The following is a 141,100-nucleotide window of genomic DNA, read 5'->3' on the forward strand; positions in this document are numbered from 1 at the left end:
ATCCTGTCTTTTAGCTGGCTAAACTCTGTGTGTGTTCCCTCCAGATTTTTACCTTGTTTGGCAGGACCAATCTGAATTCTTTATCCTGTGGCTAGTTCTAGCTGTTAACATGAAAAAGATGTTGCTTCTACAAATTTCTTGCTGACGACTGATTTGTTTCTTTTCTTGTTGTCTGGCTGTGATATAATTTAAAAGCTTATTAAATTTGATACTGCTGTACAGAGTTAATATAATTGTCTCAGTAAAAAACTTGCATAAAATAGTGTACAACATTCTTGTGCTTATTAGAAGATGCACAGAACCCAATTAGGGCTGTTTTATCCTAGCGGCCTTTCTCTGTTATTCTTTCTAAATAGCTTTTGAGTTAGAAGCATATTTTATCAAGTTGTGATCCATTACTTAAATTTCACTGAACTGTTAGGAGAAACACACCTGCAAACCTCTCATTCTCTAAATCTCCCCTGACCCAGTTTGAAGCCATTCCCTCTGGTTCTATCACTAGTTGCAAGAGAGAAGAGGCCGACTCAAGCTCACTACAACCTCCCTTCAGGTAGTTACAGAGAGCAATGAGGTCTCCCCTGAGCCTCCTCTTCTCCAGGCTGAACATTCCCAGCTCCTTCAGCCCCTCCTCATATGGCCTGTGTTCCAGACCCCTCACCAGCTTTGTTGCCCTTCTTTGAACACGTTCCAGGGCCTCAGTGTCTTTCTTTCAGTGAGGGGCCCAGAACTGGACACAGTACTCAAGGTGCGGCCTCACCAGAGCCGAGTACTTGGGGACAATCGCTTCCCTGTTCCTACTGGCACCACTGTTTCTGATACAAACCAGGATGCCATTGGCCTTCTTGGGCCACCCGGGCACACTGCTGGCTCATATTCAGCCGAGCATCAATCATTCCCCCCAGGTCCATTTCCTCTAAGCTGCCTTCCAGCCACTCCACCCCAAGCCTGCAGCTTATTATAATTTCAGGTCAGCTGAGTTGGAATCTATGAAACCAGGGAATGAAATGTATTAAGCCTCAACAAAAAAGTATTTCATATCTTTGTGTCCTGTTGGCTTAACTGATGCACAGTAATTTGTTAAATTGCTATAACTCAGTGTCTGTTTTGCTGACAGACTGGGAACGTAAATAAGATGATGTTTAATTTTACTTGGATTGTTCAGAACTTTTTAAATAGAGATTTGAATCACATGCAGTAAAGCAGGCATGGTGAGGGTGGATTCTGTGTAACTCCTGGGCAGCTAAAACCTATGCTATGAGAATGTGTTCAGGGAGAGAACAATCATTTCTAAGAGCTGAAAATGGTGACTCTGTAGCATTATAGTTTTTATGGATGGATAGTTTTTATATTTTAAAAGTGCATAAAGCTTTATATTTTTCTATGGCTGTAATACAACACTGTTAACATTATTTTTCCAAATTTGCATTTATTTTGACCATTTCATTAGATGCTTAAAGGGAATGGTGATAAAGATGTGTGTGTGTGTGTGTGTGTGTGTGTGTATTTGATGGTTTTTATATGTATACCTGTTGTTTTTTTTTCCATAGAGAATGGTTTTTCTTGCTCTCCCATGAAGTACTGAACCCTATGTACTGCCTATTTGAATATGCTGGCAAGAGCAACTATTGCCTACAGATAAATCCAGCGTCAACAATCAATCCTGACCATCTTTCATATTTCTGTTTCATTGGTCGTTTTATTGCCATGGTAGGTTAGACTTTTAAAGTTTTATTGTTTCTTGTATTTATACAATTATTTCTGAATGGTATTATTTTTACAGTTTTAATTTAAGCAAGTCCACCTGAAACGTTTCCTGAGTGTTATGTTTCTTAAATGCTGCATTTTCCTGGGATGGTGATGGAAATGAATATGAAATTCAAAATAACATTTTAATCTTGTCAATTAGGTGTGTGTTCTTCATGTAAACAATTGTCTTATTGCCTGAATACTGATGCTCTGACAAATGTGACTAATATTTTTGTAAAAAGGTTCCTCAGTTAGACTTGGTGCGTGTCAGTATGTTAATGCGTTAAAAATGTGTTAAAAATGTTTTGCAAGTACATTGTATCCAAATATGTGTTTAAATTGAGGTTCAGAGGTCACATACATGGAAAAGCAGAAGCTTGCTGGGGAGTTTATAGCATCCCGAATCACTGCCATTATGTTTTTCTTAAAGCTATAAGCTAAACAGAGATGTTATATCATTTCTTCTCGTATCACTGAGCCTAGTATCTCTAATGGAGTTTTGCTATAACATATCCTTTCATCTAGAGATAGAGGAAACTGCAGTGCCATTTAGCAGGAAGATGTGGTAAAGCAAATTATGTGCTAGAGTCAAATTCTGTTTATTTTTGTAGCGATTTTTGTTCATATGCATCATATAAATGCTTTTTAATTGAGAAATCTACCTCTTCTATAATGAGAATTTAATTCAAGTATTTAAAGTCATTAAAAGTCAAACTATTCTTTCTTGAAACAGTTTGATATTTTCATTTTAAATTCTCTAAGAAAAAGAGAGACTAGTATAATAGTGCCTAATGTACATAGTTTCAAGTTTTGAATGGCACTAACTGCTCTACTTCCTGGAATACCTTCTAATGGCTTAAAATAGCTCAAGCAATAACCTAAATGTGAATCATTTTAAGGATTCTAGATGGTTGTAATAAGTGCAGTTACAGCTTCTGCTTGTCTCGGAATTCTAGAAGACTTGCTGCTTTCAGACCATAAAAACTTCACTTGACTTTAAGTGTTGAAATAGCCACTGACCTTTTTGACTGCAGTGGAGTTAAATGTAAATATATGTCTTGCATTACTCCGTGTTACTCTCTTACTTGCATTACTCTTAACAAACCAAAATTGTTAAATGGCAGTTGATATCTGCGTGCTACAATTATGATGTTTGCTGTAAGATTACCGTAGCTATTAAACGAGATGATTTAAGACTGTACTTTTACAAAAACAATACAAAACAAACAACAGGAAATCATATGGCTGGATAATGCACTCAGTGTTTATTTTGTCCAGTTCTACCAGTTCACTCTTCCATGAGAATTCTAGACTAGTTTAAAAGCAAACAAACAAAAAAAGGCCTCATGTCTTTATGCATGCTAGGGTAATCCTGAGAGGAGAAATGAGAATGTAGTGCAATCAAATGGAATGTTATCTTTTTCTGGAGAAAATGGGCTGTTACGCTGGTTCTTTTTCTTAATATTTCAGCTTTAAGGAGAGTCAAGCAATAAATGCCTTACTGCAGCCTATTTTTAGAAAGATTTAGAATGTATTTGCAACCCAGAAGGCTGAGTTCCATCAAAAGAGAAGTAGCCAGCAGGGTAAGGGGGGGTGATTGTCCCCCTCTATTCTACTCTCATGAGGCCCCCTCTGGAGTACTGCGTCCAAGCTCCCAACACAGGAAAGATATGGAGCTTTTGCAGAGGGTCCAGAGGAGGGCCACAAAGGTGATCCAGAGGCTGGAGCACCTCTCCTGTGGAGACAGGCTGAAGGAACTGGGCTTGTTCAGCCTGGAAAAGAGAAGGCTGTGAGGAGACCTCATTGCAGCCTTCTAATATTTAAAGGGAGTTTATAAAGATGAGGGAAATGAACTTTTTATGGAGACCTCTGGACAGTGATAGGACAAGGAGAAATGGTTTTAAACTGAAGGAAGAGAGATGTCAGGGGAAGTTTTCTACTGAGATAATGGTGAGGTGCTGGAACAGATTGCCCAGAGAGGTTGTGGAAGCCTCGTCCCTGGAGGTTTTAAACAGGCCAGGGTACATGGGGCCCTGGGCAGTCTGATCTAGTACTTGATCTAGTGGCTGGTAACCATGCCTGTAACAGGAGAGTTGGAACTTCATGATTCTTGGAGTCCCTTCCAACCCAAGCCATTCTGTGATTCTCTGATTCTGATTTTTAAGAGGTATTTCAGTAAAGAATGTATAGTGGATTAGAGTGAGAAAAACTAATAGAATACAGGTACTACTGTGAAAATATCAGCTTTCAGAAGAACTGAGTCTGTATAGAGGTTAATACTGTGTGCATGCAGTGATGTTTGCATAATATTGTGATTCAGTGCTGCTAACTGGGTCACATTGTGTGTGTGTATGTAGTGAGGCATTTTTGTAGTGTGATTTTTGATAGGAAGAGTCTAATTTCTCTTTTTTCCCACAAAGAAGGTGATTCTGAAAGCTCTTTCAGAAACATCAATTGCATTTTTAATTGTTTTTACAAGCTGCAGTAGCATTGTGTAAAGGATGATTTTGCAGGATGTATGCACGTAGTGAAGATGGTCAGTAGTATTCAGGTAGGATCAAAAAACATACTCAAGTAGGATTAAGTAACGCTTGGCATACATACCTATCCACATAATAAGGAGGAAACATAGCAATTTCCTCATAAAATGGCTATATCCTTTTGTGAAATGCTTTTTTTATTGTACACTTGAATAAATTTTGTCAATTAAACTTAGCACTCACTTAATGTAACATTGTTTTTGTTTATTTGTTGAAGTACAAAGCTGCTACTTCTGCTTTTTATCACTTGAAGGAGAAAAGAAAAGAATACAAGTCCAGCAATGCAGTAATTCAGTAAAAGCTGAACAGACTTTCTTTTTCTGTTTCAACAGGCATTGTTTCATGGGAAATTTATTGACACCGGTTTTTCTTTGCCTTTCTACAAACGAATGCTGAGCAAGAAACTTACTATTAAGGATCTAGAATCTATCGATACTGAATTTTACAACTCACTAATTTGGATAAGGTTTGTAGATTTCTTTCTTTTGGAATTTTTATGAATTTCTCTGTTTTAGTATTCATTGTAACCTGTTGTGTTTTTCTTTCTTTTCATTCCTTCAGGGATAATAACATTGAAGAGTGTAACTTGGAAATGTACTTCTGTGTGGATATGGAGCTTTTAGGAAAAGTAACCTCACATGAGCTGAAATCAGGAGGTTCCAATATCTTGGTAACTGAGGAGAACAAAGAAGAGTATATCGGGTAGGAAGGCTTAGATTTCAAAGAAAGTGTTTCATGTTTTGACTGTTGCTTTAATATTTTTGGGCTCAGCATTGTTATTATTGAAATGCTGTCTAAGTTGTTCCATTACAGTGGCTACACTGATGAAAAAGAGCTGGAGATGAGATTTTCTGTTCAGCACTTTTACCTTTTGCAAAAGTAGAATGAATAAATGGATAGGCAGCTTGAATTTATTACTTGTGGCATCTTGGTGGTTTTTCCTCTTTGCTCATTTTCCCTTTCCTCCCATTTCTCCCATGCCACAAAACCTCCTGCCTTCCCTTCCAACCTCCTCCCCCCCCCAAAAAAACCCAAAAAACCAAGACGATGAGGACTTATATCATTACTACTGTTATTATACATGTAATGAGTGAACAGCTGAAATTGAAAATGAGCAAACCTATTTTAATTAATTTCTCATAATGGAAAGAAGTGTATTTGACAGAAGATTTCAAAATTGTCACTGTGGTAACTTCAAATTGAGGATGGTGTATAGCGTGGCACAATGTGGTGTGACTTAAACTGTTTTTTGTCTTTGTTTTGTTGTACTGCTCTTTCCTGCTTCTTCTCTATGACTGTCTTTTGTTTTGATCCTCTTTCTGATCAACTTGAGTGATCTCTGAAGAGCATGTACAGAGATGTTTTTCTGTGATAAAGCATGTGTTCCATGCTGTACATAAAGTTCACACCTTAAATTAGTAGTCTTTAGTTTTGCAGTGAAATAGTTTCTATAGTATCTACCTATATTTACTGTTACTTTCTTATACTCAGAAATGGCTTGACTATTTTAGTTGAAACTTGAAAAAAACATGTTACCTCTTTCTTCTGAATCTTAGCATAAGTCAGATATTCAGAACAGAAAATGACAACTCCTTGCTGAAGCTGGAAGTGTTGGGAACCATAGTTATAGCTATTTATACTGCAGTAGCACTGCTGCTTATATTTTAAAATTAGTAGAAATCGTTCTTTTTGTCCACTGAAATGCTAGAATTATACACTTCAAAGCAAAAGCAAATTTTGCCATAATAAAATCAGTGCTAAAGTACCATCATTATCATGAAATAATTACTGAATTTAGATTGAATGAAAGATTTATAGTAATAAATCTTTTTTGTTGAATGGGAACGTAAATAACATCCTGCTGTTGTTACTGTCGTTTGAACTTGGAGATTTGTGATAGTATCACTATGCTAACTTCTTTGTAGGCTGCAGATTCGTACAGTGTGAGAAAGTAAAATAGGAGGGAATGTTGCCTCACTGGGCCACATACATAATTATGTACGTTTCAACTTCTTTATATTGAGTGCTAATTGATGTTTATTTTTTTTCTTTTTTCCCATCCCAGGCTCATGGCTGAGTGGCGATTTTCTCGGGGAGTTAGAGAACAAACCAAAGCTTTTCTTGATGGTTTTAATGAAGTTGTTCCACTACAGTGGCTACACTACTTTGATGAAAAAGAGCTGGAGGTGAGGTTTTCTGTTCAACATTCTTACCTTTTGCAAAAGTAGAATGAATAAATAGATACGCAGCTTGAATTTATTACTTGTGGCCCCTTACATTTTATACCCTGTGGGACATGGAGAATTCAATAAGACAAGTAAGGGTATATCGCAAGACAGTATCTTTATTGAATCTGGGCTTTGCATTGTCCAGTGGATGTGAATTTTAGATTCTTTCTTCCATTTTGACTGTGTTTTGCAAGCTTCTATGAAAGAATCGGAATATGAGATCACAGATGGATCAATTTGTTTTAGAAAACTTTTCCCTCTAGAGGACAGCCTTTTAACAGGTGGCACTGGAGTTGATTCTGGTGTGTGATTCTGGTGATTGCTTGGTTTGATGTGCATAATCTGTGGTAGATTCTGGGATTATTACACTTCAGGACATAAAGCTGTAGGAACCAACAAGGTTTGATAGTAATTTTGTAGATCCTTAGTGCACAGCCTGAGGGCAAATAACAAGTATCAGTTGCACACACAGCTTTCTTAAAAGTCAGCCTAATCTATGTGTGCTGTTAGGGTTCTGATTTGAAGCAGGAACAAAAGGCTTTGAAGTAGCAGGTTTATTTATTACTGAGAGACTTGCCAAGGCTGCCTGTTTATAATGAGCAGTGTTTTGAAAGTTTTTTTTTTTTTTTTTTTTTTCAGGAGGCTTTGCCTTTAGGATTTTCAGCTTTCATTGCTTCTAATAGTGAATATTTTATGAACTTAAACTTTGCAGTGTGTTTTATCTTGTAGTAGTAGTAGTAGCAATGTAATTGTCATCATCTTGGAATACGAGGCAAGATTTTAATGTGAGAGGTATCATCCTGGTTAACATTGAACTTCCTTTTATGGGAAAGGCTGTATGTTTTATTATTGAGTTAGTAATTGGAAGAAATCTCAGTTTCCAATATGTAAACTTTTAGATCACGTAAAAGCACAAACAATTTTGGAGTTCCGCAGACTTTGGCATAAGATTGAAAAAAATTGCCAGTCCTTTGTTTGGAACAAGAATTGATGTTTTTGTTAACATGTCTCATACAAGATACTAAAGCAACTCTTAATTTCTGTGTGTAGCTGTGTACATTGTCAAGTATCCTTGTCTTTTGTAGGTTATGCTCTGTGGTATGCAAGAAGTAGATTTAGCAGACTGGCAAAGGAACACTGTTTATCGTCATTATACGAGGAATAGCAAGCAGATCATGTGGTTCTGGCAGGTATATTGATCAGTAGAAGTTCCAACTTTGGCATTTTACTCTGTTTTCTAACACAAATGGCATATAAAGGGGAGGGATGCCATCTGAATGAAGGCTCTCACTTATTCCTTTCTTTTTTATTTTCTGAGAAACAAAGGAGTTCTTGAGGGAGCATAGTGTAGGGTGGGAAATAGCAGTGAGATACCTGCATCAAATTTGAATGGCTGAATCACAGATACTTATTTTTATATCACGTCCTTTTAACTGACTGTATTACAGTACAGTTTTTTTGTATTGTTGGCAGTGATCTACCTTCTAAATGTTCATAATGTCGAGTACATCAGAAATGCCACATATTATTTATGATTATCGTCATATTAACTGTGGCAGTCTAGTGCTAACCAATTATAACTCACATTTTAATTGCGTTAGCTAAGAATTATTTTCAGAAAAACAAACGACAAGCAAAACAACAGGCTCTCAGGAGCTATGAATTTCCCAAGAGGAAACTCCCAGCTAAGCATTTCCTGTCTTGTGATAAATCACAATTTTAGATAGGCTTTTGATAAAGTTCCTCTAAAGATGATACAAATCAATTACTTTTAGCTTATCTATGTGTTCAGTGCAATGGAAGATTCCAAGGATACAATTTCTCAGGAAAAAAAAACTGATTAAGCTCATTACTGAAAGATTCATGATCATTGTGTTTTAGTGCTTTAGAAAGAAATAAAAACTCCTCATACTTTGCTGATAGCTGTTGCCAGCTTTCATGTTGTAACAGTCAATAGTGCATATAATGTGAAATCACTGTCTTTTTTCCCCCACCCTCAATTTTACAGAAATGGAGACAGATGAGCTTTTCTCAAAGTTTCTTTTGAAATGGAATTGTGTGTTTTCAACAGTCTTGTAAGTTTTGTTCTCTCCAGCTTTGTCCAAGTTTTTTTACTAAATTTGAATCTCTGTACCTAGTTTGTAAAAGAGACAGACAACGAGGTTCGCATGCGACTTCTGCAGTTTGTCACTGGCACTTGTCGATTGCCTCTGGGTGGATTTGCTGAACTTATGGGTAAGTGAAGAATGACCCAAACTTTCAGACTGTAACTGTTCCATTTGCAAATGAACCAGGCTGCAAGTGGATGCCAGGAACTTCTTGTACATCAGCTTGGTTCTAGCAGGTCTTTTATGTGAGAAATCACATGGAATAACTTTATAAATGACTTGGAAATAAGCTTATTTCTATTAGCAGAGTATTCATATTCATGTAACAGGTAGCACCTGACAATTTTTGAGTGCTTTATCTGGATTGTTTTATGTCCAACAGATGTCCTGTGTGTTACCTCAAAGGAACAGATTACGGTTATTTTAATTTTATTTTCTAGGAAGTAATGGTCCTCAGAAATTCTGCATTGAAAAAGTTGGTAAGGAAACTTGGTTACCAAGAAGTCACACTTGGTAAGTTGTTACTTGTAAACTTTCTGTAAACTTTCGGGGTTTCTCTATTCTGGTCTTTTATCATTTATCAAATCAAAAGAAATGTAATTTGAATCATTTCTGTCTTCAGTTTTGATTGCTCTGACATGCCAGTACAGAGAACTTAATCTTATATTTTGCTACTGCAACCTTGTGACATTAATATTCATTGCACTTTTAAAACTGCTATCAGGAAGATAACTTTGGGAAGACACAGAATGAAACAGAATTGTGGCAGAGGCTTTTTGGAGCCAAGCTTAAGGAAAAGTTAAAACTTATTTCCAGGCACGTGTAGAAAGGATAAGGCTTTGGCCTTTTTGTGCTGCTGCTGGAATTTGGAGATGTATCAAATTAAATTTCTTGGCAAACATTTCCTCTTAGGAGTAAAGGTCTTAAGATCTGTTAAGATCTGTTTCTTAATCTGATGTGATACCAGCCTTTTGTTTCAAAATGCATTGATTTAAAACTTTGTTTTTTCTGTTCATAGAAATGTTAAGGAGGGGAAATAGCATTAACTGATACTTCATTTCTAATTGCTACACTTCTACTATAGAAGTCAAGTAGTGTTCTGTATGGCATTTAGATAAACTTAACAGGTTTTTTTTGTTGCTTTTTTTCCCCATGCTCAGTTTTAATCGTTTGGATTTGCCACCCTACAAAAGCTACGAACAACTGAAAGAGAAGCTGCTCTTTGCCATTGAAGAAACGGAGGGATTTGGTCAAGAGTAGAAGCAGCTTCTAGCCCAGAAGGAGACTTTGCATATTAAAAGGCTCAGCCAACTAAAATTGCACACTTAATTGTATATAAGCTTTTTGTTCTGTACAGTGATCTTTCTGGAACTCTAAAAGTAGAATTGTTCTCCGTTCTTCCACAAAGATATGCAAAACAGTTCAGCCTTTTCTACTTTTATTTATTGCCCTTCCAAAAGACCAGAAAAATCCCTCCTAAATGTTGAAAGCAGACAAGAGTCTTATTTAAAATATATATTAAAAATATAAATATATATACTAATAAGCTCTAGTTTTATAGAGCTTTAAGTGTATGAAAAGTTGCAGCCATTTAAAAGGGCCTGGATTTGCTTTATCTTGGCTTTGTTATTTAGAAAAATGTTTAAACTGCTCTGTGTTCTCTCTTAAGAAACATCTCCAAGTTTGTTTTATTGCATGGCTGTTCTAAAAGGTGTTAAAGGCTTAGGCCAAACGTATCCTAAATATGTAGAAAGATGCTGCTGGTATTTGAGACGACAGAATATGATGTTCTGTCAGTTTAATTTTTTAAAATACATTAATAGCTGATATATCTCTCTTTACTACACTGATGTAGCCAAGGTCATTAATAAAGCCTTTATTACTTGCACAAGAGTAATGTACAATAAGATGAATGTGATTTAATGTTGAAAAGAATTGGTGCCACTGTTCTGACTTGTTGTAGGAGCTGAACAGAATATTTTGATTCATTTGAGCAGCATTGAAATTTGTTTACATATTGCCTTGGGTTATTACCACGAGGATGTTAGGTAATCTTCAAAGAAAAAATAATAATAAAAGAGAAACTATTACACATTTTCTCCTTGGTCTGTTGTCTTACAGGTTTTTTATTTTTTTTCAACCTGTGATGTGTTTTTCACAGCTTCATAGTTATTAATGTGAACTGAGATATAAGGGTAGACGAAAGGTAATGTGAACTTCGCTGCTTTCTATGCTCATGTTCAGTTTCTGTTATTGGATCTAGTAAACCCAAATAAAATTAAATTGACATAAGCTTTGCACAGTTAAAACTATTTTGAAGTAGTAAATACTCATATTTCTCTTAAGTTGCTGTAGAAATTCAGATGTACCTGAATTATGTCCAGAACCTGTCATTCTTTTCTGTAGGCCAAGTTTGTCCTACGTGCATAGTAATCAGTGATTCAAAATTTATTGTTATTATTTTTTTGGTGTTGAGGGCATTTGCTGAACTGAAAAGATGTTTGAAAAAAGTTATGACACCTTATTCATGTGAATTCTGTTAAATGCTACTTTCTAGCAAACTGTGCTTCCTTATAAAATGTTTAAAACTACCATTTGTATTATGCTTTAATATTAACTGTAAATTCCATTACATTTAACTTATACAGAATTTTGTACACACATAACAATGATTTCTTAAAATAAGATTAAAGACATTTCTGTAACATATCATATTGCACTGTTAAAAGTGTACACGCAGAAAAAACAGCTATATCTGTTCTTGTATCTTTCCGATACAGCATCTGAATTCACTGAATTCTGCCAAACCTTTATTTTTCTACAGACTGGATTCTCTGGAGGCTTTGTATTCAAAATGGCACAGTTTACTGTGGAGCTGCTAAGCTGTATGTAGCTTTGATAACAGTGGTACTGCACCTGGCCCAACGAAAGCACTATCTTACATGAACTTTCACTAAGAGTTTCAACAACTAATATTTGAAAGATTTTCATACTACACCACATATCTTCTGCAAAGCCGTTTTCATAAATACATCGTTATCTCGAGTGTAATAGCACCAAAATTATGGCTTACAGGTTAGAAGTGGAGGAAGCTTGAAAGAAGTCAAAAGCAGGGCAACAGAAGTGAACCCTACAGTTCAGAGGACTAAAATGTCATACAGTTGAACCTTATGAATTTGCACTAATGAATGACTTGGTAACCCACTACCAACTGCTGAACTTTGTGAATCTGTGAGTAAGTTGTCAAAACAATAATAATAAAGAAGACAGCACATCACAAGAATGTAGTTTCTTTATTGATCTGCTAACTTTAGCTGTCTCATAACTGCAACCTTTTCCTAGGGGTAAGAGTTAGTGAGCAAGAAAGAAACAGCGACCACTCTGTAGCATTCTCTACATGGACATATGGACATAACTGGCTTCCAAGGACTGACTGCAGGTATGGTTCTTAAGAGGCAAAATCCCCAAACCTAATAATTCATATAATTGTGTGAGTATGAAATTAACCTGGGAGTGCCTGTAATCCTGCACTGCCATTGCTTTCCCACTTGTCTTGCTTTCAGTCAACCTATACTGGGAGGGGAGAGAGGTCCAAAGAGGAGCAAACAGCAAAGGCTTGGGCTCAGACAAGCAAACTGATACAATGCTGAAGGAGCTGCTTTCTAGTTCCTGGGTTGTGTGCCTTTCTACCTGCAGGGAGGTAAATAAGTAGGTTTTTCCTAAGCTCTCAGTGATCTTTACTGAGCAATCTACCATTTTCCTCTTTGTGCACATATTGCTTTCTGCAGCAGAAGCACAGAAGTAAGGTACTGGTGCAGTAAGGCTCACAGAACAGGTTTTACATACAGTATGCTTTTAAGTGTGAAAGAATGCTTATGAAGTTTCACAATACAGCAGAATGCTTTAGGAAAAAAAAAAAATCATAATTATCCTGTGGTTCTGTCTCTCTTCTCCTTAAAAGTTATATTAGTTACTCACAGCTGAAGTGTAAGAAATTGCAGTACCCCCTTCTCCTGTGTATTTATAGGTATAAACACATAAAGCCCTTTATTCTCCTCTAAATTAACAGAGAGACTGATGTAATAAAATAGGTCTTTCAGTAGATAGTTTAATTGAAACAAGAAATAGCAAGTTTAGACTATAATTTTATTAACAACTTCAAGAGAAAAAAAAATGGTATTTAGGTTCCTTTTCCTATGCTGCTTACTCTGAGATACTGAATTCCCAGTATCTTGTTTCTTGTTATATAGAATTAAGCAACTCCAAAGCTTCTTTCTGTACCTGAAATATAAAAATACACTCATAACAAAACAACACTTTGTGGTTACAGACTTTTCTAGCAAAGCTTATTATCATGCAAACACTCCAAAGCTTCACCACAGTTCTTCAGATTTGTTATTTTAAGACTAGTCAGTTACTTTCCCCTAGTTAAAGATGCTTAATGTTTTAAACATGGATGGGAATAGACCTCTTAAACCAGACCTCTCAGTATAATTGACTTATTAAACATATTGTTTAGTTGGGTTGAATGCAGTAGATGAACTCTTGATATGCTACTATTAGCCTAAAAGTACTGAGTTACCCTATTCCTGATGTAACCAACCAACCTAGAGTTTTGAAAACTGCAGACAGCAGCTAAGGGGATATGAAAGACTGTTTGCCAGACTCTGTGCCTGAGGATTCTGAGTAAAAATAGTAAAATTTGATGATCAGTGGTACTAAAGAATAAAAAGCTTCCGGCCCTCAGATAGCAAGCAGTGCAGGCACTGCAAGCCCAATACTGCAGGCAGTAGGAGGTGAAAAAAATTCATAATACCTACTTGGCCCTACCTCTGTCAAACACAGAAACAAGAATTCCAGCTTCTCAGTAGCAGATCAGTTTCCTTCTTAATGGACTACATTCTTTAGGTTCCTATGTTTGTGACACCAATGACAGTTGTGTTTTACACATTTACCAACAGAAGGGAGAGAGTGTCACCTCTGTTTAGCAGCTGTGCAGCATTTCAGAACTAGTTAACTCAGGTGCCTGCCTTAACCTCAGCAACAGCTAAGGATGGGTAGTTGTTCACACCAGAAAACCATTGCTGTTTTTTATTAACAGAATCTCCAACCATTGTATTCAGAGGCTTACAGGACAGGATTTTCTGGTGTCCGGGTGTGCGGCAGAAATATTGGTACTTAGCTAGAAGTTACTCTGAGGTAACTGCACTGTTTCCATGATGTGACAGAGGTTGGTTACCATTTCAGTTCTTAGCTTCCTACCTGTTTGTCTTCTTCTGTGTGTGCAGGATAATCCTTTGCTTTGCTTAACCACAGAAGAGCCATCTTTTTGTTGTTTAACTTCAGGTATGTCTTCCCAAGATAAAGCAAATTTTTACTGTAGAAATTTGGGTCAGCTGTACAGAGACAGGAGAGAAAAGCATTCCACGATAATGAGCAGCATACTATCAAAACCATGATACAGCATCACTCCTCTAATCCTCATTTCAGAAAAAGATTAACATTATTACAATAATAAAGTACACGTAGGTAGGTAAATGCCTTGCTGTAGAAAAAGTGTCGTTTGATAAAGGAGGCAGAGCCTGAGTGCAACTGTGCTGCCTGCTCCCATCCCCTCTTCCAGCTGGGGGACACACTGCAGTATGCACGAACTTCAATAGTAAGCTGTAGCTCTGCCCTTAGCACTATTAAGGTTATATACTCCAATACTTGTTAGGTTTTTTTAGTCATTGACTATTCCTCTGTCCTTAACATTTCAAATTCCAGCGGGCAAAAATCATAGCTGCACAAAATAATATAAAAATATATATGGGCTGCTCCAAAAGTAATGCCTCCTATTTATTTCCACAGAAACAACAACAGGGCACAATAACACTATTTGATAGAGCACTTTCCCAGACACAAAACACTATTTTTCAACACCATTATTTACCATTATTTAAGGCCACAAAGATGATTAGGGGCCTGGAGTTTCTCCCATGTGAGGAAAGACTGAGGGACCCAAGACTGCTCATCCTGGAGAAGACTGAGAGGGGATCTCATCTATGTTTACAAATATCTGAGGTGTGGGAGTCAAATGGATGGGACCAGGCTCTTTTCAGTAGCGCCTGCGATGGGACAAGGGACAACAGGCACAAAATGCAACACAAGAGGTTCCATACAAACATGTGAAACAACTTCTCTACTGTGAGGATGACAGAGCACAGGAACAGGCTGCCCAGAGAGGTTGTGGAGTCTCCTTCTCTGGAGATATTCAGGACCTGTCTGGGCACTCTTCCTGCGTAACCTACTGTAGGGGACCTGCTTTCGCAGGAAGGTTGGACTCCATGATCTCCAGAGGTCCCTTCCAACATCTACAATTCTATGATTAACTGTGCATTTTCTCCAGCAACGAACAAGACTGTGCATGCCATGTTTGTAAAAGTCTGCAACAGCAGAAGCGACCACTGTGCCACTGCAGAAATGCAACCACTGTGCTCACATCCACTGTTTGGTCTCCATAAATGTTCAGCAAGCATCAATGAATGTCAGCGGTGCCATTTTTTCCACATGGAGGCAGTCAGTGACACACTGTTGCATCCTACACACTTCCATGTCAGATACCACTTGGTCAGGCTGCCCCCCTACAGCCATCTGTCACACAGCAACAAAATGAAATGGAACATAGGTGGGAAGGTTCAACCTCTACTGCCATACCACCATCTGCCTTTGACATTGTAGGCCAATGTAATAAAATAGGAGCCACTACATTCAGAGCAGCCCTTCTATTTTTGTACACATATAACATCAAATACAGGTAAACATATGAAGGTGGTTTGGAGGCATGCTTTAAGGTGAAGTCTACCATTCCAGTCCACAGCTGCAGTAGCTGACACACAGGGAAAGACAGATAATAAATTTTTCTTTCAGGATTCACTGACACATCTATACAGAACATTTCCTTCCCTTATCTTTCAGCTTGTCAGTTTTGCTTGGGGCTTCTCTCTTGGGGAAAGAATAGTTACATACTTTCTTTTATGAGCACAGTTTTGCTGCCAGTTGGATAGGTACTCTGATCCCAGTGACAACTGAAATCATATAAAAGTGTTGTCTCTGTCATCCTATTGAGAATACAGGGGATTCTGGAACATTAAGAATGAACAAGAATGGTTGACATAGAAATTCCACTTTTGCTTGCCTCTTTACCCTGCAATAAAACATTCCAGTTGAATGCCTCAGGAAAAAGTATGAAGGACCCCCCAATGCACCCTGGACACCATGCATCCCAAAACCTGCTCAAGTACAAGCAACCCTGGAGCCCAGGTGGGCTTCTGAGAGTCTCCAAGGAAGACACCAGACCCACCAGCTTGTGCCCACACATTGTGCTAGCAGAGCCCAGCCTGGCTCTGTTGCGTCCTCTTGGCACTTCTTCAGGTATTTACAGTAGCGAGACTCACCCTCACCCCCCCCCCCTCCCCCTCCGCCTCCAAGCCTTTCCTTGTGCTCGAGTTCCTACGCCATCTCGGCGGCCCCCTGCTGGACTCTCTCCACTGCGTGGCCGTTTCTGACACTGAGGGGCGCCCAGCACTGCGCACGTTAAGCGCTGACTTAAGAACCACCGCCGTTCCTGGCCCTCGGGCTGACATCGCGCGCAGCCGGCCTCTGCCCGGAACACCGTTCTAGCGGCGGAGGCCGACTGAAAAAAAAAGCCTTCCCTGACCGGGAATCGAACCCGGGCCGCGGCGGTGAGAGCGCCGAATCCTAACCACTAGACCACCAGGGAGCGTGACAAGCGTCCCTGCAGTGACAGTATTGTGCTGCTACAGTTGCACACTCTTAAAGATACAATGTAACTTGCAACAAAAGTGAATATCGTATCTGCAAAAAACGACAAGAATTACCTTCCTCCGCCATGTGGAAGTAACGAAGGGCCTGCAAAAAATAAGGCTGTCTTTAATACCGGGCACACTGAGGTTACAGCAGTCAAACCAAATCATTGCACATGCTCAACACAGGTGAGGAAGAACATCTGTTTGTCCCATCCATCATCTCATTTGCAGGAATTCAGCATGACACTCATTTGGTGTACAGTCAGATTTAACCTCTTCTCAACAGCACTACTTATCCAGCTTTCCCCGCCACTGTCATTCTTGTTTAAGTACAGCACCTTCTACTTGTGCTTAAGAATTCTGATGCTCTATTTCCAGTCTTCAACTTGTCAAGATCATTTTTACTTCTACCTTCCAGTGCATCTACAATCCCTCCAAGCTAGCTGTCAAGTATAAACTTAATAACTGAAACAAGATCTTGTCATTAATATCGACAAACGCTTTGGGAAGAACCAATTCCTGCAAATCATCCAGTATCATCCTACCTGAAGAGAGTAAACCATTATGAAATGTGCACACGTTTTTCAGCTAGCTTTCCATCCCACTCCTCAGAACCTTCACTCCATTCTTATCTCCTTCTGATGCCACCAGCTGGAGAGAAAGTACTGCCACAGACCTTACATTGGCAATGTATCTACAAAGCAGTTTTTGTACTGAACTGTACCAGTCTTACCAGCATGGCTCACCCCACAGAATTTGGGACAAGATTTTATTTCTTCGGTGACTTTAACTGCTGCAGAACTCGAAGTTGGGATTGGCAAAGTTCTACAGAAATCCTGGCTGACACCGTATTCTTCTCAAGGTGATTTTCAGCAAAACTCAAAGGCTTGATATTCCATTACAAAGTTCTCTCTCTTTTTTTTTTTTTTTTTCCTCCAATCAGTTCTTCAATAACTTTCTGTTTTTCAAGCAGTCTTCTGCAATTACTTTCTAGCGACTCCTCACCCCACTCAACTGACAACAACAACAGACTGTGCAGCAGGGATTTTATTGTTCTAACAGAACACAAAGAGTACAGCAGCTACAGGAAGCTTTTCTGTGACCAGTCTAGTTTTCAAGCCGCTACATCTGTGCACACAAATAAGATGCATACTGTGTTAGACACCCCAGAACACAGACCTCTGCACAGTAAGATTCAGGGTGTCTGACAGCAGAAATTTTCACAGCAAAGACCACCAAAAATACTTCAACCTCTCTGAAAAACAGACGTTATGGTACCAGTGAATGAGAAAAACGTATTCATTAGTGGATAATAATAAATCAAGCTGTTGCTTTTTGCATTTAAAATAAAGGGAAGAACTCTAATACTCCTATCAGATAAATCCAAGGTATAACACGATTCTATAATCATCTGCACTAAACTAGCATAGAGCTATCTGCAGATCATCATAGTAAAGAGGTTCCATATAGCTTGCTACTCTCTGCTGCAGAAACCTCACAAAATCATTTTTCACTGTACTATGAGCCATAGTTGAAAAAATTCCAGTCTCACTGGATTTTTAAACATACCTCGCTCTCCTGTTTTGTTCTCACTTTACTAATGATAGCTGCAAACTCACAAGTCCATATTTACTCCATCAGAACAGTTTTGTTTAGAAAATAATTGGCATTGCTTGCTATTCTAAGAACTTCTAAGAGGCCAGTTCTGTCAAGGAAATCAGTAAAAATACATCAACAGCTTTGTGGGGTGAATAATAACACAAAACATTTTCCTACTGTACCTCTTCATACGTGGAAGTCGGAGGTGTTGCAAATAGCATTGCAGCTATCTTTCGTTGATACCATGGCAACTCAGCAAAGGAGTAACACCTGGAGCAGAAGGAAACATTTGTACATAACCTTCACATTACTCCTCTGTTTGGAATCAATGCTCATACATTGGATGTCATAACCAGCTGCTGCCAAGAGCCACAACAACCGCAGTCACAGCACAAGTTCTTACAACTGCCCAAACCAACTCCAAGAGTTTGAAATTGCTGCTAGATGTTTTGGTGCATCTTCTACTGGGAGTTCTGAGTACATGAAGCTGGAGACAGTTATTAGCCACCAGACAGCCTTTCAGCTTGTAGTATTTTAGCAATTAATGCATATTTCATATTGCTCTAAAATATTTGCAATAACGAGCGCAACTCACTCCAACATTGGCTACAAAAGCAGGCCTGCAGCCTGACAGACTGTGATTGATAAGAATGAAAATAATGAGAGGAACCAAACGGCTGTGTTCTAGGCTTGGCCATTCTGCCCTGTTTTCCTACCTACTGATTAACAAAGGTAATCAGTTACTTATTTCAGAAATGATGAAAGAATTAAATATTTAAGTATTCTGTGTACACAGAACATTCCAGATTCCACATTAAACAATGCTACTCTTGTATTAGTCTCACACAGTGATTGTAAGAATATTTATATTATTAGCGTGAAGCAGAGCATGTGGGAGGAGGTGAACAATTAATGAATGCAAATATGGAAGTGCCTGAGGGTCAGGAGAGGGCAGGACACTGAATACACCATCCCAGTTACATTTTGCCAATAGGTGTGCCTTATCAGAAACGTGAATAAGACAGGGTCACTCCAGGATACACTACAGAATATGGCTCAAAAATTGTCTGTTACTGAATTCCAGCTTCAGACGAAGCAGCGCTGGGACTCAGTAATGGATATAGTTAACAATACAATATGTGATTATTTCAGTGCCAAAAGCAATAGCAGACCCCATATTTCTCATCATCTTTTCTACAACATCTTAAGTGCTTTTCCAGAGCAGACCTTCTATCTCAAAACTGACATGGCAAAACTCATTTAGTTGGGAACATACATATCTGCCTAAACACTTGAGCTGCTGCAGTGGTTAGGTCGTGTGAGAATAAATAGTGCTGAAATATGGAAAAACTGAGATCTGTAAACTAACACAAAACTTCAGAGCTGTAGATTAGTTTCCACTGACATCCAACAGCCTAGAAAAGCTACAGAAATAAATTAACAGAATCCATAGCCACCTTTTATTTATGCTACAAATACTTAGGCTGTATTTATTGTTACAGAATCACAGAATGGCCAGGGTTGGAAGGGACCTCAAGGATCATGAATCTCCAACCCCCCTGCCACATGCAGGGCCACCAACCTCCACGTTTAATTCTAAACCAGGCTGCCCAGGGCCCCATCCAACCTGGCCTTGAACACCTCCAAGGACAGGGCATCCACAACCTCTCTGGGCAGCCTGTTCCAGCACCTCACCACTCTTTCTGTAAAGAATTTCCCCCTGATGTCTGACCTAAATCTCCCCTCCCTCAACTTCAAACCATTTCTCCTCGTCCTACACATATCAACCCTTTCAAAGAGTTGATTCCTCTCCTGTTTGTAGGCTCCCTTTAGGTACTGAAAGGCTGCAATGAGGTCACCCTGCAGCCTTCTTTTCTCCAGGCTGAACAAGCCCAGCTCCCTCAGCCTGCCCTTACAGGGGAGATGCTCCAGTCCCCTGACCATCCCAGTGGCCCTCCTCTGGACCCTCTCCAATAGCTCCCTGTCTTTTGTCCATCTATTGGTCTGAGCTTCCTTATAAAACACTTGACAGAGGTCAAAGGTACCACACCTAAATAACCAGAAACACTGTCTGGAGACTCCCACTAAAAAGTTAAAGATGCTGCACTCAACTGAACTGCTTCCACAGAAGTGTGGCCATTAGCAGAGAAAACTGTACTTCTAGACTTTTGCCTGCACTTTGCTGCACTGCAACAGTAACACTTAGCACAAATTTCACTAAGCAGTAAACACAGTTTCAAAGATTTTTGTTAATGCATATGCAGTCCTAAGCTGCATTTACTTAAATGTAACTTTTAAAATACAGTATTTTGAACATATACCATATTTGGTTGCTCTTCCCAAAACAGAGATTGTATTAAGTGTCAGCCATTAGTGAAATTCAATATTGATTCAGCGTTGAATTTTGCCTCCATTCATACTAGTCAGAACAAAATGAGCAGAGCTCACAACCTCTCACGTGCACTGTGGAGATGCACATACATCTGCAAGTAAGTTTCTGATCTTTTAATAGAGTATAACACGGAACTAAAATGAACAATTATTTTTCAACTTTCTGAACTGTGTGAGGGTTAACAGCCAGATGTTTTACAGGCATGACTAAGTCTTCCCATTCAACAGGTTTCCACTGAATTATTCCAGCACTTCTCTTTGCCGTATTCTGGCGTATTTTCTAGCATTTTTCTTTGTCACATGTTAACTTACCAAACGCCCATAAGATGAACTGATGTTGCATCTTTCGGATTCAGTTCAAAGGCTCTCTAGTGCAGGAGGAAAATAAAATTAATTATTTAAAAAAAAGTTTGACACATCTGGCTTAAAATACAACAACAACAAAAACCAGGCTGACTTGTTGCCCTACTATTAATTAAGCCACAATAACCCTTGTGTAGAATTTCAAAGATACCATGTTTGCTCTGTGAATCCACTCATCTCCAAAACCCTTAGACACTGACAGACTTCTGAGCAGTTATGTTTAGCAGGTCAGTCTCACATGAGACTCGACATACTGAGATTGTTGATCTTATTTCTTGTGGAACAAAATTAGTCAGCAGACCTTCATCGTTCTTCATCTTTTCCAGCCGTTCTCTTTCACTGGTACCTAATGCACAGTTACAGTGATGGCCACACAACCTTTTCTCAGTAGCACAGCTAGGATTAATATAGGCCTAAGAGATGTCAGCAGCACTTCAGTTGTCCCAACACTCTCTTCCACAGGGACTTGTTAATGCAGGAGCTAAGTTTATCCCTCATTGATTTGGAACCCTGAACCAGCACAATAACCTTCAAATCAAATTGACACCAGGAGAGTTCACATTTGCATCTTCACCAAAAGATAATTCCTAACTAGCACACAACCCATGAATTAGTCACATCAAGGCAGTCATTTAAATTACCTCAAAGTGCTCCTTGATAATAAAAGCATTTCCAATTTTAACCTTGATTCCTTCATAATCTCCAACATCACTGAGACAAATCGCATACCACTGTAATTCAAAGTACAAAATTAAAATATTTAATAAAGCACGATATCTACTAACATTAAAAACAAACAAACAAAAAAAACAGAAAAACAGGACAGATACCACCACCACCCAGCAAGTATTTGTTATGAACAGTTTTAGCAGTGCCAAGAAACCTGCTAGCCTGAATGGATAATGGAATCAACATCCTCCTCTTATCCAAGATGCTAACACCGTTGATCATACTTTGTTACCTACTTACCTGAGAGAAGCAGCCCAAAATAAAGCCAGACCTGAAGTCTCTCCAACAAAACTCTACAGAACTACTGGTACGCACATACAGCATGCTGGAAGGGTGGTGTGTGAAACATTTTTTAGGCTACGTCAGGGGAGACCAACTGTAAATGGTTTGATCCTGCACACATTGAACCAGCTTTCATTTCCTGTATCCTGTCTGGACTCTAATCTCAGAAACATATAAACAAAACTTAGAAGTGAGAATTATAGCGAGAATCACTCATTTTTTAACTGAAAAGTTCAATTACACACAAGCTTGCTGAAACAGAACGATGACATTACTTGAGGTTTCCACTGGCAGAAATCAAAGAGCAAGATTTCAGTTACGTTATTTTGTTTGGCTTACCTTGTGTGCTGCAGAATTTGCTTCATTCTTTTCTAGTGCCCTTTTTGCATACTCAAGGGAATCATATGCCAGTTGTCTTTTCTCTTCTGCAGAAGTAATGCTGAGCTGAGCTAAATCTCGTGACGCTCGTGCCAGCCGCCATAACAACTCTGCATCCTCACTAGTTATGAACAGAAACATCAACATTTGTAAGTAGTAATGGCAACAAAGCAAGCAAAGGTCTCGAATCAGTCTTTCAATATGTATCTCAAGAGGGTGATACAACAACAGCATTATCATCTGGCATTTGGGCTGCACGGAACTTAAAGGTAACAAACAGCAGATAGAAGCCTAACATTATACGTAGTTATATCCTCAGGCAGTGTAAGTAAGGAGCTTATTCATTCAGACTCAAATCCTAACAGGGGACAAATGAAAACTAAAAGAAGGAGCAGCTGGTCAGCAATGAACATGAAATGAAACAATGACTCCCAAAAGTTTTCAATACCTCAATTCTAGGTACTCTAGTCATTGCAGTTGTGTGTAGACACATTACGACTTTTTCCTAGTATATTTTAAAGCATTTTCTAAGTAACAAAACAAAGAAAAAATCTCCCTGCAAGAATGAAAAACTGTGGCTAACCCTCAGTTTCCACATATGCATTCAGCTAACAATCAGACAGAATCATTAAGGTTGGAAAAGACCTCTACCAACCATCCACCTACCACCAATATTGCCCCTAGCCATGCCCCTAAGTACCACATCCACACAGTTCTTAAACACCTCCTATGGCAGCCCATTTCAAAACCTCACCGCTCTAAGATATTTTCCCTAATAGCCAGACTGAACCTCCCCTAACACAACTTGAACTTCCTCTCATCTTATCACTAAGTCCTTTCTTCATTCACTTTTCTACCAGGATGGAAAAAAATCAAGAATGCTTTCCTACTTAAAAAGAAGTTGAAAGAAGGCTCTCCAGCATACCATAACAAGAATATTAGTTGGACTCTGGTACAGAAAAACACAGTAAAAAAAGAAGTCAAAGTAACATGAAGATATTCAGTGCAGTCAAGTACCTATTTTTATGCTGAACCAGCAACCGATAGAGCTTTTCAGTTTCTCCGCTCCCATACAGGTAGTCTGCTTGCTCTATAACTTCTGCCACTTAAGAACAGATGAAAAACGTGGAAACAGAAGAACAAATTACACGTAATTAGAATATTAAGGCATAAACAAAACATTTTAGAGCAAGACAATTTAACTGAAACACAAAGAACAAGTTATGATTTTTTTAGGCCTCGTACACAACTGCATGGCAGACTCAGATAAGCTGCTTACAGTGAACAACTAGGCGGAGATACAGTGCCAAATATATGGAATTAAGAAATGGCTTTCAGTAACACAGAGAGCTTAGGGTGCTTAATGGATTTAACACTTTATAGCGTTCTTCTTAACACATCAGACAGCAGAAGCAATTTCTTTGTGAAAAAGGCAGGAAAGTTTAAAAAAAAAAAAAAAAAAAAAAAGCATGAAAAATATGACCAGAAAAGCAAATGCAGTAGTGAGTGCTGAAACACCTTCATTAGTAAATGCAGAGTTTAAATCTAATCACTTTAAATGTGTATATATATATATACACACACACACAATTTTATTCTTGGTTTTCATATGGTTCCACAGTCTTGCTAAAGACAACTGCAGGCTGAGTAGGATTCATTCTTTTACTCAGCAAACCAAAACGAAAAGCTGCTCAGAGATCTTCCAGAGGAAATCCTTAAGGATTTTGAAAAAAATCAGAGCTGCCTTTTTAGTGCATCTATTTATGCCCTCAGCATCCACTGTACTTATGACATTTAAATACATTTTTCTACAAAACATTTTAGAACTGGCAACAGAGACATGAGATCACTATTTCCACAACAAGCTGAATATAATAATGGAACCACAGAATCATTTGAGTTGGAAGGGACCATGAAAGGTCATCTAATCCAACTGCCTGCAATGAGTCCAACTTCCCTGCAGCAAAGTGATGCAGTAAGATAAATATGTAAATGAATTAATGTAATAATCTGATATATATATATGTATATAGTACATGAAATAACATTTCATAGACAATACATAATGCAGGATTCTAACATGAGAACAAAGGGAATTAGGAAAGGAAAAAAAACAACACAAATGGAAGCAGGTTGATCATTCTTTTGAAGCATGTAGCCATATAGGAAAAAGAAAAAAAAAACAACCAACAAATTCTATGCTTATTGTTCTGCCAACAGTAAAACATGAAAAAAAAAATGATATTTTCAAGTCCAAAGCTCTGCCTATTTTCTTAGGATATTTAGGTACGCTTATCTCTGGTATTAGTCCTTGGTTTGTGATCAAACATCGAAGTGAAAACATAAGATCAAGTCCTCCTTCAGAAATTTCTCTCGTGTAAGCATTCTGTTTTTTTCAAGTTATGTGCTGAACATGACAGCTGTGATATGGCTGTTGTGTTTTCCAGCAGTGTGGTTTTAATTATGGAATAAATAAATAAATAAATAAATACATAAATAAAAGATTACTAAATGACACAACTCCACTTTCAACTGAAAAAGCTCCTAAAACAGAACTCACTCTAGATGAGAGCGCTCCGGGTAACATTTTAACTCTGCTCTCCCTAAATGTTGACTCCCAACTGTTTTAGTCCACATGGACATTGGACCACGTGCCACAGAGCACATCTTCCTAACTTTGTGGGTTATCTTTGCTTCCTGAGGTGCTCTTGAACACCGTTACCGTAATGACTGAAGGCTGAGAATTCAGACTTTTCAACAAAGTGCTTGCTAGGTGTTTTAGACTTTACCTAAGTCATCAGGCTTTTATTTCTTTGCGTGTCTACCAGGCATTCCCTTTTACTCTTATTTACACAGTATCTCTTCCTTGTTTCTCATAGGAAGAACAACAACGTCTCCCCTCTCAGCAGTGTAGTGCATAACCCACGTGAGAGCACTAACAAAAACCAGAGGCAAACTAACAGCATTGCCTTCCTCGCGCGTTACCTTTGAAGCTGGCATGAACCACAGCAGAGCCGGAGACCAGCCTGAGAGCCTCACAGAACACGAAGGACCCCGTGGCGAGAGTGACCCCCCTCCTAAGGCTTTTTTTAAGCACCTGCCGGGGATCACAAGGCGAACATTAATAAACACCGTAACTCCGAATTAAGTCTTTTCTTTTGCTATGGTTTCAAAGGAGCACGAAGACCCCAACTTCCAGAGACACAACCCTTTGCACCGCCTCCCGCCGCTGCGGAAAGCCCAGCACAGCGGGCCCGCACAGCCGCCGCCGCCGCCCGGTACCTCGCTCCCGCCGAGCCCCCGCCAGCCCCGCGCCGCCTCCCTCAGGAGCGGCCCAAGGAGCGGCACCAGGCGGGCGGGGCGGAGGCGAAGGGGCTGCGCCAGCGCCGCCACGACAGAGGCCATCGCCTGGAGCCGTCCGCCAGGGGAGGAGAAGATGCCAGCGAGCGAGCAGGGCCGGCGCTTAGCGAGAAGTCGCGCATGCTCTCTTCAGTGCCCCAGGGCGAGGCGGCCCCTTTCGGTGCGGGCGTGGCCACAGCTGCCGCGGGGTGAGGGTCCACACAGCGCTACGCCGGCCCCTATCCGGCCCCGCAGGTGAGCGAGGGGCTCTAGTGCAGGGGAGGTGGCGGCGGCGGCTGTTCCGCGGGAGGCCGGATCGGGCGCTGCCCGCGTGGGGCCCGGAGCCTGCCCGTCTTGGGACTCGCTTCGCCTCCGGTCCGGGCGGTGCTTTGCGGCGGGGTAGGGCCGGGGCACCCCGCTCCGTGCAGGCCGGCTGCGATGCGCGCCTTCCTGTTGGGACGCGGCTCAGCGTGAGCTGCAGCGAACGGCAGCCCTGGGCGAGGCTCTGCCCCGCCGCGCCCCGAGCTCCGGGAGCTCCGCGTGAACGAGTCCCGCGGGCCTCTTCTTAAGGCTGCTTTGTCGGCGCCTCCGGGCTTCGGAGAGGAGCTTGGCAACGTTGTCATCTTTCCTTGAACTACGACAAACAAGATCTGTTGCACCTACGGAGCTGCTGTTCTTACAGTGTTGTCTGTTTTTTTTCCTTTTTGCCGTTGCGTGTTACTGGCTAGGATCGCGTTAAAACACGAGAGCTCTCCGCTTCTTCTTTAAGCACGTATTCAAAGTGTGAAAACAGTCCTTCAGCACTGCTCCCTGCATTCGTTTCCTTGGGCATTTCATGGCTCCAGAAGTTCAGGTTAAAGAAATTCCAGCGATGGTACAAGAAGAGTGTGTTTAACACCAGTATTTAGAGTCAAGCTGAGCCCTAGGTGGGGTTTCTTTCCACTTGAGTTTTTAAGTATTAACTTACATTTGTATCGTTATTTTATTTTATACATGCTTATAGATCCACCTGCCTGTATAGCGGGAGAGATGAGATTTGTTTCAGAGAGCAGGCAGAACACTGTGCTAGCGATACTCATTAGAAGCAGAAAAAGTAAGCAAGAAGGATGCGCAGAGAAGCAAGAACCAGACAGAAGTCCTTGTTTTTCTGTTCTGATGTTAGAGAGAACTCAGAGGTTTTTTCCCTCTGTGTGTGTGTGTTATGTGTAACAGAATTAATGCTATAGGGAAGCAAGCCTTTTTAACTATATAGGTGTGATGAGGATCCATTTCTGGGGGGTAGATGTGGGGTAATTTGGCTGATTCTTAAAATCTCATCTCTGCGGGTGGGTCAGCTTAATGTTATTACCTGGGGTGGAGTTTTGTGTCTGTTCTGATTTAGAGTAAGGTAAATGCTGTCATTGCTTTGGTAACCTTTAAGAAATACCTGTTATTTAGTGAAAAATGAAAAGGTAACTTACATTGTCTCCTTCCTCATGAATGCTTTTCATTTTTCAGTGAAAGTCACGATGCCATCCAACATAAATAATACATTGCCAAGTTAGCATCTGTCAGCACTAATTCCTGGTAAACCTAGCAGTGTTACTTCTTGGATCAACTGGACTATGATTATTAACATTAATAACATTAACTTGACACTGTGGTGTGGCTTACTGAAACTCTTACTTAGACAGGAGGTGAAAATATGGTTCCCTTGATTGATGTTGAATGAATCTTGATTGAATTTCTTCATTTGGTGCTTAACATTACTTCCCATGTGGTGCTTCTCCAGTGTTTGGGTGACTTTGCTCAATGATCAAAAGATTTCTGAAGGATTTTTGTTTTGGGTCTGGCTTGCTGTGTCAGAATTTCTGTTAAAGAAATTGTCTTGATGGTTTGGATCAGACTTTCTTCTATGACTGAAGGGTTATTTCCTATAGATCTTCCTTATGTTGCATCTGGATCCTGGTGTGTGTATTGACTCACTATTCTATCCAAGGCACAATTAGAATCATAGAATCATGGGCCTGGGTTGAAAAGGACCACAATGATCATCTAGTTTCAACCCCTGCTATATGCAGGGTCAAACACCAGACCAGGCTGCCCAGAGCCACATCCAGCCTGGCCTTGAATACCTTCAGGGATGGGGCATCCACAACCTCCTTGGGCAACCTGTTCCAGTGTGTCACCACCCTTTGAGCAGGATGAATCAGTTCTCATTGGGTGATAGTGGCAACTCCTGGATTTTCTCACACCCAGGAGAGTTATCAGCAAGCCCACGCAGTAGGTGAGCAGTGCGTGGGCACTCCCCTAATGACTCCAGGGATCGGCCCGTTTGCCCGTGTGCGTGTGTGTGTGTGTGTGTGTTCAGAGCCACTGTGTGCATTGCCTCCCAGGAGCAGTAAATGCTGAGTGCACATAGTTGGTATTAAAGAGAATGGAAGGGCAGCTGACTGGAGAACTGCTGCTTGACTATGGGAGGGTTTGCACAGTGTCCATGTTGTAGTAAAGTATAATTCTCCAGCTAGCAGCTGGAAGCTAGTGTTATTGTTTGTGCTGAGATATCAGACTTCTCCAGCCTATCTCTCTGTATGGTGTTTTTATTGTTTTTTCCTAGAGAACTTTTAGCAGTTACGGAAAGCACAGTTTTGGTGAAAGCCCAGCTCAGAGCTTACAGGTCAGGGATTCCACTTGATTTAAAACACTGTCATCATACTGGGAGAGAAAAGTATTCAGTAAATGGGGCCAAAAAGACAACTACAACTACATAATTGTTCTTAAAATTTTTAAGGACTTGCTGGTTGTTTTTTATTACTTAATTGGACTGTTGTTTTTTGGTTTTGTTTTTTTTTTTTTTTCCCTGTAACAAAGCTGTTGCCTCCTATTAATAATCTTTACAGTGATGTTGTCGTGGACAGGTTACTCATTTTAAGAGGAACTGAAGTTTCTCAAACACATGCATTTGAATCTGTTACGTTGATACACAGGAAGAGCAATTCTTTGGTTTAATTTCCTTTCGTTTAACACTTTAATGCTTCTGAAGCTGTAGCTGTCTGCTGAGAAGCCAACAGACAGACTGCTGAGCTAGGTCACCATAAATCAATTTTTAAGAATTGATGTCTACTAAATGAAATGCAGTCACAACATGCTAGCCTTGAATGTGACTCTGAGAAGGGTTAATCTAAAACATGGGATTGCTGACACTTTGTTTCTACAATAAAGTCAGTTTTGGTGAGATACAAGTTTTTCTTGTAATATTTGTTATCTGAAGTCCATCAGTGGCTCTATACCTAGAAATCGAATAAAGAATGCATAATTTTAGATGCTTGTGTTGAATAAGTTATTATTTTGCATGAAGTATAAAAATATTCTGATCAAATATATGCAAGAAATAGATTTTCCTCTGCTTGATTTTTTTTGTTTAAAACAAAAAAATGTATGTATCTTTTTGAAGTCAGGAGATCGGTGTTTCTTAATTTTCTGCCTTTTGTAAACTAGCTGAACATCTCCCAGATTTCATAAAAAAGCTTTTGGGTGAGGAGGGTGCTGTGAAGTGCCCTTACCAGTAGAAATACACCTGAAGGATGAATGCACATGCAGGATAAAAAGGCTCAAAAGAAAGGTAATTCAAAATGACCATTTATAAGTCATTATGCAAACAGGAGATGCAATAGTTTCTGGTTTTTGCAAAGCATTTTTTTTTTAATAGATTTCTAAATATATTATTTGGAAAAAATAACTTAATGATAGATTTTTATGTATAGGAACTACCTATTAATGGTTGCCTGACTTGTTACACCAGTATGCTGCCAATCTAGTGGATAAATATTTAAACTGCCTGATGAAGCTTGTATAAATAGATGATTCATTACCCATAGAGCAAACAATATCTCACTCATATGCCTCAGATTACTTGAAAAGTAGCTTCTATTTTTTCCTCTGCATAATCTCCAATAAAATGGGCAGTGTGGTTATTATGGTTTTATCAGCACAATCTCGTGTGTTCAATTAAGAACTATGTGGTTCCTTCCTGGATATTAAGTAGTGAACACCAAAAGAAGGAACTTGTGTTTGGGGTTTTGTGTGACTCTTAGAATAGTTACAGGATGACTCAGATTGATGCCTACTGGTTTGATATGCTTCTATCACTCAGCTTTTCACTGCATCAGCTATTGCAACATGGTGTTATCAGCTGTGTTGTGACTGTAACAAGAGAAGAAAAATGGGCAGTTTCTGCGTTTGTCATAGTCTCACTGTCAGCTTCTTTGCAGCAGTTGTGGCATTTTATGGGAATATGTTCTTATTCTGTGTTTTTTACATGTACAACAACGATGAAAGATCACACTGAGTGTCCTTTTGTCTTGTTAAAGTTAGGTATTTCTGCTTATTGGAATTGGGAAGCACCTGCTTTTAGGAACATACCACTGCTCTTTCATGAAAGCAATATTTGGGCAAGTCTGAACTCTCCTCTGGTATTGCAGCGTTGACATGATTGCTGCGGACTGGCAGTTCCTAAGTGCTCTATTAGATGAGTCCAGTAACTACAAGACAAGACTAGTCTATGACTTAGATTTTTGCTTTCATTATGGCAGCTCAGGGAAGAAGACGTGTAATGTATTTAGTTGATCTAATCATGTTCTTGGTTGGCCTATGCCTGTTGTAAGGTCAGGAGTAACATCTCCCTTGTGACATGTGAATTTGCACTGTTGGAGTTCAGAATCTGCATGTTGTAAGCTCTACTGTATTTACTGGTTTGGTCTTCCCTTATCCAGAATGTTCTGGGTTTTATGAGCCTGTGTTGTGGTTTGACCTGGCACATAGCTGAATGCCTTACAATGCCTTTTGCTTGCTCCCCTTTTTCCCAGTGGGATGAGGGAGAAAAGAGTGAAGGGGGGCAGGGGAGAGGTTCAGGAAGTAGAACTCTTAGGTTGAGATAAAATTATTTGCTAGGATCAAAAAGGAAGAGAGAAATAACAGTAATGATAATATATGTATTTATAAAACAAGTGAGGCTCAAAGCAATTGCTCACTACCCTGGCTTAGTTTTCCACGTAATGTGACTCCCATATGGCGTGGCATATCCCTTTGGCCAGATTAGGTCAACTGTCCTGATTCTGTCCTCTCCCAGCTCCCTGTGCCCTTCTCGTTGGCAGGACAGTATGAGAAGCTGAAAACTGAAACATCCTTGGCTCTGTACAGCACTGCTCAGCAACAACTGAAACAATAACTGGTGTGTTATCAACCTTATTTTTTCCAAAAGCCAAAGCATAGCATTCTGAAGGCATTCAAGACCAGGCTGGATGTGGCTCTGGACAGCCTGTTCTAGTCATTGGTGATCCTGCGTATAGCATGGGGGTTGAAACTCAATGATCATTGTGGCCCTTTTCAACCCAGGCTATTCTATTATTCTATGACAGCAGACACTATGAAAAAATGCATCTCTGTCCCAGCTGAAACCAGGACATCTTGTTATGCTTTTGCAGCCCTAAAATCTATTCCAGAAAAAAGGACTATTTCATTTCATCCCTGTCATCTGGCCCCATCCCAGTGTGCTACCAGGCATACCCTATCTGCAAGACAAACAGCCAATAGATCGAGAAAGGCAGAGGTTTGGGTTATATTTGGCCAATGGGGAACATGTTTTCTTTCATAATAACAGCTAATTGAATACATATGCCTCATGTTATGTAACTTATTGTCAGCTCATTCTGCAGGATCCCAAACAGTATTATCTGTCTGTGTGAACTTATTCCAGAATCCCAAATCTGCAAGTAATCCTGTCATGCATCTGGAGTATTTTTGCATCTGGCTTGCCTAATAGACCTTAATGTGCTGTAGAATGGTGTTTCAAGAAGTAAGCTATTAGTGCAGCTGTGCAGGTTCTTATTTCTGCCATCCTGAAGAGACTGCAGATTGCCAGTCTCTGTTCTATCAAGTTTTTAAAGGGAGAGCACTTATCTGACAGAAAGGTCTTCTTGAAGGTTTTGTTGTTTTTTATTTTTTTCTGTATTAAGGGATGCTTTTTGTGTAGTGCCTCTTTTGCTAAATCTATTTTGTTCCCATATTAGATACTTAGTGGAGGAACTCAGTGCTGCGTGGAAGAGGACTGGAACTCACAAAATTTAAGTATTCACTTGAGAATATATTCATGGTGTTGGAACTGGGGCATACGCGCTCAGGCTGAGTAGAAAAAGTTGACCAGATTTTTAGGCTAACTGGGTGCTGTCCTATTATGAGTGATTATGGAAACATTACCCAAGACTTCAGAATTATGTATCAGTCCAAGTTTGAATTCTACTGCACTTCCTGAAAGCTTTTCTACTATCTGTGGCAGCATCATTTGGCATCAGTGTTGGAGCATCATTTTGTCAGCCAACGTGGTTTTCCTGGAGGCAGCCATCAAGGAGTCATGCTCTGCTGTGCACTGGCAAAGCCACTAACTGGTAATGTACTCTGTCTGGCTGCCAGGAAAGCAGTAGGAATGGAAAATAACAGTAGAAAAAGAAGCAGAACACTTTGTAAAGGTATGCTTTCTAAGCCTAGGAAACATAACTTTAGATGCTTATATGCTTGCAATCTAGTGCTTGACTTTTTTCCCCAAGGAAAGTGGCTGGAACTTGATAAAATTTTGGGAGTTAATGGATGGAATTGTGTTTAGGTGTTTGCGAGGTGCAAGACGATTTCTGTAAATCTGATGTTCTTCTTGGAAATAATGTATGCACATGGATGTTTGAGTAGTACCTTTCTTTGTGTTTAGTTTTGTTGTTCAGTGGTTCTTAAAGGGTCTACCTCTAAGGTAGCAAGGTGGGAATGGAGAAGCTGTGTAAGAACTATGTTCTCATGGAATAGAAGAAGCCTCAGGAAAACTCTACATGTGGTTTTTCTTGTTTTCAGTTCATTGTTCCTCTTTTCCACCTTCATTTCCCTTTTTGGCTTTTAAAAAAAGAAGTTTATTTGCATTAGAAGCAATATAAGTGCAGTGAAAGGAAATGTTAAATGCAGTTTCAGGTTCAACTGCACTGTAATGTATATGGTGCAAGTGAACTTGTTAGGGAGAAGCAAATGCTATTCCTTCCTTCTTGTCTCATGCCTTTTGAAAATAAGTTAATGCAGATGAGTGCTGTGCCTGGGCTGTGGTCTTCCCATAAAGACAGAGAACCTGGAGCAGAGGAGGTTTTGGGATTTCCAAGGCAAGTTGCTAGTGGAAAGATGTAGAAGTTTTAGTCAGGTAGACCTCACCTCCCAAGGAAAGGAGATGTTGGAAATAGGCAACTGTATTCCTGAAAAGTAAAATTAAGAGTCTCATAGAAAATATTCTGTTGCTCAGACCCAGTTTGGCATGCAAATGCTTGTTTTCACATCGGTCTTCATCGTTTCTTAATGTTTGTAAATACTTGCTGGTATATTTTTGCAGTTCCTGTAGAAGATAATTGACACTTTGGAGGAAATGTGAGAAAGCTATCAGATTGTCTGTTTTTGTTTGCTTTTTTTTTTTAAATGAATTTCCATGAAGAATTCTTGGCTTTAGTTGGACTTCAAAATTGCTCATCCCTATTATTAAAATTACTGTTGTCATTTAAGATTTACTGAGGCAAAAATCACCTAGTCTTCTTCCCCATGTAACTCTTTTCCCAATCCTGCTGTGCTTTTTTATTCAGCATTTTGTTAAAAAGGTTTGATTAGGGAGTATATAGTATTATTATTTTTCTAATTCATTGTGTTGTTGTTGACATCTACATCCTGAGTTGCTGGCATTGGTGTGGGTTTCATCGGAAGAAATGTGAAGTTTGTGAAGTTTTATTGTCAGCAGTCCAGGCCACTGTGCCTTCTTTGTGATGTTCCCTGTTTTACATTTTGTTCCTCAAGCATTTTGAGACACTTGATCTTGTTTCACATTTGCAGACTTTGAGGTTTTATCCATATGCGGCAAAGCTGAGAATCTGACGGTAATACTTTAATGCTGGTACATCATAAATCTCTGAAATGGCATTTAAAGCCTTGAATCTCACTCCTGACAAGCTAATGATTCTAATAATCAGTCAAATAATTCACTGTGACAATCCCTGTGTTTGCTTTCTAATCCATTTTTAAAATAAGTATATATTGTTGCTTTCTAGCTTAAGAAATGGCAGCACAGTGTGTGACTAAGGTGGAGCTGACTATTGCCTGCACAAATCTTTTGGATAAGGATGTTGGTTCCAAGTCAGACCCGCTGTGTGTTCTTCTCCAGAATACGAGTGGTCAGCAGTGGTATGAGGTACGCTATGATGGTTCTCTTGAATCTGCTAGAAATATGGTCTAGCTTGCTGGACCTCTTAACTGGATGGGAGCATAATGCTAATTGTTGTTTCCAATAAATACATAGACCCGATGAACACTAGCCAAAACATACAGGACTTTTCTGAGTGTTTAAAAGTACTTTTAGAAATAAAGTATTCCCAAACTGTAATCACGTAGTCATTTGACAGTCTGTTATGTTGATCTTTCTGTTCAGGAGAGATGCTCATTACAGGGAGCAAAGGAAAACAGGATTGCAGATAATAAAGCCGTGGATTTTGTGTACTGTGGTTAGTTGCATTTGATAAAAGGTTTGTAGGAAGACATGTCCTTATACTAACAGGAACTTCTGACAACCTTTAATAATGTGTTACACAGGTGTAGTTTGTTCATGAAATTCTGAGCTGAGTGATATCTTTCCAACTGCAGGTTGATCGCACAGAAAGAATTAAGAATTCCTTGAACCCTAAATTTTCGAAGAAATTTCTAATTGATTACTATTTTGAGCTTGTTCAGAAACTTAAATTTGGAGTATATGATATTGATAACAAAACCATTGAACTGGCTGATGATGACTTCCTAGGAGAATTTGAATGTACACTGGGACAAGTAAGTATGCAGATTTCCCTTAAAACTAAGAAAATAAAAGCCAATGCAAATCATTTAGCACTTCTGCCTTAACTTTATCACAAAGTTCACAGGTGTGTGGAGGAACACCAAACTGGTTTCCATATTGTTTTTCAAGTCTCAGTTCAGTTTATACTGGTTTTGGTTTTTTTTTTGTTTTTTTTTTTTTTTTTGCAAAAGCTTTTCATATACTGCCTCAAAATTTGCTTTAAAATGACGACTGTCCAGATTGTTGTTCTGAAAGTAAGTGGATTATCAATAAGCACAAAGTAAGAAGTGCTATTTATTTACTTAGGCTAAAACTCAAATTATTTTTTTTATACATTGAAGTAAAACAATAACAACAACAACGAAACTGGTGTGTAGCAACATATGAGTGTTCACAAAGGCCACATTAATGTTAGTAATTTGCTTTTCACTCAAGACAGGCAATGATTCTGGTTCTACTTTGAACTGTAAGTAGATTTCACTCTCATTTCCTTGCCAGCTTATGCTGTTGGTGCTATTGCACTTGAACAGCTTCGTTATCTTAAAAGATGTTCTTAAAGCATCCTTTGAAGGCATTTCTTCTCAGGAGAGTCTTCTTGGGATTTCCCTCCCTGCCAGCATTGTGAAATTAAGTTCATTAATAATTCATTCTTAAAGAAATGCCTTTAGGACAAATAGATGTGCTTAGAAATGGTTGCTTGGAAAGTGTAAAATAGCCATCTAGAAACACTGTTGAGAGAGCGGTGACATTTGTTTGCACGTTGTATATTGTCTTCATAAATCTGTTTACTGAAGATGTTTGTGAAAAGTGACTCATGGTTGAAAAGTATGCGTGGAAACTCTGAGAACAGTTTGAGAATGGAATGTAAGAAATTGTTATCCAGGTGTGTATCGTGTTACTGCATTGCATTTTATTTCAGTTTCATCAGAAATTCTGTATGTGTTTGGCTGCATTGGTATCTTTGACTTCTAAAGTATACCAAGTATTACCTATTTTACCTGTAGGAAACGACGGGAAATAAATACAATGCCATTGCCTGTCATCTTCACGATAAAGGAAAAGCTCTCAAAATGAAAATACATCACTGTCTTATTTCATTTATTTGGAAATCTAAGTCTAAATCTAAAGCAATTAAACATTGCTTTAACAGTGCTTGATACTCAAATTTTATCTTGGCAGATAGTTTCTAGCAAGACTCTAACGAAACCATTAGTACTTAAAAATGGCAGACCTGCTGGGAAAGGAAGTATTACGGTAAGACGATAACATTCTTCAGCATTTATCCTTAAATATTGTTTTGTTGCATTTATGTAGAGGCTTGAGCACAGTATATCCCATCTACACTGCTATGAATAATGTCATATAGTATTTTTTTTTTCTCTGCAATTATTTCTTTGTCATCCAAAGGGAGAGTTGCTCAGTTTCTGGCTCATTGCACCCATCTGAATAATCACGTTTGGCAGTATCTTCAATGTAGTGTCATTGCTTTAGTGGATCCCAATGTCACACTAAATTGTCACTCCTCCTGCCCCAATTTTTTACTTGTTTCTTTCTGAGCAAGCATGACTTATAAAATGAAATTATCTTAGGAATATTGTGAACGGAATAAGAAAATTATTGTTTCTAGATACAAAATAATTACTTTTTGCTTATCTAGATTACAGCAGAAGAAGTGAAGGATAACAGAGTTGTCTTATTTGAAGTAGAAGCGAGGAAATTGGACAATAAGGTATTTAAGTGATTGCTGTTTTATTGATAAAGCAGTAAAGTCAGAATGTTGTCAAAGGACAAATATTCAGTCTTATTTTTTGCTCAGTTGATGATATCAACTAAGATTTTGCTTACACTGACAGAAATTGAAGGAAGACAGCTTCAGAGCAACTTCACTGCACATGTTCAAATGAATTGTAACACTTCTAAATTTAATGAGTGTGTTGTAGGGATATTTTGTGGACAGCACTCCTCCATTTGAATGGGTGGTGTTACGCTTAATTGTGTAGGTAAGGGAGTTTTGCTAGATCTATTGACTTGAATATTTATATAACTGATTACTAGTTAGTGCTCTAAAAAATATTAGAAAGTTCAATTAGAGTGTATAAATCTGTTAAATGTTTTGGTGCTTGTAAAGTGTTTGTTTGTACAAAATTTTATTGTAATTTCAATAACAGAAAAAGTATTATCAATTGTCATGGCTGATTTTATGATTATTATTTTTTTTTTAATTAGATCAAAGCTTTACTTCCTATGTATCATAATGCTTATTCCTCAAAGTATTCGTTTGCTTGAACTGTTGAGTGTGTAGTATGTAGTCATAACAGAACTTTATCTTAAAGTGAAATTCTGTCTTTCAGAAGAGGAAATGTAACCAAAATGACATTTCTTCATATGAAGTGTTTATTCCCTGAATATTTGCTTTACTTTTTTTTTTTTTTAATCTTAACTGTTTTTTAAGTGGCATTTAATGGTGTTTATGCCACAGGCTGTTCTGGGATAATTATGTATTCTTCAAATACAGGATTTTTTTGGAAAGTCAGATCCTTATCTGGAATTCCACAAGCAGACTGCAGATGGAAACTGGGTGATGGTTCACAGAACAGAGGTAGGATGTTTTTGCTAGCAACTTAGAGTTGAGTTTCTTTGATTTGCAGTGTGTCATACTGACCCAGTAGTTCACATGTGGTCTTGTTAGAAGTCACCTCATCTGTTCCACTGACTTTCTCTTCTACAGGACAGAAAGTTAACCTCACTTTGGCTGTGGTTTATGCCATCTATTTTTTTAAAAACTTTCTGTAATTTAGAAGACAAGTCTGTCTGTATATAGTTCCTTTTCAAAACATTTAAGTGCTACTCTAAATGTAGAATTTGGACATGCAAATGTGCTGTTCTTTCATGTCAGTGTCTCCTAGCTGTACTGGCTTACTAATGAAAGGAATTATACTGAATGCTTGCATAGCAAGGGCATGTCAAGGACAATGTGGAGTTTGGGAAAATGGAAGCAGCAGCAGCCTTCTGGCTGGGAGGGGCAGAGGTTCCACGGCAGTGACTGAGAAGTTCCATGGTAGTAACTCTAATGTAAGCTCAAGCCCTAGTCAAAAGCTAGGTAGTGTGCACATTGATAGGAGTATGACCATATTTGTGTGAGACAGATGTTGAGGTATGAGTCCTTTTGTGTGAGGCTTATAAAACCAGTTTCTCTCACAAGGCCATTCGCCTGCATAAAAGGTATATTTTCCACAAGGATTTCAGTCATGTTTAGTTTAAATAACGAGTCCAGAATTTGCTGTTCCAGTCTGCAATTGATTGGAAGACTATTTCTGTATGTTACAGATCTTGAAAATCTTTTTGTGTTAATTTACGTGTTCATTTATTTGTATTATTTACTATGTTGATTTTCAAAATAAATATCTCTATCTCTAAATATCAGCAAAGCTGGAAATGTAAATATTAAGTATTAATTAAGATATTAAGTATTTGTTGTTTATTATGAGGGTTGTTGTTGTTTGTTTCTTTTTTTATCTGGACAGTTTTTAGTTGACAAATTCTGAAGACCTTCCAGTGGTGTTCCTAAACATCACTTGATTAAATTTAAGCTTGAGAGACCATGTGCAGTAAGGTGTCCTTTTGTCCTCAAGCTCTGTTACTGCTTATATTTCTGTAAGTAGTATTTCGTAATAAACACTGGCTGGAGTGAGAAGTAATCTCCAGAGCACTGCTGTGTTCAGAAATGTAATAATTTTCCACATTTTTCTTGGTATGTTGTGTTTGCGTGCATGTTGCTTGTATAACAAAGGGGGGGAAAATGTTAAAATAATATCCCAATGTCATTATGTATTTAAGTATAAAGAAATGTAAAATTTTGCAGCGTACTTGAGTTGGATAGTAGGTCACAGTGAAGTCTAGAAAATAGAGTTGAAAAGATCCCATCTCTGTTGGGCAATGATACTGCATTTTAAGAATGTTTTATTTATTTATATCCTATACATTAAGATTTTAATTTCAGGAAGTGATTGACAGCAGCATTAGTCAACAGTCTTGGTTGTTGTATGAAGGTATGAGCAATTGAGGGTGACTACTTTTCACTCTTAAGAACTTTTTTTTCTGCCAGGTTATTAAAAACAACTTGAATCCTGTTTGGAGGCCCTTTAAAATCTCTCTCAATTCTCTGTGCTACAGTGACATGGATAAACCCATCAAGGTAATGTATAAGAAATATATATATGAATTTGTGGGAAATGTGTTGTTCTACTTACTGTTTCTTTTTATTTGAAAACAAATGGAAGTCTTAGAGCTTTTGTTTTAAATTAATTTGAAAGTCATTTAGGTATAGGCACACTTGAGGGAAGAAAAAAAGTAAAATCTCACATCTTGCAATTTCAGACTCATAGCTGGTCTTTGATGGTCTGAACCCTAAGTGGCTTTGGAATGACCAAGTCAGTTTGTCACTTAGATTTTTAAAGTTACAATGTTTCATCAGCCAGTATTGGTGGCCTTAAGATACTGTACAGTGAAGTTGCATGGTTAAGGTTAGAATATGCTTTATTCTGTGCTATGGATGGTGTAACACTGTAACTGGTGCAATACTAATGCTAACATTAATGAAACTCTTATTGTGCTCCCTGATGTAATTAATTGCACTTTTTCTTAATATGCAAGCTGAGATAACCAATGTGGACCAGGTGTATCATCTTGTAGATTCCAGATTGAGCAGCTTTTCTCCTCAGGTGAAACTGAACCTTCTGTCAGAAGATTAACAAAATCTGTGGAGTCAGTTTTACAAGGACTGTCTTTAACTCCAGCATTTCAAGTCTTACCTTGAGTGAACTATGTTTAACTTCTGAGTATTTTTCTTCAGGAATTTCCATAGTTTAAAGATGGAATTGAAGATACGTAGCCAACCAAAACTTTGTTTATAAGCTAATGTGAACATCATAGAGCCTGTTATTTTAACATTTGGTAAGAACAAAACAAAACAATAACAACAAATGAAACTACTGTACTTTCTGTTCTTTGGGGAAAAGCAAATGAGAACATGAACTACATGTGACTGATATTAGTACTGTGGCTTGAGGCAGTCCTGGAAAATGCTTAACAGCCACAGAGATGTGGATGTTACAAGCACCTGTATGTGTTTAAGTACATAATTATAAAGCAGCCTAATGAACAGTTTCACAAGTTCTGAACCTGAGACCGTGCTTCCCTTGCTGTTGCTTTGATTTTTCTTTTCTTTTCTCATTTCTTTCTTTTTCCCTTTTCCTTGAAATAGCTGTTTCCTTGTATTGCTTCTGAGTATGTTATAAATATGTTGGTTTTTTTTTTTTTCAATAAACATCTCTGATAAAACTAAGACATTGATTAAATTAATTCTTTTGGAATCTTACCTCAGAAGCACAGACTTGTTTCCAGAGGAAATCAATTTTATTTGGAGTTGATACTCCAAACAAACAGACAGGGGGCTGAATTCCAACTGCTGGTATGCAGTAATTTAGAAAACCAGGAGCTATCACTTCAAACATTAAAATGCAAACAAAATTGTATCATATTATTGAAGGATTAAATAATGCTTTAACACTTTTGTATGCGCACAGTTACGTACATAATGGGCTATTTGTCATAGTAAGTAAAAGTACCAGTTTTTCCCTAATGAGTTGCTTTTCATCTATTTAATGGCTTAGTTTGTGTATTCCCAGCAATGCACAAACCAAGTTGATTCTTTGTTTTCTGGATTTATTGCTGTGTTCTTTGGAGTGTGTTTGTAGTCGGCGATGCTTTTCTGTGCTGAGAATGTGAGCTGTTGATTTGGAGCATGCATGCCAAATTCTGCTGGGGAAAATTCTTGTACAGTTTTTTCACATGGTTCCTTAATGTTACCATGTGTTCAAGAGAGTATACATGGAATAAAATAAATGTTTCTGTCTTGCCTGGACTAAGTTTTGACAATTGAATTCAATGGATTGAATATATCAAGCAAGACAAACTAATTCCTTAAAAATGAAATAAATGTTAACAGTGAACAAGTACTGTAACTTTTGACTCAAGAAGTGTCTTCAGTTTTTGATTTCAGGTACCAAAGCTCTTGGCTGATTATTTGATTGGCTTACTTATGGCGTTCAAAATAGTACACCTAACATTTGCAATGAACATCAGTCTGTTGGTATTGTGGATGCTTATATGAGTTGCTGTTGAGTGCATGTGTGTGTGTTTTTTAGTTATTAGTGCATACAGAATGTTATAGGGATAGTGCAAACTGCAACGTTGAGGCATGCTTTCACAGTTTAGAATCTCCACATCATGTTTTGTGCTTTGGCATTATTGCTTGTTTTCTGAAAGATAATTTCTCTCAGGAATTCAGACCTATATGTTCACATTGTTTGGTTTTCATTGTAACTCCCAAATGAAGTGGCAATAGAATTGAATTGTTTCTCAAATATAGCAAGGCTTTTTCAGTGTTGAAAGAAAAATATGAAAAAAGCTGTGCAGTTTTATTTACATATATAGGATCATATTCTTGAAGGTTTTGGTGTTTTTTTTTTTTTTTTGAAGTTTATCTTTTCAAAATAATTTTCAAAAACAATTCCTTCTTGGACTCTCGATTCTAATATTTTAATTGGTTTAAAGTTATTTTTCTATAATTCGATCAATTGCAGTAAGTTAACTAGCACACAAAATTATAGTAAAATATCAGAAGTGGATGGAACTAGTGTGTGCACTTACATAGATTTTTACTTAACTGGGGAATGTTTGGAGTTTTAGATTTCAAAAAAAGTCATTATGGTGAAAGTAACAGTGATTAAAAATATGTTCACTTAAACTAATACATTCTCAAACAGGAAAAATTAAAAAGTGTTTTCTCCTTTTTCTGCGTTGGAGGTGTTGCAAGATGGATTATTTGAATACTGAATCTTTACCATTAAATGCTGAATACAGGCATGGAGTGATTTTTAGCTGACATTCAGATACATGAAGCATGGATCATAGAGACTCTTTACTTTTTCTAGTATTAGTAACAAAATGAAGTCCTTTCTACATTTAAAGCTGAACCTTCATATACTTACAAATTGAGTTATCTTTCAGATTAATGTGCTATTTAAGTATGAATAAAACTCTCCTGAGAGCTAACAATTCAGCAATTTTTCTTTTAAGCTAGATACTCCAATGTTAAGTTTGCTTGAGACCTGACAGTATTTAGCATTCTCAACTCTTCACTTCAGTGGAGGATCGGATCAGCAACTGGGTAGTTTGGCTTTTACCCTGTTGAAATCCATGATCATTAAAAGCTTGTATAAACCTAAGACTGCAACACAAGAAAAAGTCAATGATGTAAGAGTTCCAGGAATGTTTTGTATGTTCAGGCTTATGTAAAAATACCATTGCAGTGTTGATTGTTTTTGTAGGCTTACTTCTGTTAATAACACTGGGTAATGCTTCATTTTAGGTTGAGTGCTATGACTATGATAGTGATGGGTCTCATGATATCATAGGAAGTTTCCAAACCACAATGTCAAAACTGAAGGAAGCATCTCGGTCCTCACCTGTAAGTCTTACATAGTCTAAACTACTTGTATATTTTTGATCTGTTCTACTGATTTCAGAGCAAAATTTACATCTTTTTTTTTTTTTTTTTGGTACCTCAGTTGTATTATGCTACAGCTGAACAATGCTGTAGTTGAAGCTGTCTCAACATTTACACTGTGAATCCGCTTTTCTGGGCCTAATATCTAATATCTAAAGAAAAAAAAAAATTCCTGTGCAAAAGAAGAAAATAATTTTAAAAAATTATATAAAGTATGACATTTAACAACTGTAATGCATAATTCAGTTGGATGTTAGCTCTCCTTTAAAGTGAATTTACTTTTAGTGTTCTGATGAGTTCCAAACCTTGTAATAAACAGTTTCAATTCCAAAAAATGAAAGAAGATAGAATCATAGAATCATAGAATCACTAAGGTTGGAAAAGACCTAAAAGATCATCCAGTCCAACCGTTCACCTATTCCCAATAGCTCCTACTAAACCATGTCCCTCAACACAACATCCAGTCTTTCCTTGAACACCCCCAGGCTCGGTGACTCCACCACCTCCCTGGGCAGTCCATTCCAGTGCCTGACCACCCTTTCTGAAAAGTAATACTTCCTAATGTCCAGCCTGAATCTCCCCTGCCATAGCTTGAAGCCATTCCCTCTGGTCCTATCACTGATGACACGAGAGAAGAGGCCGACCCCCAGCTCACTACAACCTCCCTTCAGGAAGTAACCATAGCAGTAAAGTGTTTGCTCTGTTGACGTATATTTTGCCAAAATATTTTACCATCTTTTCCTTTATTCTGAAAATCTTCAGAATCACTCCTGCATTGCCAATAATAAGATATACTGAGTGCCTGTCTGTACTTTTCTAATATCTTGAGTGTTGTATTTGCACTAAATACTTCAGAGCTGTTAATGATGAGGAGTCAGCCTTGACTCTGGATTTTTTTTTTATTGTTGTTTTGAACCTTGCCAGGCTTTTCTTGTTGATATCTGTTCCTGAATTCATTTTGAGTTACTACAGGCTTCCATTTATTGCTGCTTAATTTTCTGTGTTATTTGCAGAGAATTCTGGTTTCCTTATATTTTCCTATATATTTTTTCCTTTACTTTCACTGTCTCAGTAATATGGAGTAAAGATACAAGATAATGCAGATATTATGCAGTATACTTTTTCTTTCCAAAAGAACTAATTTCTAGTCTCACATCTTCTGAATCATTTGATAAGATCTGTAAAATATTTCCAGTGTGTGTTGGAATTGGAGTATCTATACTCCCAAGTGTGTTCTTCAGTTCAGACAATTATGGTATTGGCTATAATTGGAAGATTTTTTTTTCTAAGAGGAAAGAAGAAGAGGCGTATAGAATTTTCAGGTACTGACCTGGTTAGTGTACCCAGTGCCTTTTTTCACTTGAGATTAATTGGCAAGGTGACTTTTTTTTTTTTTTTTTTTTTTAATGTAGTTTAATTTAAACCAAAGAAGTGAAGCTTGTCTTTCTCGCAGCAGGTCGGATGTTATGGCTGAAATAGCTCCTCTGACTTATGCACCAAATACACTACACTGTGCCAGTAGTGATTGCCATTAACATAGCTAGCTACAGATCCCACCTTGTGGTTAAAGTATTAGTTTAGTTTTTTGAAAGCTTAAATGTATACCTTATAACTCACTATATAACTGCCACTGCTGTGGGAGTAGTGATTTGCATGAATTGCTGTGTCTTTGACAGCAGAATCCTCAGAAAATTGTACTGAGTTTCTTCATATAGTTAAAACACAGCTGTCTAAATAAACTTTCTTGCAAGCTTTTGATAAGAGAGTTATCTGTTGGTTTTTTTTTATAGGAGGATAATAGGATTTTTCTTGCTGATATTGGGCCGGCTGTGTTTATTTTTGATAGTGAAACAAAAAGCATTTTTAAAACAAATGTATGGGTGCTAGAGGGAAGAATTTCTGAAAGCGTTGCATAAATAATATTTATAGTACTTCTGTTTTCTTTGGCATTTGTGCAGGTTGAATTTGAGTGCATCAATGAGAAGAAAAGACAAAAGAAGAAAAACTACAAAAACTCTGGAATTGTGAGTGTTAAGCACTGTGAGGTGAGTAATATATTCTGGTATTACTTTGTTTTTGATTGTTCACGCATTACAGCTCTCACCAAGTGTACCTCATTCTCAAACTAAGAAATTTCAAAATGCATAGAATTGGCAGAAATAGTAAATGTTCAAGGGCTTTGATTTATATAATGTCTGCCATTGAGATTGTCTCCCACCTCTATCCTCTTCAGTATTCTCTTGAAGTTGCTTACCAATTTGTAAGGCCATTCCTGAAACATTCAATTTAGATCACTCAATTAACACTCAATTAGAATCTGCTAAGTCTTAATATGTTTTATAAATGATAGTGCTTTCGGAGTTGCTGTGTTGTCTGTTTGTAAGAACCTTTGGAACAAGTCTGATTCCAATGAAAGTGTAGCTGATAGCGTTGACTGTAAATATGCTCACTACAGTGAGAGTTATACTGATAGAGTGAAAGTAATGGTTTGTATGAGTAAAGATAAGAAATCTGAAACCTCAGAAGTGGTTCCAACAATATTTATTGTTCTCCCTTTCAAAAAAAAAAAAAAAAAAACTTTCTATCTTTTGTTTTCAGATCATAGTAGAATGTACATTCCTTGATTACATCATGGGTGGGTGTCAGCTGAATTTCACAGTAAGTTAAATCCTCTATATAGAACAACTTCAAAACTTTGGAGACAAACTGAAGTGTATTGTGGATTGCCTGTGCTCTTCATTTGATTATTATAAGATTTTGTTCTGTACTGTGAAGGAGTGTATTGAATTAATCTTGGCTGGTCACTAAGCCATGCTATCACTCCCCTACTTAGAAGTACAGGGTGAGAAGATAAGATCGAAAAGCTTCTGGGTCAGGCTAAAGATAAGATCATTCACTGATTACCATCATGGGCAGAATAGACTTGGAGAAGGTTTATTCAATTTATTGCCAACTAAAAATGCAGTAAGATAGCGATAAATATAAATAAAACTGAAAAATACTTTCTTTCCACATGCTCTTTCCAGAATCAGCTTTGTTTCTGACTCTTCTGCCTCTACCAAGTTGTGTAGGAATGATTGGGAAAAGGGGTTGTAGACAGTTCAGTCTATTTCTCACACTGTTCCCCTGCTGGAGAGCCAGCTGGAAGCATCCTTTAGATCTTACAGAGCTTCCCTCCATTGGCAACGCCTTGCCACATAAACCAAATGCAAAGGAGACACTTTTGCCAGTGTCCTATCTGGTTTGTTTAGGGAAAATTATTTTCTTTGCTCACAATATAAAGATAAACCTGTGATTATTTTCAGAAAGGACTTGCTGAGTTGTGTGGAAGAAAACCAAGGACAAATTTAGAGTTCTCTGATGTTCAGACTTTATTCAGGTTTTGGTTGTTTTTGTTTTTCTCCCATAATGGCTTCTTCTGCTTGCCAACTCCATCCTAACTAAAGATTTACCTTTTACCAAGGATTGTGGTTTTCAAGACCCTTTGCTAAATGAAAGTAAAATTCAGAAGCCACCATATGGGATCTGGCTTGTAAGCTGTAGTTCACGAAACTAATACTGCATAAGTGCCTCATCATCAGTGGAGAGATGATGACCTCTTGAGGTCAGAGAAGGTCTACAAATAGTTCTTCCATTGGGTCTGTCTAGTTGTACGTCTGAGCAGAAAGGGGTAATTGACAAGAAACAGTTTATTTTCACAGCTGTTAAAGAGCTGCTGTGAATGGTAACTGAAAGTAAACACAGCCAAAAAAAGCCTGACAGATGAAGTAATTTCAGTGCTTCCAAGGGTTGTAGGGCTTCTACTATTTTTGTGGTGGTATTGTTTTATGTGTGTTTAAGATTCCAAGAAACTTACATTTAAGTATTGGGCCTGTTAGATTTTTGTAATAACATTTATAATTCTTTTGTAGTTCTTACTTTGGCTTTGTCTGTGATTAGATGCACATTTTCACCTCAAACAGCAGCTTGTTTTGAATACTGCATTTGGCAGGTGGGCATAGATTTCACAGGCTCCAATGGAGATCCACGCTCTCCTGACTCCCTTCACTACCTAAGCCCTGATGGAGTTAATGAATACCTAACAGCCATTTGGTCCGTAGGGATGGTCATTCAAGATTATGATACGTAAGTTTTAATTTTTTTTAAGTCATTGTTTAGAGTCTGAATAGATTTTTGTAGCCAGCAGATGTGCCAGTGAAAGTTTTGAGCTGAATGTAGGGCTAAAAAAAACTATGTAGTCACTGCACAAGGCCATAATCACAGGTGCAAATTTGTATTTTCAGCAGAACAAGTAAAGCTTTTATATTTGTGATGTAAAGAGCCTCATTAATTTAAATAAATGTATGATTTATTTTTTTTTTTCCAATTTGGTGTTTAAAAACTTGTTTTGTTCATAGAACCAATTACAGGGAGAACTGCACCCAATTTTGCCTCTTAATTCTTAACTGCACTTTTAATGACCAGAGGCAGTACTGATTAGCTAAACTTACTGAAGTAGGACAGCTTTTAGAGGAAAACAATAATTTCATTTTCTTTAAAATTGCCTTTTTAGAGATAAGATGTTTCCGGTCTTTGGATTTGGTGCACAGATTCCTCCTTCCTATCAGGTAATAGAGCATGTGAATCCATAAGTCAATTAAAAACATGTATTTTAGGAAGGAATTGTATGTATATTCCTGACTGATTTTTGTGTATTAACAGGTGTCACATGAGTTCCCTATAAATTTTAACCCATCAAACCCATTCTGTAATGGTAAGTGACAGAAAGTAACATCAGACATAGAGAATAAAATGTCTAATGTGAAAGGATGAAAAAAAAGAATTTGAAAAGAGAACTGTGGTACGTGTTGCTCACATTAATTAGATGAGATTAGTCATCTCATTATCAGGAAACAATTTTATAACCTGCATCTTAATTAACAGAAGTAGCATTTTGGTCTCTTCTGAAGTGATTTGAAGAAACCTTTTTTAACAGCTAGAGTCACAGTACAGGTAAACTCTGCTGATGTGGATTTTTCTAATTTGAGTACTATGCTGCAAGATTCTGTTCAGCATAGGCTCTCTGATCACATTGCTAATTACCACAAATTGCCAGCCAAAGAGAACTGCTGAAATTTAGTTGCACATACTTGGACATATAGTATCTGACCTTTCTATTCTTGACATGAAACCAAGCCTCCATTACTTGTGAATAGTTTAGTTTTTATCTTCATGGTTGGCTGTAAGTCTTTGCACTCCTACTTTAGATAACTGATAATTTTTTAGAAAAATTGAGTGCTTCAAAATATTCTATTATGCAAGTAGTACATTGAAACTATTTATATTCTCTAGGAATCCAAGGCATTGTTGATGCATATCGTGCTTGTCTTCCTCAAGTGAGGTTATATGGGCCAACCAATTTTTCTCCAATTATAAATCATGTGGCAAGATTTGCTGCTGCAGCCACGCAGCAGCAAACAGCATCTGTAAGTTCATTATCAGTGTGTTTATTTTTCAGTTGTCTTTCTATTCTTGTTTATAAGTACTATTTTTCTTTTAAACTTTTAAGTGTACCTGTTTTAACAGCTGTCCATTTACCTTGTGAATTGATTTTTGCTATCTTTGAAACTAGATAAAATCTAGCTTATTCTAGCAGAATGTTCACAATTCTCATTATCAAAATAAACTTTTCAGAGTTGGTACTTAAACTTAAAAACATACATTATCTTAATGATGTTTTCTATTGAAAACTCAAAATCATATAAACAAGAGAAGACAGGGATAGTAAATGGATGTTAACATGGACAATGAACTGTCCTTATTAAAAAACAGTAGGTGCTGTGTACCTTGCCCTTTCCACCCAGTTACATATTAAAACAAAGGTTGCTCTGAAAGTAATGCCTCCTATTTTATTGTGTTGGCCCAGTATGTTAGAGGCAATTGTTGATGGCATTGTAGTAGAGGTTGTAATTTCCCCACCAATATTCTGTTATGTCTTGTCATATGATGGCAGCAGGGGGCACTCTGACAAAACTGCATCTGATATGGAAGTGTGGGGTGAAGTAAAGTCGTTGAATTCCTTCATGCACTCACTGATGTTTATTAATGCTTGCTGAACATTTATGGATATTAAGCAGTGGTTTTTAATACAGTGAGGCGGGGGGTAGTGCATTCCAGCAGTGATGACAGTGATGTGAAAAACATACCATTTTTCTGGATGACTGTGTGCAGCTGCCACACCACAAGATGAAGAGCAATTATCAGTTCATCCACACGAATCCTGGAATTAGAACCAGAGAATTGTGTGCAGAGCCAAATAACGTCCTTGGTAATAATGGTGGCTGTGCTGGAATATTACAAAGTTTGGGCCTGGTGAGTCTCAAGAATGTTCACAGGAACATTGATACAAGTCTGTGAGGATCTGTTGAACCAGTACAGGGCTGTAGGTGACAGTTTTCCTGGTTCACATCGTTACTGGTGACAAGACCGGTTGTCACCACTAGGAGCTGAGTCAAAATGGTGATCCACGGTGTGGTGACATGAATTCCCCATTGGAGAAAAGGGTTAAGATGCATTCTTCAGTTGGTGATGCACATTGCCTTTTGAGATAGGAAAGGGGTGATCTTTTCTGGATTTTTTTGGAACCCAAACAAACCATCAGCTTTGACTACTGCATCCTGACACTGACTAAGCTGAAGGCTTGAACTTCCAGGGGTCAGACCAGAGAACAGCAACCTCTATCTTGCAACATGATAATAGTGGACTCCATACCAGTTTGAAGACCTTAGAGTGCTTTGCCTATTTTGTCTGGAGTGTCCTACCACACCCAGTGTGTAGACTGGATTTGGTGTCTTCTCACTGCCATCTCTTTGGACCTAAGAAAGATGAACTGCATTTGCAATGTCTTCCTAGGAATTATGCCATCATAGTAGCCATGAAACAGTGGGTTATCTCCACTGGTACAGATTTTTGTGAGCATGGCATGCAGGCTCTTGTTCACTGCTGGCAAAATTGCACAGCTAACGGTGGTGACTGTTGAAAAATAATGTTCTGTAGTAGAGAATTTGCTCTATCGAATCGTGTATGTTCTTTCAATCTGTTGTAGCTTCCATGGAAATAAACAGCAGGTGTTACTTTCAGAGTGACCTAAACATGTGCAAATTGCTGACCACATTAAGAGTTAGTAATTCTGAAGAGGCGTTTTCTGTTTCTCTTGGTTACATTCTCCTGTTCATCCTTTCTTAAATGAATGAAGCAAAGGTTAGTGTTTCATAAGGGTACTGTTAGACCTGAAGAGGAAAAAAAATGAGAGTTTCAATTGCAATCTGTATTCTGTTTGGAACTTCAGTAAACTGCCTCATAACTCAGGACACTACTTGGAAGATATGTTATTTGGGTTTATTTGGGGATTTTGGAGAGGAAAGGAAGCGTGATGGGATTGTTTTTTCAGAAAGGAGTGTTGAAAGATGATTTATATTGGAACATTTTATTGTCCAAATCAATTGCTTTGGACTGTACAGAAGCCTGAGCAAAACATAAATATTTGTAACTTCAGTGAGTGCAATGGACTTGTTTACAATCACGACACTATATAGCCTTTGCTTATGTTTTCTGAGCACATATGCCCATGTGTTGTCTCTTTCTATCATAACACAGTGTTAATTGATTTGACAGCAATACTTTATTCTTCTGATCATAACGGATGGTGTGATAACAGACCTCGATCAAACTCGAACTGCCATAGTTAATGCTTCAAAATTGCCCATGTCCATTATCATTGTTGGTGTTGGAGGAGCAGACTTTGATGCTATGGAGTTTCTTGATGGTGACAATGGAGTTCTTAGGTCTTCATCAGGAGAACCAGCTGTCAGAGACATAGTCCAGTTTGTGCCATTTAGGAAGTTCCAAAATGTAAGTAATTTTAATGGCATGGTATGTAAAAACTGTGGAGGCATACTAGGTTTGCTAGGATATCCTATATACAGTTCTGAGCTTTTGCAGTGACGTTAAAAAGATCTGAAGTCTGAGATATATATTTATCAAATGCTCCAAAGTAAGAGCAAAGACTTTTAGCATCTGTAGAGTTTCCGTTAGGTGAGCTGATTCATGTTTTAAAGAATGCATGCCTGGTTTGGCATGCATTTCTGACAAGTTGTTACAGGTGAATGATCATTTTTTTACAGCCCCCTGAGATTAGATTACACAAGAGGATGTGTTTTTTATTTTGGAGGAAGACATTACTGTGATTCTGTTATGGAAAAGTGTTTCTTATGGTGGTCATGTCCAATTTTAAATGTAAATGAGTGTCACGTTTTAATGTGATGCTAGAATTGAAGTGTAAGGTGGTTCACCATTAGAAGCTGTGTGTAGAAAGAAAGTAGTGGTAGTTTTCATTAAAAGAAAGATATATATATACATATATATACTTCTCACTCCCCAAAACATGAATCAATTGGGTCTTGATTTTTTGCTGTACAGCCCAGTAAAATATGCACAGGTTACATAGACTGACATGTAGAAGTCCAATCTCTGAAAGAAGTGAATTAAAAACAAAAATTGAAGACTTCTTCGTGATAAAATAAAAAAGGTAAAATAAACTGAAATGAGAGCAATATCAATATTGTGTATAATTATTTATAAAATGTTTTTTATTCCTAGAAAAAGTGGCAATATTTTTCAATAGTTGTTTTATCTTGCAGTACAAATTATATAAAAAGGAAACTTCTGTTTATCCTACAAGGGTACTGTGTAAATGTCAGATGTTAACTCCTCTTAGTAGTGGAGATACTTACTGCCTGTCTTAGGATTTCCTTTAACAGTTGGTAGAGATGGAAACTTGATGTTCTCTATTTTTTTTTAATGTTTTTTTAAGTCTCCAAAGGAAGCTTTGGCTCAGTGCGTCCTGGCAGAAGTCCCTCAGCAGGTGGTGAACTACTTCAGCACCTACAAATTGCAACCTCCTAAGAATTCTGCTGCAAAGTGAGTGGGCTGAGTGGGGAAGCTGAGTCTTCATGCCTTCTTTACTTGGTGTACCTACAGACTTTGTTTCTTGAGATACTCTGTATATGTACATATGCACACCTCTGTGTTAATGTGTTAGCTTTTTCCTACAAAACAGTTTGCCAAGAGTGTCTTCTGAGGGCCAAAATTGTAATTGTTTTAGTATTCAATGTATATTTATGGGATAGATATTACATGGATGTGTTTTATTTTGAAAACTAATAGAGGGGGAAAAAGATGAGATTGACTATGCAGAGAGAGGGAGGAGAATGATGAAGAGCAGAATGGCTGCCTGTTTGATAAATGGCCAGTGAGAGTGTTTCTTTCTTCAGTTACTTTCTTGAGTGGGGATCAACACCGAGCAATGCAATTTCTCAGTGATTGTAAAAACAATCTGATGTGAAAAAAGGGCATATCTCCAAGCAGGTAAGTTTGTACGTGATGCAACAAATCTGGAATGTTTCACATTTTTGTGTCTACTAGAGCACCATAAGAAAACTTAGTGACAGTAGTGAGTGCCAGAACAAAGTGTAGAAGTCCTCCTTGCATACATACTTCACATTTGCTACTTTAGTGCCTTTGACCAGTGCCTTAGATCTAAGACTGTCTGAATATGAGCAAAATGTCTAAAAATCTCAGAAAAATACTACTGGCCCTTGAGGCTACTACTGTAGATGCTGTAACATATATTTGAGTGAGAACTTCACTTAAAAAACAGGAAGTTCAGGTGTTTTTCTTTCTCTCCTTTGAGACAGCCATATGCCTGTTGATCTTTAAAGGGCCAGGGCACATTGTGAAGTAGAAATCAACATTTTAACTGGAAAATTCTGTTTAATAACTGCATGTTATCATACAAAGCTGGTTCTACTGTATATTGATTTTTGTCATATTTTGAATCACGCATTTTTCCGATGAACTCTCAAAAGCTAGTGAAAAGTGCCTGCAGAAAACAATCCTCTTCCACTCCTAGCAGGAAGTTATAAGTAAATATCTTTTGGATTTTGGATGTCTAGTTGTAGCATGTTACAACAAAATGGGCTAAAACTGAATTTAGCCTTCTTGGGCACCCAAGACGGCACCAGTTTATAGTGTATGTGCCTTTTCTGGCTGCTGGAGCTGCACTGTTCTTTTTCCACATATGCATAATTCTGCCAAAAATCTGAATTCATGTTAATGCATTAACAATCATGGATGAGTATTGAGATTGCTTTACATATCCTGTAGGTTGGTCCAAATGTTCCATATACAGCTGACTAGTTACCACTCATCGATTTTTCTTGGTGGAAGAGGGACATAAATTGTTTTAGGACTGAGATAAAAGAAAGATATTTTGTTTCGTATTAAGTCAAGCACTCTTTAAAAAATATATATATATACATTCGTACATATTTTTATATATATATAATTCATGTTTTGGTCATATAAAAATATATGGAGTAATTTCTTTGTAACTGGAGTGCAAATGCATCAGTATTTCATACATAAGATATAATGAACTGTTATGCTATATCTGCAAGAGACAATATTAATATCAAGGAAGTAGTTATCAACCTAAATCACACTGCTTTAGATTGATAAAGGATGATTTTGCACCAGTTAACTTTCACAGTTGTGTGCTCCATGCAGACAGGGAGCAAACAAGATGGGGTGTTAGTGCTTTGTCTGGATTCATTGAAGTGGATGTGTACTACTGATCGGAATTCAAAAATTCCTTTTGAGCTTTCTGCCAAAAATGATGCTGCATCTCAGTTATGTTGCTGTGGAAGTGCATTTAAATGTATTAACATATGTTAATAAGCATAACTGTAGTAATCACCTGCTGTGTATAAAATAAAACTTATTCCTGAATTCATTGAGCTTAGGAAATTAAATAGCATATCAATAACATCTAATCTCAAGGTACCCTATGCTTTGTAAAATAAATATGTTTCAGACCTGACAATGGCTAGAATCGTTTTCCAGGTACTCATCTCTTTGGAGCATACAGCTAAAAGCATGTTGAAAACTTTGGAAATTTCCATGTTGGGCTGAAGCAGTATTCTGAGCTAAGGTATGCACCAAATTGGATCAAGAGGAAGGGGAATTTACTCATTTTGCTGATTTTTTGTTTTTTTTTTTTTATTTTTATTTTTATTTTTACATGTGAGAAATGCCATATTAGCTTGAGAGTACCAAGCAAAATATTTTGTTAAGTTCTGGAAAGTGTATGTGCTTGTAGATCACTTGCACCACCTTGTGATAAAAGTAATATATAGCAGTCTCTGTAATCAGGAACTCTTTGCTGTTTAATGGCTTAATACGTGCAGCAGAGAAATAACCTGTGACCAGAGTTGTGTGTTTTTTTGTTTTTTTTTTTTTAAAGTTCTTTCCATATGTATTTCAGTTCTGAAGCTAACTGGTTTACAATGCTACACATTAAAATTGTCATTTCAGTATATTGTCTTCTGTCGTGCTTTTGTATTCAGCATTTTCTTAGGAATAACGAATACTGTTTTTGTAATTGTTAAGATGAGTATTGCACAGGCTGAGCAGCTTAGATAAATATATATTGATAGAGGGGAAAAATGCCTTCTTACTTGGTGGTTGTGAACGTGCAGTCTGTATTTCATAAAACATAATGTACTGACTTTATCAACGTGATATTCTGAAATTGGATAGTTTTAGCAGTGACTGTCTCATGCTGAAATATGCACTTATTATCAGTTTTTCCAAGTATTTTTTCTTCTCCATGGCATCTATGTTTTAAGTAGAGAAGTGCAGAGATTTAAAAAATAAGCAAATTTCAAACCCAATGACCCTTCACTGACATTCAGGTGTAGTCAAGACAGATGATTTACTGTGAAACTCAGACTTACTGGAGTCATAGTGTCACGGTGGTGTGTAATGCCATACAGTACCTTAGTAAACCATGTAGAGGCTCTATTGTGGTTCACTCAATTTCTGTACAAATGAAGAGTCCACAGGGTAAAATCAGTTTCAGGAGGTTTAATGCACACAAGAACATATCTTGAGGTGTCTTGTGCTGCATGGTGTTCTTTCTGTGAAAATCCAACAAATAGCTGAATTTTGAACTCCTGTATCCTTCCTGCCCGTCCCCACTCAGAAATATAGATGGATTCTAGGAAATAACTCAACAGCAGATAAGTCAGAAGTCAGAAAAACAAATGGGTGTGACTTCATGTAACCCTGAGCTTAAGCACTGACACTTTCATTTTGGATCTAAGGAACAAGAGAGCTTTGCATAGCTAGATAGTTTTGAAAACAGAACTGGCAAGCTCCCCTTGCAAACCCCAGTTGCTGAGAGCTGTTGTGAAGCAGCAGCTCTGTTGCTCCAGTGCGACATCGACTGCTGCCATTTCAGACCTTAATATTGGAAAATACGTGGTTCAATTTCAATATTACCAACCATGGAAGTGTTTGTTTTGAAGACCTGACAGAATTTGTATTGGTGGAAGGGGACTGTATTTTTTGCTTCACTCATCAATATCAAAATGTAAACATATGGGGGTTTATGTGCTTTTCCCACTTAATGTTTTGAAAACTGTCCCTCACAAAGTCGTTTAAGAGCTGTGTATTGAAATGAATTCATAGATCTTTAATATTCACAGTAGGCCTCGCATTTTAAAGCAGTCTTGTAGTACTTCTCATTTTGATCCTGTATTGAGATGTCCCAGATGGACACAAAGAACTACTCATTTATTGGTGTGTGATACCATTTTGTACCACTATTATGTGGCATCCTTTCTTTTCTTACATATCAAATAGCATATGACAGACCAATAAAGATGGTTCTTCCCATGTTAAACTTTGACCTCACTATTAATACGACAGAATTTTCTTTTTGAGAGAGATTTGTTTTTCAGCCACGTCGTAGGTTGTTTAGAATATACAGAATTCAATCATCTAGTTTTTCCTCAGCCAAGATGCCCACAGATTCTGCAGCTATGCCTATGATTGTATTCAAAGGCATTATAGGATAGACTTGCACAATTTGTAGCCCACGTGAGCATAAATAGCCTGTGAAGGTATTTTTTTTCCACTATGGCATGGTGTTTTCCTTGTATCGTGGTTGTCTGTTCAGCTGAGGAACTGTAAAATCTGCCCTTATGATTTGTTTGCAGGCGTCTGGATAATGATTGTAGTTCCCAGTACTACACTTGCACTGGGGACTGAAAGTAGACTGGGAGAGGAGACAAACTCATAGAAGAATTTAGAGGGTTACTGGGGAGGGTTTTCTTGTGTTTTTTTTGTTTTTTTTGCTTTTTTTTTTGTTTGTTTGTTTGTTTGTTTTTTTGTTTTTTCTTTTTTTTAGATATTTGTAACATGTTAAGTGTAAAATGGAAGCAGTTGAGAATTAGGCTTAAAACACTGCTTCATCTTTTTGTTTAATTTATATCCCTTTTTGCTTTGAGTCTGTGCAGAAGGTTGACTTTGGTAGCTTCTTGTCAGTGACACAGCTGAGAGAGCTTTCTAGGCAAACGATTTGCTTTAGTTCATAGGTATGATGTAGCCCACCCTGTAAGGTGTGTGGCTCATTTGTTGCTATCAGGTGAGATCTGTGGTGGAAGTGAACAACGGGAGCATTCAGCCTCTTGGAATTGTGTAGCACATGGCCAAAAAGTGTAAATCTTGCTTATTATAAAACTGCTCTTATTTCTAAATTGGCCACTCTAGATAAGAGGTTCTTCAAAAAAATTAGCCAGAATCAAATGGTTGCTCTTCAGAGAGCAGTATTAATATCCAACCCCTTGAGAAGGTGAAGTGTGTAAATCAACAACCAAAAGTTAAAGGTTGCTCCCCAAGGGCATGTGGGAAGTATCTTAATTCTGCTGATCTAACTCACCAGAGTCAATACAGACACCTGGAATGATGCTTTTGCTTTCAGGAAGCTAGCAGTAATTACACAGCCTGATTCCCCATATTGTATGTTGTGATTTTTGTATTTATTTATTTATATGGTTTTATTTTGTAACTGTCTGTCCTGAGCTAAGACATCCTAATGCTGAGCATCAGAGCCTTCTGTGCTGACCAATGCTGTCACAAAAGCGTGTCGCTGATTAGAAGTATAAGGGGAGGGGAGAGAAGGATTGACAGAAACATGAGTAACCTCAGCAATAGTAGTGAAGTAACAAGGAACAGGACAGCTATAGGAAACCAGAAAAGAAAGTAGAGCAGAACAGACATGAAAATTACAAGCAAACTAACAAAGAGGAAAAATAATAAGGAAGAGAGAATAAACAGGAGAGGGAAAAGGAGAAGCAGGAACAAGGCAGAGTAAGAGATAATGGAGAGCATAGATCAACCAAGAAGCAAGCTGTTCTGAAATGCAATCAGATATCTAATTCCTATTACACAAGCAGTTCTCTCTTCAGACTCAAGATTAAGATGTAAGCGTACAATTTGTCCCGTTGCCTCAGGAGAGGAGGGAAGAAAAATAGCTGGGGTAGATTCTCTCTTGAGTAGCCTCTATTTCTATCTTCTGTACCCAAAGGCAAAGTCACACTGAGCCCTTCGAGTTCAACAAAACGCGGCCCAAAGTACCATCTATTTGTTTTTCTTCTCTTTAGCTTCAACTTTAAGGATCTCTCCTTCTCCTGCTCTAGGGGAAGGAGACATAGTGATGATCAGAGACTCATTAGTGGTTCCTCTGTGCATAACTGCATGTGGTTTAGGCTTAGTGTCTGCTTCTGGCTCTTCCTTTTTCGGAGGGGGTGCAGATGGGGCTGCAGGCTCTGGTGGTTTCTTCTCCTCTTTTTCAGTCTTCTGCGCTTCAGCTTCATGTTCCTATAACCAAAATGTTAAATGTTTTCATGAACATGAATTTGTTGCAAAACAAATTCAGGAAAAAATTCTGCACTGTATATACAGTGGTAAAGCATGGCATGTGATACTAAGATTAATAGGATTCAACTTGTATATAAACTTGTATTCAGCTGCTGAAAATCAGTTTCTATGTGAAAAATACTATTTCAAGATCAGAAAACAATAAAACTAGGAAGAGCTTGTGGGTAGCGATAGTATCTCCTTCTCATTAATACAGCTGGACAAAACAGGCAAGCTTTGGTGAACAAAACCTTTCCTCAGGTCTCACCTTCCTTTATGCACTTATGCAGGAATAGAAAGAAAAAGTGTTTGTGATTCTCAACATACTCTCCAGTGCCTCATTTCCTTGGCCAAGCCTATTTGTGCTGAAGTTTGCAAATATGCGTTAAATTTGGTGAAGTTTCTGCTTCAGTCTTGCTGTTGTAGTCCCTCATTTAAGCAAAGTCCTTTATTTCATTTAAAAGACAGTAAAAACACGGCCCAACAGTAGCTATAAAAGCCAGAAAAGTATTGTGCCTCTTCTGGGCAAATACTTAAAACTGAACAGGTTCTTACTAATATGAATGTTTCTCTAAACAGAATATAAGGTAGGAATTTTTTTTAATCAACTGAAGTAAGCTTTCTCATAAATGCACAGTATCACATATTTAAACAGATCTAGCTGTGTGGTCTCTACTTGAAATGTTGTTTTCAAGATTTCTTATTAGCAAAGGTCTGACTTTGAACTGGAAAGCTCTCTTTATGCTTCAGTCAACTGGATAGGATTACTGCATTTGGACAGTTGTGTTCACTTCTGTATGTATAAAATTAGAAGATCAGATGCTCTTAGTATCTTTTAGTGTCTCTTTTATCCTTTCTTTTCTTGAGAGTTTATGTTTGCTTATGTTTTCCTTGCTCTTGTTTTTCTCTGTTTTTCCTAGGGTTCAGACCAAGAAAGATTTGAGCCAAATTCTACAGTCCAAATTTACAGAGATTAATTACCATGACTGTATCTCAGCTACTTGGAGTTTTTGCTACTCGTTGCTCTAAAGCTGTGTTTCCATCTGTTCCATTTGCCCAAGCCTCCCAGTATATTTCCTACTTCTCTATCCAGCACTTGACAGAATCTGTTCTGTTATCTGTGACATTACCTGAATGTCTTGTTCTCTCTTCAGCTGCAGCAGCTTAGCAAGGCCTCCTTTTCCTTTAGCTCCAAACATCGCTTTAAACAGTTTTGGAGTTTCCTGTTTTTGCCCAAACAGACTGGCCAAGCCCCGGGGCTGCTGCACTGGTGGTCCAGGAGCAGGTTTCCCCTTCTCTTTCAGCAACACCCTGGAGGCAGGAAGGAATGGGGACACACAGCAGTGCAGTGAAATCTGGAAAAGTTCTGGCAAAACTAAAATGTCATGTGTGGATGAACAGCTGACAACTTCTCTAGAAATTTTTTTTAATCCTAGATTCAGTGGCAGGAGGAAAGCAGGTAAGGGTGAGGGCTTTATTGGCTTTGGTAGTATCTAGTAAATTGAAGGATACTGTTTTAATTTGGAGTTGCTTTCTCATTTCTTACAGCTTAAACTGGTGTAGGCTCGAATTAAAGTATTACAAAGCAGATATGTTTTATAAGGTGAGAAATAGTTGCAGGGGAAGGATGCCTTGTACAAGAGGCAGAAAGTCTCTCTGCTGAATGTCTGGATACAAATTCAGAGAGCATTTATTACTCTGGAGTTTAACTGATTCTCGAGGAAGTAACTGTTAACCAAACTTTTAGCCTAAGTCGTATCAGGTGGTGGTACATATTTTGGTCTTCTTCAGTAAATTACCCCGAGTATATGAAAATTACTAGATTTTCACATCTTTCAGTAGCTGTGCTGGTTGGCAACCATAATTGGAGGAAGTGAGAATGAATGATGATGGTAGAAATTCATACTTTGTAACTTTGGGAACACTGATAGTTTGATTCCAAATTTGAACTGCAAATCTCTGTCAAAATAACACAAGCCTTCTGTTGGTGCCTAGTTTTTCTGGAGACATGGCTGATGATGCACAGAGCATACACAGACTTAGTAAATACTCAGACAGGTGAGCAGAATGCATGGCCTCCAGTACAAGAAAGGCACTACATAATTTTTTAATTGCACAGGTTTTTAAATTGCGCATTTTTTAAATTACAAAACCTTCTTAAGATTGATATCTAGAGAGGACTTTGGGCCCACATGGGGATGTAGATATGAAGGATGGGTAATTATTAAACTCCTACCATTGAGAGAAGTTGCACGGAGAAAGCAGAGTGCAGTGATTTAGCAGGATATGATTACAGTGGGCAAGGAAGCAGGAGAAGATAGTGCAGGGCATAGAAACAGAAATAAGAAGTAATGATGATTGTACCACTGTTTAGAAACAAGCTGGAAGTCAGGAAGGATAATTGTGGGGGATGATCAGTCAGTGAGCTTGTTCTGTCTTTCTACCTGTTTGTATTGAAGTCTAATCTCTGAAGACCGCAGATGTGAAAACACTTAGCAGATGGGCAAGATCTGTGCACCTACCTTTACCTTGCTTGATGCCATGGGCATCGCATCAGCCTGTTTAGGGGTCCCTCACTGAGTCTGAAAGCCAAAAGTGTGTGCTATTGGTCTTATTCATGCATTTCAATTTTTTACAAGGTAGTAAGGCAATCATGTTCATAATCTTACGGCAAAATATGACAGCATTTTGCCCTGTCAAAGCCAGGTTAAACTGCGTTCCAGCGAAAGGAGGACAAGAAGCAGTTCTGATTTGAAATCCTGTTTCAGAATCTCTTTGCACAGAATGGACACCTTTCAGATCTGTGTGCTTATCTTTCATCTTACCAGGTGTTACTTTAGATCAGCTTCAGTGCAAGCCAGTGGGTGCATCGAAGCATATCTCTATAGAACTAATTGCAGGTGTTTGGTTGCATCTTTGAAAACCTGCAGCTTAACTCACATCTGTCTTGCATTTTCTGACTTCTTGTCTACGTAAGGAGTTTTGTCCTGATACACATCTGTGCCTCTTGTTTTGTTACCTGAAGTGCAGCTGCACTCAGGACTTTCTTCTATTTACCACGTTCTCACAACTATTGGAATTCCTGACATGAAAGCATGGCTTCCCATATGTACTAGCAGACAAATCTGACCTCTAAATACAAATGTGTTTACATTATTCTCCAGAGAAATGAATGGGAATATGTCTAGGAGCCACAACTATCCATTAAAAAGCTAAACACAGTGATTTAAAAAAATTTTTTAGGACATACTTTGCTTTCTTCATCAGAAGTTTTTCTGAGTCAGGGTAATGCACCAAGATTTCATTGAGTGTTTTCTTGTCTAGAATGAAAAGGTTGGCAAAACCATGAGCCACCACGTTGGCAGTCCTTCGATTTCCTCCACCTGCGGCTAATAGGCTGCAATGAAAATAAACATTGTTATTCACCTCACTACTTGACTTAGTGAGGAACCTCTGAAGTTGGTTTTCCACTGAAAACGTAACAAAGCAGGTCACTAATGTACCCAAGTGTTCTATCTGATTTCTATGAAGTCCCTTTGCAGTTGTGATTGGAAATATCTTCTTATATGAAGAAGACATATTGTCACTTCAGGTCAGGATTGTTGGTCCTGGACTGTGGAAAGTCTTGCTGAGAAGACACGTGTCGCAGAATCATTGAGGTTGGATTAGACCACTAAGATCATATAGTCCAACTATCAACCCATCACCACCATGCCCACTAATCACATCTCTCAGTGCCACACCACACTTCTTGAACACTTCCAGGGATAGTGACTCTACCACCTCCCTGAGCAGCCTCTGCTAGTGCATTACTACTTTTTTGGAGAATAAGTATTTCCTAATATTCAAGGAGAACTTCCCTTGGTGCAATTTGAAGCCATTCCCTCTCATCCTGTCGCTGTTAACTGGGACAAAAGGCCAACTTTCCCCCTTACCCACAACCTCCTTTCAGGCAGTTGTAGAAGGTGATAAGGTCTCCCCTGAGCCTCCACTTCTCCAGACTGAACAATCCCTCAGCCACTCCTGTGGGACTTGTGCTCTAGACTCTTCACAGCTTTGTTGTCCTTCTCTGGACACGTTTCTCCCAAGAGACTCCACAGCAAGGACTGCATCTGTTTTAGTCCTTGTGTGAACTTGGCATTTCCTCATTTTTATTGTTGAAAATGATTTAATACAATAGGGAGAGCAGCATGAGAACATTATAATTGAAGGCATATTTACAATGGATAAATGACTCCAAGAATTGTAGTTTTCCTGAGTGAATAACTTGAGTAGGGTTTTGGTTTTCTCATGTCTCACATTTGGATGTTGGCAAGTTTAAGAATATGGATTTGGAAGACCTTTCAAGCTGACAGTTACAAATGTGTCTGTCAGAGACTGAAGGCTATTTTGTTTAGAAAGTAAAGTGTAAGACCAGCTTATTTAGCAGGGGTTAGACATAGGAAGGATATCTACATAAAAATTAAATTGTCCATTTTGAATGAAGAAAATGAAATGAAAAGAGTTAATTCACAGCATTGAACATACTACAAATCTAGCTGTGGAGTCCCTCTTCAGTGCAGGGGGGTTGAACTAGATGGCCTTCAGAAGTCCCTTCCAACTCTAAGGATTCTATGATTAATGTTTGATGTTAAGCAATAGAAGCTGCATTTTACTCTTAGTAGTAAAATTGCTTTATCACTATTTGAGGAGATTCATCGTAGAGATTTTTCCCTAAAATGTTTCACAGTGTGTTACTGCATAAAAGAATATTTTATAATACCTAAATTTAAAAGTTATTGATAAAGGATAGTCTTGACCCTATCAGAAATGAGTTTGTACTTATCATCAATACTGATCAGGATATACCCATGCTACTTTTTAGTATTAAGGATATACATATAGTATTTATAAGCATTAGATTCTACTGATAATATTATTGATTTATAAAGGATCACAAGACCTCTGAATTCTGTGTATGAGGCTATTTTTACACAGACATAAAGTTTTGCTGCTATTCAAGATAAGAATCAACCTATGAAGTCAAGTATAAAATGCAGCATATTATTCTTTTACAATCCTGTACAGTTTCCAGGCAGAAAAGTATTTGCAAAATAAGAAAAGCAGTTGAAGAAAATTGCAAACAGTTTTTGACTTCTGATAAATCACTTCTCAACAAGTAATTGTACAATCATTTTCAGGCTTTCCTAATAACAAGCTCATTTTGTTGAGGCAGATAGGACTAAAGAGAACAGCTCTTTTCTTACGGTGATGACGTGAGGGGAATTTTATGAGGGAGGCAGTCATTGCTCAAACAGAATCCTCTTTGACTAAAACAGCATTATGGACTCTGTTTTGGCCATTCTGCTAAAAGTTGTGTGGTAGACTAAATATTTACAAATAATTGGCATTGTCCCTACAGTTGTTCTTGACGCTATAACATCTACAGTAATAAGGAAAATTGCCTTTTTACCTTATGGTTTTTACTGCAGTTAGCCTGAAATGATTTTATACTTATATGAGATGATAACTTCTGAATTCTTATGATAGCAATTTAAATCTGGAGGTATGAAGTTGTCAAAGCAATGACTTAGCATATCTATTTCTTTTTTATAGCTGAGCACAGTAGGAAGCAGCCGTTCATTGAAATTAGCAAACTGATCCAGGGAATGATGTGCATATCAACTGAATGTGCAGTGTGGTAGCTCTTCAGCTGGGCATATCTGTACATCTGGAAAGAGCTGCTAAATCAGGAAGGAGTCTGGATCTCGTGTCTGAGCCGAATGTCAGACCTGAAATGTCAGAGTTCACTGAAAAGCAGCAGCTACTGCTGCTGGGCCAAAGTAGAAACTCAGTCTTTCACAAATATTCCCTTTAGTTTTTGAGTTTTTAAAGGGAAGTTAAAGTTAGAACATCACTGAAAGGCTAAAAACAAAGCCAAACACTTAGAAATCTTCCTGCCAAAAATGCTGCTATTTTTCCAGAATTTCCATTTTCTGATGGGAAATTGTTCCAGTGAGGTAATAATAAGTGGATGATTTAGGACAGCTAGCTTGATGTGTACAGTTCTCTGGGTTAATGAAGTGTTGTGTTGTAGTTTCCCCCTCTTGAATTTCTTCCTTTCTCAGTTGTCTGTGCAGACAGGCTTTCATTATGGCAGCTTTTTTTTTGCCCCTATTTCTGAGATTATTTTTCTTTCCTAAGATGACATTATCAGTACAGGAAAGTAGTAATGAGGGTAAGATGTTCATTGGAAGGCAGCTCCTATTGCTTAATCTATATCTGCAATAATTTTTAAAACAGGATTGGCAAAGGACTGGGTTGAACATCAGTCTTGCATTGGCCTTCTATTATAATTCAGGAAATATTTTTGAAATGAATGAACATTCTTTGTTGTCTTCAACTCCTTTGCCCATAGAGACTTTAAAAGCATGATTTATAAGCATTTCGAACCGTGAGATTAAATAGCTAGTATCTTATAATTCATATGATTAAACCACTCAGAATGAAGCTGACACGATTCTCTACACAAATCTTGATTCAAAAAATCAGGTGGAAATTATGACAGTTCAATACCAGGTGCTTACTACAATATGAATGCTCAGGAGAAAACTTGGATGTGCTAAATAAAGCAATATTTCATTCATTAAAGGCCTTTTCTTTTTCATTTTCCTGTGCTGTACAGTACTCAGAAGACCTTGACAGAGCTTGTACAGAAGGGCACTGTATAAACTCATTATTTTCTAACATACTGCCACAAGGAAAAGGATAAATTTCTGCTGGTATACTTAGTGCTTCATGTCTTTGCTTTTCAATTTCAGAGATTTCTGCCAGTTGCTATGTGTTTTCCCCTTAGGTTTATCCATTGCCTGTCATTTATATGCAAAGTAACAGGGTCTGTAGCAGTATGCTGTCTCCACCAACACAGTAGGTCAATGATGAATAAAACAAGACGACAAGCATAGGTTTAAAGCATTGCTGAGGGCTTTGCTGGCCATCCTGGCAACTGTGTGAAGAGTAAAACATACTGGGAAATGAATCTTTAAAGGCAGCTGTGTGGATCTCATCTGGAAATAAGTCCCCACTTTTGTTAGATCAAAACATTGAAAATCCTTTCCTTGTTTTCAAATCAGTCATGAACATTCCTCAGTTTGAAAACAAATGTCCTTGCTCCAAGTGCAGAACTAATAAATAATTGAAAACTGTGTATGTATTATATCTCTGGGATGCTGAAGCTTTTCTTTTGCCTTTTCAGTACCTGTTCCTACCTGAAAATCACTGTGTTCTGAGACTTTCTGCATAGCACACAACACGCCATTTTATTTTGAAGCTTTGCTCTTGTATTGTATTGTCACACAGAGAAACACTTTTAAAATAACCTTCTTGCCCTTATCTGATATAGCCTCACTTTCCAACTCAACGAGGAAGGTCTGTATTTATGGGGTATATCAAGTGTTCTCCACGCGCAGCTCTGAGAAGGCTGGGAAAGTTTCCACTACCACAACAGGAGATGCAGCAGAAGATAAATATAAACCTAACACAGAGCTGATTACCACTTTTGAAAAGATGGATTAAGGCTACCTTTAAGAGGATTAACAGTAACAAGAGTGCAGCTGGAAGAAATCAAGAATCCAGTTTATCACATGCAGCAGCACATGTATTTTGTTTCTTTCCCTCAGTCTGACCTCAGTAGGGAATGCGGTACCTAAAATCTAGCTCTTACTTGTCTAACTGGTGAACAAGGCAAGAAGAGCTAATGGATTTTGCAAAGCAGCTACATGGAGAATATAAAAAACTTTTGTAACTGCTCAAGGAAAGTTTTCTCCTCCAGAGAAACTTAGACCCAAAAGCCTGGTCTGTCAGCCCTTTTCTTTTTTGTATTCTCTTAAACAAATACATATGAAAATGAAAATGTAGATGCTGATTTTCAGCAACTTAATCTCTACTTCAGCTCATAAATGAATCAATCTGTATTGCTATTTTACATTTGTTACCTCCTTTGTTGGAAATTAACATTTTTACTCTGTAGTGTGTAAGGGCAGCTAGTCTATCTATACAGGCAATAAAATACATTCGGTTCCGCCTTTGTGCAGACTTTGGAATAGGAAGATATGCTCAACCTTTTAAATCTTGAAGGAGAAATCCATCCATGTATCCTTGTGTACCTTGTTCTGAATACTGATTATACATTATTTGTTGTTTACAAGTCTGAGGTCTTGGCAGATTAGTCTCTGATGTTTCACTTACATGGACTTTCCCTCACTTATCTGTACATCTCTGCTCAGCATTCTCTTGGTTGATCTCACCCAGCTTTCTAACTTTTCCGTGCAATCTCTCATGCTTACCAGAAAGAAACTAAACATTTATTTAATCATTCATTATTTAACCACTTCTGAGGAAAGTGTTATTAACACTGGTGGACCAACCTGATCTCCCCAAATACAGCTCCTGCTCGTAGTGTAACCAGGACTTTTGTGCCATCAGGGCCTCCAAGGACTTGAACTTCACCTTGTTTGATGATATACATCTCTCTGCCAATTTCTCCCTAGACATAGAAATGCATACATAATGATCACTGTTTATTGTTTTTCTTTTTAAAGTACAATCATCTGACAAACATCTGTGTAAATGTCTCTCCCCTTTCTCATGCACAGTTTTACCAGCATTACGGAGAAATAAATGTTTGTGCTACTTTGCCTAGCACTGAGCACAAGTGTGAGGACTGACTTTGTGTATCTAATTGATGTGAGGCAGTGTTTAAGCAGGAGTTAAACCATCCAGGCCAACCTAAAAAATGAAGACTAATAACAACCAGGATTGTATCAGTCATTTTCATCTTCTATTCTAGTGGAAACAAAAGTAATTCAGCAGCATATTTAATGAAGAGAAGTGCAAAAAAGCCTGTGCTTCATAGTTTTCATTCTGTTACTTCCAAGCTTCGCTTAACTAATTTACAAGGAAAATAAGAATAAACAGCCGTTCTAAAATTTGTGAAATTCTGTGTAATGACTGGATGGTTTAAGGGGTTATAGCCTGACTATTATCTTCCACAAGACCTGCTAAGATTCATCAGTATCATCATAAAAAGCAGGCAACCTGGAGTAAACATGATTATAACAGTACTCTTTGTATCTCAGTGACAGGAAAATAATTATTTTTCTGCTTATGTTACTGGAGTAAAGCAGCAATTTCAATTTAAAAGTGAAAATGCAGCAGCAACACCACCAGAATTGAAAACGTATGGCTTATACTTCTATCTCATAATCTGCTTCTGCAAACCTGTCAGAGCCTCCTAGGTGAAGTGTGATGAGGACAATGTGCACCCACATAGGAGGTGCTCCCAGCTCTCAAGTTCCAACAGGATTTTATTCCCTACTACAAGTTACAGTATCAGTAGGATTACCTACTGATTCTATGGTTGTTGGACCAAACAGACTTGGGATCACTTGGTCGGAAGATGAGCCGTCTACCTTTGTTATGTAAGGCCATGTATGATCTAAAATCCTAAGGGACAATGTAACAGCATTCGGCTCACAGTTTGGAGATGGCACGGAGTGAATACAGAGCAATGTCCTGCCGTAGGGAGCAGTATGGGATGCACTGTATTTTCTACATTCTTGGGAATTCAGCTTCAGAGTTTGTAATATGCAAATGAAGCACATGCAAAGCATCACGGACTGAGATCTGTAGGCTAAGTTTGTATATATAACTGTACAAAAATTGAGCTTGCTCCATTTTAAATATCAACTTCATGAAGTGTCACCAGATAAGTCATATTTACAGTAAGTACTTTCCCATGCTACTATAATTTGTTAGATAATAATAAAATCCATATTGTCTTGTTCTAGGTTGAAACTTGAGAGCAAATTTGTTATTATACACAGAATCTTAATTATTTTTATATTATCTACTTCACTCAGAATTAATTTTATTTGAAGGCTACTTTTGACCTTTATCTGAACTCAGTTTTCAAAAATACATATTATTATGCATTACTACACCACAGAGCTCACCTTTTTGCAGACAAAATCACCAGGTAAATACACAATGGATTTCAGCCTTAGCAGCATGTCGTATATCATCTGAGTATCACACCCCTGTCAAAAGAATTATGCTGTATTGATTCAAGAACACAAGTGATTATTAGTGCTTACACTGGATAGCAAAGTAGTGCATGTATGCTCCAGGGTTTTGTAAGAGGCAGGTAAAAGGAAAACATGGCAAGGACCAGCTCATAAAGGAGACAAAAGTACTTTCATTTCAGATGCTAACACAGTTCTCTTTGGGTTGAATATCTCTAATTTTTTATTTTATTTATTTTTTTTAATGCAGTAAGCTTCTGTACATCTAAGTTTGACTGCTGTGGAAACACAGTGTTATTTGCTGTGGGTAGTAGATCTTTTAGGGATATATTTATATATTTTTTTAATTCTGATCCAGAAAAAAAAAGCAGATCATGTAAAATGTTGGTACGAATCTGTGAATGCCATGTCTTTAGAAAATATCGCAGAAACAGTTCTACTATTTAATGTTTAAACAGAGATATCATGATTTCTTGCAATTGCCCTAAAAAAAACAAACCTGTTAAGCTTAATGTATTTCAAGATTACTTCTAAAAATGCAATGTCTTTCCACTTTTTGTATCACAAATCCAATGTTAAGTACTGCTTTAAAGCAGTCTCTCAGGAAACCTATCATGATAACAATGAGGAAGTTCTTTGAACAAAATGTTTCTGAAATACAGCTTTCACTACATTGAAGTTATGTTCTCAGAACAGGTAATATTGGTGACCTCTCAGGCAGGGCTAAGCAGTAGACAGCAAGGTGAACTGTACCAAAAATCATATTCTTCTGTATCTGGCCGTGGTTAGCAATGTTCTGCAATCACTTAGGCTCTGACCGTAACATCAGCTTTAACGGGTCAATATGACAAGACTGTTTCTTAACCTCATTTGCTCTTTTTTATCTCTGATTTGACACACACACACAAAACCAAAGTCATCCCTTGGCTTTTTCCTGTCCTGTCTCCACTGACTTAGGTATATAATAGACTTAGTTTGCCTTGAGTATTAGCAAACATGTTATTTTATGTAGCAAGATACAAAAAAACAAGGTTTCCAGCCTACAAGTACTACACATTACTGCAGTCTTTTGTTAAAGAACTTGCTTTGAATAGGTCAACTTTATTGACAATGGCAAAGTTCACATCAATTGCAATGGCTAATTGCATTTTGGTTGGCATCTGCTCCAGTAATTCTGATTCATCTGAAAAAGAAAACAAAAAACAACAAATCATTGTTAGATGGAAAATATGCAGATATAAAGGAAAGAAAGGATGTCTGTAAAAATGAGCATTGTATAGAAATATAACTTCACAGAAGTCAAGTGGTTTGTGAAGTAATTAGTGCATTCCTGAGTTCAAATGAGGAAGATGGCTAATATGCCTTTACTTTCTTTTGTATTATGTGTGCTGTCCAAAGATATAACTGGAGTATTATGTAAATTAATAAAATTTGTGACGTAGTGTCATATTACTTTGGAGTTTTTTGCTTTTCTGAAGGAAACTGAATATCCTCCTCTCACCCTCTCCCATGAAATTCAGTAAAGAAGAAATGTACATTTCACCTTATAAGCATATCTGCAGAGATCACTCACTTCAAGCTGGAACGTCAATGGAATTGGAAAGCCTTACCCAGCATTCCCTGAGAGTCCCATGTGTATTCATACCAGGTTCGAACACGATTTTGAACTAGTTTTGGAATTGAGTATGTGTTCATATAGGAGACGGTGTTATCCATACAGGAACGGTAGTAGTTCTGTCCTGCTGTAGCTGCTCCAATTACATCTCTCATCTGCAAACATCAGTTATGTTACTGCACATTTCAACAAACAGTCTTCATTTGAGTATCTTGTCAACAACATAAAAAAGGAGTAAAACATTTGTTTACAAAATTCCTGATTAATTATGCATTCAGTTCTATGTTTTATAGAGTTGCTTCATCTGCTTTTTCAAAAACATCAAAGACATAAGCTAATTGTGAAAGAAACAGACTGCATTGTAATTTTTAAATAACTCATTTGTGTTTTTCTGCTTATTCTTCTTTTATTTCTAGAATTGAATGAAAAATACAGATAGTGTTTTCTTAAATACCTGTAATAAGGCTATTCTGCATTTGTTGTGCCACACAAGCCAGAAATGAATGACATTGTACCACAGAGTCATAAAATTAATTTGAAGGAGACCTTAAAGATCAGCAGTTCCAACCCCCTGCCATGGGCAGGGCTGCCACCCAGCAGATCAGGCTGCCCAAGGCCCCATCCAATTTAGCCTTGAGTGCCTCCAGGGATGAGATATCCACAGCTTCTCTGGGCAGCCTGTGCCAGCACTCACCACCCTTTGAGTGAAAAATTTCTTCCTAAAATCTAACATCAAATTTTAAAGCCATTCCCCCCTGTCCTGTCCCTAAAAACTGGGCCAAACTTCTGTAATAACTTTGGCTGGCACCAAGAGAACTAATATCCTGCCAGTTTTAAATTGTTAACTGAATCTCGATCAGTCTTAAAAATCCACTTTGGGCCATAAGTTGATCTTGAACGTTTTTGTGCAGGAACATGATTTGACATTCCAACAAAAATATCATTTATTTTGCAGAATGGCTTAATACTGCAGTGGCCCAGTGTGCTGCTGGGGTAAGTTCTGCTCCTGATTACAGAAATAAAATTCATCACAAAAGAAATAACAGTCTTAAAGAAGTGCATTAAACAGGAATAGTTTAAGATCTTTTTATAAACAGGAATTGCAACGAACTAAAATGAAGCTGTTTTTATAGTAAGTTTTGATTCCGCAGTTAACTACACTGGTTGCCAGAAGCAAATCTACTTTGACAGTTATGTCAAATTAGCAAAATATAGACTTACACCCTTGTAAACTCTGAAATTTAAGCCAATAAATTGTACCAGTTTTCATCTTTATCTTTTCCTCTTAATTCTCCCAATAGTAGACATGTATGAATCACAAGATCTGGAATGATTTGTACAGAAATCCAATATAGTTTGACATAGGAGTCTCACCATTCGTTTTTCTGGAGGCAAGGTATTTTAAAACCTATGGATTTAAAGTTCAATTTTAACAGTTCCATACTGGATATCATTCATGCTGGATTATGCTTGTTTTAAAAGTATAACTAATTTGTTTTGCTATGGGCTTTTTCTTTCCCTCCTGGTAAATGAAAGCCAAAATAAATATTCAGTTTTCTGGTTAACAAATATTTTGTGTCTTCTGGAAGAGAGCACAATTCTAGTCTGACAGAAATTCTGACATTTCCATTAACAGCTTTAGGTCAGCTTGTGAGCAAAAAGTTACAAAACTGAGAAATCAGTAAACACATGCAGTGATCAGAAGAATTAGTATGGATGATAGTAAAAAGGGGGACATTCATAATGAAGCTGAAGTTTTTCCTGGAAAAAAAATAGAACAAAATTGGATGTATTATCTTTACATTGCAGTACTCTGAACGTATATAGTTATTGGATTTTTGATGTACCTGACCAATTAAGCTGGAGAAAACGAAGACACCCAAGAAAAAATTCAGCAGTTGAAAAACTATCTCAAACAATGTTTGTGGCTCTGGAAGGCCACCGATGGTGATTAAAGTACGAACTGCCCAGTAGTAACACCTCAGGTACCTGTGGATACAGACAGAGATTTTGTTATCCACTGCAGGTTTGCACTGCAGATTGAAGCTAAATATATACATGCCTGGGTTGGCCATTTCAGTGATGCCTTTCAATCCAAAAACCTTCAACATTTTTTATGAACAGTTATAATTTTAGTTGATACAGTTATGTAAATCACACTGAACAGAATATTCTCACTGACAACAAAATGCAATATACAGAGAATGCATCAGTTGTTTCACATTCTCCACCCACTTTGTGGAACAATGCAGAAGACTTCTACAGGTGAAACTACCTGTGTAGAAATAACTGCATTAGAATTTGACCAGTGAAGATGCCAAGGAGTAGGCAGACTTCAAGAAGACTTGGTGTAAAGACTTGACAGATTTTATGAGTAGCAGACTAGATGCATGCACGTCTTGAAAGTGTCTTCTGTGGTTTCATTTGATGATGGCAGTGAGAAGCGTTATGTTGTGTATGACAAATGAAATGCAGTCACCTAATTTTTCTGTCCCCTTATTCACGTTGCTTCTGAGTGGTCTTTTTTTGTCTCTACCTCCAGTGTCATGTCAAATAGAAGCTACACCTTCTCGCAAGCTGCATGTTAGTCCAGCTGCTCCAAACCTCTCTGTAATGCAGCACCAAAAGATTGGCTTCTGCATTAACTTCTCCTAGTGGCTGCCCTCCACTACCCTTTCTACCTCTCCAGCGAACATATTCTTGCCTTCTTTACTACTTTCCCCCATTCTTGGGAAGAGCTATCCATGGCTACCATGTGAACACCCTTCAAGTTTTTCTCAAAAATTCTCTTCATCTGGAAGCCAGATATAGCAGTAAGCAATGGTCACTCATTAAGACTGTATTGTGACTTGTGGGTTATATTGACTTTCACTGTACTCATTTATTTGCTTTATCTCACTTCCTGTACCCTAGAGTGAGTCCTTTGACCAAAGATTTTTGTTCTGTTTTTACAGTTTTCTTTTTGGAGCCCCATGCATACAAGAGTCTATTCCATTCAAGTTTATTAAAAAAAAAAAAAAAAAAGGACCTGTACAGAGTTAATTATTCAGATTTTATGAGAATAGCCATACTAAATCTTTATGTAAATAAACTGGCATCTCTATAACTCTTTTTAAAATTTCATGCTAAAGCATGGTACTATTAGTAGTGTAGCATCCTCCATAGTATGCATCTGGGGATTAATTAGTTTTGATCATTGCCATGAATGTGCTGTTGTTTCCTTTTTTCCTGAGTGAACAAACAACTGTTGTGGGAATGTTTTTCAAAACCTCACACTCGTTCACTCGTTAGAATTTGATTTTATAAATCTCTATACAATTAGATTTCAACTTTTGTAATGATTAAAAGTATGATTTCCTATCATTTCACTGATGACTGTATCTGAAAAATCAAGGTTCTCTCTATTGAGATTTATTGAGTTTGAAATAAAAAAAGCAAACAAAATCAAAACAACACACACAAAACAAAGGATTCCCCCCCACCCCTCTACTCCTCCCCAAAATAAAGAAAGAAGAAATTGTTTATGAGATGAGTGTTTTGAGACTATCATGTATCATGCATCTATCATGCATCTTCTCATGCATGCCTGGATTTTGAGGTCCCCTGATCTGACTGCAGTCTTCAGGTGTACATTTTAATTTGGTGGTTCTTCCTTTAAATCCTTTCTTATTAAAATATGAACTCCCCTACTAAATGATCCATCTAATAATACTATTGGAGGGTCAGTTTTGTGCAATTAGAAGAGAATGAACTCACAATAACAACTAGTTCCAATGAATAATGTTCCATTTTAAATTACTTGAATGTGCTTTCAAGTATTTCACCTAAAACATCAGAATTTACCAAGCAATTTTTTTATTGTTTTCACTGCAATCACATTTTTCTTGCTCTCAGATTTCTGAAATGCGGTAGTGGTGATTACTTCTACTGTAGTTTTTGTGTTTTAGATTTTAACAGACAGAACTGGTAGTTTCCATTCAGAGTCCGTAAGTCAAAAAATTCATTGTGTATGTGTCATTTTTCCTTGTTAGAGATGATGAAAGGAGAACTAAATTACACCAATACAAAATTTTAACTTAGGCTCAAAAAAAGCATCACCTATTCACGCTTCAAGCAAAATATTCGTAATAGGCAGCTTTCTCTCTGAGTTCTGTAGCACAAAGAAAAAGGAAGAGCAAGCCTCAGCTCTGTGTTAGAAGAACTACAGATTTAGGTGTAAAATGATGTCTCTATCTTGTCTGAGGGGATTTGTCATATGGGGCAGATTAATATATTCATTCGTTACAGCCATGAATTTTGTAGCGCTTGAAACAGGTAGAATCTATAAATATAAAAATGGAAGAAATTTGCAGTACTTCTGTGCTAATTATAGAGGAAATGAAGCTAATTAACCAACTCTCTCATTCACAATGACCTTGAATGCCAGGTTTGTTACATCTATCATGTTTGTCCATGATATAATTTCCATTCTGGTCATCTCTATCTGACATGGAAGCAGCTCCTTGGAAGAATTTAGGAGCCCTAGCTATGCTTCTTTGGAGATTCTCAGGATTTTTGCACAGCTGCTCACCTCTTTCTGAGGACATCATTAATGCAGAGCGTTTTTCTGGAATTTTACTTTGAAGGAATTTTTCTACTAGCAAAGTGACATGATATTCACTGTTTCTTAGGCACAGGTTTTTATCTTCTCTATTTATTTTACTGTTTTTTTTTTTTTTTTCATCAGACATAACTGTTGAACAGTTGAAATAGAAGGGAACAAGTTTCCTGAGAAATTAAACTGCAAGATTTGTTTAGGGAATGACAGCAAAAAAAAAGACTACAGCTGCAGTGGTGTCAGCAGTTCTGCTTCCAGTGAGCTAGAGAGTCTGGAAAACATCACTGCTTACCATACGGCTTACTTGACTGCTGTATGATTACTGTTAGAGCAAACAACCTGAGACAAGAAGGGGATTTTCCTTTTGCACAGCACAGCCAGGATGTTTATCCTTCAGGCAATCCAGGTTCTAGATTTTTTTTCCTAGAATAAGTCCTAGGTATGAAAAAGTTTAGAAATACTGCATTTAAGATACCTTGTAATGTTATGCCAGTGAAAATATCTTCCTCATAAAAGTCTATTTTAGAATATGCTGAAATTTTTACATAGTTTTGGTTAATCTGATAGATGTATGAAAATTTAGTTCATACAGCTGTCAGATTTTAAGGTGGTATTCACACAGCTGAGTGAGGAATTATTTCAGGGCTCCTCCCTGATTACAACAAGGACAGATTTGAAGTAGAATAGAGGTTTTATTAGGTGGTGTTCTAATGATGTCCTTCTTGGTACCTATTTTTTCCTGGGTGACCTATTTGTTGAGTAATAGTGGGCATGATGAGCTCAGACAGTGAGGTGTAAACTACAAAGGCTTATAGGAAATATAGCTACAGGCAGCAGGTCTGAAAGCATTAGATCTGACGTCTATAAGGCTTGGGCTGGACTTTCACATTTTTTTCCAGAGGCACAAAATGATCTCTACGGCAAACACTAGGAGTGTGACCCTTCAGAGTTTTTGTAGGTTTATTGCTGATGTGCACATATGCAGCATCTTTTACAATATCTTTTACAGCAGTCTTACTGCATGCTGGGGGAACACTGCAAACCAAAGGAGTTGAATCATTCTAGGCACATACAGTGATCATGTTAGCAGGAAGTTTTTCACACAGAGGGTGGGGAGGCACTGGAACATGTTGCCCAAGGAGGTTGTGGATGCCCCATCCCTGAAGGCATTTAAGGCCAGGCTGGATGTGGCTCTGGGCAGCCTGGTCTGGTGGTTGGCGACACTGCACATAGCAGGGGGTTGAAACTGGATGATCGTTGTGGTCGTCTTCAACCTGGATCATCCTATGATTCTGTATTCTGTGATTTCCAGATACCTGCTAAGTTGCCTCAGAGCTGGAAGGCATCAATCTATAGAGAAACATTATTAATATGCAAATGGATGTTTTGATTAGTGTACATGCTGGGGAATTTTGCATTCCACTCATGGATGACTTGCAAATGGCACAAGAGATATATTATAAGCAAAGTGAAATGATTTATGCCTAATTTTCATGTTGAATAGATGAGGTTGCATGAGAATTTTAGCTCCCTGGGTTTAATTTTCCTTAGAGGCAATGGCAAGGGAGACAGATATGCCTGGGGGTCAATTCAGAACAATGACATTAGGTTCCTGCTTTGACTCACTTGCTAGAGAATTTGTTCATTTTCCCAAGGAATTAAACAAATCTCTTACATAGCTGAACTAGACTGAAAATAAACACATGTGGTTCAAATTGTTCACTTATCTATAATTAAGGGACCTTTTCAATATCCTGTTGCTCTCTTCACATAAACTCTGCATCATGGTGCTGCATCTGTGATGATATTCACTTGCGTTAGGAAGGACTGAAGTCTGTTGCCTAATTACAGGAAGTTCATCAAATGCAGTTTTAATGCAGGGAACATCTTGAGTGTCTGATTTGGGTTTGTTGCAGTGGGAGTAAAGCTTGGGTTTCAACATACTTGGGATTTTATAATACAGCATGAATTAAATTGATGTTAAAGACTAATTGTATACATTCATCACCAGTGAGGATGAGGTAGATTAATGGGTTACTGAAATGTATGGGAATATATACTCCTGTATTTTATTTCATCATCTCAGTTTAAAGACTTAAATTACTAATCTATTATTATTGTAAATATAATACATAAATATAATAAATTCTACCCTAAATCCCATGTGATTTCCATGTAACATCATATGAAAAGTGTTTCTGTCTTCTCATGGAAAACATACCACAAAATGCTAAAACTTGACCATTGCCTCTGTGCACAATTGCTTTGTCTGTGGTCGAGCTAGCAAATAATTTCTACCAATTTTTCACATGAATGTAGAATGTAGAAAGTAGAATATTTTTACTGTGAAAGATAAGAATTTTCTATTTTCTAGGCTGTTGTGAAAAAGCATTAAAAGCTTAAAGACTGAGTAAGCTCTCTACTTTGAGAGCCTTCAGGTTGCTTAGTCGTAGTTATCTTGATTTTTAATTAGGAGGCAAGTATTCCCAAGAATGACATTAACTGAAAAAGCTGTGAAAGAACTTCAATATACATTTTTCTTGTGAGATATCCAGAATACTTGATCACGTGAATAAATACCTGTGTAACTTTACTTACATAAGTTGTTCCCCTGAGCAACCTGCAATGTTCCTGCAACTAGCAATGGTTCTGCTAGCTTTCATCTGGTGACCGTGTTCAAGCTGTGTATTTTAGTTGTATGTGAAAACTTCAGATGTCTTTTTTTTTTTTTTTTTTTTTTTTTTTAAGAGGAAACCCTAATTATAAAAAAATCAATGCTACTTTACACGAAATATGTTTTACTCCAAAGGCTATTTTTCTTACCCTTCAAAACAGTGACTTCACATCACAGTTGAGAAGTATAAAAAAACTTAAAGCAATAAGAGCATGTCTCCAAGCTATTAACGGAGAAGCGTGAAAAGTTGTTTTACGGGTAATTTATGTCATCAACAGTACATTATATGTGGTTTTGCAAATAATGTAATTAATGAACAAATTGAGCCTCAGTGTCTTTAACTATTTTATGGTCTGTGAAAGAAATGTAAATTATTTCATACATAGGAATTTTCTGTATATGATTTTATATAACTATACTCAGAATATGTTAGGAATTTGCTTATTTTAATTTTGCTTCCTTTCCATCATTTTAATGAGTGCCCCTTATCTGGCGTCCAGCCTTGTGCTGTCACAAGGAGTTACTGAAAAATGTGTCAAGTGTCAACACCCACTCCTTCCCACTGGGGACACCCCTTGCCACATGGTTAAGCACGCCCTTCTCCAAAGATTAAAGAAATCCAGTAGAATTTCTTTCAGAACAGTCATGATGGTGTTTAGCAAAAATAAAATGTTGCATTTTAATGACACAATGCTGTGTGGCAGAAAAAAAATCTGTGCCTCCAATTTCCTTGAGGTATTGTTCTGCCATCCTTTTAACAGTTCCCACGGGCGCAGGCAATCAGTAACTTAAATTTATGGTTCTTGTAGCTTTCTAAATGTTTAATTAAGTTAGTGCTTAGTACTGACTCATAAACCTATAAAAGCTGAAAATAGTAAACCAATTATTCATTGCACCTGCCCTCCAAATATGTGTTAGTAGTGAAAGCTGCTCTTCAGTAGACATGGTGCTAAAACTTAGCTACCTATGCACTTGTAAAGCAACATATACCCTGCATGCAATGTCATGGGGAAGGGAGGGGACACAGGAAGGAGCAAAATCAGGGAAAATGCTTGCAAGAGAAAAGTACGTACATATTTCCTTGTCCATCGTACACCCATCTAGTACTGCCAAGTCCTTCATAGTCTGAAGCCCAATAATACAAGCATGCATTAATGTGCAAGATAAACAGCAAGTATCCAGTGGTTCGAATGACCCTATAAAAGTCAACAGATTCCAAATTACAGATGACTGAATTCCTATTAAAAAAACTAGTAGTTTTTTTTCCTCCTTTTAATATGGGACCTCTTTTTTTTTTCTTGTGTAAACACAGTATATACTAAGCATCCACTAAGTAGCTCCCCAACTATATTTACTCTGTGAAAAAATTGCAAGCAAAAAATCCTGTCTCTCATGTTTGTCCAAGGTCAAATGATATATTTCCTAGAATGTTTGACACGGGATCATTTTTAAATTATGGTTTCCTCAGAATTTCATAATCCACGTCTTTAACTGGCTATGAAACTATATTAATGAGGCTGGAGGGTACAAATGTCTCTGTTTGCCAAATCCTATTCAAGATAGGCTCCAAATCTGTGAACCGGAGCCCAGAAATATCTGAGGTCAGAAATGAAATGTTTTACAAGAGCTTTACTAGGAAGCCTACAACAGATCTGCTGAATGGTATGATTTAGTAGCTACAGCAGGCATTATATCATTCCTAATCCCAGTTCTTATGCTTATGGATGGTTCTTCAAATAACACCAGTGATGAACTACTTAGCACTGAGTGGCTTTCTATTTAATACAGTAATGATCTCATTGTGTATCCTCTGTTCAGTGCATGGAGATCAAAAGGAAGATCTCCAGGACTTAGCTTTCCAGTCAAACATTCATGTATCCAAGGGATAAACAGAAGGAAAAGTACAGGACTTGCTTAAACACTCAGACTGCTCTGTATTGACACTATCTACTAAAGCTAAAGGCAGTACAGTTTGAGTGTACAGTAACTGAGAGTGTGGTTAAATGAAAATTTAATGAAGTCTGGTTGAATTAGGTCCATAAAGTTAAAAGGAGATCCTATTTTTGTGGTTTCTTCAGTAGAATGCTCTCCTTTGCCTGTTCTTCTTTTGCCATTGCACACCCTCCTTTGCATCCCCATGCCACTGAGCAATCTGCCTATGTGCACTCTTCTTTAGGATGCCAGCAGGTGAGTGCCATTTCTCTGTTTAAATGTTGGTGTGATTCCAGGACAGCTCTGCGTAGGACTGTAAGCTGTTAAGAACAGAAGATAGCTGACATAATCTACCAATATTACAGTACTGACCATGCTGGATCTAGTGCACAGGTTTGAACCTAGGCAGGTGAACTGAGGCCTTAACAAAGATTCTGGAAGCCCTTCATACTATGCATATTGTATTTCTCTGGGCAAGTACCAAATCCAACATCATAGGTAGATAAGATGTATTAAATTTTGCTAGCTCTATTCCTACAAACTCAAACTAGTGAGTTTGTGAAAAGAATTTTTCAACTTCCTTTTTGATTTTCTACATTACACAAAATATCTCATTTGCAATGTATGAATATCAAGTCTACAAGCATAATAATTTCTGGAATAAAATAAGATGTTAGTCTTTATTTTAATAAGATAGTATTCATGCTGCAGAAGCACAAAGGAGCACAACCTGTCCCATGCCTGGGCAACCTGATCTGAATGTGTATGTTTGGTGGCCCTGCTAGGCAGGGGGGTTGGAACTACATGATCCTTGGGGTCCCTTCCAACCCGGGTGATTCTGTGATTCTGTGATTCTGTGATGCCTGAGACAAAGAAATCTGTTGATGAAAGAATCACACAGGATAATCTAGGACTGGTGACACTATTATTAGCTGATAGGATTAGTGAAAGAGTAGACGAGTTGAGTTCTAGCAACACTGACTGCTGAGGCAGCTGTGAAAATTGCCATATCCATGTCCATGAGTTGCCTGAATTGGAACCAAAATTCTGGGAAATGCAGAAGCTGAGAACAATAGACAAGAATTATAATCACTGTTTGAGATCTGTACTGAACTGATTCTCCTTCGAAGATTGTAGTGAAGGATCAAACTTCCAAGTTCATGGGTAGAGCATATTTGAAGAAAAATTTTGACATAGGCTCAAGCTCATGACTATTAATTTCAAATAAACAACTACTGAGGATTTGACACTGCTATTAGAAACCTTACGATGCCATTCTTTAGCTCCTTAGCCAAAGAAACTTCTGTCAGATTTTTCAAACAAGTTAAATTTTGACAGGAGCCTCAGAGTGGTGAACATCTCACCTGAAAATAGCCTCTGTACTCGAGCAGGCCAGTTGAGATGGACAGGATTCCCTATGTGAATGAAGCTTTACATTTATTATTTGAATGATTACAATAAAGATTAAAAGATTTTTTTTTTTTTTAAATCTTAAATGGAACTGTTAAAGATGTACCAAATTCCATCCTGTACTTCACTGGCAACTTATGAAATCAAACAGAAGGTGTTCTGTGCCTGGGTTTGCATATTATAAGGATTTAATAAGCACATACCTGTAGATGTATGCTTTGTCCAGGATAGCTTCCAAACGATCATTGAACTCAAAGAATGTGTTATGCTGAATGGAAAAGAAGTGAAAGTAATCCAATCACTCTCCTCCATCCCATATCTTTTTCTTCAGTAGTACTGACAGTTGCTCACATACATATTCTGAAAATAATGTAATTTGCAGCAGTCTAACTTTATAAATTTATCTAAGAGATGAACTGCAAATCAAAGAGGTAAACTGAATAAAAGAACGTTTTGGGGTGCCCCACTCATTCTAGAGGTCAGATTTCTGCTGATGAATGACTTCTGTATCCTGAAATGGGTATATGAGGACCACTCTGAAAGTAATGCCTCTCATTTTATTATGTTAACCCACAATGTCGGAGACAGATTTTGGTGGTATGGCAGTAGAGACTGAACCTTCTTGTCAATATTTCATTACATTTTATAGCTGTGTGACAAATGGCAGCAGAGGGGCAGTCTGACTTATAGAAGTTTGAAGTTTTGTTGCAAACTGAAGAGCACCATCATTTTGTTTTCATAGTTTCCATCTGTACCTTCAATGTAACGAAAGCCGACTGTCAATGTTTGACTACATATGTCAGGTACAGTTTCATAAATGATTTGTAAGAAAAACAAACTTTCACCTTGTGACACACAACTATCAATAATAGTTTTGGATGTGCATACTCAGTATTTTGATCGTGACTGTGACTGCAGAGGCAGTTTTACCAACAGAAAGTAAAAGACAATGGTTCCAAAGTCACATTTAGCCATTAAAATGGGGAAGGGAATTATGCAAAGCCTATATAGCACAGAGAGCTCAAGAAGGGTTTGTCCCTGCCTGCAAGGAACCTGTTAACCCATGCAGTGGTCTGTTAAGTACAATGAAAGGGAGGGAGAGGGCTGCTGTGTAGCCCCACCTCAGCCTCTCCATTGCACGTTCCACATCTTTGGAGTCTATAACAAAACTCTGTTTATGAATTTTATATATGCTGTGTACAGTTTATGCTGTCCTTAAAATTCACATGCTTGCTTTTCAGAACCTGTCATTACCATCAGGAGAAAATACGTTGGCATTAATTGGTTCTTAAATGAATGTTTCGGATCTTTGAAAACTAAAGATGTAATTTATGATTAATCAAATTCAAATAATGAAAATGAATCAGTGTTAAACACAAGACACCTTTAGAAAGTAGGAAATAATGAAGTCACAAGAAAAATAAGAGTAAGGACTTGGGTTGGCTAGAATATATCTTGACTTGTATTCTTTGTTGCTTATTTTACTGATGCTGCATAGACTCAGATGATTCCTGAAGATATTTTCCAATTTCTAAGCTCCATATTCCTAAATATTATAAACAATATTTCACTGACTTTTAGAAGCATTTATGTGTGGTTAGTCATCTATCACTAATGAAGAACTTACCTTTAGCATCCTGTTTACCCTAAATGCTGGGTTGAATCCAAAGAAAAAGTATAGAATGTCAAATGGCAATACTGATATCAAATCGAGCTGTTGAAGAGCAAAGAGATCAGTTTAAAATCCAAAATAATTGTAATGCACTTACTTGCTGTCAAAAACCTACTTAGATTAAATCATGATTGAGTATAAAATTTCAACAGTCAGCATGCTGTGCCTGTAACAACCAAAGTACTGTTAGGGAAGGTTATCTCTTTGGAAACAGCAACAGTTTTGCTCTGCCCTACTTTTAAGTCTCTCATGTCTGAGATTTTCACCTGTTTCATAGGAATTATTGACAGTCTCAGATGTTTGGCTATTAATACATTCTGTTATTTCAACTATGGTTCTGACAAGACTGAAACGATAGACATGTGACTGGAAAGCAGAGGTGTAGAGAGAAATCCACATGAAATTTCTACTGCTTTTAAAGCCAGGATGCATAAAGCAGTGTGAAAGCATGGTGAATTAGACTCTTTGCTTGCAGCCTGCAAAAGCCATCTGTTGCATACAGAATATTCATCATGAATCACGGAATCACAGAATCATAAGGTTGGAAACGACCTGCAAGATCATCTAGTCCAACCACCCTCCCATTCCTATTAGTGCCACAAGCTACTAAACCATCTCTCGTAGCTCCTCATCCAGGAGCCTCTTGAACACTGCCAGGGATGGCGACTCCACCACCTCCCTGGGCAGGCCATTCCAGTGCCTGACCACCCTCTGAGAGAAAAAGTTTCTCCTAATATCCAACCTAAACCTCCTCTGGTATAACTTCTTGCCATTTCCTTGGGTCCTACTATTTGCCTGGGAGAAGAGGCCAGATCCTTTTGCACCACAGCCTCCCTTCAGGAAGTTGTAGAGTGCAATGAGGTCTCCCCTGAGCCTCCTCTTCTCCAGACTGAACAATCCCAGCTCCTTCAGCCGCTTCTCATAAGACTTGTGCTCCAGACCCCTCACCAGTTTCGTTGCCCTTCTCTGGACACGCTCCAGGGCCTCAATGTCTTTCTTGTAGTGAGGGGCCCAAAACTGAACACAGTACTCGAGGTGCGGCCTGACCAGTGCTGAGTACAGGGGGATGATCACCTCCCTGCTCCTGCTGGCCACACTATTTCTAATGCAGGCCAGGATGCCGTTGGCCCTCTTGGCCACCTGGGCACACTGTCAGCTCATGTTCAGCCGAGCATCAACCAACACCCCCAGGTCCCTTTCCTCTTCACAATCATCCAACCACTCATCCCCAAGCCTGTAATGCTGCCTGGGGTTGTTGTGGCCAAAGTGCAGAACCCGACACTTGGCCTTGTTAAACCTCATCCCATTCATCTCAGCCCAGCGATCCAGCTTACCTAGATCCCTCTGCAGGGCCTCCCTGCCCTCAAGCAGATCGACACAACCTCCCAACTTGGTGTCATCTGCAAACTTACTCAGGGTACACTCAATCCCTTCATCTAAGTCATCAATGAAGATATTAAACAGGATGGGCCCCAGTACCGACCCCTGGGGGACACCACTTGTAACAGGTCTCCAGCTGGACTTCACTCCATTGACCACCACCCATTGAGCACGGCCCTCCAGCCAGTTCCTTATCCAACGGAGGGTAAAACTGTCCAGGCCATGGGCAGCCAGTTTCCGCAGAAGGATACTGTGTGAGACCATGTCAAAGGCTTTGCTGAAGTCTAGGTAGACTACATCAACTGCCTTTCCCTCATCTACCAGTTTGGTCACCCAGTCGTAGAAGGAGATGAGGTTGGTCAAACACGACCTGCCTTTCATGAACCCATGCTGGCTGGGCCTGATCCCGCGGACAAGCTGTGTGATCTCTCCCAGGAGGATTTGTTCCATGACCTTCCCTGGCACTGATGTCAGGCTGACAGGCCTGTAGTTCCCCGGATCCTCCTTACGGCCCTTCTTATAGATGGGAGTCACATCAGCAAGCCTCCAATCCTCTGGAATCTCTCCAGTCAACCAGGAGCGCTGGTAGATAGCCGAGAGCGGCTTAGCGATCACCCCCACCAACTCCCTCAGCACCCTAGGATGAAGCCCATCCGGACCCATGGACTTGTGACTGTCCAGATGGAGGAGGAGCTCTCTAACTGTCTCCACCTCGATCTCTGGGGAGATACGCTGCATGTCAGCCCAGATATCCAGATCAGGGCACAAAGTGCCCTGAAGATAGCTGGTCTGACTATTAAGGGCAGATGTAAAGAAGGCGTTGAGGACCTCAGCCTTCTCCTTGTCATCTGTGGCCACATTCCCTGCCGCATCAATTAAAGGACAGAGATTATCCTTGGGTTTTCTCTTGTCATTGATATATTTGTAAAAGGATTTCTTATTCTGCTTTACTGCAGTGGCCAATCTAAGTTCAAGATGGGCTTTCGCCTTCTGGACTTCCTCCCTGCATACCTTTGCAACTTCCTTGTAATCTCCCCTAGTAGCCTGTCCCTTCTTCCACAGGACATAGACTCTCTTTTTCTTCCTGAGTCTTGACAGTAATTCCCGGCTCATCCACACTGGTCTTCTCCCCCTACAGCTCGCCTTACGGTATTCAGGGACAGCCTGTTTTTGCGCCTTTAAGATTTCCACCTTGAGGAGTGTCCAGGCTTCCTGGACCCCTTTACCCTTGAGGAGCAACTCCCAAGGGACCCGTGCTACAAGCGTCCTGAGCAGGTCAAAGTCCGCCCTCTTGAAGTTCAAGATAGTAGTCTTGGTAGTCACCCTTCTGACATCTCCAAGAATAGAGAACTCTACAATTTCATGGTCGCTCTGCCCTAGACAGTCTTCAACCTTCACATCACCTACCAGACCTTCTTTGTTAGCAAAGAGCAGGTCAAGCAGGGCACCACCCCTGGTAGGCTCTTGTACCAGCTGTGTAAGGAAGCTATCTTCCACACACTCTAGAAACCTCTTGGACTGTTTTCTTTGCGCCATGTTATATTTCCAACATATATCAGGGAAGTTGAAATCCCCCACAAGAACAAGTGCCGGCGATTGCACGACTTCCGCAAGCTGCTTGTAAAATGCTTCGTCCATCTCCTCATCCTGATTTGGTGGTCTATAACAGACTCCAATTACGACGTCTCCCTCACAGGCCTTCCCCCTGATCCTCACCCATAGACACTCCACTTTATCATTTGCAATCTCAAGCTCTTCAACATCAAAACAGTCCTTAATATAAAGGGCCACACCACCGCCCTTCCTTCCTTGTCTATCCCTTCTGAAGAGCTTATAGCCATCTATCTCAACACTCCAGTCATGGGAGCAGTCCCACCATGTTTCAGTAAGAGCAGCTAGATCATAGTTAGCCTGGCGCACAATCATTTCCAGTTCCTCCTGCTTATTGCTCATGCTGCGTGCATTGGTATAGATGCACTTGAGCCGAGTCATTTGCCTCACTCCCAGCTCTACAACTGTTCCCCTAGGCTTTTCTCCTGTTAGGCCTGTACTGTCCCCTTCCCCCGTCATAATTAGTTTAAAGCTCTATCGATGAGCCCCGCTAGCTCCTGAGCTAAGATTCGTTGCCCCCTTTGAGATAGGTGAGCTCCATGGTTGGAGAGCAAGCCAGGGGCCGAGTAAACTACCCCATGATCGAAGAATCCAAAGTTTCTGGCTCGGCACCAGCCTCTGAGCCAGTTATTCATTGTTTGGACCTTCCGTGCAAGCTCTGAATCCCAGACCACCCCTGCTAGTACAGAACAAAAGACTACTTGTGCTCCTGCACCTTGAACTAAGCGCCCTAAACCCTTGAAATCTCTTTTCATTGCCCGTAGGCTTGTCTGAGCAATTTCTTCACTGCCCGCCTGAACTATGAGCAATGGAAAGTAATCAGTGGGCCTCACCAGCTTTGATATTTTCCTACTTATGTCCCTGACCCGGGCCCCAGGGAGGCAGCATACTTCTCGGTGGCTTGGGTCTGGTCTGCATATGGGGCCCTCCATTGCCCTGAGAAGGGAGTCACCCACCACGACCACCCTTCTTTCTTTCCTTACAGAGGCAGTCTGGAGGCATGGGGGTGTCCGCCTCGCCCTAGACTCCCTCCTTGCCTTAGGCTCCCTCCTCGGCAGATCTTCCATCACCTCATGGCTCACCTCACCTTCCATTTCCAGCATGTGAAACCTGTTTCTAAGGGGGATCTGGGGAAGCGGGGTAGGCAGGCAGGGGGGGTTCCCATGACGTCTGGCAGGGACTCTCGTCCAACCCTCATCATCAGCCAGGTCTGTCCTATTCTGATGGGGCTGGGGGTCCACCACTTTTGTGAGGGTGTCTCCCTGGCACCCATTCCTCTGACTTGCCAGCCAGTCACCCCACCAGTCTATCTCCCGCTCACATTCCCTGATGGTTCTAAGTTTCTGTACCTCTTCCTTAAGTTCAGTCACCAGCTGGAGTAACTCATCCACTTGCTCACACCTCACGCAGGTGTAATCCTTGCCATCCTCCCCAGGTAGCAGCAGGCTCGAGCAGTCCCTGCAGCCAGTTACTTGAACAGCCACATTTCTGAGCAGCCCCTCTATCTGGGTTGCCACAGTTTTCTTGGAATAAATTCGTTGCCTGGTAGAAACCATGTTAGCACCCAGTTCTCAATAGGCTGAAACAATGGTTCACACTCACTCTGCTGTGTGCAGATGATGCAATTTATGGATTATTAGAAGGTGTGAACTGCTTATTAGCAGGTGCGAACGTTAAGGGCGGAGGTTTAAAGTGAGCGGCCGACGAGCCGGCACCACCCCCGCCGAGTCAAGATCCCGCTCACAAGCTGCTAGATCCCCACTAGCAGCACGGCACCACTGCTAGCTTCAAACTAGCCCTAAAAAGAGCTTTTTTGGTCAGTCTTTTACTTGAGATCCCTTGCCCAGCGCAGTCTTACCTGCTCTGATGCACATCACCGCAGCAAATGGCCGAAGCCACGTGCTTGGGGTTTTTAAACTGAGCGGCCATCATGGGTTCATAGGATCTCATTACTATTAACATTATTATTATTATTATTGATACTGGCTTTTGTTGTGTTTGGATGTTTTTCCTTTCCATGTCATCCATAGATGTTGTACTTATGGATGTATTTTAGTGGTCAATGTTGGTGATATGTGGATGGTTCAAATAAATGATCTTCAAGGTCATTTCCAATCTTAATAATCTATGATTTTGTGAATTTTATTAATTTTACTTTGTCAAATTATTATTATTTAGAATTGCATTTGTAATTATTATGTTTTAGAAGTAAATAACATTTATAAGGATGAAGCAACACCATATTCAGATAGAACTAACATGCCATCAACTCTACTCTTTCTGCTGACTTTTAAAATCAACTGTGATTTTCAGGGAAAGAAAAGATCCCATGGAATCCTTCTGTCAGAAACAACAGTATTGACACCAGTAATGAAGGATCTGCTTACCCGAAACTTTACAGTGCTGTGATAGAATTTCTTCATTTCCACTTTGTCTGACTATAGTGATGATGGAAAGAGAAAAAAGTGTAGTCAAGAACCACAAGTCAAGAATGATTTTTGCTACTCTACAGTAAGAATATTCTTCTAACAATAAAGTTTTTAATATTCCTATTAATAATGGTCTGAAAGAATGAATGGAGTAATATCAATTAATCCAATGAAGAAATAGTATTTTCATTAGACCAATTTTTCCTTAAGCTAAATTTTATTAGACCTTGGGGTTTATCTGCTTTTTATCCAAATCTGAGCTTTTGTCTAATGAAGTATGCTTTATTTGCATCTTCCCTCTCAAAGTCTTTGTACCAGATGTTGCTTGATCAATACTTTTCAATTCTGGGGCCAAAAGATCTTTTTGACATCAGTAGTTTCTAGAGAAATGCAAAGAATGATTCTAATAGAGCTGTACAAAATTAGCTCACTGAAAGCCAACATTAACATACTAGCACTTTAAGTATTATAATAATCAACGTTGCATTCATTAGTAATGATTAGGCATTTGTTTTTAAATTACTGTCCTTTGGAACTGATCTTGATACCTTAATAAGAAGGGCAAATCACAAGAGCAGAGAAATGTATCTATTATTATACTTACTGAATTTATACCAGGAGCACTTTAAAAATAGCCTTAAAACCTTAAATATTAATATTTCCATTCTGACTTTTTACTATCACCATTTTAGGCATTATATTAAATGCAGGAGATCCAGCAGGAGATGATCTCTTCACTCACTAAAATCTTTGTATTGTACAAACAGCTTCAGTGGTCTTATTTCAGGGAAATGGAAGGTTAGCTTCCTCCATTACAATTTAAACCTTGTTCATAAAACTTGAATTTTGTAGGATTTCAGCAAGATTGCCAGTTACTGAATGGCTAGGCATGGAAAAATACATTGCACTGCATTCAATATCTATCTGCACTTTATTTATGTAGCTCTATCTGATTTTCCTCTGTAAATGTATTAGCAATTTCTTTTATGCACAATATATAGAATTTTACATAAAAGCAGTGAAGTAAATCCAATTCCAAATTGATTTTGAATATATATGATTTTGAATTTTTTGTTTATTGGGCATAATAGTGTCACATGGAAATTCTAAACTCATTTGTTCTGTGCATTTGGTTTTCTTCTATAAAATGTTACAGAATAGAAAGTAGGAAAGATATTTAAGGAAGTCAATGCTCTATATGCCCTATTTATATGTTGAAAGTAAGCCTTTACCATTTTTCAGGCATGTGCTAATGGTTTTATTTTGCATTATTCTGTAAAAAGAAGATATAAAACAGTAGCAAAAGGCAGAGTTGTTTATAAATATATATTAATAATTATAATTAATATTAATATATATATTATTATAATTAATAATATATATATTCCCCCCATAAAGATTTCAAATAAATAATTGTTTAAATATCCTGAGATTGTTTTTGTAAAATCTTACAATCTCACTATCAGTAAGAAAACATTTACATCCTGTCCAGCTCTAGCAGAACATGTGATGTCTTCAGCTGTGATTCCTGAATAATGTGAATGGAAAGTTGAATGTTTCACATAAAACATGCCAAAATGTATATGCACATATGAGCATATAATCATAAAATCACTCATTCCAATAAAGGTGCGCCTATTTACTCCTGGTAAGAAAGCACTTTATGCTTATTTTGCCTGTTGCATCTGTTATTTTCTAGTCATATTTTCTACTATTTTTAAGGACTTTCTTATGCAAAATTCCAATGCTTGTCCAGAATGCAGCCCAAAACATATGCTTTCTTCTTCCAAAACTGAATAATAAAAGATCAGAGAAGAAGAATATAGGTATACTTTGCTGACCAAAAAAGTTGTGTAGTTTTGATTGTGCACATTAGTTGTGTACATTACATGTACATGTACAAAAAGTTGTGTACATTAATAAAAACCTTAGCAGATTTCTATAATGTAATTCAATGCATAGTCACTACCTGTGGAAATCCCACTTGCTATACTTACTATTATATCTCCACCTCTTAAAAATTGCACTCGGGGCTGGAAAACCAGCAGGTCACACAGATAGCAGATATCACAGATGATGTCTATGGCAAACCAGTATATTGTATTACTTGGAGTTTGATATGGAAACACGTAGCGAAGGGGGATAAACCAACAATTCCAATTATAGGCCACTGTCACAAGCATGAGCCAAGCTACGTAACGGCGATCTGAAAGACAGAACATTGCATTTACAGATATGAAATCACAACGTTTTCTTATTCTTTTAGACATAGTTATGTTAATGCAGTATTTGGGAACCTTCCTGCAGAGAGAGCTGCTTATAATTATCCCTTTTTTAATTAGCACAGGCTGATAAAGTGACACAGGTTGAAACTAAGAATTACATTAGAAATTGCAAAAGGGCAAAAAGAAGAGTTTGTGAAAGCATTTAAAATTTAATGCATCTGAAAAAGCTCAGAATGTTTTGTTGGACATGCTATAACTGGCAAGAATTAAGTGGCCCTAATGAATGGGACAGAATTTAGATCATGAGACTGCAGTTATTTTATACACCAACTTTGTGGCAACAGAGAAATTGCTCTGTCTTTCTAAATATTTACTACTCTCATCAGTTTTCATTCTTTTCCCTATTTGGAATTAAATTTCTTGAGGGTACAATATATGTGTGCCTCTGAATTGCAAACTATGATGTAGATCTTACTTTGGCTTGCAAGTACAATGTTAAACTGAATCACTTCAACATGGTTTTACCCCATTTTAAAGCACAGCTTTTAATTTACCTGTGTATGAATCTATGCTGTCTGGTAGCTTTAGATAGGTCTTGTACTTTTTCAGTGGAGGTTTCTTGAATTTACAGCACAGCATATCACAGTAGTGATCCTCTTCTGGCTTTGCTTCTGCTTCCTCTTTCTTTTCTTCTTTCTTTTCTTCTTTTGGTGGGGGTGGAGGCTTCTTCTTTGATGGTGCTAGTGACATAGAATGCCACAAAATGTGAGATTTTAACAGTGGCTTAATTTACAATATCCTATTTTAACAAATACAAGACCTTCATCATATTAAAAAACTCTTCTAAACACACTTGGCAGTGATTAAAGCTACAATTTATTGTAATACTGAGTACATTAGAAAGCAGATTGGAGAATAAAATAACATTTGATATAATCACACACATCTGCTATCGCTAATAGTGATAGTCATACTAGTAATAAAATCATTGCTAATAATACTATCATCACCCAACTTCATGTTGAGTGCAGTATATATGTTACTGCAGTTCCTTGGGCAGTGCCCAGAACAAGTGCCATAAAAGACTGAAGTAATTCATAATTCAGCTTTCATTAATTCACCCGTGCATTTCCTGTTGTATGATTGTTGCATATAATGTGTACAATTAGGATGGAGGTTAGAAAAGACATCACTGCCACAGGCAGAGTTCTCCCCTTGTGTGAGATCTGATATGCACGACACAGCAGGTGAAACAAATGGGAAGCCTATGATTTTGTATATTTCTAAGGTGAGAAAGCCTAGTGTCATTCCTTTGAGCTCCATTCTTCCATTTTATGCTGGATAATTTTGCCCACATATTTGTCCAATTAATTCTGGTTGTTTTACTTCTGAGTAGGCTACGCAATCTTAGAAGCAAATTTAAGAAGTGGATCAATAGCGACTGGAAAGAAATAATTGTGAGCTCTATGAGGGGAACAAAAAAGGTAAATGAGTGAAGAGTAATTTAAAACAAAAAAAAAAAAAAATGGAGTTCTTTTATTCATTGATACAGTTCATTATACTTCTGACACTATTTTTTTCCAAGTTTATTAAAAACTGGATAAACAATAAACATCTCAAAATGGCAGAATATCAAATCACCACATTCGATTCTTTGTGAAAAAGAAATAAAGCAAATTTTCCTCTAAAGAGGAAGAGCATTATATTTGTTTGATGTTTCATATTTTATCTAAAGTCAATATTTAATGAATTTCAGATGAGTTTGCTCTGTTTGAAATGCGTGACTGATTATGAAATCAGTGTATCTGGAAGATTGCTGTCATGGATAGAATATTGTATACTTTCACACAACAGATCTAATCTCAAACTGGCCTGTATCTACTAGTGAGATAGATATGTTTCCTCATAAATTTTAGATTCATCATAATGAATAAAGGTATTTGGGATCTATTTTAAAATATATAAAACTGCTTGACAGAGGCAATTCTAGACATTGTCAAAAATTTTCCCTCAAATTCTGCAGTAATGTGGTTCAAAAGGAACTTGTACCATGGGACCTGGCTTACTGCAAATACTTACAGATAACTTGACTTCACTGGGCACAAACTGACCCATTTCAATGAGTAAATGTGATGTGGTAAGGTAAACTTACTTACTGAAAAATTTTATCACAGCATTTTCTGTTCCAGCAACAGAATTTTCTTTACACTCAACAGATACACAACTGTTTCATGTATTCTAGAGTCACTTACAAGCTGTAGGACTGCCTTCAGGGGAGGACAACACGGGGTCTTTCAGCTTTTCCTTATAGGCTGTGGTCCTTTCCCGCATTTTTCTGACAATCTCCTGAAGCTGGGCATCAGCATATTCATTTGTTTGGAATCCTTGAGACGTTGCGTTCTGTGTGCTGTTTAAAAGAGGAAGAGAAAAGTTTCATGTGGTGGAAAGCTATGGAAGAAATTGTGCTAATTCTACAGTACAAGCAGTAGTCAAACGTTAAGACTGGATCTGTATTGAACACAGTGGTTATTCATATCATTTAATTCACTGTTAGGTGGTCACATAAGTTAACTTATGTTGCTTTCTGTTAGTGTCCATTGACACTGCTGGATACTTGCAGCAGTCTACAAGATAATGCAAGCAGAGAAGATCAGGGTACTCTATGCTCTGTGCAGCCTACTATACAAATGAATTCCCACCATTATTTCTCACTAAATTCTTATTTGGCTTCTTAAGGCGTAGAGCTTATCCTATGTATTGGCTAAGATACAAGGCATGCTCCCATCTGTAAAATAAAATATGATCATTACTATGAGTTACAGACTCTGATGCAGTGGTGCAGGTGGAGAGAATATGCCAACTTCATTCATTTTTTTATCTAGGCTTTTTTATGACTTCTAGATAAATGTAGGTAAAAAAAATCTCTTTTTAGCAACCGAAAACAGAATAATGGTGTTCTTGCTAAAAGTTCCTCTGCCATTAAGAGGTCACTAACTCTGTGTTTACTCAGACATGTAGTGACACTAAGATTACACTCCAGCATTCATCCTTTCTTCAGGCTTGGAGATTTTTAATTTTTAAGCACCTGCGCTCACAAATTCTGCATTGACACTAATGATTTTAATCAGACCTATACATACCACACAGTTGATTAAAAAATCTAGCTGAGAGTATTTTTTGTTTGACACCTTAATTCTCAATTACTTGTTACTATGCAAGCAGGAGCCATTTTTGAGTGCCAATCAGCTCTGCCATGCATTTGGAATTCTATGTAGAGACTAGGATATGGATTTTAGGGCAGAGTGTCTGAAATCTGTGCAGAGAAAACGGACCTGGAGATATCAATTGATGCTCAGCTGAACATGAGCCAGCAGTGTGCCCAGGTGGCCAAGAAGGCCAATGGCATCCTGGCTTGTATCAGAAGCAGTGTTGCCAGCAAGAGGAGGGAAGTGATCACTGCTCTGTAGTCAGCTCTGGTGAGGTCGTACCTTGAGCACTGTGTTCATTTTGAGCACTAACAAGAAAGACATCAACACTCTGGAGTGTGACCAGAAAAGGGCAATGAAAGTATGGAACACAAGTCTTATGGGGAATGGCTGAGGGAGCTGGGATTGTTCAGTCTGGAGAAGAGGAGGCTCAGGGGTGACCTTACTGCTCTTGAAGAGAGATTATGGTGTGGTGGGGATCTGCTTCTTCTCTCATGTAACTAGTAATAGGACTAAAGGGCCTCAAGTTGTGCCAGGGGAGATTCTGGTTGGATGTTAGGAAACATTTCTTCTTTGATAGAGTGGTCAGACACTGGAATTGGCTGCCTGTGGAGGTGGTGGAGTCACTGACCCTGGAGGTGTTCAAGAAACTTTTAGATGTCATGCTGGGGGACATGGTTTGTTGTGAATTATTGGTGATAGGTGGACTGGATGATCTTGTAGGTCTTTTCCAATCTTGGTGATTCTATGATTCTATGATTTTGTTCTGTATCCTAGACACATTTTTCAGCTGGTGTTCCACAGTAGTGTCAGAGACAGCTGGAGACAGATGTGATTGGTGCAGTGCACCCACTGGTCTACTCCCACACTGGTCTCAGCTGCTTCATCTGTACTGCAATCCTGCCAGCTATGCTCAATATAGTGAATACAATAGACTACTGTCCTTTCTTTCTTAACAATTTTCCAGCTCAGTATCAAATACCATGGGGATGAGAATGCTACAGTAAGAGAAGCAGCAGATGAAGAATGAAGCAGGCCTGAAATTTTCCATTTTTTAAGAACTTCTCAAAGAAAAATACAGGGAAAGTGGCATGACAATATCTTGGAGAATGAAGATGTGAAAAATACATTTGTGATATATATATCACAAATACAAAGTGATATATCAAAATACAAAGTGATCTTTGAATAAACACCACGTCTCCTCAACATTTAAACTTACTTTTATGTTCCTAACAGAAGCTGTAACTAAAAAAGGAGAATGTCAGAGCTTTTTGAGAATCACAGTTTTCTGGAGACACAACACATATCACGTTGCCCAAAGAAGTATAATTTAAGGATGTGAAAATGCTCCAGCAATAAAACCATTGGATAAAATGAAGCTATATCATTAAAAGCAGAAAAAGCACAAGTCTGAAGTATGTGCTTATCATTCCTCTAATTTAAGACTTCTGTAGATTCTGTTTCTTAAAACTCCCAGACAGGAGATTAATCAAATTGTTCTAATACACTTTTTCATCTCATCACATTTTATTTTGTTTCACATATTCCCTTCACCCTGGCCATCTGCAGTGTAATGAAATGCTTTCTTATTTTGAGCTAACATGTCACAATTACTTTTACAGCTTCTATGCAAGGAATTTCAAATAGTTTCTAGTCTTCTCTGTTGCTGTATTTGCCCAAGGCATTAGCTATTTTATAAAAAAATACACTATTTTATAAAAAATAAAAAATAAAAAAATCAGAAGTGTTGCGACAAAGGCCTCTGCTATCTGCTTTTGAGGGAGAAGCCAAAAAGATGTGTAGGATTTCTTCTTGTTTCACAGCCTCTCCAAGACAAGTTAAAGTCTTATTTATCATAAACATGGAGCTTTATCTCTGCAGTATAGCCCAAAGGAATCATGTTGTTATTTGGGATTGATTAGAAGATCTGTGAATCTGTTTAAAGCTATTTGCCTCACAGTTGATAAGAAATTGATTTTCCTTGCCACTTGATTTGCATGATTTCTTCCTCTTTCTAGTAATGAGATGCTTAAATTTTCTGCGGTTAATACAAATGGAAGAGGCTAGAAGTTGAACACCGCTGATTTGAAGGTGTAATTTGTGTGTGTACTTCTTGTGAAGGCACACTTCAAAATGCCTTGGCTAAAGAAGCCCTTTCTAACTCCTCTCTCTCTCACATATTTAGTGGCACTTGCCATGAGTAGGTGATGCCAGTGCCACATGGCTACCTGTCACTGCATATTGTACTCTGGGTGGAAACTGGGGCCAGGAGCAGTAGTACCTCCAGCCTGCCCTCAGATCAACTCTCCAGCAGAGTTAAGGTGTTTTCCTCTTTTTGTTTGGAGATGGTCCTTTGCCTGTGTGTGTGCTCTTTAGTGTGTAAGCCTTTTATTAACACTATTTACAGATGTTTTATAAATTCGTATATATAAGCACATATCTGCCAGTAGGACAAGCTTGAACAGCCATCAGGAGCAAGAGCATATTTTCTGGGTATGAGAGCCTGCTAAAGTTGTTCTCTGCTTTAAAGAGACCATATTCAATGAGAGTAATTAGTTCATCACACTGCATTACAGTATTTTCTGATTCCCATTCGCTACGACTCAGATATTTTGTACCTGTGAGAAGGGCTAGTTTGACTTGATGGTTGGACTAGATGATCTTAGTGATCTTTTCCAACCTTAATGATTCTCTAATTCTCCAATTGTCCAATTCTATGACTGATGCTTTTAATCTCCTCTGTGAAGGAAATAATGCCTCATTTGAATATGTAATCATATTCATTCTCATCTCACAGATGCAATTACAGACTGTATTGATTTTGCACTGGGCTCTTTCTGGCTTTATTCTGTGTATGAAAGTTTTCAGAGGGTGAATAGGCTGGAGATATCGACCAGTTGCTTCTTTCCCTCTGCCTGTGTTACATAGTTGAATATTTTGTGCTATGCTGGAGCAGATTTGCAGATTCAGAGGCAAATCTCCTTCCTTACTGGCACACTGCCTAGCTGGGCAGAAAAACACTTCTTTGCTTTTCTGTGCTGATCTGTGCTGAATGCAAGGGTTTGCCTCTAAGCTGATGCATTATTCTTTAAGCAAATTTATCTTTATGCAGTACTTTACATTTACTAGACCTATACTTACAAAAGTATGTATCCCTTTACAGAGTGGAACTACTTTCCAGAAGTAGTAACTTCACATGGCCCAAGAAATGGAAAGTTAGGACTCAATCTCATGTACTGAGCATGTGGCTTCATGATTACCTCAAACACTTTTTGTTTAGCAATAGCAATATATCTAATGATAGAATTATATTAGAAATGTATTTTTTAGAAATGGAAATATATACATAATGATAGAATGATAACAATAATGATTTTTTTTAAGTATTTTTATCTTGTAGGTTTTACTTTGATGTAATTTTCCCCAAGTGAAGAAAAAATATTTAAGCACCTGTAGCACAGCAAAAGAAAAAGGCCTTGAGAGAACAGGTGAGAACAATATGGAAATGCAGCACAGAGTGTGCTAATGTGTGTAACATCTTTTAAGTACTGCAGCTTTGAATCTTTCTGTGTTAAGAGTTCAAACAATACAGAAATTAAAATACTATGGGTGATTTTAGAATAAAGCAATTTTAACCTTTACTAGTTTGCAATCTTGAGTTCAATTCTTTTCTGCTTTTTGGCCATGAATACCAACTACTGAGTTCAACTTCCTCTTTTATCTACTATGTCACCCCGTAGGGTATGAAATACTATGATAATGTATTTCATAAATGCATGCACTCTGAAAAAAAACCAACATATTTCTTTCTGCTGAATTCAGTTATAATCCTTCTCTTTAGATCACTTAATAAACTTTCTCCTGTCTATGTGGGAAAGCAGTTCTTGTTCTTGCAAGAGATTCTGTTTTTACTGACAAAACTGAAACCTGTATCTTAAATAAATAATTTGTTGTCTTGAATAAATTATGTAGAACTTCTATTTCAAATAACCAGTTTTCAGAAGAGACAATGCATAGCTGCACACATGTCCACAAACAACAATAGTATAGCTGAGAAAGATTTCAGTATGACAGAAAAATGTAAACCTGGTCATCATAAAAGGTATTGATTCAAAGTCATCCTCAGCATGCACTATCAAGTCCACTGTGGGTACAGTTACAGAGGCCAGAACCCTACTCATATCTACTCCCACTTCCAACCTTAGATGACTTAGGAAACTTCATGGTTTTCTTCCGCTTTAACTTTAGCTATTCTGATTAAACTTTCTTCATAGTTAGCAGAAAACTTCTCTGAAGAGAGATTCATAATAACTAAGGTGCTTCTTCTCTTAAATATTTATGAAAGGAGTCTATCCTCCTTTGCCTTCACAGGTACTCTATGGACATTTAGGAATGACCTTTTGTATTTTCTTCAATAATTTATTTAGTACAAAATATAGTAGTCTGCTAATGATGATTAACAGGAAATTGAGTTGGGAAGATTACTTCCAAAAAGTAGGATTAATTTCTACATGGGAAAATTAAGCTATTTAGACAATAATAGAAATAAGAGCATATCTAATGCTGCATAATGAATACATTTATTTAAGATCAAATTGTATTGTAAGAATTTATTTTGTGAATGGTAGTATTTTCAATTGCAGATGGCAGAAGATAAATATCCAGTAGTTTCATTCCACAGCAGGGTGCCGATGAACCATACTATATTTTGCTTATGAAAAGCAATGATGAAAATGTAGCCATAGAATGCATCTACTATTTTGTTTGTGGAGGATCCATTAATATAGGTATATAAACAAATGGTGGGAATTATTCTGACCATCTATACTATGAAGGTGAATTCGCATAGGAAATGATAAAGTGTCTTAGAATGATTGAGGGCCTAGACAACCTGTCTTATAAAAGAACTACAAAAGATGTTGAGAGGCAGTCAGATCTTTATTTTTATTTTAAGTTTTGGTAGATAAACAGTCAGGGAAAAGAGATATTTGAGCTGAGCAGTATTGTAAGAATAAATATGGACAGAAACAGCATGAATTAATATGAAAGTTTTTAACTCTTTAAAGGCTGTGACAGCATTTCAATCTAGACAGCCTTCTAATATTCTAGAATGTAAGGAAATTATCTCAAGTTGCACCAGGGGACATTTAGATTGGATATCAAGAAGAATTTCTTCATGGAAGTGTAACTAGGAAACAGAATGAACTGCCCAGGGAAGCGGTAGAGTTTCAGTTCTTGAGGGTATTTAAGAGATGTGTGGATGTGGCACTTAGTGAATGGTTTAGTGGTGGACTTGGTATTAGGTGATAGCTGGATTTTTTGCAACTGCAATGATTCCATGATTCTATGAGTGAGTAGCGGCTGAAATAATTGTGATATACTGCAAGATATTATCAGCTAAGATCATTAAAGGTGTCTTAGACAATGATGCCCAAGAATGAAATAAAATGAATAGCTAGGAAATCTTTGGAAAATTTCAAATACATAAGGACAGGGAAAGTGAATAAGTTAGTGAATTTGCATAGGTGTCACTAGGTCAGTTGCTATAAAAAATCTAAACAGCTCCAATGTTAATAATGTGAAGTGAGCTTCTAACACACATGCTATTTTACGGACTTGAAGTAAATTGTTGACATTTTCAATCTCATGGAATTTCAAGAAGTCATTGATTTAACTTTAATTTTCCACATCAGTCTTAAGTTTTGTATCTTCCCACTCCTCATGATTTCTTTTTTTTAAGAGGAAAAGTGGCTGAGTGACACCCAACTTTAGTAATCCAAGAGATCGCGTCTTTTCCTGTTTACTGCATGTTTTTTAACACTGGCAGTACGTTACATTTTCTTTGCACTAAGAAAGGAAAAAATAATTTTTTATTTTCATTCTATTTTAGGGCTGTGCTTGCTTCACAATACAATTTGAATTAAAGTTGATGTTACTTTTCCTCTACATTTTTTTAATATATTTGATCAATTTAAATTATATTGCACCCAATGCAATACTTGGGTGAGTACTTCTGATTATATATATGTTCAAGAATAGACCATATACATTATTAAGCTTTAAGTGAACACCATGTAAATTAAACTGCACACTGGAATTGATAACATTCCTTTGTTCAGAGTGTGTAAAGAAATCATGCCTGTGTTGGCCCTAAGCAAGTGTTTTGAAACAAAATATAAAGATAATTCATTTTGCATATCTCATGTTTTATTCTTACAGCATAATGGACAAAGAAGAAACAACATTCACTGTCTTTCTGAGTTATCTACTGACACTGGGCTCCAAACAAACTTCCTCATGCAGCACTGATAAAAATCTAATCACCTAGGCTGCATGCCATTCCTCCTGTTTAGTTCAAAGGTTTGCCATACTAGCTTCTTTGACAATCCTCTTAGTTATTCAATCACAACAGGCTGTGAATCCTCTAATCTTCTTTAAGGTACTCTCCAGGGAGAAAGCTGCCTCAATGCCAAACATATGACATTCTATCTGAGGTACCAGACTAAAACATGAATAAGATTTTTATTTTAATAAGCAATTTTACAGTATGATATGTGCAAAGGAAAGTAGGATATGTGTTGAAAGTACCAATTAACTTTTAATAATCACCTGTCTTTAATGTCAGTAGTGATATAAAGTTGCTTAATTGCACTGGATATTTACCATGACTTAAAAAATAGAGGCAGAATCATGTCTGTCACTAATCATTCTAGAACAAAAACAAAACATTATAGGAAAGCACCATATGGGAATAAACAAGGCTGTTGTGCCATTGGGGGCATTCTTATTTGTAAGTGATTAATTCTCTGTTTGAGGTATCTGTCTCTTACCAGGAATGTTTAAAGATATTTTTTAGCACATGCACATAAGTGTTGTATAGAGTTGACGAGCACAGCACAAATCCTTCATTAAACTTTCTACTCTTTAATTTTTAATAACTATAGGGGAATAAAAAGCTAAAACACTGCAATGTTTCAAAGTGTGAATTTTAAAAAAGGTTGCAATAACATTTCCCAAATGAAAAGCTTTATTTTCAGTTGACACTTTGATTTCCCACCTGAATTCATTCAAATTGTAGAATATATATTTTATATAATATAATATTATATATATATATAATATTTAATATATTTTTTATATTTAATATATTTAATTTAACATATTTTTGCCCCATCCCTAGAGGTGTTCAAGGCCAGATTGGATGGGGCCCAGGGCGGTCTGGTCTAGTATTAAATGGGGAAGTTGGTGCCCCTGCCTGTGGCGGGTGGGGGTTGAATCTTGATGATCCTTGAGGTCCCTCCAAACCCAGGCCATTCTGTGATTCTGTGATTGTGTGTAGGACTGAAGAGAACTTTGGGACGTGCTAAAATCCTATCTCCCATCACTCAAAAAAGGATGAAATACATCTACACCATTCTGGACTGATGCTTGTTTAAACTTTTTAAAAATATTTCTAGTGATGGCTATTCCATAGTCTTCCTAAAGTATCTATTTCAGTGCTTCACTAACCTCTTCATAAGAGTTTTTCTCAACAAAATTTTTCTAATGACTGTGAATATGGGATAAGAAATCCACCTTTTTATCTATCTATCTATCTATCTATCTATCTATCTATCTATCTATCTATCATCTATCTATCTATCTATCTATATCTATCTAACATTGATATTTTCTTTTTCTATTATTATTATTATTGGTCTAGACAAAAGCAGGGAAAATGAAATAAGGCTGGACTGCCAGACTACTTAGACTTCTCGTCAGATCCCCGTCTCTACCTGTTCTTCTCTTGTGCTCCACAACATGGGATGACTTCGTGTTGAAGTCTAATATTTGGAAAATGAGCAAATAATTGGATACAGAGAATTTTAATGAAAAATATTGGGCAAGACTAATTATAAACATGAATATTTACACTTCTTATAAAGTAAGTGACAGTATTACTCTATTGAATTATAGCAAGTATTATGGTGGGTTTTAGTTTTATACATCTCTTAGTTTTGTAAATAAAGACACTAATGTCCTTGCTATTGTGTGTTGCATATATATTAGATGTACTAGTGCACCTGTTGTGATGCTCATTGTTTTGCTTCCCCCACACCAGAATTATGCAAATATTTAATAACCAAGATAACATTTTAAATAAATTATCATTTCTTCTTTCACCAAAAGGTATCTTCTTAATTTGAAAAGTGTTTGGTCCAGAGAAGATTTACTCAAAATGTTTTTAATTAAGCAAGTAAATCACTGACAAAGTAACAAGTCATAACCTTGTTTTCCTACACATTCTAAACTAAAAAGTTTTACTGATTATGCAGTGAGAAGTAGATATTTATGAACATGGTGAATATATAATTTAAAATAACATGAGGAAGAAAAAAGAGCACAATAGTGCTCTTTCATTCTGTGTAGGACATTCTCGTCCTTTTACACTTTTCATTTCATATTCAAGAAAAAACTTAAAAACTTCTAAATTCATGACTTTTCCAACTGCAGGCTACCTACTTGACTGTCCTACAGTGTGAACCACATTAGATAGCATTGGCAACTGCAGAACAGAACAGAATTTAAAGGGTTTAGGAACATACACCTCACCTATGTTTTCAACAAATTTAATCCAATTTGGTCCACCAACACATTGTTATTTATTTTTTTGGGTTCTCTATTTATCCATTGCAGAAACTCCAGTGCAGGCAGCAAAAGTTGTGAGCTGTGACAGATAAGCAGAATAAAATATGAGATTTAAGAAAAGAATTCTGATTTTACAAAATGTACAAAGTGTGTTACATCTGTCTGCAATTTTATGTACTGCTGGTATTTCTCTTTAGAAAATATGTTTGCAACTCTATTTAAAATGGGATTTTTCAGAATTGCTCAGTGTTGAACTTGTTTTACTTTCTTGCAAGTCAGTTAGAATTTAGAGCCACGATTGCAATCTTTTCAGGTTCCTAGTATGATAACAGTAAACTATGATTTTTGGAAACTGTAGAGAGTTGATATCAACCTGTTTCACTGAGGTGCTAAGATTCTGTTCTTGTGATTCAGCATCATTTCTCTAGGATATGTCTGCATGGTGAATTGATGTGTAGCAACTAGTGGATGGCAAGCACTAATAAGCACTCTAATTTTCTTGGTTGAGGTAATTGAGCTAAATGAAATACATTCCTCAGTAAGAACAGGCTACCAGCAGGAGTTCTCTTTATTAACCTGGCTATGCACCACATAGCAAATTGACTCTTAATCTCTGTTTGTTTTGTTATCTTTTTTTTTTTGCTATTAACCAAATTAGAGAGGAAAAAGCATCTCCTTTACAGGCTTTAGAAAGGCTGGCATAACCTACTAGGTAATGGTATGTAGCTATGAAAAAGGCAAAAGGAAAAATGTGAATGCAATTCAGTTTTCCTGAGCACTTGCTCTCATGACAGTTTGCAGTACAAGATCTCTCCTGGAAAATATTGAAGGCTAGGTTTCTGAATTTGCAAAAGCAGAACATTGTGTGAGAATGTTAAGCATATTTTATTTAATAATTATATTGTATTAAAATTTGTTTAGTGCATTTTATTTGAATATGTTTTGTTAATGGTAGCTAGATTCTGTAGGCAGCACATCAGATTCAAATTTTTGTTCTTTTCTAGACAGAGCATTTTCAGGTGAAATGTGAAAGCATCTGAAGTCCTGGTTACCTACTATATTTTTTTCTCATATACTCTTGGATATGTGGCCTGCAAGTATCGACTGTCATTTTACACAACATTTTACAGAGCAGAGTTCACCATCCTTGACTGGGGTTTCCGTGTACTGCCTTAGTATAAATAGTACAGTGTAATCATCTTGGTAATCTGGAAAGATGAAACACTCTTACAACTTTATCCAGGCTTAAAGGCTTTTAAAATACACAGAAGAGAGAAGTGGCTATTGAAGGCTTCTTTATCCCTCCATTTTTCTCTGCTATGCTTTCAGTTGATTGTTTCATGTACCATTCTTTCATCCTTTATGTATTCTAGGCTGCTTCAGTTTCTTAGTCTCACTCCTTGGGGCCAGACATCCGCTGTTAATTCTTCCTTATATATCTGTCTCACCTCTACTCACCTCTATGCCATAACTCTTTACAGCTGTCTTAACCAACTGTCACATGTGCCAAGCACTATGCTGATTGCCACCCTTCAGTGTAGGATCATATAAAAGTCTTGCATTTGTCTCTCCTGTGTCACATTTGTAATTATGTCTTTCCAAAATTGCCCATTAGATTTTGGGTTCCAAACAATACCATCACAAAGCAAATGATGGTGTCTTCTCTCGTGTACAAATGACTGTACCACTCTTCTTGCAGAGCAAGGTGGTCTGGAGACCTTAGGGTTTGGGATTTTTTTGAGTGAACTGCAACTGTTTTAACTTGAACCGAAGTCAGCATAATTATTCTACTCATAACTAAGACATTCCTTCAGCTTTGTGATTGATGAGGTGTATTTCTGGGTTTATTTCACTGCAGAGCAGTAACTTTGCTGATGCCTCTTTCAAAGTATTTGAAATTTTTTTACATTTTAAGACCAAGAGAAACCATCAGATTGTCTTGTCTGTTCTATTTGCTAGAGCCCATTATTCTCAGGGTGCCAATCTCATGAGATACTTGTCTGATTCTCCTAATTTTGCCAACTTCATTTCATCCTTCTTGTACCTTTCTGTGTTGTCTTCATGTTTGTAGGAAACCATATGACAAGTGAATGTTTCCAGCTGGATCTAGCTGATTCAGCAGCCACCTGGTTGAGCAAGTGTAAAACAAAGGATGAGAAGATGGGACCGAGGGAAGGGCTGCATCCTCCTTTAGTCATCAATATGAACTGAGACTGGCAGAACCTGGAATCTGCAAAGGTGGTAACTTTCTTCAACTACGTGGTAAAGGAACAAGGTCATCTTTCAGGTTAGGAAAAAAAAAGTATTTTAAAATAAAAAGTACAGAAATGAGAAATGATTATACGAGTAAGCATATTATCCCCTCCTGGAAGTGTGACTGCTATGCTCAGGGCCAGATCTAAAGCAATGCCACTGAAGGCTGGCCCTACCTTTGGTGACAGTGGGGAGAAGCACTGCAGGAGTTCAACCAGGGCTGACCTCTGCCCAGGGACCTTCAGGCAGCTCCCTGCTTCCAAGGCAAGAGCAGTCCTTGCTGTTTCCTGAGGATGTGCCACATTTCCTTACATGCTGTGGAGTATCTTGCCTGAAATGCTTGTGCCTCATTTCAAAAAAATTGTATGGCTATGTACATGCACACATGTTTTTACAAACCCTCCCCAGTAGAAAGAAATCTTGGTATAATATGAAGACTGCAACTAAGTTTTATGCTAATTCCTTGTCAATAAGATATCAGTGTCCTCTACTAGAGTGCAAATTAGATTCTGAGTGTTGTTCTGTTCCTTCATTTCTTGCTGTGAAGAGACAGCATACTCTTAGCCCTCCTTCCTAGAAATTATTATTGCTCAGCAAATAGCTATTCATGGAAATGGACTATTATTCTGTTATGTTGTCATTAGAGGTGGAGGGAAGAAACGACGCATTGGCAGAGAGGCAGACTTGTGTGGAATCCTATCTAAGCCATTAGCAATCAGACACTGAAAGTTTCAGTCTCTGTTGCAGTTCAGCGCCTTGGTAGCTGTCTGTATCTATGCTTTCAGAATAGTGTTGAGACAGCTGTAGGAAAATCAGAGCTATGTCTTTCTGCTGTATATTAATGTCCATTGCAGTGTACTTTTATATTTGAAAAATGAGTATATGTCCAGAGGGAAAGCAAATTTTTTTCTTGTGGACAAAGAGTTTATGTGGGAGTTTTCAGGAATAAATGCTGCCTTTGTCAAAGTTATCATTTACTTAACAAGAGAAAAAATCATTTTGCTCTTTCAGAGGAGACTCAGCAAACTTCTTCCCTATTAATAGATAACACAGGCTGTGTTGCATCATGAGTAAAAGTCTATTCTAATGTAGATGAACTGGAAGAAGGACACACCTGGTGCACAACCCTGCAAACTGTCATAAGTAGTCCTATTGACTTCAGATAAGTTAGTTGCATTAGTATGAATGCTCGTAAAGCAATATTACCCAAGCCTAAGAATTTTAAAATTTGAATTATGTGGAAGTTTTTTACTTCACCCTGAAGTACTGTATGGAGATATACAAGCCTGACCTAACTGTAAAGCATGCTGCTTCAAACATGGCTACTACCTTTATTCTTCCTTACTCTACGTATCTGAGCCTGCAGAGATACATTTAAAAAAAAATGAAAGCTGCAGTAAATGAAGATAAGGTGAAACTTTTTCCATTAATATCATTTCCATTATCATTTCCATTCACCTCAAATTCTGCACATACATTTATATTTATATAGCTTTTCTCACATAACAAAGGGAATTATTTTCTTAAAAAATAATTCTAGTAGGTAAATTTGAATGCATAAACAAAATAAAATAGTGAACTTGATTGACAATTAGCTTCTCCCTTAAAAAAAAAAGACACTGACAACATGGTACAACACTAGCTTAGGGTTATTGGGATGACTGGGGACTAGGAGACACTGAGAAAATTGCGTTTATTCAGACTGGAGCTGAAGAGTTTAGAAGATAGAGGTTATTGCAGTGTTCTACTGCTCCATGAGTGATTATAGAGAATATGAATCTAGACTGCTCTTGGAGGTTTACAGCAAAAAGGCAAGGTATGATGTAGACAGATTGTCCAGACAAACTATAGAATCTCCATCTTTGGAGATTCAAAACTAGATTGGACAAAGCTTTCATCAACTTGTTCTAATTTGGAAGCTGGGTCTAACCTCTATATTCTTAGCAGACATTTGTTCCAGGTTCCTTTTGGAGAGGGGTTCCAACCCTGGATGCTGTATGAATCTATGGTGCTGTAGTAAGAATAGATTATTATAGGATTATACATTTTTGGTTTTCTCTCTTAATCCTATTTTAGTAAAAGAAGCTTTTACCTACGCTTTTTCCAAAAGTAGAATGACCCAGTAGAATCTCCTGAAGGAGAAAAGAAAGGCTTTTTCTCTGAAGAACAAATATAGTTTAATTTCTTTGTCTCTTCTCAGGAAAATAGTGTTCTAATCAACTGCATGTTCTAGTGGTGATTTAAGAGTATAACAGTATGTACAAAAAAAAAATGTACAACAGTACAAAAATATGTACAGGGTAAAATCATTCAAGCCAGGATGATGTGACAAACTTTACAGATATTCACAGCAGGAACCTTGGGCTTACACCTTTGCTAAGGTAGAATAATAATAATAATTATCACAATTACTAGACTTATTTTGTACGGGTATTAAAGAAATCCTTTTCCTTTTTCCTGCAAGTTAGAATGAGGTATGAATCTATCAAAAGCACATACTGAATGAATACTTTGTATGTATGGTTGCCTTAGAACTGAAATAATGCTTTTCAGATCCTTACGGTACTGGAGAAATTCCTAAGAACTGAAATACACTGCATACAGAAATGTACAATCAAAAAAAAACTTGATTTTTTTTTTAAATTGATTTTACTCACTTGGCATCTTCCTTCCCATTATTGAGATGATGCTGCTCTTGCTGAGTTGCCTTAGCTGGTTCGGTTGATTTTTCAGTTTGTGAAGTTTGTGAAGACTTGGCTGGTTTTTCTGGAACTCCCTCTGCATTTGGAAATAAATTTTAGTTTCTAAATACCAGTTTTTAAAGAATTATGTCAGCAGTTTTAGAGGAATCAGAACATGGCTTCCATTATCTCTTCAGTGGTTGTGACACTGACTCTGACACCTGTCTTTTGAATGATTTTCAGCATAAATCCATTTCATTGTGAGTTGAACAGAACATGTTTATGCCGAGTGTATCTTTTAGAATATGAAACTTACTGTGATTCTTAATCTAAATGTCTGTGTAAGTAGCTCAACAATGATCAATACACAGCAACAAGAACATGTGCAGTATAGTAGAATTATAGTGTGTACATATTTAAAAAATTGAGGACAGATAGGTCTGCTGAGATATACCTCATGAAATACAGGAGGAAAAATAAAAAGCAGTATATTTGCTTAGCCATAGCAAATGCTGATGACATTATTTATGTCCCAGTGTTTGAACTGCATTGTATCTCTTGTTGCTTCAGCTGCCATGATAGCCCCGTTTGTTGATGAGTAAATTATGATTAAAATGCATCATTACGGATGAGAGTATGTACAACCTTGGCTAGTCTACTTGGTTTTTATTACAAGAAATTTTAAAAAGAAATTTAGTAAGAAGTTTCTTTCACTTTCCTGTATGCAAATGGTATATTCTCTTGCCACTTAAGAGAACTTATGTGATTAATTCTTCCAATTAATCTTATTTTTTTATTTTAAATGTTCATGGTGAAAAATAATTTGAAAGCTGTCATCAGTCTGCCACTTTGCATAAAGGAGTAATAAACCCAGCCTTCATAAATATTTTAAGTAATGTGATTAAGGAGGAAAAAGCTTGGCATGAAGATATCGTAGCAAATAAATCAGGACCCTGTTGTGTATGTAGTATTTTAAATTCAAGACAGCTCAAAGGAAGTAAAACCTTGACTATTTTTGATAGATAACATAAGACTAATTTTCTGATAGCTAATCTCCTTATTTAGGCAGTTATTCGTTTCATAGGGATATGAGCAGTCACAGCAATAAACTGTTAAGCTGCCCAGCTGGAAGGTGATTGCTTCAAAGGCACTGAAACAAAATTCAGTGAAGGAGAATGGGTCAGTTTGTTTGCAGCACCAGATAACCCAAACTACCCCTATCCCACCATCTATTCAGGTCTGGGATAAGTTTTTTTCCATGCATCTCTTCAGAACAGACGTGATGTTTCTTGAGCTGAGTTTCAGATTTTACAGGATGAACAACTGTTTACAGAACCAGTCAGGCATTTATAGAGAGAATTCTTTTCTTAGTAATTAGGTTAGGAAGTGAGGATGCCCGGTGGGACTGCTACTCTTAAAGGAATTCGTGTTTCAACCAGGATCAAAGATCCAGAGTGGAGGAAGAAAATGCAAGAAATACTCAAGCCAGAGTCAGACAGAGAACTGGAAGGAAGGCAAAGAAAGCCATGTTCCCTTACATGCTTGTTGTTTTTGCCTTAGCAAGTTTAGGGGTTAATTTTCTAATAGTCTTTGGGAGAAATGTAGCAATATGAAGTGTGAAGAAACAACCCGCAGGATTTGTCTTACTTATCAGCAGTAAGCTGGGAAGATTTTGAGGGGAATTCCATTTAAAGCTCTGACATTCAATAGGATTTATAGCTCGAATTGATAATGATATCGTGCCCACCTAATAGAAGTGAAGATTATTGTCTCCTATCTGCAGCAGTTAGTATCACAGTACCATCTTGAGGAAAATTCTATTGGAAATCTATGCTGCCGAATATTTTCTCTTGCCTGAAGGGTCCACCTGGGGATTATTGAGGAAAAAATAGACCATGTACAGGGTAAGCTCAGCAGAGGGCTCCTGCTGTTACTGTCACTGGGAAGGTTCAAGATGGGATAGAGGAATCCTCTGCCATTTAATTACACAGTTCAAATATTTCTCTTTGAGTTCTAGTGAAAAAAGACTTTTAAGATATATATAAATGTACGCCAAGAGAAGTATTTTAAAATGGATTCAGGCTTCTAATGCAGTGAATATATTTTCATAATGAAATAAAATGTATTTCTCCAAGGAATTTCACTGACATCCTCCATAAGAAAACCTAGGAATAGTCCTAGTTTCAGAAAATAGAGGCATTTTGTGATGTATTTTTAACCGACTAATTTGTGTCTCTTGTTACTGATTCAGAAAGTAACCTATTAAATTCTTCTTAACCTGTTAAAATTCTGTTGATCCCAGAGGATGTCTACAAATGATACTATTGGCTCTGTGCTTTCCTTGGCACATAAGCCTCCTGTGGTTTTGTGGTCAACATAACATGATGTAGAAAATGAGAGGAAAAAGCAAAAATTTTCCTCTTTATCCACTGTTTCTGCTCCCTTCTGAAATTTAGCAATTTTAGTTTCCCAGTTTTTCGAAAAAAGAAAAAAGCCCATGAATTCATAAGTGACAGGAAGACTAATCTCAGCATTCCTCTGTCTCCTTGGGGATTTTCTTTATCATAGCACCTGCCTCTGAATACACCTATATTAGACAAGAATAGGAACAATTAATACATTGTAATGATGCTGAAGACCTGGCATCCACAGTATGTTTGAAGTTGTATGTCACATTGGGTCTACTGTGATCCTCAGAACTGAGTGACTATCAGCAGCTCAAGTTAAATAGGTATACTTGTGAAGTGCTTCTTCTGTTTTATTTTCATCACAGAATCACAGAATAGCTTGAGCTGGAAGAGATCTTAGACATCATCCACTTCCAACCACCTGCCGTGGCCAGGGCTGCTCCCAATCAGCTCAGGCTGCCCAGGGCCCCATCCAACCTGGCCTTGAATGCCACCAGGGATGGGGCGTCCACAACCTCTCTGGGCAGTCTCTGCCAGGACCTTGCCACCCTTTACTCTAAAGGAAACCAGTCACACAGTCCTAGAATTCTTTTTGGTGAAAAACTAAAGTGTACTGAGGGACAAAAAAGAGATGATTGACTTCAGAAGGGCATTATTTTGAAAAGTAGTATTGGTGTAGACACACTACACAGAATAATAGGCTCTTGGATGAAACAATCTGTCTGCATTGCAACACTTATGCTGTACAGGAAGACCACCAAGGAACAAAATGTAAGATTCTTGTGTACAAGCATCCCAGTTCAGAAAGATAATGGCTTCTCAGCCTGCTAAATACTTTGAAGATACTCAGTCTGAGGTCTCAGCCCACAAAGATCATTAAATGCTATCTGTACTTGGACTGATATAAAGCATTGTAATAGATGAATATTCCAAACTTCCACAAATTTTTAGAGTTCATGAATTTCCAATACAAGCACAAAGCTTATTTGCATTAGGATTAGTATATCAGGGCCTGGCACCACAGCCAGCTGTATGTCAAGTTTTAGTTGCTTCTTTCTGTGTGAAGGTGGGAGTGTTGTCTGTGTAGTCACATTTAAAATACCCTAGATACTCTTCAATGCTTAGAGAATCTAAATCATACCCCTCTGACTTCTAACCAGTTCCAAGGGAATGCCTTTAAGGAACAATGTGTTAGTCATTTTAGAGAACATTCAGAGCACAAGAGTTGCTTTCTAAAATAGATGACAATCCATCAAATAGATGGTAAGGCTTGTGGAACAGCCAATAAACCTTCTATTGGCTTTACATAAATTTGAACATGGTAAAGAAGTAATGAGAATGCAAAAGAAGGAAGAATTATGCCAAGGTGCAAAAATCTAAAGAAGTTTTCAAAACAGATGGATCCAGGCCTAATTTGGAAAGGGGGTTGATATTATTTTACTTATTTCCTGTAACAGTGAAATACAGGTATCTAAAGCTGCTACTGTGATGAGAATTAAGGCGGGCAGGCATGAAGCCCATTGATGTCATAGAATCACAGAATGGCTTAGGTTGGAAGGGACCATAACGGTCATTTAGTTCCAACCCCCTGCCATGGGCAGGGTTGCCAACCACTAGACCAGGTCGCACAGCTCCCTTGTTCTTGCTTTTACAAAGCAGTTTTTACATTCACATTTTCACATCACTGCTTTGGATAGTGCGTCTTTACAGTTTTTCCAAATTAATTTGATTTTTACTTCCAAACTCACACACATCTTTTTCCACAGGGGCACAGGGAGATTTGCCAGTGCCAGAACACATTACTCTCACTATAATCATTTTTGGCTCTTCTAGATCGTTTAGTCTTGAGCATACTTAAGTATTTGTGCAATCAAAAATCTCTGTTATGAGCCAAGCCCCAGGGAAGAGTTGCAGACTTCTCTTCGGACAATAACAATGAGAACAAAGGACTCTAAAACCCATGGATATATGTCAGCTTGTGGCCATGAGGGTTATAACAATCCTTCAAACAGTAGATTATTTCCTTAAACAGTAAACATTTAGCATTCAGAAGTACATAGTCAATCACTGTATGCTAATTCGTCATTTTGTCTAGTTCTCAGCCCTACTCTTGTAGTTCTTCAAAGGGTGTAGACCTACAAAGGGAAATTACAAACTCTCCAGGCTTGTTGGGAAAATTCCTTCCTCTAATTCCTTCCTAAGACTAATATGGGGACAGAGGATCTGAGCAGATTGCCTGAACAAGCATGCTATTTACTTCTATTTGAGACCCACTCTTCCCATGCAAACAGCATCAGGAGGCTGAAGGATGGGAAAGAAGGCAACTTTCTATTAATTAAATACATTGTCATTTAGAATCTTCTATGAATAAATTTTAGCGATTTTAACAAAATATGGATATTTTAAAATATATTGATGTTTACAACACACTACATGCTATAGGCTTAGCTGTCATGCTATAAATGTAATACACTCACAACATTAGTGCATATTTCTGATGCTTATTATGAGTCTTAATGTTGTCATTCTTTGTTTAAAGAATCTTTGACATTGTCACTAAGGGAAAAAGTCCTGAAATTCTTTTATCTTTGATCTTTGAATTTAATGTCTGCTTGAAAACCTTACATGATTTGGTATCTGTATTCATGTGATAAGACTACTTTACTTAACAGACAAGGAACAATATTGGCAGTTTTAATAACACATGGAAATAGTTGAGGTTAGTCATTGTTTGAAACATTGCATAAAGACATGGCTAGAGGCTAACAGGAGCCTCTAACCTCATGGATAATGGTAGAGCAGTCTGCTTTTTTACTATCTTTGTGACATATTCCTTAGAAACAAAATCCTGGGCAGTTAAAATCAGTAATTTTTGTCCTTTCATTTTTTGAAAACATTACTATAGTTAAAAGTCTCAGAAATGCTTTCAAATGTTATCATATACAGAGAAGATTTTCTTAAATAGCAGGCAAAAAGAATGGCTTTGTATTTGAAGTAGTAGAGTGGGAAATGGGAGAACTGATCTACAAAATTCCTGGGTTAATTTTTTCATAGTAATTTGCCTGATTGTCCCTGGCTCTCAGAAGTGGATCTACATCCATGAATACTTGAAAAACGTAGCTGTAGGGTAATCAAAATGCCTAGAAACTTAAATAGAAGGGAAACCTATGGAAGAAAGAGAGAAAATTCATTACTGGCATTACAAAATATATGTAATTTTCCAAGCAGAACTTTTGGGATGAATGCTCTGTGCAAGATAAAATGGTTCAGAAACTGGTGGTCTTGAAGCAAAACAGTAAGAGGTTTTTCAGTAACTTCTAATACAAATCTCATCTTCAATGGCTAACTATAATATTCTAAAAGCTTATTTTGCATGTTACTAACAGCAAAAAGAAACATCATTTAAAGAAGCTGAGTTTGTTTTCCCAGCTTTTAGCCCTGTCATTCACATGAAAAATGGATATCTGAAAGGAATTAAAAAGTTTCACATCAGCAAGAATGGAAGCAAGCTGATTAAACATATTCAAGTTCTGGATAATCTTGAAAAAATACATTCTATCAGAATAATAGTTGTCGGTTGATTGTGTGCCAGTGAAGAGTATAAAGGATAAGAAGACAAGGAATAAGATTATTCTATAGAAGCATTTACATTGGCAGGTTTGGCTTATTGAGCTGCAGTGTGTTATGTCAAAATGTATTTAATCTTTGTTTTTTGAAATACCCTGGATTTTGATGTTCTAGGGTCCGGGTTTTATAAAATAGCTTAAGAGCCAGATTCATACCAGGCCAAGAGCAGGTTTTAGCTCCGGAAAAATGTTTTGATGTAAATATTTCCTGAAATCATGGTTCTTCCCTCCTACAATGTTAGGTGAGTATTTCAAGTAACTCCTAGGTTAGATCCAGCCTCTGTGTTGTACTGACTTCTCAGTCTTCACAGGTTTTGAGTTCATTTCTGCACTGTGGCCCAGCAATTAGGAAGGTTATTAAATTTCTATCCCCATCCCTCTAGTCCAGATTTATGTCATAGAATCATAGAATCATAGAATCACTAAGGTTGGAAAAGACCTAAAAGATCACCCAGTCCAACCGTTCACCTATTCCCAATAGCTCCCACTAAACCATGTCCCTCAACGCAACATCCAGTCTTTCCTTGAATACCCCCAGGCTCGGTGATTCCACCACCTCCCTGGGCAGTCCATTCCAGTGCCTGACCACCCTTTCTGAAAAGTAATACTTCCTCATGTCCAGCCTGAATCTCCCCTGCCGTAGCTTGAAACCATTCCCCCTGGTCCTATCACTAATGACACGAGAGAAGAGGCCGACCCCCAGCTCACTACAACCTCCCTTCAGGAAGTTATAGAGAGCAATAAGGTCTCCCCTGAGCCTCCTCTTCTCCAGGCTGAACATTCCCAGCTCCTTCAGCCTCTCCTCATATGGCCTGTGTTCCAGACCCCTCACCAGCTTTGTTGCCCTTCTTTGAACACGTTCCAGGGCCTCAATATCTTTCTTGCAGTGAGGGGCCCAAAACTGGACACAGTACTCGAGGTGCGGCCTCACTAGTGCTGAATACAGGGGAACAATCACCTCTCTGCTCCTGCTTGCAACACTGTTTCTGATGCAAGCCAGGATGCCATTGGCCTTCTTGGCCACCTGGGCACACTGTCGGCTCATGTTCAGCCGAGCATCAATCAATACCCCCAGGTCCATTTCCTCTACGCAGTCCTCCAGCCACACCGCCCCAAGCCTGTAGCGTCGCCTGGGGTTGTTGTGGCCGAAGTGCAGGACCCGGCATTTGGCCTTGTTGAAACTCATCCCATTGGCTCCAGCCCAGCTCTCCAGCCTGTCCAGATCCCTCTGTAGGGCCTCGCTACCCCCAGGCAGATCCACACTTCCAGCCAATTTGGTGTCATCTGCAAATTTACTGAGGGTGCACTCGATGCCCTCATCGAGGTCATCAATAAAGATATTGAAGAGGACAGGCCCCAGCACCGACCCCTGGGGAACACCACTCACGACCGGTCGCCAGCTGGATTTAACTCCATTCACCACCACTCTCTGTGCCCGGCCCTCCAGCCAGCTCCTTACCCAGCCAAGAGTGTACCCATCCAAGCCTCTGGCTGCCAGCTTCTGCAGGAGAATGCTGTGGGAGACAGTGTCAAAGGCTTTGCTGAAGTCTAGGTAGACCACATCAACAGCCTTTCCTTCATCCACCAGATGGGTCACTAGATCATAGAAGGAGATCAGGTTGGTCAAACAGGACCTGCCCTTCATGAACCCACGCTGGCTAGGCCTGATCCCCCGGTCACCCTGCACATGCCGCATGATCTCCCTCAAGACGATCTGCTCCATAACCTTCCCTGGCACCGAGGTCAGGCTGACAGGCCTGTAGTTCCCCGGATCCTCCTTACGACCTTTCTTATAAATGGGAGTCACATTGGCAAGCCTCCAGTCTTCTGGGACCTCACCAGTCAACAAGGAGCGCTGACAGATGATGGAAAGCGGCTCGGCTATCACCTCCGCCAGTTCCCTCAGCACTCTTGGGTGGATCTCATCTGGCCCCATCGACTTGTGACAGTCCAGCTGGAGCAGTAGGTCTCTGACTGTTTCTTTCAGAATCACAGGGGGGTTAGTGTGCTCCCCGGCCGAGATTACCAGGTCAGAGAGAGGGGTATCCTGAGGATAACTGGTCTGACTTTTAAAGACAGACGTAAAGAAGGCATTCAGAACCTCCGCCTTTTCCTTATCCTCAGTGGTCACATTCCCAGCCTCATCCAGCAAAGAGTGGATATTCTCCTTTGTCCTCCTCTTACTGTTAATGTATTTATAAAAGAGTTTCTTATTCCTTTTCACACCAGCAGCTAGGTTAAATTCAAGCTGGGCTTTTGCCTTTCTGATTTCACCTCTACACATCCTAACAACTTTCCTGTATTCATTTTGAGTGGCCTGTCCCTCTTTCCACAGGCGGTAGATTCTCTTTTTCTCCCGGAGCCTCAGGAATAGCTCCCTATTCATCCACGCCGGTCTTCTTCCCCGCCGGCTCATTTTGCAGCTCAGGGGGACTGCCTGCTCCTGCGCCCTTAAGACTTCCTTCTTGAAGAGTAACCAGCTCTCTTGGACCCCTTTGCTCGCTAAGACTGAATGCCAGGGGACTCCCCCTATTAGTCCCCTGAACAATTCAAAGTCCGCCCTCCTGAAGTCCAAGGTAGCAGTATTACTATTCCCCCTCCAGGCTCCACTGTGAATCACGAAGTCTATCATTTCATGATCACTCTGTCCAAGACAGCCTCCAACCTCCACATCTCCCACCAAACCTTCCCTGTTTGTGAACAGCAGGTCTAGTGGGGCAGTTCCTCTCGTGTGCAACAATGTGGGAATTTAGGGTACTGGAATATGAGAAATTTAATTTTGAACTGCTTTATTAGGAAAGAGTCTCCATAACATCTAGGCTAACATACAAAAAGTGGCAGCTATCAGCATCTTCTGCTGTTTTTATTTGTTTAGCCAAACATTTATCATAGAATTATAGAATCATACAATTGTCTGGGTTGAAAAGCACCACAATGATCATCCAGTTTAAACTCCCCTGCTATGTTCAGGGTCCCAACCACCAGACTAGGCTGCCCAGAGCCACATCCAGCCTGGCCTTGAATGCCTCCAGGGATGGGGCATCCACAACCTCCTTGGGCAACCTGTTCCAGTGTGTTACCACCCTCTGTGAAAAACTTCCTCCTTATATGTAATCTAAACCTTTCCTGTCTTATTTAAGACCATTCCCCCTTGTCCTATCACTATCCACCTTGGTAAACAGCCATTCCCCCTCCTGTTTATATGCTCCCTTCAAGTACTGAAAGGCCACAATGAGGTCTCCCTGGAACCTTCTCCAAACTAAGCAAGTTCAGTTCTCATCACCTTTCCTCATAGTAGAGGTGCTCCAACCCTCTGATCATCTTAGTGGCCCTCCTCTTGTCCCATTCCAAGAGCTCCACATCCTTCCTGTACTGGGGGCCCCAGGTGTGGGTGCAGTACTCCAAATGAGCCCTCACAAGAGCCGAGTTGAGGGGAACGATCACCTCCCTCTCCCTGCTGGCCACCCCTTTTTTAATGCAACCCAGAACACAGTTGGCCCTCTAAGCTGGAAACACACACAGCTGGCTCATGTCCAACTTCTCGTCTACCAACACCCCAAATCCTTCTCTGCACCGCTGCTCTCAAAGAGATCTTCCCCTTTTTTAGTGGGAAAGTGAATATTTGTTGAGTATCTAAGTGTACTTTTGGGAAGAGAATCTGGAACAGATTAAAATTCCTTTAGAGCTGTCCTGACTTGTAGGTGCTAGGCATTCAGAGATGGCAATTACATTTATACTAATTTATTCATTTTTGATTCTACCTGGGCTTCTCACCTGGAATATAGATTTTCTGAGTCTAACAAAAGTATCAAATTCTTATTTACACTATAGCATGGCACTTGCATTTCACTTGAAAGTTGGTATATGACATTTTATACGTACTTTCCAAAGCATCTCTGGCTAAATATCTTTGAAAATCCGCATGATAGTCTCCTAAATAGGATGCTATGTCTATTTTCTGATCCAGATGTGCAATTAAGTCATATATAGAAATATCTATGATAGCTTTAGACTGGCTTTCTCACTCAGGCTCTGTCAAGAATAAGGGTATGATGACTTGGGCTTTAGTGAAAGCTTCGTAAATATGGCTATGAATCTGGAAAAAATCTTTGAGAGACCTGCTATTTTAGTAGAGGTAGGGAGGCTGAAAGACAGAGTATTAGAATTGAGTAAAACAGTTTTTACAGTGGGAAAAGTGAAAAGGTAAATGAAAGGAGAACAGACTCTAGAAGAGCTTTATGTGCGATGGTAAGAAGAGCTTAGAGATAGGGAAAGAAAAAGAACGGATTGGGAAGAATCACATGGTTGTTATCAGGACTATGGAGGATGATAAAACAGACATGCTAGCAGGTGGAGACTGTACATGACATTCTAAATAGCGTAATCATCAGCAGAGATAATGAAAAACAGTGTGTAAAACAGGTGAAGCATTTGTATAGCCAGTCAGTTATGGAAGATGATAAGTAAAAAATAAGAAAAAAATTATAGTGCTTGGATTCAATATCATAGATAATCTCTAAGTTTGTGAATAATATTTTGTTGAGTACATAAAGTAATACAAGGAAAAATTAAAAAATGAATCCATTATGAAATAAATCCACTTAGCACAGTGAGTTACAGAATGAGCTAATTATGCAGGAGCTATCACAAAGCAATTAGTGAGAACAGGCAACTGAAGAGGAGGCAATGAGCAGCCAGCAATGAAGCCAAAAGTAAGATATTCTGCTGAGAATGTAAATGGCCAAGTTTTAACCACTTATGCCTCCTGAGTGCAGGGGACATCACGCTATCTTTCGAAGTGCTTGGAGGAAGGGAGAAGGTGGTGGCTGCTTTTGGGCATGTGGAAAAGAAGGGGGTGAAGATGAGCTCTCCTCAGGATGTTGGTTTGTATTTCAGGATGGTGGAGCTGCACAAAGAGCTTGTGATTAGAGGTTTTATCTGCTTCATGCTGATTAAACCAGAGAAACTACTTAGAGATCTCATAAAACCTTTTCTCTGTCTAGTTTTAATTCCTCACCTTAACTGGTGTCTTTTAAATAGTTTTGGCTGAGCTGTGGCTGTACTTTTGAAAATTCTGTCCAAATACATACATACATCACAAAGTGCTGTGTCTAGTCTCTTGTCATTTGCTTGTCCACAGATATTATTTATTTTCTTTTTTAGCAGCTGACTATGGGATTTTAGACTTGTTACAAAGATTACTAAGTATTGCAGGAGACTTTATTTATTGCAGCAGCCTTGGCATGAACTGCCTCACTTTTCTTCCCTGAGACAGAGTTCCTTATGCAGTGTGGTGCCTGTGTAAGTGCTTTGGACTGTACATCCACTGTCTATCTAACTTGTTAATACCCATATGCAAAAGAGAAGCTATCCTCTGGTTGTTTGAAAATAGGACTTTTAAACTTCCAGAGAACTGTGGATTTTAAAAACATGGAGACAAGTATCTGCACTGCTAACTGCTACACTGTCCTACGTAAATTAGTGAAGCAGTTGTTTCTGTGCCATCACTTCTCATATTTCTCATTCAATGTATTTTGTTTAAAGTTTCATGATATGAGGAAAGGGATTGTGACACCAGCTACAATTATACAAAGTGCAAGAAGTGATCATACAAGTTATCCTGTAATCTTTTTGAAGCGCTCTTCACTTAGAAAGATAACTTATGGAAAGAAAGAGGACCTGAATTGTCCTCAGAAAGAAAAAGGATGAACTAGTAAAAAAACATAGATTCTGTGCTTTCCTTTGCTACTGGAGAATGGAAAAAGGAGCTGCAGATGTGGGGGGTGTGGTCAATGAATGGTTATTGCTTTACTCATCCTTACACTTAATTTTGGTAGCTGTGCAGTATTCATTCTGTGTGTTCATTTTATTTTATTTTATACTTTTTCTTTCAGAGCTATGGTACTCTGATATAAGGTATGCCTATTAAAATAAATAAATAAATAGGTATATGAAGGAGCAGAATAGCTATAGCCACCTGTCATAGCTCCCAGCAACCAGCTGTTCATGTTCCTCAGTAGAGTTGAATATTGTGTTGGCTAATGTTTTTCTATTTTTTATTTTTTTACATGTATGATGATGCGTTGAAATATGGAGTTTTCTTACTTAATCCAGTAAATGTCTTTATTTTAAGAATTCCTAAGAAGAAATCAGGCTTACAGTAATAGAAAATAGGTTTTGTTAGATTGACTGATAAAAGTGGACAAGCCAATGGAGTTTGTGAAAAGCTTGAAAAGTTTGTTGCCTTTTTATGATAGTTGAATAGTACTCCTGCAGCGAGTCACTGGATAGAAGTCAGTGAGAATTCAGAGTTCTTAATTTTCCCCAGAAATGAAAAACAAGGCCAGCTCCTCAGCACTCTTCAGAGGAAAACATTTTTTACAGTTGTATACAGTATACATATATTTTTTTCCAGATAACCTTGGAGAACTCAAACATTTTACTGACCTTGTTCCTTTGGTGAAGGCTCTGCCTTCTTATTGGCCTCAGTTTTCTGTGTGTCATCTTTTTTTGTATTTTCACTCTTAAGAAAATAAACAGAAGTAGAAAATAGATGGTCATTACTGAGAATGATAAGCATGATTTGGAGTTTAAAGCATTTGCTAGCAATTTGGCTAACCAAGTTTAACACCTACTGAGCTGCTTTCCTGAGTGCTATGTGTGTTCTTGGATCAGAATTTCCAGCTAGGTTCACAAAAGGAGTTGGATGCTAAAACCAAAAACTGATGTCTTCACATGTGCTGCACATCCTCAGTTATGCAGTCTGGAATTCTGCTGCTGGTCCCAGAGCCTCTTTAATGTTGTCAAAGCTAGCTTGTTCAGTACTGCCACTCGTAAGTTAGTTTGCATCCTTAAATTAATATATGCCATGTACCTTGCTTTTAATTAGTGTTGACATTGGTCTGAGGGGCGGGAATGAGAAGTGCACAGGGATTTTTGTACGCTCACAGTACTATGTCATAGCACAGTGCTAATCAATCTCATGAGCATTTACTATCCCAGACCAAATGTGTTTGCTTGTTGTTCATCATGCTAGTTAGTAATAGTAACAATAAAGATACTGGCTACTGAGAGCATGGAAAATTATTTGAATTCAGGGGATTTCAGGGCTTCCTGCACTTCCACTCACAGAATCACAGAATTGTAGGGGTTGGAAGGGACCTCCAGAGATCATCAAGTCCAACCCCCACTTCTTTCTCTTCTCTTCCCAAAACAATATATTTATCTGCAAAAATTAAAATATCAATGTGAATATAATGCTCTATAGTTACCAGATGTTATGTACCTGTCTCTTTTTCTCTTTAGAGGATATATTTTCACAAACAGAAATGTGCTAATCTTTAACTCATTCATTTGTCTACCTCTATTTTAGCAGTATCATTTTAATATTACCATTTGGGTGTTGCATTGATGTATGGAATCGTTCTGGTGAAAAGAGTAATCCACGTCTCCAGGAAAATCTGGATATATATTTCTTTCCTACAACAGGGTTCAGCTGTTCAAGTTCAGGATTTTTCTTCTTTCAAGAAAATGTTTTATTGACACAAAAGCAGTTGATGTGAAGAGCAATACTCATAGTGGCCCAAAAGCTATTCAATCACTTTTTCTTTTTGTGAGTAATGCCATATGATGCATTGTAAGGAAGCAGAATGTGGAATAACCTTCCAGAATTACACACACTTGTGTTTTTGGTTTTTTTTCCTCATCAGTGAGAACTTTTGCTTTCCAGGACCTTTGTAGCTGAATCACTGTTACCTTTGCAATTTTCCCTGCAGCTCTTAGAAATTTTAAAGTGAAATGCTTTAAAAGTATTAGGACTATATCGTTTTCCATCAGAAATTTTTTCTTAATTTAGTGCAGTTCTGTATCAGTTTTCCTGATGCTTTGGTCCCTCCACTAAGTGTCATGCTCATTAATATATTCCTAAATAATTAGACCATGATAAAAAAATGTAACAAAAGAATTTTTCACTTAAATTATAAAATAATAGAAATTGTTCATCTAATTCTGGTGAATTTCAACACTTCTGTGTTTCCCCTGTGTTTTAAAGTCTTCACTGGGTTTTCACTTACCAGAGTTCATCATTCCACAGCTTCTTTTTATAAGACTATTTTCTTTAGTTTCCTGTGAACTGCTAATACTTTACACAGCTTCTAAAAACTGGTTTGCTCTATATTCATGGCTGAGAAAGTCTTTTGTGACTGAAGAATGGAAAATGATGATGAATGTCTTTGAACTAAACGAGGATAAATTTAGATTAGACATTAAGAAGGAATTCTTCCTGTTGAGAGTGGTAAGGCAGTTGCACAGACTGCCCAGAGAAGCTGTGGATATCCTATCCCTAGACATGTTCAAGACAAGGTTGGATGGGGCTCTAGGCAGCCTGATCTAATGGAATGGGATTTGAAAGTAGATGATCCTTAAGACCACTTCCAACCCAAACCATTCTGTAATACAATGATGCCATTTTGAGTTGATGGCAATACGGACTTGCCTGCTCAAAAAATTGTTTTTTCTATGTTTATAACAATCAGAAATGAAATTTGAGTAGCAATTGGATTCAACTGCATCTCTTGTTGAGGCTGTACAAAACTATTAGCTTCAGAAGAATGCAAGTTCTAAGAAATTATTCAAATTATCACTTATCAGTGTTTCTTTTGATAAGGTAAAATTTTTGGAACTTATGTGTATGTAGATTAATACTCACAGAATTTAAGTCAGCTGTTGCATATGCTAGACAACAGCAAACATGTTAAAAAGGCACTTAATTAAATTTAGCCTTCTACTGACTTTTTTTTAAATTGTTTTATCAATTCTGAATTCAGATTAATAGCTTAGACTGATACTAAATAACCAGTTTCACAGTCCTAACTATTTGGTTTAATCCTAAGTTGTTATCATTTTGCTTGTGAAGTTGTAATTATGTCGAGGTAAGACAAATAAAACAAACAAAAGAAACAAAACAAACACTCAAAACACTTACTGACATTATTGGTAGAAGACTTAAAGATATAAAATATTTCAAAGGTAAAAAAGGAATAGTATTCTGCTTTTTTAAAAATATTCCATTAATTGATATGAAAAGAATGAGTTAATTTTTATAGCAAAGAACTGCTAAAATAATGTAGACTAAAATGACTTGCTGTATTTTTCTAATTGAATTACATTAGTAAAAGCAAGCCAAATGAAATATATATTTTAAAGAAGGTTACTAAATTACTTTATCTTTCACAAAACAGTTGAAAAGCAGGGTGATGTACACTTGTATGCCACTCCACTATTCAGAATACATATACTGACATTTTCTGCCTGCAGGGAACAAAGTGAAGAGAAATACATCAGCACAACAAAAGCGATCATAATAATGCTTCTAATTCCCTGTTTGCAATGTTAGGGTAGTTCTGTTTGACAAGTAATTTGCTAAAGGAGGAAGTCTTTCTTCATAAAGAAGAGGTGGAAAGAAGAGAGGAATAAAGGCATTTCTTTGGTTTTGCAAAATAATGATCAATATGCTCTTAAGTAAATCTGTTTAAATATAAATACTCCCCAACCAAAAGGTTATATTATTGAGTCTATGAACAATACACTATACCTGGTCTGTAGATGGCTTGGATGGTGGAGGAATGCCTTCATTTTCACTGTCTGATTGCTCAGGTGATAATTTTGTTCTGGAAAACACTCCTTTTAGTCTTTTAAACATCTTGCCCATTCAGCTGTCCTGAAGCCTCTATAAGTCTTTTACTGTGAGTAGGCAGTAACATATGCTTTCTTGCTGTCAGTAATCAAGCCAATTAAATTCTTAATCAGGTTTAGTTCTGATTGATGCCTTAACGAAATTCCTTTTACAGTCTGTTCTAGCCATGGCTTTTGCTCACCACTTAGATTTATCTTTTATGTTATTTATGTTATGTTTATGTGCAATTTTAGAGGATTAAATTGGCTTATGTGGGGAACTTTAATCATCGTGTATTTGTAGACTGAGCCTTTTTGAGAACAATATTCTCATTATGAACATATAATTTTTCATTATATATTTTTAGAATAAGTAAATTTATTCCTTGATTATTGAAAATGTTCCTTGAACTGTGATAAAGATGTACATAAAGCATAATATAGTGAAAGTAATATGTATTAGTGGAGAATATATATTTCTTAAGAAATTCTGCAAAATTATGCATATTTCTCATTTTAAAAAATGACCAAGCTACAATATTTTTTTGTTTTTTCTTTTTTCTTTAAAAAAAAAAAAAAAAAAAAAAAGTAATGTATTTGCTGGTTTTAATTTGTAATAAGAAGACATGCAAAAGGAATGTAGCAGACATTAAAAGGATAGTGCCCTTGGGAACCTGTTAATAACTGTTGACATCCATAGTCAATGAATGTGTTATTGAGTTGATCTGTGACTAATGAAATAGATGTTTGCAACTCCTTAATGTGATGCAATAGGCAGACCATAGCAAATATAATATTTTGATACCAGTGGAGGTGCATGTTCACCTCCTGACCCTAGTAAAGTGATTAATCTGCCTTTATTTCATTTCTCTCTCATGTAGTATGGGTATTTAGTTATTTTTATCAGGCTCTGAATGTGCTAAAAGCAATTCACTTAATTGAATATCATAATGCTCTGTTAAGTAAGAAGATTAAGAGTGCAGCAGCAAACCAGACAGCATGTATCTGGTTAGCTTAGCTACGTTGCCTTTGACCACTTCTTACTATATGCTATATTTATGACATACCTTAGGGGATTCAGAGATTTCAAATCTGCCTCAAGTTTTCTCTCCATACAGGTCGAGTATATAACCATTTTTATTAATGGTGTGCCCACTTCCTTTTCTTTCCTATTTAAAAAATGGTATATGTATAGACTTTCTGAACTTTGAGTAACATTATTCTTCCAAGGATTTTTTTTAAATCAAAAAGTGAATTTGAAGCAAGGCATTCACAGACTGGATTTTATATTTAAACTTTATGCAAGAGATTATTCTTCATGAAACATAGCAGGTGTCTTAGAAACTTAGGTCATTTAAATGCTGCATATCCACTTGAAATGTAATCACTCCCAAAGCAGCTGGCATGAACTTTTTCCATCTGATACTGTTTTAAGTGGAGCAGTACTTCTTAAAACATAAGCATATACAAAAGGTTGCATGACTTCTTCCCCCTGCCTGACACTCATCATAAAATGCATGAGTCCTGTGAGCCTAGACTTAACTATCAGTATATTTAATGGACTTAGATTGAATCCCAAGGATGGCTTTGCTGCCTCAACAGGCAGTTTCGGTTGCACTGTTTGTGTGAATGTATAGATCAATAGCCATCATATGAAGTTTTTTATTTGTGTATTAAATTAGGTGTAGCATATTACAAACATCAGAACCTTTGTTTCACTTCCATTCAGACCTTCCCACGATGCAAAATGTAACATGCAGATGTTTTCCATAGGTATCTGTCTTCAGGTTCGTTTTAGGATTCAAGAATCTTGACAGTAATACATCTTTCTTAGTTCTGTAGTAGTCAGAAACCTCACCTTGCATTTATCATAACTTTTCCTCTGAGTAGTGTAAGGTTTGACAGTTTTTTCCCTGTTTTTGTGGATTAACAAGAATCAAAGCACTAATTTATGTGTTCTGTAATTTTGAGAACTTCAGTAGGACTTTTTAATGTATATTTACACATACTTACAGAAAATATTCTGGAGCTCAGATTTTTTATATCAACTTATTTTCTTGCTTTTAAAACTCCTATCATCTTTTAACAAACTATGCCTTTACAAAGAGAATGAATTTATGCTTGTAGTGGAAAAGTCTCTCTAAAATTATTACCACAGTCATGATGAGATATGCATTAATATTGGCAGCATTCAGTAAGGCAACTTAAGAAATAACAAAGATAGGTGCTTGAGAAGATTCTGGAACTGTGTATGTCAGGCTATAGGTTACTTAAAAGATGACTTTTCCCTGTTTTGATACAGCTATTCTTGCATGGATTCATAAGGTTTTTCTTATGTTGTATATATATAATGACACAAAAGTATCAGAATCAATATCTAGAGCCCAAGTTTGAGACAGTAATGGGTCTTATCATAGAATCATAGAATGGCCTGGGTTGAAAATCACCACAATGATCATCCAGTTTCAACCCCCTGCTATGTGCAGGGTCCCAACCACCAGACCAGGCTGCCCAGAGCCACATCCAGCCTGGCCTTGAATGCCTCCAGGGATGGGGCATCCGCAACCTCCTTGGGCAACATGTTCCAGCGTGTCACCACCCTCTGTGTGAAAAACTTCCTCCTAATAAGTAATCTAAACCTTTCCTGTCTTATTTAAGACCATTCCCCCTTGTCCTATCACTATCTACCCACGTGAACAGCCATTCCCCCTCCTGTTTATATGCTCTCTTCAAGTACTGGAAGGCCACAATGAGGTATGTAGTACTCTGAAAATATACAATAATCTTGTTTGTTTTTGCCTTCAAGAAGATTCTACTTTTTCCTATACAACTCACTTTCATATGTTGAATCCAATTAACAGAATTTGATCAGTTTACAAGAAAAACAGATGGGAATACTTCTTTAGCAATAGGCTGAAAAAGACAGGGCACTGATATTTCCTGTTTCTTTTCACATTTCTCTATATAAAATTACTCAGTTAAGGTAGGAGCCATATCCTAAAAACTTATCTTCTGGAACGTTCGCTGGATCCTGGCTTAGCCCATAGTGCGATACTATCATCATGCCGTAATGTATGTGTGGGTTGGAAGAGGTGGCAAAATTGACTGTCAGCCTGCCAAAATTACAGCAACTTATGGCAGCTCTTGCTGGTAACCTCTTCTGATGAAAGTAATGTGTGAATCAAAGAAATGGAACATAAGACAGAAGGAAAATATAAGCCTACTTCTTTTTAATTATTCCTGTTGTCTGTAGGCATAATGAAAGTTCTGAAAAGGTCCTGACTACCAGTAAAAGCACATCTCCCTTAGTATGCATTATTTTATTTTTTTCCTCTATCTGTCTTTCCCCTCTCTCTGTTCCCAAAGAAAAAAGACATCACCACTATGTTTTGGTGCCTCTTATGAGTGCTTATGGACAGAATTTCTTTAGTAACTGTGTGTTGCTGCCTAAAATGTGACTCGTCACATGAGATAACTTTGTCAACAACTTGTTAACTGAAATGTATATTCAAAAGGAGTTCCCACAGACCAAGAGAAACAGATGTGCACTTGTGAAACCTACCCGGAGCACTAGACAAGGACTAGCTCAGTGGAAGAATGAGTCTTGATAAAGCCCCTATCACTAGACCACATAATCTCAAACTATGATAGTTTTGTGCCTCTTCTCAATCTTATCTTGCAATCACTACTGATTTGAGATATCTCAGAGATATTTCAGACATCTTGCCATGTCAGAAGCTTTTTTTTTCTACTGTGTTGGAACCATGCAGGCAGCTCTGTGATGCTGAACTGCTGTATGGGTAACATACAGCTAAAACACAGGACAGGAAGTAGTTTACTTAGATTCAGATAATGCTGTGAAGAATTCATGCTGCCTTTTTATGAGTTTTCAAGGCAGTGTGAACAATAAACTGCCTCCACTTGAAAATATTGTATACATCATTACTGGAACATGCTCTCTCAATTAAAAGTAATTAATTCAGACACATTATATAGATGGAAAACAACTATAATATCCATTGGAGCCCAGCTAAATGCAAAAAATATTTTTAAACTTAACTGGTTTCTTCTCATTTTAGTTGATAGTTTATTTAAATACTCCAACTACTCTACTAAAGCATCTTACTTTATTTTTAAGGTTACCTCTACTCAGCTGTCACATAATTCAAGGAGGACAGTTTAACCTTCTCTAGCTCAGTGAACTGAAACTGCACTCATCTGAGGTACTAGTGCTCCGTCCCCACTTAACTGGTGCAATCCTCATATAAATGCATCAACAGTGGGAGATGGTTACTTACCCCAGTGATACTTCTACTTTAGTCAGCTATCTTACTCTTTGACACTGTTCTCATACTCCAAAGTGTGCTGGAGATAAACCTAGATAAAGAGAATCCAACGTCGTAACACTATCTCTGGTAGAAAGATGCACTCTTTTTTTTTTTTTTTTTTAAGTTGCTAACTCTGGGAGTATACTTCTATCTAAGGAAGGGAAAAAAAAGCCCCCAAAAATGTTGATTAAAATGTTTTTTGTTTTGTTTTGCTTGTTTGTTTTGTGTGTGTGTTTATTTTTGGTTGTTTTTTTTTCCTATCATATCAGACTTTGCTAATGTATTTGATAGCGTCTCATGTTAGAGCTTTTCCTTGAAGCTGGAGGTTTTAACAAAGTAGAAAAAGAGTTTTATTTAGTATTTAAAAGCTCAATTATTACAGTAAAAGCTGGAAAGAAGCCATTTCTCTTCTGCTACAGAGTTAGCTTAGTTATGGTTCTCAATGCTTCAGAGAAGCAATTTATTATTTAGATAAAATATGACCTTTTTTCTTCCCCCCAGTCATTAATCACAAGCACTAGTAAGTTCGTGATTAAACAGTTTATGAAGTGCAGTAAATTTTATCAGGGAAAGCAGAAGATTTATATATCTTTTTGAAATTATAGTTTCATCAGAGCTATAAAGCAGCAGACCAGTAGTCAGTTTTCCTCAAATGGAAATTTGGAAAAGTTGTTTTTAGTTTCATCTTCTTCAGTTATTCGTACTCAGCTGATCGGTCTTTGGTGAAGATTTTATCTTTTCAGTGGCATCTGACTGATGGGCATACTCTAGAAGCAAAGTACTGTGGTCTCCAAAATAACTCAATTCTTCTACTTCCTTTCATGTTATCATTCCCATTACCATAGTTGTATCCTCTGCCTATTTATATGCTGTGGAAAAAATATCTCTTACAAGCTGAGGATTACTGGTTTTTCTCTTCAGTGGATGTTCTGTTAGTGAGCACACTGTAAAGATCAGTGTGTCTTGGACAATTGTTGTATAAATAAAATTATTACACGGGCTCCTTAGGTGCTTGGAGGCAGACTTTGTTTAGAAGGGATAACAAAACTTTGTTTAACAAGGGTTTGCTAGATAAGATCTTTCAGCTTATTGACAAAAAGTAATTAATGGGTTATAAGCCCAAGAGTCTACACCATTACACACATTATGTAGTTATGAAGTAATACCAAAGCCCTGAAAAATATTGGGTATTATAACTTCTTTCTTTCTGTAACAGTGAATTAGAAGTGATACATATTTTAGTAAAAGCCAAGTTCTATATCTAATAAAGGGCTTTAATTGTTTAACCCCCTTTAAAATCAATGTAAGTTCAACCTCTACATCCAAACCACCAACATCAACCTCTGATGCTGTGGGCCGACATAGAAAAATTGGAGGCATTTCTTTTGGAGCAGACCTTCTACAAACATTTAAATTTGACTGTTCCTCTAAGTATTTGTTTTTGGAATATGAGTATGGTGAATTTGCTGTACTGCTCTGTGGCACAATAGTGCAAGATAAATGTCCTATAGGAGCAGCTATACAGAAGGGCTTACCTTACAATCCATCCTCATTGAGTAGCTTAACCACGTGCAAAGCTAAAATTGACTGTGAAGTATTTATTCCCCACAGAATCTGTCAAGGAGCCAGATGCTGCTGCTAGAAAAATACAATAATACCAACATATTATGCTTTAGATTTGATAAATAGTAGGCTCTAAGTAACCAGTCATTTTCTTGCCAGCTCTTCATGTTGTACATAACGTAGACAGAAAAACTCTTATAATGGTTGCTGGTTTTGGATGCTGGATTTATCTAATCAACTGATGTACTCTGCATAGCAGACATAAATACTAGATACATATGACATGAATGGATATGAAGCATTCAAAAGTACAAGGCAAGTAGGTAGAGAGAAGAGATTGCTCCCTTTTACTCTGCCCTGGTGATGCCAGAAGACTCAGGGGGGATCTGATTAATGATTATTCCTAAAAGAAGGTAGGAGGCAAATGGGTGAAACCAGCTTCTTCTTGGTGGTGTGTGAGGATGGGACAAGGAATACTGGCCTAAAACTTGAGCACAGAAAGCTCAGTACAAACATGTGAAAGAAATTCTTTATGGTTTCCCAGAGAGGTTGTGGAGTCTCCTTCTGTGGTGATAATCAAAGCCCATCTGGATGCCTACCTGGAAGAGCTATTGTAGTGTATCTGTTGTAGCAGACAGGTTGAATTCACTGATCTCTTGAGATCCCTTCCAACTCTTGCAATTCTGTGATTCCATCTCAAGGTTTGCCAAAAATATAGTTACAATTGAATTTTGGTTCCTCAAGGAAGAGGATCTACCCTCTGTTGTCATGGCAGACTGAGAACTGGGATGAGAGCATAGAGATTTATCGTATACTTCCGAACTGCAGGGTTTTTTTTACTTGAACTAAAAGGATTACCCATAATGCCACTTATTTTCTGTTCTGACCAGCTATTCATAAGCCACTGTATCTGTTAACACACCAGTGGTTCCTAACATCAATTTGCCAAATGTATACATGAAGTTCAGAAGTACAAAAATCCACACATTGCTAAAATACAGAGTTCAGTTCATCAGTTCAGATCAATGGTCTATAAAGAACGTTATGCTATTTTTCAACTTCATAAATTCATTTCAGAAATCTGAATAGATAAATTAATCATAGTCTCTACTAGGAAGAGATAATGATATAAAAGATAGGCTTAAAGAAAGCAGGATATTTTCAGAAATTCAAGAAATAAGTGCATGTGTGGAAAATGTAATGACATTCTCACTTTAAATGGGATCTTGAACAGAGTCTTAGCTGGAGAAAATAGAATAGAATGTGACATGAATGATTAAAAGGGGAGTAGAAACAGCAATTAAATAAGCTATTGAAAATGAGATTGCTAAGTCTGGAAGAATCAAGAGGTTATTTGCATGTTTAGACTAAAAAGACCAAGGTGGAAGAGCATTCTACACTGAATGTTGAGTGCAAGAACATTGAGATATTTACATATTGCCAAAGAACAATTTTCTATGGAGCACATGAAGATTGCTCATGACTATATATTAGAATAACCATGTAAATATGACTTGATGTTATGATCCTGGTGAATTCAGACTCAACAGACTACTGGGCAGAAGAGGAGGAAACTTTTTCACCCTCTCAGCTGCTTGAAGTGGTATCTTAATTCTGAGGTATGTCTTAGGCTTAAAGAGTGTCCCTCCAGTTTCTCCTATCTTTTAGAGCAATTTTCAAACTTGTTTAATCATTCATTAAGTGTCTTCCTGGGAATAAAAACAAATTAAAAACCAAAACACATTATTTCTCCATGAACTCTGCTATACTCTGTGAAGCCATAAACCTTGGAATCCTGTCCTTGTACTTCTGTGTAGCTTCCGCTCACTCTGTTTTTTTCTGATTTATTATTGTGTCTGTGTGTGTATATGTTTTCATGCTTTGGAATAATTCCATGAGATTTTTGAATCATAGACTATACTGTCTGATGAGAATTTATACTTGGACTGGAACATAAGTCTTAGCAATCCCTTGTGATAAGAATTTCTATAGGATTTGTTTTGTTTATTTGAAAGAGAAGAAGTTTTAAATTACTTGAAAGCAATTTTGAGAAGAAAATCATTAAAGAAGATACATAGTTTTCTAGAGAAGCCAACCATAAGCATAGGGAAAAATTGCTGCATCTTTGGAAGCAAGAAACTGGAGCAGCTACTGAGCCGTAAACAAAGGAAGGTCCCGATATACTGTGTTCCTAAATAAAGCATATTTTGAAAATACTACAATTTTCAAACTTCCAATCAATCACTCAAATTACACCTATTATAAAGGGAAAGCAAATTGTCATCTTCAGAGCCATGTAAGATGAAAGATTTCAAAGAAGAAATCCCAGTAGATCTGTGTTTCTGCAACGTTTGTTTCATATTTTTTGCCACTTACTGGTTTAGAACATTTTCAATGCTCCTCAATTTATAAAAGGTTCACAAGAGGTTAATGGCAGTTCTTGCGAGGAGAACCGATTTAGGAATGGATGAATTCTAACCAATGTCCTGAGACAGAACAGGAGGTAAAATGAGAGAGCCACATCATTAACTCTGCCCTTGTCAAGTCCACTTTATTTACCGCTAAGGCCACTGTCACATAAATAACCTTGTAGGTAGCATTGTATTGCATATCCTGAACATATCATGGGGTGCAGTATTTGCAGTCATTTACACATTCCTGCTATAAAAGATGATAAAATGCTGCTGAATTTCTTGAACTTGGATGGTGACATTGCTATGTTCAGTTTCGCAGCCATTTCTGATAAACCCAATGAGATACAAATGTGATACAAATATCTCGCAGAGCTCTTACTGTCGAGCCAGGCGAGCTGCAGCTCGGCTTTGAAGGCACGGAGAGGCGGGAGGTGGCGCTGCAGGGATTTGGCAATGGCTTCTGCGGGCGGCCAGCACCGGCTCCAGCAGCAGGGATTTTGTCTTGGGAGAGGGGAAGCTTCGGATTTAACTGGCTACTAGATGGGCACAATACCTCTCTGCAGCAGCTGGAGGAGCCCAGGGAATAGCAGCACAAGCAATTTGAAACGATGATGAAAGGAGACCAGGAATGAATGTATTCTGAGGGAGAGTTATAAGACAACAGCAGTCTAACAAAATAAAAACCGTCTCATCACTGTCCTCTCCTTTGCTGTTGTGGCCTCAGGGAAGGGAATGAGAAATTAAAGTTACTGGGGGATTTTCCAGGTTTTTTTTTTTGTTTGTTTGTTTTTTTTTTTTTTTTTTTTTTTCACCATCAGAACAAGCTGTTTCAGCAAAATGGAACTTGTCCTGGAAAAGCACACATCGAGTCTGACAAGAAATGATCCTGAAGTGCAGAATGAAATCACTCACTGGGAGAAGTGCAGCAGACTGACTTTTAAAATATTTTATTTTGATTTTCAAGAAGGCAGTGATAATGTGCGTTACATTTGTAACTTGACCTATTGCCTGTGTAAAAGTAGTAAGGTCTACAGAGAGATGGGCATGTACAAGCAGAATCCATCAGTTCTGTGCAGGGTCACTTATTGCCTATTTTTTATTTTTTTATTTATTTTTTTTTTTTTCTGTCAGTGAGATTTGTGGGCAACTCCAACCTATGTTATTCAGAAACTTCAATCAGACACCTTCTCATATCTCTTGTATATGTACTACAGAGATAATGACTACTACAAGTAGCTGAAGATTTTCCACTTTTTTCCTTAAAATAGGAGTTCCTACTATGATAAAAGAAACACAGACTTCAAAGAACAGTTAAAGTATTTTGTATGAGTGTCAGAACTGGACAAAAAATAATATCAGGAATGCTAAATTATGTTTCCAAATGGGTTAATCTCCTTAAGTTATGATCTAAAATTTTAAGAAAAGTACGCTCTATTGTAGAACAGATTTGATTAACAGAGTGATGGAAACTACTCTCATGAGAAACACAGGCCAGCTGGCCATTAAACATGCTGCTGGACAAAGCAGATATAAGGTTATACGAGGATAGTTGGTTTTATTTTGTGTTACTTTATCTCCAGGTTTATAATTTCTTCATATGTACTGTTCCGTTTTCTACTGCTGAAAAATCATACATATTTTTTATTCCTGAAGGCCTCACTCACTCTGAAATTAAAAGTAACAGTCTTACATTCAATCCTGTATAGGCAACTACTCTTGTCCTTTCATCTGTGAGTCTTGCTAATTTCTTGGAAAGAATTTCTCTCCTTATAAGTGGTTTTGTGTTTGCCAATGTAAACATGAAAGAGTCCAAGACTGAGCAAAACAATAAACATAAATTCTGTATCTCTACCTTTCAGGGTATGTCCAAAGACAGTAATTTGGTTTTGGTAAATTTACAATAAATCTTGAGGCATTTTCAGGCCAAATAAACAACACCACAAACATAACATTTCCGTTGTTCTGCTTTACTTTAAGGTCAAAGGTACATGGAGCATTACATTAAGCTTTTAGGAACATCATGCAAAGTTTTCACAGAACCAGAAGATGAAAGTACTTCCAGAGAAGGATAAACAAGCTTTTATTGGAATTCACAGGATATGCTTATTCTGTGTTTTTGTACTTTAAACTACCCAATACAAATACGACTCAAAGTGTAACAGAGCAGCATTACTTCCAACAACAAAGTGCTCATGCTTTTAGGCTCACACTTAAACAAAATGAGTCTTAGACAGTCATGTTATTTATCTTTAGTTCACCCCAATAATTTTTTAGTTAAAGTCAGTTAAAGTCAATAGCACAAAAGCTAAAAATTATAGAACTCTAACAAAATTAGATAAAGATCCAAATCTATATTCCTGCTGGTGTTGAATGTTAGCCCTGAGCTGATCAAAGAGAAACCAGTCAGTCAAGAAGTCTGTGAAAACTTATCAGTTTGTACATAGCACTTAATCAACCAGCTGCATGGTGGTTTATGCTTGGTCCAAGAGGAGAGGTAGGATGAAGAATAAATCTGGCAGTAGGAGAAGGGAAAGGAAGCAGAATTTACTGCCCCTCAAAGAGTGGCTGCACTATTTCTTTCTTATTCTTTAAGAAAAAAAATTCTTTATAAAAAAAAAAGAACTAGATATATAAATGCATATATTTAGAAATGTTCTGGTAGAGTACACTGTTTAAACCTGAAAAATATGGGTTTTGTTCAGTATTAATTTAATTTCACATGAAGTAGCATAAAGAAGCAGAAATTGGAAAATAATAACAACTTTAGAGTAAAGGGTGTAAAAAATACATTCAGTCTGTGTAAGTCAAGTGATTATGATAGATAAATCTCTTGACTTTTCTTCTTCAGTGCTAAAAAGGTTATTTCTTTTACAAGAGGCATGATCAAATAGCTTAAGACTCAAACTGACCTACTTTTCTTATGATTTAATGTGAATTAAAAGATAATCATAATCTTTCCTCCTCAGACTAAACTTAAATGAAGACAACCTTTTTTGAAGATGATGGACTCATTCCAGTGTAAAATCAGCTCGGTTGTGAGGGTAATCAGACCAGTTAGTAGCACTACAAAAAAGATGATGGCAGTTTTACCCATGGAATTAGATATTGCATCTTTAGTCTCTGCAGGATATAGAATCATAGAATCATAGAATCACAAGGTTGGAAATGACCTGCAAGATCATCTAGTCCAACCACCCTCCCATTCCCAGTACCACAAGCTACTAAACCATATTTCGTAGCTCCTCATCCAGGCTTGACACTGTCAAACTGTATCCATAACAACACCTGTGATGTTTGCATCTAATTTCCCCCAGACTGTGATGCTTAGCTGTACTGATGAAATACTCATAAAGATATTCTTAAAGTGTCATTCTTAAGGAAACAATATGACATTTTGTTCTGCACATTTTAAAACAAAAATTATTTAACAAGCAAGAAAAATTATCTGCCACTTTAAAAAATCATTAGTTGATGTAAACAACACATTACATATGGAGAAAAGTCTTATTGATGAACAATTTTAGGTAAAAAATACTACTGGGCTCAAACACAAGCCAACTGTAAATTAGACTGCCTAAACACACTCAGGAAATTCTACCTGAAATGACTATGAACTCTAACATGGTTAGTGTGCTCATCTTTCAGTCTGAAAATCAGGAAGAAAACAGATATTCTTCAGCTTTTCTGCATGTCATTCTGTCTTGTAGAGGGGTGAATATGAAGCTTGGGTACCACTATGTATGCGTTACTTCTGACATTGATTGAACCCAGTGATTTGCAATCAATGAGATGCTCTTTACAATGGAGTGTAATACTGTCAGCCTAGCTGAACCACATTTTCTTTTAAAGTGAGTGGTGATTCTCTGATTGTCTTGTATGCATTTCTTTCTCTTTCAAAGTGAATAATTTCTGATCACTAGGCATCATACCTGGAAAATGCCTCTGTTCTACTCATGCCTGTAGATCCCTATCTATGCCTTGTTATACGTTTATAAGGAGAAATTCAGTTTTTTTTTGTATCAGTGCTGTATAAATTGCCATGCTGTTTTTATTTTTTAATTTTATTTTACGTTTTTTTTTTAATTTAATTTTTTTTTTTTTTTTTTGTAAAGTGAAGGCATTCAAAATGGTGCAAATTGTGTTACATGAAAGCTGAGATCCCAAGGTCTGTGTGGCTGTAAAAGTGCATTCCATGTTTGATCAAGTTTTGAGACTTATCCATATGAAACGTCAACAAATAATCCAAGAACTGTGATATTATGTGTTATAAACCCAGATTAGAAGTGTACAGACATCTCTGTTTGGCTGTTTCATGGAGCTGAAATAAGACATCATTTTGGATATAATTTCAGGATAGGGTAATGGCAGCCATGGAAACTGAAGGAGCCTAGTGCTCTTGCCTTCATTTCCTGTGCCACACACCCCAGCCTACTGACCACTTGAGTTGTCTTTCCTGAGCTCACTTCAGTGTGGCATCTCTGAGTCTCTTCTTATCTTACTGTTATACACAAAGAGCAAGGCATGATTTTTTTTTTCCTGGTTTATACTTGTAACATCCTTTCATTGGGTATAAAGAACAGAAAATATTTGAACAGAGAGCACAATACTTTAAGCATCTCTTTGAGCTTGTTTGCACTACACAGTGCAAGAGTTTCACAGAGAGGAACATTGGACATCTTCTACTTGAGTGATCTTTATAATTTCAAGCCGAAAAAGTTTAGAACTTAATTGTAGTAATTTGTCTGAATGACCTAGAACAAACTAGGTCGCTAGGAAGCCAAATGTTTTTCATCTGGGGAGTCCAGTAAGAGGAACGAATGTAAATCCAGCTGTTTTAGAGTATGGAAATACTTACCCAAGACACTCACATAGTCATAATTATGTTTTACTCCTTCATTTGTAGAGAAAAAAACAAGTGCAGTTGTTAAGCTACTTAATTTGAGTTCATAAATGCTAAAATGTCGCAATTAGAAGTGTAGGATTTTGAATGGTGTTGTTAACAAAGAGTCACTGTTCTTCTTTAAGCAAAACTCCCCTATTATAGAAAAAATTACTCGAAATATTCAGAGATAGATGCCTCAAACTGCTGAAACCTCAGGGACAACCCTACCTGGTGTAGGGAACCTGCTTTGGCAGAGGGGTTGGACTCGATGATCTCTGGAGGTCCCTTCCAACCCCTACAGTTCTGTGTGTGACAAATGTTTCCCTTGTCTTCATTTCCCTCTTCCTGCCACGTGCAAAGTGTTTCAGAAAATAAAAACTCCTAATTAATATGAAAAAATTGTTTAATTAAAGTGATTTTTTTTAATCAGAAAAAAGAGAAATAGTGAGGATAGGATCACATTTATTAATTACGCTTGTAGATATGAATTGCATTATAATATTCATCACCAATATACACTCACGAATTTCATTTTAATGTGTATTTTTTGGGCAGTGACAGAAATTCACTATTAGTGTTTAAAATATTAAATGTCTCCCCTTTTCTCCCTATATTTTTTGCAAGAATTCAATAGGTGCATAAATAAAATTATTCTGGAAATCCAGAAAGGTGAGAAGCAGAACCTGCTTACAGAGATATATGTAATCAAGTGTTGAATACAAATTAAATAAAGGAATCTTCTTTTTTAATCAGTTGTCCCATATTTGTAAATTATTATTTTTTTTCTCTCCACTTTAGCAATCCCATTCAAATTGTTAATGCTGGAGAAGATAAGAAGGTTATAATCTAAGGGTTATTAAAATAAAGATCTAAAATTCTGAATCTCTGAAACAAGCATAATTCGGAGCAGAATCTATTGCTGAATGAGCAGTTAAAAAGAACTTAATGCCTTTCACGTTAAAGTTATCCTGATAATGCAGCTAAGTAGATTTTGGAAAATGTTTTGGATGTACTATATATGAAGAGAAACATAAGTTCCATCATGTATATCTCTGCAAAAAATCAGGGTAAGGGCTAGATCAAACAGTGAAATTCTTGACCCAGGGATGAAGCAGGCCATAACCTGAGGCTCATGAGAACATGAAAAGTGCCAGGTGCCAAAGTAGGGCAACAGATTGCACTACGCAGTATGAGTTTTCTAAAATTCTGTCTCACCTCAGCTCGGATACTAAGGATAAATATTTGTTCAGGGCTGACTGGATTATCCCTGTCTTCTTTAATGCACACAAAAGTAATTTTTGGGGGGGGACATGCAATAGATTCATGGTTACCATAAACAGTGAGCAGTTTAAAGTCTATGCCACAGATGTCCAACATTTTCACTTGCCTGGCTGCACTGAGTGAAAAGGGCCTCATTTAAAATATATAAAATAGATGATATCTAGAAGTATCAAAACTTGGGTTTTTTTTTTGTTTGTTTGCTTGTTTGTTTTTTTTTTAATTAAAACGTAAAAAGAGGGCAAAAGAACCCGTGAATCTAATAGGATATTTGACCTTGTATCAGAGGTTTGATGGAAGCAGCTGGAATTCCTAGTAAGTTCTCAAGGTATCTGCCAGATTTCTGATGAAATTTTACTCTTCCTGTACTTCATCACTGAAAATAGTTGTTTAAAAATGTGTGTACTACCAAAAAGTGATGCCATAAATAAAGTGTGGTGGTGAAGTGAGGGATATTTCTCTCTTGTGAGACAGGTCTTATAAAAGTCTGGTGAAGAGACATGATCTATTTTTTCTTTGAGTTCAATGACTGATTGCAACTGTGTGCATTCTATTTGAAAATTCTCAGGTAATGTATTTATGTTGAATGAATCACAGAATCACAGAATTTCAGGGGTTGGAAGGGACCTCAAGAGGTCATTGAGTCCAACTCCCTGCTAAAGCAGGTACCCTAGAATAGGTCACACAAGTAGGTGATCAAACGAGTCTTGAATACCCATATAAGAAGAGGCTCCACAATCTCTCTGAGCAACCTGTACCAGAGCTCCATTACTCGTACCATAAAAAAAGAAAATGGAATTGCAAATATCCCTGATGATTTTTTTTTTTAATTTAAAATCTTATTCTCAAATTCTTTTAGCATAATGGAAAACAAAGCTGCATATTTTTGACTGTTCACAGGACTGTGTTTAGACAAATGCATAAAACTTTTTGCCATAACTTGAGTTTGCCATAGCTTAAGTTCCATTTTGGACAGAGCTATTTGAAACACAGAACAGATAAGCAGATTTTCACCTTGAATATGTTGAAGATGCTGAAAATTTCTCGGCATGCATTAGTATTCAGGATATATCTTCCAAAGTGAATGTGTTAGCTTATAAATTAGTTATAAAAATAACACAAGCCCAACTTTAATAATTATATAAGAAAACTTACCTGCCAACTTAATAAAAAACTGCATGTCTTCACAGGCACACACACACATAGGTGGGTAGAAATATTGTTATTGATAATCACTGCATTTTTCTTGCCAAGTGGCACAAGCGCATATAACGTGAAGTAGATGTGGGTTTCAGTTTAATTAAGTGTTTGTGTGGTGTGAGAAGTGGGGTTAGCACTGCACTTCATCCTCCACTCCATAGTGTTCTGATGTTGCTTATGCAGTCTGTATTTAAGCTGCACACAATCCACTCATGAGAAATACTGCTGAAAATCACAAATAAAAATCTTAAAATATTATGATCCTGGGAGGCCTCTTTACTGACTGTCCAGGGCCACAGGTTGAACAGGTCTGGTTTAGTGGTAGACCTGACAGTGCTACATTAATAGTTTAGCTTAATGAACTTGGAGGAATTATCCAATGCAAATGATGTCACTGAGCAACAGGCTATGGATATCACTGTGCAATGCACTGTGGGCTGGATGTGCCTGGTCTATGCATTCTTCGTATACATACTGGGCACAGATTCCTTGTAATGAGTTTGGTAATTACATCTTTCTTTCTTAGGAGGAGTACCCTAGCCTAAAGCATCTGGTATCTGGGATACTCTCATTGAAAATACAAACTTTGTTTCTCTTTGATCTGCTTCCTTTTTCCTAACATGAAGTTCTGAGATACAGAGGATAAGGTTGGCAGTAGTCCTTTCTCTTCATATTATGGATTTAGTGGGAACAGCTGAAACTGTTATGCTTTGTACTAACATCTGCACTGGCTGTGTTTTCTTAGAATTTCTGTAGGACTGGATACTAAAGGAGCTTAATTGTAGAGTTACCTTGCTTGTCAACATTAGACAGACCTATGTGTGAAAGAGCCAGCACAGTTGTCAGTACAGACAGGAAACCAAGAATTCTGGCCTTAATCCTTAGCAAAGTTTTAGCAAATCTTAAGGAATACGAATTCTTCTCAAGGCATAATGTTTGTGGTTTGAATTTCTCAGTTAGGTGCTTGCAAATTCTCTTACCAGGGCTTTATATGAGTGTGCATGTGCATGTGTGTGTATGTATATGTAAATATTTTAAATTACAAACAATGCAAGTGTTTGCTTTCACCTTCTGCAAAATGTGAAGAAATGTCTTATTGTGAAGGAGTATTATGAAAATAGTTTCAAGCTCTGAGACAGAATGCTACAAGGTGTGAGGAGATCTGTTATATTAGCACTGAATTCAGTAAGTGCCTAAAACTCACTCATCTACACACCTATGAGTAGGGTTAATAGAGATGGTAAAAACATTAGTAAATCAACTCTAATAGATGTTTTGTTTTAGGGCACGAATATTTGACTGTCCTCTGGGCCAGTTGCAGCAGTGACAATCAACTAAACACCATTTTCTTCCTCTTAATGTGAGAATGGTAAATCTAGAAATGAGGAAAGATAACCAGGAACATTTAAATGCTTACAGAGTTTCTAAAAACAGACAGGAAATTCAAATAACTTCCCAACTGTCACAGAGTTGCTTTCAATTTTTCTTTCCTTCATTTTTGGAAGTTTCGGTTGGTTTTTGGCAAGGCCTGGAAACTGGTGCCAACTAAACTGGCAAAACAATATTGTACTCTTACCACATTACAAAAAGAACTGCAAATCAAAGTTAGGCAGCTACAAATCAAAGTTAGGCAGCAAAGTTAGTTGCTCAAAGTAGAGCAACAGAATGACTCAAGCTAGTTATCACCTGTATTTCCAGCCAGTTTTTTTGCAGTCATTTTTCCACATGTTGTATTCTGGATTTATATTTATTTTACAGTACAATCTCTGTATTGTTTTGTTTATGTCTTTTTTTTTTTTTTTTTCTAAGATACTAGTCAGTGTTTCCTTAGCATAAACAGAGAAAGGAATTAGTAAATTTCCATGCTTTATGTATGTATTCATTTCTGTATTTGTGCAAGAACATTTATATAGGCAGAACTTCTTGTGATGATAAAACATATTCAGATCCCCTGGAGGTTTGAAAGGATGATTCTTTCATTCACAAATACTTTTGCTCAAGTTGTTGATTATCAGCTCACCTCCTTCCATCTATCGTTTTTATTCCCCTCACATTATTAATATCTATGTATTATTCATTTTTGTGTATCTTGTCATGTCTTAAACCATGAGTTCTTCAATGAGGAGCAAAACATTTATTTGCTTTCATAATGCAGGATTACATTATTTGGTTGTTTAAATGTTTTACTGTCATTCATAAATATTATAAAGATATTTTAGTTCCTCTTTTCATTAGATTAATGCTTTGATATCTGTCTCCCATTCTCATGAAACAGAATAACAAACTGGTCTATTAAAGCTAGAGAAATTACTGAAGATTTTGTATATATATAAATGTAAAATAACTGGTGTTAAAAATGTTTTGCAATGCAATGCCCCTTTGGCATCTCATGTTTTTTTCAGTAGTTGAGACTGTTTGGATCAGGCAAAGGGAGCTGAAGTGATAAAAATTTTCATTCTATTTTTCCTGCAGTGAAAGTATGGTGACTATCAGATTGAAGTCTTCCTCATCGGCATGGCTAATTAATTTGAATACAATAATTTATCCCCCAGAAAGATCTAGAGGAATGAATTTAACTCTTCCTACTGCTCGCTTTCAAACAAACATTCAGAAATATTGAAGAAAGCTGACGAAGACTGTGAAGTCAGTGTCAGTGTTTTGAGGATTGCTCTGCAGTTAAATAACACTGTTTAGTTCTTCAATGTTTTCCATAAGGGCATTATTACAGGGATTTAATATAATCTAAAGATGAATATTACATTTCCACCTTTAAAATATTTGCCTTACTGTTTTTAATATTGCACATATAGTCTGTAAAATATGAATGAGTGACATTGGTTTAATAGATAATATAATCGTATATAAAATATATATGATATATAAATCACTATTTTTATGATTAGGTAGAGCACTTGTTAATGAATCTGTTCCTAAGCTCCAACTTGTAACAACTAGGATATTAGTCAAAGCATTTCCTTTGATGGCGTGCATTCATTAATAAACTTTTTCCAGACAATAGCAGTATTTAAAGGTTCATATGAGACAACACCAAAAGAAAATATCTTATATCTTGTCTTTGAGAATAGTCAAGGGGGAATGCATAGGAAAAGTTATATGAAGGTTAGAAGTAGAAATAATTAATATAATTGCATTTCCCTGACCATCTCTCAGACTCTAATCTTTTTAGGTCAGGGATTTCTTAAGCCACGTCATTTCTGTGCAATTATCAATCCTCACTATTTCTCTCTTTCATGGATTTCTCCAGGCTTCCAATAAAACCATGTTTAAATGTTTAAAAGGCTTCTGTCCTCTATTTAGATTCTACAGTTAAAAAGCTGTGAAAAGAATGGGGGAAGAGATTAATATGTAAACCAGTGTCACATGTACTCATCAGACTGACCCTTTTTATCCTTTCAGATCAAATTATTTTCAGACAAAATCTGGAGTTCAGGGTGCTTTGTATTTTTTTGTAACATATGCAAAACAGAAATCAAATAACTCTATTGCTTTTGTTTAGAGGTACTGGAGTATTTGGAAAGACTTGGCACTACTTCCATTGTTTAGGATGTCTTGACATTAGTAATACAGCAAACTCCAAAACATACTTTTTTTCTTTTTTTTTTTTTTTTAAGATGTAACAGTTTTAAAGTTAAGATTTTTCCTTGCAACCAGAATGAAGCAGATTTTTTCGACCATATGGCAGGAAAGAAATAGGAAGCCATATGCATCCAGCAATGGGACTGAGCTCCTGAGAAAAAACAGTTTGCTACTTTTTACTGGCCAGCAGGTGTCAATACCCCAAAGTGATGAAGCTGTCCAGCAGGCAGATATGCTTGAAGAGAGTGAGGTGGGAACAGGAAGTATATATATTTTAGGTGTTTCATGTTGAAAGGTAACTTTGAGAAATTGTTTGTTTCACCACCACCAGAAGAAAACCATCATCTGAGGATAAAGGGAGAATGAAAATTTAGCAATCTTTTCATCCAGAGAGGAAAGAGATTTTTCTAATTCTCATTACTCCAGTAATAATATCTTAATTCCTTGTTCCCACAGCTCCAGAACTCTGTGATCTTTGTCTTCAAGCCTTTGTGCTTCCCATCCAATCAAGTGGAATATACTAAACACTGGAAAACTGTCTGCTTGGTGGTATTGATTAGTGTGAAGGGCTTCAATCAAAGCTGTTCAAATGCTAGTGCACCCTACCTACTTTTTCTCCTGAAGTTATTATTCAAATATATTTTAATGAATATTTTTCATACTTAAGTCATAGTACCTGTCAGCTGTTAGAGTGAAATGATCACAAGCGTTTTTTGTTGCCAAAACAAATGTCAGTATTCATATGACCATTTAAAAGTATTGTCTTTTGGAATCATTTTATCCTTTTGTGGAATAGAATCTTTTAATACTTTGTGTATACATCGCATGTGACACATTTCCCTTAGATTAGACTATAGAACTCTTTCAATTAACCATAAAAATATCTATCTTTCCATATTATAAAACTAGAAAAACTAATCATTAAAGTTACATACTGGGAATCTCCTAGGAAAAATATGTTATTCTTCGAGATATTTCATCATTCCCTCCCCTCCCCTCC

The 141,100-nt window shown here is 37.6% G+C and overlaps 4 protein-coding genes and 1 non-coding gene across 8 annotated transcripts in view; 2 read left to right on the plus strand and 3 right to left on the minus strand.

Moving 5' to 3' along the window:
* Positions 1-11,902, plus strand: part of WWP1 (WW domain containing E3 ubiquitin protein ligase 1) — a 61,690-nt gene extending 49,788 nt beyond the window's left edge. For all 4 annotated transcript variants that reach the window (XM_042869159.1, XM_042869162.1, XM_042869161.1 and 1 more), the window contains 8 exons: positions 1,548-1,707; positions 4,619-4,752; positions 4,848-4,988; positions 6,352-6,472; positions 7,600-7,704; positions 8,653-8,749; positions 9,063-9,135; positions 9,783-11,902. In XM_042869159.1, coding sequence (XP_042725093.1) covers positions 1,548-1,707; positions 4,619-4,752; positions 4,848-4,988; positions 6,352-6,472; positions 7,600-7,704; positions 8,653-8,749; positions 9,063-9,135; positions 9,783-9,882 — 931 coding nt within the window. In that variant the 3' untranslated portion in view covers positions 9,883-11,902. The remainder of the gene's footprint in view (positions 1-1,547; positions 1,708-4,618; positions 4,753-4,847; positions 4,989-6,351; positions 6,473-7,599; positions 7,705-8,652; positions 8,750-9,062; positions 9,136-9,782) is intronic.
* Positions 11,903-12,749: 847 nt separating this feature from the next.
* Positions 12,750-25,599, minus strand: RMDN1 (regulator of microtubule dynamics 1). Its single transcript, XM_042869165.1, has 10 exons — positions 25,455-25,599; positions 25,158-25,269; positions 23,190-23,277; positions 22,134-22,293; positions 21,425-21,514; positions 20,733-20,788; positions 18,212-18,299; positions 16,503-16,533; positions 13,885-14,018; positions 12,750-12,903 (listed from the first exon to the last, which is right to left on the minus strand). The coding sequence occupies exons 1-10, from the start codon at positions 25,575-25,577 to the stop codon at positions 12,865-12,867; spliced, it is 921 nt and encodes a 306-aa protein (XP_042725099.1). The 5' UTR covers positions 25,578-25,599; the 3' UTR covers positions 12,750-12,864.
* On the minus strand, positions 16,313-16,384 carry TRNAE-CUC. The gene has a single exon. It is a non-coding gene; the product is annotated as a tRNA-Glu (tRNA).
* A 61-nt stretch (positions 25,600-25,660) lies between the features above and the next one.
* On the plus strand, positions 25,661-53,367 carry CPNE3 (copine 3). The gene is made up of 17 exons (XM_042869164.1): positions 25,661-25,766; positions 33,608-33,747; positions 34,197-34,376; positions 35,563-35,637; positions 36,041-36,112; positions 36,899-36,982; positions 38,489-38,578; positions 41,816-41,914; positions 43,912-43,998; positions 44,552-44,611; positions 45,945-46,078; positions 46,506-46,560; positions 46,655-46,706; positions 47,285-47,418; positions 49,607-49,843; positions 50,805-50,911; positions 51,265-53,367. The coding sequence occupies exons 2-17, from the start codon at positions 33,616-33,618 to the stop codon at positions 51,311-51,313; spliced, it is 1,647 nt and encodes a 548-aa protein (XP_042725098.1). The 5' UTR covers positions 25,661-25,766; positions 33,608-33,615; the 3' UTR covers positions 51,314-53,367.
* A 3,109-nt stretch (positions 53,368-56,476) lies between these two features.
* CNGB3 (cyclic nucleotide gated channel subunit beta 3) lies at positions 56,477-120,866 on the minus strand. The gene is made up of 18 exons (XM_042869492.1): positions 120,759-120,866; positions 117,614-117,689; positions 105,109-105,229; positions 90,626-90,768; positions 88,916-89,101; positions 88,130-88,342; positions 86,095-86,141; positions 80,672-80,758; positions 79,248-79,312; positions 76,776-76,898; positions 70,279-70,420; positions 68,427-68,586; positions 67,902-67,999; positions 66,748-66,831; positions 65,161-65,279; positions 60,006-60,152; positions 57,886-58,066; positions 56,477-56,716 (listed from the first exon to the last, which is right to left on the minus strand). Exons 1-18 carry the CDS (start codon positions 120,864-120,866, stop codon positions 56,477-56,479), a joined length of 2,340 nt encoding a protein of 779 aa, XP_042725426.1.
* Between the last annotated feature and the right edge of the window lie 20,234 nt (positions 120,867-141,100).

The sequence above is a fragment of the Lagopus leucura genome, unplaced genomic scaffold (genome assembly GCF_019238085.1).
Source record: "Lagopus leucura isolate 7727_CA_CO unplaced genomic scaffold, USGS_WTPT01 Super-Scaffold_100002, whole genome shotgun sequence".
Classification (NCBI taxonomy): Eukaryota; Metazoa; Chordata; class Aves; order Galliformes; family Phasianidae; genus Lagopus; species Lagopus leucura.

Bases quoted from the DNA above. Each gene is read 5' to 3' on its own strand.
- RMDN1 (XM_042869165.1), bottom strand. From the start codon at position 25,577: ATGGCCTCTGTCGTGGCGGCGCTGGCGCAGCCCCTTCGCCTCCGCCCC. The intron at 21,515-22,133 runs GTAAGCCAAACA...TTTGAATTACAG, and splicing joins CAAATTCTGCAGCACACAAG to TGGTATGCGATTTGTCTCAG. The intron at 12,904-13,884 runs GTAGGAAGCTAA...TTTATATTTCAG, and splicing joins ACACAGAAGAAGACAAACAG to GTACAGAAAGAAGCTTTGGA.
- CPNE3 (XM_042869164.1), top strand. From the start codon at position 33,616: ATGGCAGCACAGTGTGTGACTAAGGTGGAGCTGACTATTGCCTGCACA. The intron at 41,915-43,911 runs GTAAGTCTTACA...GCATTTGTGCAG, and splicing joins AAGCATCTCGGTCCTCACCT to GTTGAATTTGAGTGCATCAA. The intron at 44,612-45,944 runs GTAAGTTAAATC...TGCATTTGGCAG, and splicing joins GGTGTCAGCTGAATTTCACA to GTGGGCATAGATTTCACAGG.
- CNGB3 (XM_042869492.1), bottom strand. From the start codon at position 120,866: ATGTTTAAAAGACTAAAAGGAGTGTTTTCCAGAACAAAATTATCACCT. The intron at 60,153-65,160 runs GTTGGTCCACCA...TTTTCATTGCAG, and splicing joins GCTGTATTTGGGGAGATCAG to CCTATTAGCCGCAGGTGGAG. The intron at 56,717-57,885 runs GTAATGTCACAG...TTTTGGTTATAG, and splicing joins AGAGAGAACAAGACATTCAG to GAACATGAAGCTGAAGCGCA.